This window comes from Pipistrellus hanaki (assembly GCF_964339955.1).
Source record: "Pipistrellus hanaki genome assembly, chromosome: 18".
In the NCBI taxonomy this organism is placed as follows: domain Eukaryota; kingdom Metazoa; phylum Chordata; class Mammalia; order Chiroptera; family Vespertilionidae; genus Pipistrellus; species Pipistrellus hanaki.
This window is the reverse complement of record NC_140520.1, coordinates 11802501-11903937: the sequence shown is the minus strand read 5'-3', so window position 1 is coordinate 11903937 and position 101437 is coordinate 11802501. Positions and strand designations below refer to the sequence as shown.

Sequence of the window (101437 nt, the reverse complement as noted above, 5' to 3'; positions counted from 1 at the left end):
TCCTCTCTGAAATCAAGTTTTAAAGAAAATCCTCACCAGAGGGTGATTTCTCAGAGAGGGGGAAGATAGAGGGAAAGTCAAATATCGTGTCAGTTGGTTGCCTCCTGTAGGGACCGTGACCAGGACCCCTGTGGGGGATGGGTCTGCAACCAAGGTCCATGCCCTTGACACCAATGCAACAGGGGACCCTCTATCCACTGAGTCAAACGGGCTAGGGCTGAAATCAATTTTAAAAAAAAATTTACCGGGAAATTTTCATTTACTTCATTTATTTCCTCTTCCTATAATTCATATAGTCAAATGGCTATGAAGGTATGGTCCAAGGGGAATGTAAAGGATTGCTTGGTCTGGGAGTCTGCCTATAGAATGGCTCGCTGAAGCTGGCGCATGCGCATCATTAAGGCACTGCAAGATGGCTGCCAGCCACTTTGTGGAGCGTCAGTTCCCTGAGGAGTTAGTGCCCCCGCGGCTGCAGCCGCCAGAAAGTAACAGTGGCCGTCAAGTGGTGGGCGTTTCCGGCCCTGTTTTGTGAGCCGGGTAGCCTCGAGAGAGCGAGATCTCACCAGGGAGGAAAAGGCAGGGCGAGGCGGAGCGGGGCGGGGAAGCCCCCTCCCCCAACCTCCCGGTTACACCAACTCGCTACTCCCCTCCCCGTTTCATCCTCCCAGCCCGCTACACGCCGGGGGGCTGCGCACGCGCAGAAGTAATAGACGCGCCTCCGCGGCGCTACGGTCCTGCGGACTCCTGCGCGCGCTTCTCGTGCTCCCGCCTTGATTGGTCAGATTGCCCCGCCATCACGGCCTCCCTCTGCTTTCTAGGCTGAGAAGGAAGAGAGGGGGCGGGACCAAGCGGGCGCGTGCGCGATACTGTTGCCGTCCCTTGGCTATTGCGTTGCAAAAAAAAAAAAAAAAAAAATCCTGACTAGCCATCCTGGGGCCTTTTCTGTCCTAGAGGACCTAAAGGAGAAAGATTTCTGCTACCGAAGGGGCAGTCGGGTAGTATTACATTCCCGATATCCACGCCCGCCCTCGTAGGAGTGAGGGACAGGAGTGGGGAAGGGCCTTGGCGCAGGGAGCCGGAGTGTAACACCATTGATTGGGGCGGGGGGGGGGGGGGGAGCAGGCGTTTGGAAAGGCTTTGCAGGACCTGTTTTTCTGCGTAATCCTCCCTTGGTGACTGACTGGTGTACACACAAGCCCTTGAGCAATTCTGATAAACCTCGAAACCCACAGCCCCTCCGTGAAGCGTGTCGGAGCCACCGGCGTGCCCGCCACCAGCAGCAGCTGGGCCGCCCGTCCTGCCTCCCGAGGAGCCGGGCGCGTGCACCCTCCCCTCCCCCGCGCCCTCCCCGCCCGCGGCTCCACGCACTCTCCGTGATTGTTTTGCTCGCTCCCGCCGCCGCCGCCGCCGCCGCCCGCCGCCGCCAGAGGAGCAGCAGCGCTTGTGCAAACCGGGAAGATGGCGGCCGGCGGCGGCGGAGGCAGCAGTAAGGCCTCCTCCTCGTCGGCCTCCTCGGCAGGGGCCCTGGAGTCCTCGTTGGATCGAAAGTTCCAGTCGGTCACCAACACCATGGAATCCATTCAAGGCCTGTCGTCTTGGTGTATAGAGAACAAGAAGCACCACGCCACCATCGTCTACCATTGGATGAAGTGGCTCCGGAGATGTGAGTGCCCGGGGGTTGCCTAAGGCCAAGGGGGAAGGGGAGACGAGGGAAATGGAAGGAAACCCTCGCGTGCCTCGCTTGGGCTTTTCCCGTGGAGCCGCTGCATGGGGTTGGGCTGCTCACAGGTAAAGGTTTTTGACCTGAGTGTTCCCAAGCCCAGACTCCATTCCCAGCCAGGGTGGTTTCCTTTTTTTTTTTTTGGTTCCCCCCCCCTCCTCAATTGCAGAAGGCTTCGCATTTCCCGGCTATTTCCGCCGCTGCCTTGGCGTGACCTTGGGCCGTTGGCCCCCGATCTATGGATGGGGATGTGTGCATGCTATCATTTCCGAGCCCCGAGCGGTTTTGTGGACTTGGCTGGACCTTGACGAAAATTGTCGCGTCCGTTTGTTCCTTAGGAGAGGCCTTGTCGTGGGAATGATCGCTGGTTTTCCTGAAGATAGACGGGCTCGGGTTTTGAAGCAGTTCGTGAATCCACTTATGTCGCTGGAATAGGTTGGGTCAGGCTGTTCATGACTGAGCTAAACTTGTGGTGGGGAACCAGCGGGGCCTCATCTGGGTGAATGGGAGGTAACGTGAGTTCCACTTGGAGCTGAAAGCGACTTTACCTGGGAGGTTTCCCGTGTTTGCTGCAGGGCTTCTGGATCCTGGTCGGAAACTACTGTCGTCAGGATGGTCCATGCTTTAAAATCACTTGGGGAAAAAACAAATTTTTTTTAAAGGAATTGAGTTTGGTTTCATGAGTAATAAAACAGGAAATCAGGGAAATGTGCTTTTTTTGGGGGTGCTTTTTGGACATGTAGTAGTATTTCACCACTCCCCTGGTTATTATTTTTTGTTTTTTTTGTCTTCATTGGGGAGTTTTTCCGCTTTGCTGCTTTTACTACAGTAAAGAGGTCTAGAATGTACTGTCAGGATGCATGGATTGTTTGCAGGAGGTGTCACGGCTTTGAGGAGGAAGTGTGGAGAAGTCGCTGTTGGTTCATCCTAAGTCCACCTGTGTTTGAATTTTAGATCTTTGTTGCTTCCTGTCCATAGCTTGTCACCCAGGGATACTCATCGTTCAGTTATTATTCCACTTCAGCCATTGCTTATGTGGTGTTTTGATTTGGGTTTACCTTGTAGGGAACAGATAAATGCAAAAATCATAGGCCCAAGCTTAAAATAATTTGTATATGTGAAGTTATTGTTGGGAGAGATGTTTTGTGGCTCTTTAAATAATATATGCTGAAAGGGTTGTAGAACCAAGATGGGGATTACCTATATTTATCAATAGCAGATAGAAGTTATTTTATATATTTATCAATAGCAGATGGAAGTTACTTTCTTCTGAAGAGGTAAAATTAGAACATATAAAATCAAGTATAAGTTAATCGAAGACCCTCTCATATTAAATAACTGCTATGTGCCTAGCCCTCATCATTAATAGTATATCTATCTCATTACACCTTAAGACACCCCAAGAAATAGACATTTTAGTCATTGATTTACAGATGGGGACACTAGGCTCAGAAATGCTGAGTAAGTTGCTTAAGTTTACCCAATAAAATGGTGGAGTTGGGATTTGACTACCGTATCAGTTGACAATGACCACATTTAACTTGGTAAAATGTTTTCAAGATTATTCTTTAATGTACTTGGTATACCAGTGGTAGCAGGCAGTGCTCATGCGAGCTGAGGACTGCTTTTTCTTAAACATATTTCTCGTGTTTTAAAACATTTTTACTAAATTATGAAAGTATTTAGCATTTTCTGTCTTTGGGCTCTGGTACTTTTAACTGTATGGTTACATCATTTGCAAGAATAAATTGGTTTTCATCCCTGCCTTGTGGGATTACAGATGACAATTAACAATATTTTTTCTAGGCAGCAATACTAGAACCAGAATTTTTCTGCCTCTGCTGTTGTTGATACTGTGTCTGGGTTTATATATTTTGTTAATATCTTAAGAAGGGGAAAAATGATTGCTTTAGGACAGGGGTGGGGAATGTCTGGCTCATGGACCCTAGAAGGCCCTGGAAATCATTTGGTTTGCCCCTGCCAAGGCACTAGGCGTGAGTTAATTAAACGTTTTACCAAATATAGCAGGTTAATTTTTAAGTTGATAATTTTGTGTGGCCCGCAAATGATGTTATAAATATCCAAATGGCCCTTGGCGGAAAAAAAAGGTTCCCCACCCCTGCTCTAGGAAGACTACTTATTTGAAGTGCATAATACATAGTTTATTTAGTGAAACGCTTTTGGCTCTGTAAACCCTGATTTTTGTTCCCTTGGCCTAGTGGAATGTAACTTAACTTTCTAAAATAGTTATGGGGAATTTGTAGTAGTTTTGCATTTACAGTTGACCTTTGAACAACTCACAGGTTAGGGATGCCAACCCCTGAGAAGTCAGAAATCTGTGTATAACTTTTGACTCTCCCAAAACTTAATTACTAAGAGTCTACCCTTGACTGGAAGCCTTACTGATTACATAAACAGTCGATTAACACATATTTTGTGTGTTATATGTACTAGTGTTACATACTGTATTCTGACATGAAAAATGAGGTTCAGTACATAAGCTACTTTCACTGTGCCCTTCACTCTCCTGTCTCCCCTTAAACTCTAGTAAGGAGAGGCAATAAATAAAATATTAAATATATTAGGAGGTGAGAATATTAGAAGTGCTGCAGAGAATATAAAATATAAAGCAAGGAAGGGGGATACAGAGTGTTAAGGAAGTTGGCAGTCTTAAATTGGATGGTAAGGGAAGGCCTCACTGAGGAGAGATGTTTGAGCAAGAAGGTAAGGTATTAACCAATAAAGATACCAGGGGGTGAGAGAAAGAGTGTTCCAAGACAAAGAGGACAGAAAAATACAAAGATCTTGAGGTTGGAGTGTGCCTGCTAAGCTTAAGGAACAGCAAGAACGTTTTGTGGCTGGAAAGTAGTTAAAATGAGGATTAACAGATGAACTCAGAAATTATGGTGAGTGATAGTGAACGGAGAGGCAGAACACAAATAGCTGTATAACATTGTAAGGAGGTTTGGCTTTTATTCTGAGTGAAATAGGGAGCCATTTGAGCAGAGGAGTGATGTGAACTGATTTGTGTTTTTAAAAAGGTCATTGGTTGCTGCAGAAACATGTATATCAATTAGGCTATCATAGTAATCCTGGGGTCAGATGGTGGTTTAGACCAGGTTGTGGCCAGACGAATTGATATGCAGTAATTAAATTCTACATCTCTTCTTTATTTAATATTTTTTATTGATTTCAGAGAGGAAGGGAGAAGGGAAGAGAGAGAGAAACATCAATGATGAGAGAGAATCATTGGTCTGCTGCCTCCTGCACTGCACACCCCACACTGAGTAGCAAGCCCACGAGCCTGTAACGCAGGGAGTATGTCCGGGAATGAACAGTGACTCCTGGTTCATAGGTAGATGGTCCACCATCCATCACCAGGCCACACCAGCCGCGCTAATTCTAGATCTCTTTTGACTGTAAATCGAACTGGATTTCTAGATGGGTTAAATATGGTAAGAGAGGAGAGTCATAAAAAATGACTTTTTTTGCCTGAGGTGTGCAACAGTCCCCACAGGACAGGGTGTTCGTGTGTCTTTAGAGCCGCCAGGCTGGAAGAGATGTCCATCAAGCGCCACTTAATGGGGCTGCATTCTGAGAAATGCACTGTTGGGTAATTTTATCATTGCTCGGACATTGAGTTCATTTACACACACCAAGATGGTATATGTCGCCTACTACACACCTAGACTACATGATAGAGCCCATTGCTCCTAGGTTACAAACCCATACAGCATGGTACTGTGCTGAATACTGTACGCAACTTAACAGGTATTTGTGTATCTAAAGAAAAGGTACTAAAATATGGTATAAAATGGTCCACCTGTATAGTGCGCTTAGTATGAATGGAACTTGTAGGACTGGAAGTTGAGTGAGTGCGTACACTACTGTACAGTAAGGCTACACTGAACACTGTACTCTTAGGCTACACTAAATCTATAAAACAACACAAGATTAAATCAAGCACAAGAGAATGATGCAATCAAGAGAGTGGCAAACACCAGATCTGTGAGTCTACTGCTGGCACAACCAGGCCTAACGTTTTACAGCAAACTTTTTTTAATAAGTAGAAAGAGTGTACTCTAATGATAAAAGTGTAGTATACATACGCCAGTAACAAGGTTGTTTCTTACCATTTTTAAGTATTATATACTATACATAATTATATGTGCTATACTTTTATACAACCGCCAGCAATGCAAGAGGTTTGTTTATACCAGCATCACCACAAAACAGGAATGAGGAATAGTAGCACTATGTTGTGAGGGATACATCTCTAGGCGATGGGAAATTTTCAGCTCTTCTATAATCTTGTGGGGCCACATGTATGTGGCAGGTTGCTGTTGACTGAAATGTTGTTCTGTGACCAAGACTGCACTAGGGATTAAGTGTGGATAGAGAAGTAGGTGTAATAAGAAAGAATAATAAGGATGGGTATAGAAAAGGTTGAGAGAAGGCTCTGGGGCATTCTCGTATTTTAGATACCTCTGTCTATTTATTAGATCTGATGTGGTCTTGGCTTAGGTTCTTTTTTTTTTTTTTTAATATATTTTATTGATTTTTACTGAGAGGAAGGGAGAGAGAGAGAGAGCTAGAAATGTCGATGAGAGAGAAACATCAACCAGCTGCCTCTTGCACACCCCCCACCGGGGATGTGCCCGCAACCAACGTACATGCCCCTGACCGGAATCGAACCTGGGACCTTTCAGTCCACAGACCGACGCTCTACCACTGAACCAAACTGGTTTTGGCGACTTAGGTTCTTTTTGAGGTTCAAGGTAAACTTTGTCTCAGCTCCCCAAAGAAGTAGGACATCTATTTTGATCTCTTGCATATTTCTGCTCTTGGTTTAGGCTTTATGGCAAGTTATAGCATAATTGGTCTTCTTCCCCTTTGGATACCTAGGTCACATTTTTTTACTTCATTGTCCTAGGTTCATAGAGATGCAGGTAATATTTTCCATGTTTCCTGACAATGTTTAAAAACATGGAAGCACCTTAGTTATACCGTATAATTATTGCAATGGTATATACTAACTAAATGAACCTTTTTACCTGTATTATGAAATTTTACAAGCCATTGTTACGTTCTTCATTTAGCTGCTTTGTCTGTCAAATGCAGAAGGGTGGTATTATATACATGGCTCTAGGTGGATCTGAAATAACATATAGAACATAATTTTGCTATATAAGCTTATAGTAAACTAAATAAATTATGTAAAAGATAAACATTCTATTCTCATAATTCAAAGTGTGAAACAGTATTGACAAGCTTCACATGGTCCTGTGGTATGGAAATCTTAAAAGGAAAATTTCATTGGCAGTAGAATAATATTAATATTAAAATTTGCTCAAACAGGTCACCCCCAAATTAAAGCTTTATCTGCAGAGAAGGGGTATTAAAATTTCAACTATCAGATTATGTGGGCCCCTTTTAATGTGTAGAAGGAGTTGAGACCCTAGTAAAATTTCTCAGTAATTTAACACTATTGTACAAACCAGCTTGACTCAGTTTCTCATTTGTCAAGGAAATGAAAAGTAGTAGTTTTGTATAATTATAGAGCACTGGAGAAATGTACATCTTGTAGAGCAAGTAGTAGAACCTCGTTCCTCCTTTTGGAAAAAGGCAAAAATTTCATCTGGGTTTTGGAATATAAAGTTTGTCTGGCTAAGATAAAGGCAGTTTAAAAAATACCGCATTTTGCCGAGACCGGTTTGGCTCAGTGGATAGAGCATCGGCCTGCATACTGAAAGGTCCCGGGTTCGATTCCGGTCAAGGGCATGTACCTTGGTTGCGGGCACATCCCCAATAGGGGTGGTGCAAGAGGCAGCTGATCGATGATCCTCTCTCATTGATGTTTCTAACTCTCTATCCCTCTCTCTTCCTCTCTGTAAAAAATCAATATACCTCATTCTTTTTATTTTCTTAGAGAGACATTGAAATATGCTGGGTTTAAATTTTTTGGTTGTGGCCTTCATTTTTTCTCTCATCTCTCTTCCTCTCTCCACTTTACTCTTTAGTAAAGATGTAGTTTCACTTACTTTCACTGTGTGGTTCTTTGGTATCCACTAGCAGAGGGAAAGTGAGTGAGCGAGTTTCTTTATTACCCTTTAGTACAAGCTGCAGTGTTCGAGGGGGAAGATCTTTTAATGTTAGGAGGTACAACATGCCACACTTTATTTTTAAAAGACCAGAACAGATACCAAGCTGTTTGATAGTTTAAAAAACTATAGCATAAAGCAATATTTTAAATGATGATCTCTTGTGTCTAGGGCCGTGGTTGACAAACTGCGGCTCTTTAGGCCCGTTGAGTGTGGCTCTTCCACAAAATACCATGGCCTGGTTGAGTCTATTTTGAAGAAGTGGCGTTAGAAGAAGTTTAAGTTTAAAAAAATTGGCTTTCAAAAGAAATTTCATTCGTTGTTCTGTTGATATTTGGCTTTGTTGACTAATGAGTTTGCCGACCACTGGGCTGGGAGACAGCGTTACTTGAGTTATTGAAATGTATAGTGTCTTCCTGTAACCAAAGACAGCATTCAGAAAATGAATTCAGGAATATTGAATGCTTGCTTATGTGTAAAACTCTGTATTGGATGCTGAAAATTATAAGAAACTTAACATTTAGTAACTAAGATAGGAATTGAACAAAAATAATTGATTCTGGGAAGTGTGATAGCATGCACTTTTATATGCTGTAACACTTTAAAAGAGGTACCACTTTTTGGTTGGAGTGAAAGTATTCACTGAGTTTATTTACTAGATATCATACATATATTACCTCTAAACCCGACATTAGCTCTGTGAGATATGAATTACCCTCACTTAAAAATTTTATAAGCTGGGGCTCACGGAGGAAACTGTCGGAAAATTTATAGCATAGGAAAAGGAAACTACCTGGTTTCAGAGTGGCAAAGCATAAATTTAATTTAAGAAAAAAATGTAGCCGGCACCGATTTGGCTCAGTGGATAGAGCGTCGGCCTGCGGACTGAAAGGTCCCGGGTTCGATTCCGGTCAAGGGTATGTACCTTGGTTGCGGGCACATCCCCAGTGGGGAGTGTGCAAGAGGCAGCTGGTCAATGATTCTCTCTCATCGATGTTTCTAACTCTCTATCCCTCTCTCTTCCTCTCTATGAAAAATCAATAAAATATTTTTAAAAAAATGTAGGCAGAAGGTGAGAATGGAAGAAAGGAAAGAAATAATAGATTCAAAGCTTCTGTTGCGCTGAAACCGGTTTGGCTCAGTGGATTGAGCGTCAGCCTGCGGACTGAAAGGTCCCAGGTTCGATTCCGGTCAAGGGCATGTACCTTGGTTGCAGGCACATCCCCGGTAGGGGTTGTGCAAGAGGCAGCTGATCGATGATTCTCTCTCATCGATGTTTCTAACTCTCTAACCCTCTCTCTGTAAAAAATCAATAAAATATGTATATATTTTTTTTTAAAAAAAAGCTTCTGTTGCTAACAAATACTTTATTATTTAACAATATTTATTAAATTTCTAGTCATTAATGCAGTTAACTTCACAAATGTATCACTAATAGATTTAATAGTAAATATTTAACATAAGTCTATTAGTGATATATATGTAAAATTACACTGGTGGTAGAGAAAATAATGAAGAAATATTATGAATGGTAATAAGGAAAGTACTTATAGGCTTAGTGACATAAATTGTTCAAGTACACAGCAAGAGAACAATAGAGCCAGGATTCAAATCTAAGCAGTCTTTACTCCAGAGTCTACTCTACACTGTGCTAGAGACTGCTTCCCAATCCTTTCACAGTTTATTGGTGTTTTGCATTGTTCCATATGTAGTGAGTGTGATGTATATAGTATAATAGTTCCCAAACAGCCTTATGCCTATTTCCCCCCCAGCTTTATTGAGTGGAGTTGACATCCCAATAATCATGATACAGCATGATTATTTGATACACATATATATTGCAAAATGATTACCATATAAGGTTATCACCTCATAAATTTATTTGTGTTAGAGAACGTTTAAAGATCTAGGAACTTTCAAGCATATAATAACATATTTACATATATTGTACATTAGATCCCCAGAACTTACTCATCTAATAACTGGAAGTTTGTATCCTTTGATCAACATCTCCCCACTCCCTAGTCCCCGGCAACCACCATTATGCTCTCTGTTTCTTTGAGTTTGTGCCTTTGTATTTCAGTGATTTCAAAGAGGTTTTTAGTCAGTAGAATTTGATAGATCTTTTCAAGCAGTTGTATGTTGGAAATGAAGTTAGAGGAAAATTTGAAAGATGGATTCTATGGATTCTGTCTTGGGTGACAGAGAATTGGGGAGGAAGAGATAGATAATGAAAGCAGATTTGAACATATGGAGTTGGAGTATTTAGAGGGCATCTGGGAAGAGTTGTTTAGTAGATAATTAGCCTTTTAGAGAGTATATATAATTCTCATATTGGCTAATAATATGGACAGTTATGTACCTGATGCTATCCTAGGCACTTTACATGTATTATGTCATGTAATCTTGACGATAACCTTTGAGTAGGTAGGTATTATTATTATTCCATTGAGTAGATAAGGAAAGAAGTGTTTTGAAAAGGTCATGCAGTTGGAAATAGGGGCTGGGCTTTGAAACTAGGTCTGACTGGCTTAAGAAATGTTCTTGCCCTGCTGTCATGGCTCAGGGTTGAGCATCGAACTATGAACCAGAAATAGAATAAAGAGTTGTCATATACCCTGTACCCAGTTTTTCTTGTTATTAATATCTTAATTGGTGTGGTGCATTTGTTACAACAAATGAACTAATATTGATATATGTATAATTAACTAGAGTTCATACTTCATTTGTGGATTTCCTTATTTTTTTGCCTAGTCATCATGTCTCTTTTTTGACTAACAATTTTGAGAAGTACTGATCAGGTATTTTGTAGAATGTCCCTTAATATGGGTTTGTCTGATTCTTTTTTCTTCATGATTGGGTTATAGGTTCCTGGGAAGAAGTAAAGTGCCATTTTTATTCCATGATACCAAGGGTAACTACCAGCATGACTTATGACCCATGATGCTAATGTTGATCACTGGGTAAGGCAGTGTTTGTCAGGTTTCTTCTCCCTCTCCCCATCATACTGGGCACTTTGGAAAGAGGTCACTGTGCATAGCACACACTTAAGAAGTGGGAAGTTATGCTCCACCTTGAGGGGGTAGTATCAATATAAATTATTTAAATTCTTTTGTGTGGAAGGTTATAAGCATATTTTTAAATGTTTTTATTCATTTTTAGATACAAAGGGAGAGGATTGTACATCCTTAAAAAGCTCCTTTACTTTTGTAGCATACACTAGTGATGCATTAAAAATATACTTATAACCTCATTGGATTGAGCGTCACCCCATGAACCAAGAGGTCCTAGGTTGGATTCTGGTCAGGACACATGCCCGGGGTGTGGGCTCGATCCCCAGTGGGAGTGTGCAGAAGACAGCCATTCGATGTCTCTCTCTTAATTGATGTTTCTATCTTTCTATCCCTCTCCCTTTCTCTATAAAATTAATAAAAATACTTTTTAAAAAAGACTAAGTAGATGAATATTTATGCATTTACTTTGGTAGCTCACAGTGAGTCAGGGTCAGGGAAGATCTTTTGGACTGTAATTTCTAGATATGAGCCAGTCAATTTAAGAAAACAAAAAACGAAGGGTGCTGAAATAGGACTGTTTATATTGCCAGGTAAGGACATTAAATTTGTTAATGTAATTTCATAAATATATTTTAATAGAAAAGTAGGAAGAAGATGATAAGGAATAATCCCTTAGTGTGGATACATTTTACTTTAGGAAAATAAGCTATGCCCTTATTTTTTTTTCATTTCTCTGTAAATCAGTAGAAATTTCATTAAAGGCCAAAACCAAAATTTGGGAACAACTGCCAAAGACCATACTGCTTCTTGGAATTTTTTCTCTTTTTAAAATTACTGGTTGATTAGTTGATTGATATGAGAGAGGGGAAGGCAGAGAGAAATATTGATTTGTTGTTCTGTTTATTTGTGCATTAATTAGTTGATTTTTTCATGTATGTGCCCTGACTGTAGATGGAACTTGCAACCTTGGCATATTTAGACGACACTCAAATCAACTGAGCTACCTGGCCAGGACGAAATTTTTCTTTACTTATTAGATAGAGAAAAAAATCAAGGCATGGTATCCAACTGTGACACTAATCGTGACGTTAAATAAGTTTTATGGAAACCAATTCTTATAAATCTTGTAAATGTATAATTTTACAACTCCTGATCTCAGTTATGCTTTGTTGTTATTGATGGTGGAATTGATTTTGAAATGTCAACTGATACTTTGATTAATATATTGTGATTTTTAAAAATACATATGTTTTTATTGATCTCAAAGAAGAAGAGAGAGAGGTAGAAATATTAATGATGGGAGAGAATCATTGATTAGCTGCCGTCTGCACGCCCCCCTACTGGGGATGGAGTCTGCAACCCAGGCATGTGCCCTGACCAGGAATCAAACCGTGATCTCCTGGTTCATAGGTTGACACTAAACAACTGAGCCATGCAGGCCAGGCAATATATTGTCTTCTTACAAGTTTGCAGCATCTTTCTTCCTATCTGTTAGAGAAGTATAAGGTGTGGAGAGCTAGATTATCATGATACACATTTAAGCATATAATTATCAAGGTAAATTTGTTAAAAGAATCAATATGATGTGTGCTAAATGCTCAATGGGATGTTTTGGGAATTAATTTGTTTGAATCAGCCACACTAGCATTTCTCTTCATTGATGTACTTAATAAATTGTGCCAATACTTATTGAAGATGAAAGGGAATGATCTGCTGTTTTTTTGTGTGTTTTTTTTACCTCAAATTAGACCAGGGCAGACAGACAGTCAACAGAATACATATTAGTAAGTAATTCATAGATAATCAGCATCATTGAAGATAGAAAACATTTTACAATCCACCCAAGGAGAAGCTAATGTGTGAAACACTGCATTATCCTATATAATAAAAACCTAATATGTAAGTGTCTAACCGTTAGTTCAACTGTTTGACCAGTTGCTATGACATGCACTGACCACCATAGGATAGACACTCTGACCGATAGGTTAGCTTGCTGCTGGGGTCTGGCCGATTAGAACTGGGTGAAACACCCTGGACCCGATCATGCACCGGGGGAGGAGGGGTCCCTGTACCTGGCCTGCTCCCTCTTGAAATCTGGGCCCCCTGGGGGGTGTTAGAGAGCTGGTTACTGCCCAGTCTCCACAGACCAGACCGAGGGACTCCACCCGTGCTCGAATACAAGCACCGGGCCTCTGGTATTAAATGTCAGAGCAGCATGAGTTCAGAGGAAAGAAAAATGGAAGTGGTCTCAAGAGTTTTCATTAAGGACTAGGGATTTAACTTGGGTTTGTTTATTTTTAAAATTGGTTTCAGAGAAGAAGGGAGAAGGCTTTGTATTATACATGAATAGAGTTTTGGATATAATCAACTTTTAAAATATTTTGTTGATTAAATATATGTGCATAGTTATTTTGCATATTTATTAGGTATAATAAATTAAATAACTCATGTAAATTTCTGGTCTTAGTATTACTGTAGGTCAAACATTTTTACTCAACAGGTGTACCGGTTAATAATGTGGATTTTGTCATCAAAACACGATAATTTCAAGAGAAACACCAAAAGTGCTTTATTCAAAGTAGTGTCCATCGCTAGTTACACATTTCCCCCATCTTTCAGGTAATTTGTGGATACCGTCCCAATAGAACTTTTCTTGTTTTGAGGCAAAAATTCAGAGACCTAGTTTTTCCACTTCTTAAGTTTTGAAGTGCCGCTCAGAAAGTGCATGTGCCATCGATTAACATATCCAAATGCCTTTTGAGTGATTATATTTATTTTAAGATATGGAAATTAAGGCTTGGTGATATAATTTTACCCAAGGTCATGACCCAATTACTTATTGAGGTAGAGTTTGAATTGATATTAGTCTGAGTCTAATTTCCATCTTCTTTCTGCTATACCATTCTTTGATAATAATTCTGATATGTGGATTTGAGATAGGTCTATCCTTAGCACCTTATTTATTAGAGGCCTGGTGCACGAATTCGTGCACGTGTGGGGTCCTAAAGCAGGTAGCAGGGGGGACAGGACGCCCTTGCCGGCTCAGGATCCAGATCTGTCCTGCTGACATTCGCATTGGTTGTCAGGAGCCACCTGGAAGCAGCTTTTATATTGTTTTTTCCTTGTAGAGCATCTAGGGAGGGCAAGTAGCCATGGTGCCCGAGGCTGACTTCCAGGAGGCCAAGCTGGTGGGCCACCAGGACAGGTTGGTCAGCTGAGTGGCACTACCGCTGTGGGAGCACACTGACCACCAGGGGGAAGCTCTTGTGTTGAGCATCTGCCCCCTGGTGGTCAGTGTGTGTCATAGTGATCTGTCATTCTGGTCACTTAGACTTTTATATAGATTTGATATTCCTCTTTTCACTAGCATTGTTATTAGTGAAATTGATCAAATTTGAGAGAGTAAATGTTACAAAAGAGTCATGGTAGGGATTGTTTAAGACTCTGTAATATATAGACTTATTGAAGATAGAGTTGGTTCACAAAGAATGAGAGTAAGATTCCTTCCCCTTCACATCTTAGATCATTGCTTGGTATTATCTAGTATAGTAACTATGTGCAAGGTGTTAGCAATATTGAGAAAGGGCAGTATAAAATGTAGCCATATATAGGAGTATTTTCTTTTTAATTTTTAATGTATTAATTTGAATAAGTAAATACCCAAGTCAAATTCCAAAAAGTGGACCGAAACCGGTTTGGCTCAGTGGATAGAGCGTCAGCCTATGGACTGAAAGGTCCCGGGTTCGATTCTCTCATCGATGAGAGAGGATCATCGATCAGCTGCCTCTTGCACACCCCTTACTGGGGATGTGCCCGCAACCAAGGTACCTGCCCTTGACCGGAATCGAACCTGGGACCTTTCAGTTCGCAGGCGACGCTCTATCCACGGAGCCAAACCGGTTTTGGCAAGAGTGGTTTCTTAAATTCAGAAAAATAAAGTAATAAAGGAGGTAGGATTCACAAGACTTACATGTGGTAATTTAGGAGGAAAAAGGGTCAAAGTTGACATACTTTTTCTCTACTTTCAATATGTAAACCATTTTTCTATTTTCTGTATTGTCTTCATATTTGATTAATGGTTAATTAACTTGTTAATTAACCAACTCCACTATTGGTGGATGTTTATTTTTTAATTTTTTAAATTAAATATGTTTTTATTGGTTTCAGAGAGTAAGGGAAAGTAAGAGAGAGAGAAATATCAATGATGAGAGGGAATCATTGATCAGCTGCCTCCTGCATGCCCCCTACTGGGGACCAAGCCTGCAGCTTGGGCATGAGCCCTTTACCGGAATCAAACCCGGGACCCTTGAGTCCACAGGCTGATGCTCTATCCGCTGAGCCAAACTGGCCAGGGCTATTGGTAGATATTTAGATTCTATGTTTCTTTGACTCTTTATTGATCATTGGTAACACTGAACAGTTTTCTGTTTAGAATTAGTGAACGTTTGGATTTAATAGATTTCTAGATAATTGTATATAATAGTATTTAACAAATGAGTGGCAAATTATTTAAAGAACTTGTGAGTTGATATCTTATGAATGTTAAGAGATAACTTTGACATTTTTAGTTTCGATGGTGCTCTTCAGTATACATTGTAGTTATTTTATTCATGATTTCCAACCTCGTGTATGCATGTATGTATGTATGCATGTATGTATGATATATATTGTAACTGGTAGTATATAATTCCATAGAGTGAATCATTCAGAAATTAAATCAGTTGAATTTTTGATGCTTAAAACACCCACAGATTTAGGAATATTCAAACGTGCTGCTTCTTCTGTTCTCTTCATCTTTGAGAAGAAAATCTTATTATTTCTCCCAGTTCTCGTTAGTCAATATTTCTCTATGGTCTCCAATTTTATCTTGAAATTTAATCACCTTTGTCCCTGAACACTTGTTTAACTTTGTTGTTAATTGTTTTTGTTCTTAAATTATGGCTCAGTACTTACAAATTGATTCTTGTAAGTTAAATGTAAATATGATTTGACTTCCATTAACCTATAGCTCTTGAGATTTCTAATTTCTATATTGGGATATTCTTTGTACTTTATTTTTGGAGCATATTCATATACTAGAGGTTTGGTGCACGAATTCGTGCATGGGTGGGATCCAGCAGGCCCACTCCAATGGGGGGAGGGGCCACAGGTGGTTGGCTGGTCAACCCTGCTCCCAGATGAGGATGGTGGGAGGCCAATCAGGGCCCAGATCAGGCTGGTTGGCTGCCATAGTGCATGTCATAGCCACCAGTTGTTCTGGTCATTCTGCCATTCCAGTCGCTGGGCTTTTATAAATATAGATAAGACTTGGCTATTGAGGACGGTTCTCAAAACCATGGCATCACCCCACTGAGTTAGTACATTGTTTCCAAGTCTCAACAAGAATACCTCATCAAGAGGGAGTTTCAGGTACATTTCAAGTTTGTTGATGAATCTGTCCCCAGATAACCTAATTGTAATCTAAGCCCTCAAGCAAATTATTAAGCTATTAGGTGTGTTTTTCTTTCTTTCTTTCTTTCTTTTTTTTTTTTAATATATTTTATTGATTTTTCACAGAGAGGAAGAGAGAGGGATAGAGAGCTAGAAACATCGACGAGAGAGAATCATCGATCAGCTGCCTCCTGCACTGGGGATGTGCCCACAACCAATGTACATGCCCTTGACCGGAATCGAACCCGGGACCTTTCAGTCCGCAAGCCGACGCTCTATCCACTGAGCCAAACCGGTTTCGGCAGGTGTGTTTTTCTTAATTAGAAAAACAATACAGATGATGTATTATAGAATTGTGCAGCTGAAACCTATATAATTTTATTAACACTGTCACCCCAATAAATTCAATTTTAAAAATTCCCTTTTTTAAAAAACTTGGTCAGTTTTGCTCAGTGGACAGAGTTTTGACCCGTGAACAGAGGGTCTTGGGTTTGATTCCTGGTCAAGGGCATGTACTTTAGTTGTAGGCTCAATCCCTGGCCCCACTTGGGGGCATGTGTGGGAGGCAGCCAGTCAATATCTTTCTCTCCCATTGATGTTTCTCTCAGCTGCCTCGTGGGATTATTAACCAAACTGAATAGAAGACTACTTGTTATTCTTCATTCCTTTTTTCTTTTCGTCGTATCATTTTTCTCTTCTAATTTATTCATTTAAAAAGTAGTTCAAAAGGCTGCTATGTGTAGATGCTGAGAATTCAACCATAAACAAAACTGACAAAAATCCTTCCCTTGCCATGAGGCTTATTCTCATGGGAGGAGATAGGCAAGAAAATAAACAAGTAAATTCTACAGTATATTGAGAAACTATGTATTATGTGGGAAAGTAAAACAAGGAAGGATGATAGCAGTGTTGGCTTGATGTCGTTTTCCTGGTTAGGGAGTACAGAAAGTCACTGGGAAAATGCCATTTGGGCAAATATTTAAAGGCGATGAGAGAGGTAAACCATAAGACTATATGGGAAAAGAATGTTTCAAGCAGAGTGAGCAGGGAGCTTAAAGGACCTGGAGGCAGGGAGTAGGCCAGATGTATTGTAGGTCTTGTAGCAGCAAGGTGGCCAAAATGGCTGGAATGATGACCAGGACAGGGGATTGGAGACATAATGTGGGGATAGATTATTTAGAATTTACAGGCCATTGTAAGGACTTAGATCTTTGCTCTGAGTAAGGAGGGGAGCCATTACTGGAGGGATTTAAGCAGTGGAATAATATGATCATATTTCTATTTTAAAAGGATCAAGATCACACTTCTGAGTTGAGATTAGACTGAAGTGAGGCAAACAAAGGTAGAAACAGGGAAACCAGTTAGAAGGCTACTACAGTAATTCAAGCAAAAGATGAGTATGACTCAGACCAGGAGGCAATGGTAAGTAGTAGTTGGAGTCTATATTTTTAAAATTTTGTATAAAAGCTTTTTATGGCTTCTTGTTAGCCACAGAATAAAGGCTGAAACTTAAGTCCTACCAGAATCTGTCATCTGGCAAAGATTCTCCCACTGTTCTTCCACCCAAACCTTCCTGGTCAAATAAAGAAATAGATAGTGGTTAAGAATGTAGATTCTGGAGCCAAACTGTCTGTATTTAAATCCCAGCTTTTCCACTTATTAGCTGTGAATAGGGACAATTCATTTAATTTTATCTCTTAAATGGAGATAATAATAGTACTAGGGTTGTAAGGAGATCAGTTAAAATTTGTATCATTTTTAGAACAGTGCCTAGTATACAGAAAGGGATACTTAAGTTTTTGTTAAATAAATTTAAAATTCTACCCTAAATTTCTCCCTCCTCCAAAACAAAAGACAGTCATTGCACAGGCCTATTCAGCACCTTTGCTCAAGACTTGTTCTCACTGGAGTGCTCTTTCCCTTCCTTCTTGCCTATGAAAATTTAACTTCTTCATTAAACATTTAGCCAATATTAATTGAGCACCTATCAGACACTGAATCAGTCATTGAGGACATGGCAGTAAACAAGACAGAATCCTAGCCTTCAGGGAGTTTATACTCTCTCTAATGGAGGGTGCAGACCAATACACTGTAGTGTGGTAAGTGTTGACTGGTAAGTTCAGGGTTCACTAAAGGCCTAGTCTTGTGGTCAGGGGAAGCTTCATCAAAGATGTGAGATGTCAGCTAAGACTTGAAGAAAGTGAAGGGATTAGCCTATGGAAATGGATGACAAGACGAGGGAAGGGGGTGAAGCTCAAAGATGAGAACAAAGTTTTGTTCACCAAACTGGAGCTTTAAGGGAGAGAGTGGCCAAAGTTGAGGCTGAACAGGTAAGCAAGAACTACGGTATAAGAGGGTTTGAAAAACATTCAGGATGGCCTTCTCAAAAGTTCATAGACATCTTCCCAGATTACCTCAACCAACTTTTCTCACTTCCTCTAACTTTCTTAGTGCTCTGGCTAAAGGAGGGTTTACATTGGGGGAAAGTGGCAGTAACATCGTTGGAGATTATTTGTTTTGGGCAGAAGTAGAAATGAGATGGAGGGTCAGAATCGGACATGGATTAAATTTAAAATTTTGGATGTTTTCCTGTGGATGAGTGGAAAACACTAAAGACTATTCAGAGGGATTACAGAAAAGGCAAATTCTGAAAGACGGAATTATAATTCGTTAAAGAATTTGATTTTGAAGGGAAATAGATGAGACTAGAAAAGGATGTAAGATCCAGATCATAAATGGAGTCTAAGGTATTTGGGCATTTTCAGCAATTGGAAATCATTGGCAGATTTGATAGCAGAAATAACTGGACAGTTTTGCATATTAGAAGATGAATTTAGCAATTCATTGTAGAGAATAAATTTTGGGTGGCCAAATCTAGAAGCAAAATAACCAGTTAGGAGGCTATTGAAGTAGTAGTCCAGGTGAAAGGTGATGAGCCCAACAAAGAGCTATGGTAGGTAGAGAAGGAGAAGATGGATAAATTTGATATTATTGGAGACAAAATTGGCTAGGCTTAGAGATTTAACAATTGGGGGCTGAAGGGTAGGGAGGAGGAGGAGAAGGCAAAAAATTGATTGCTGCCCTAACTGGTTTGACTTAGTGGATAGAGCGTCAGCCTGTGGACAGAAGTATCCCAGGTTCGATTCTGGTCAAGGGCATGTACCTTGGTTGCAGGTACATCCCCAGTGGTGGGTGTGCAGGAGGCAGCTGATCGATGTTTCTCTCTCATCAATGTTTCTAACTCTCTATCCCTCTCCCTTCCTCTCTGTGAAAAATCAATAAAACATGTTTTAAAAAATTGATTACTAAAATTCTGGCTAAATACAGGAGGAGTAATAGATGGAAGAGGAGGAAGATTAATATTAGTAAAATATTGAAAAATCAAGCTCAAGGTGCCTCTGAGACTTAGCATTGATTGAGAAAGGGAAATCCGGGCTTGAAAACTCCCATGGATATGGGAGTCATGGATACATAGGTGGTAGTAGTTAAAGGCATGGAAGTGGATGATTATGCTGGTAGCATTCCATTTTCTGTGTAATAAGCACTCTCAATGCTTTATACACATTGTTTTGTTTGTTTTTAAAATGTTTTTGTTTATTTTAGAGAGCGAGGAAGGGGAGAGAGAGAAACATCGATTGGTTACCTCCTGAATGCACCTGACTGAGGATCAAACCCTCAGCCTTTTGGTATATGGAATGAAGCTCCAACCAGCCGAGCCACCTGTCCATATACCTTGATTTATTTAATTCTTATAACAACCTGTGAAGTTGTCATTCTATAAGTGTGGAGTTAATAGAAGTTAAAGTGAAGACATTCCTGATTCTGAAAGACCTTACCTGACTCAGGTTAAGTTGATCTGGATGAGTTTAAATGTGGATAACTTTTTTTTGAGAGAACATAATTTCCATCTGATGATTTATGCTTTCTCTGTGAAATAGCATATAAGTTTTATCTCCTGAGAGTGAGAAAGGAATGTGGTAACATAGAGGGCTTGACAAGAATGGCAGAAATTTGAAATAGCTTTTACAATAAAGGAGGGAAAATGCTGATTAAGACATGTGGAAGGACTGTAGCATTGAGGGCCCAGCTGAAGAAGTTTGAATTTATATGGTTTCAATCTTCATGGTGATAGGAGATTTCTTCAACAGAACACAGGAGTGGAAATAAAGTTGTGGTGAAGGCATTCTTCAGTTCGATCCAGATTTAAGATTTTGTTGAGTGCATGTGCTAGAAAGGCTAAATTTTAGGCAGGTAGGGGAATGATGATGAAAGTTTTGATAAAAGAGTTATTTTAATAATGGGTCAGAAACTCTGGAATTGGCCGGGACCGGTTTAGCTCAATGGATAGAGCATCGGCTTGGGGACTGAGGGGACCCGGGTTCGATTCCGGTCAAGGGCATGTACCTTGGTTGCGGGCATATCCCCAGTAGGGGGTGTGCAAGAGGCAACTGATCGATGACTCTCTCTCATCGATGTTTCTAACTCTCTATCTCTCTCCCTTCCTCTCTGTACAAAATCAATAAAATATATTTAAAAAAAAAAAAAAAGAAACTCTGGAATTGATGGAGAAAGAATTTGAATACTGCAAGAGGCTGTAGAGAAAAAAGAACTGAGATTCTGATGAAAGTGAAGAACAAAAGAGTGGTTCTTGGAGGATACTGAATTTGAGATCAAGAAATTGGGGAACTAGAAAATATGATGGATCATCCATGTGGATATTAAAATTGTCCAGGATAACAATGAAATTTGGGGTGACATTGCTTAAGGTTCCAGATAGTAAGTTGACTGGGCCTTTGAAAAAGGTTGACTCAGGTGCGTTTTATGGGATCATTTACTCATTTCCCAGGTCCTTCTCTTGGTGATGCAAGTAGCAGCAGAACCTCTTTTCCAGCAGATGGCAGGACTTATATGAATCTGAGTGGTATCTGGACTGGTTGATGAAAGGAGTCTACTATTATAAGGAATTTGCCTGAGGTCCATTCTGATTGGATTCTAGAAAAGCCCATCCTCTTTCCAGTAAACCTGGTGTTTTTGCAACAAGTTGAGCTGCTTCTACTCAATTTTTTATCTTTTTAAATGTTTGGGAGAGCGGTTTGTTTTTGTTTTTGTTTTTTAATTTTAGCTTCTCCAGAGTTAATGAGTTTTTTAGTGGCAAGCATCTATAAAGAATTCTACTCAAGGAGTAGCTTGAACAAAAACTTAACCTGATGCAGTCAAGGTTTTTAGATACTAGGTTCAGATGGTTGATCATATTAGTTCATTTGTCTGTTCATCCATCCATCTAATAGCAGTTTAAGACTGTATTTGGAAAAAATTGAACTAAGTATAAATGACTAATTTGGTTTTATTTATACCTTTTATCATCTCTAGCTGCCTATCCCCACCGTTTGAATCTCTTTTACCTTGCCAATGATGTCATCCAGAACTGTAAAAGGAAAAACGCAATCATATTCCGTGAATCATTTGCTGATGTACTTCCTGAAGCTGCTGCTCTAGTAAAGTAAGTAAATTCTTACTGGTCTTTGGGATCTAAGCTTAGAAAATGTAGAATTTTAGATTCAATTTTTACCCATTACTAAGAACTGTAATAGTTGTACATGCTTTAAGGATCCAAGAATATCTTGCCTAAGTTATTCGTTGTAACTTTCCTGCTAATGTACGCATTTTTTTATTTCAAAAACTCTTTGTTCCCTTTTTGAAAGTTTGTTATTTACAATCTGCCTCTTCTGGCCTAACTTACCGTGTGTATCTCCTGGTCATACTCTCTGGCTACTTCTTTCCAATTGCTTCTTCTGTTTTTGTGGAAGTTTTTATACATTTGCCCATTTTTTTTTAAGAGTCTTTCTGAAATGTTATTCCCTTCATGAAATGTGTGTAATTAAAGGGGAATGGAGATATTTATTCCCAACTCCATACTGATTTATTCCATTCTTGGCAAAATTATAGCTAGCATTTTCCAAAATGCTAGAACACATACCTGATCTTATTTTTGCCCTGTACTAATTGTTTTCCTTGTGTTTTATCTATATTTGTAAGTTGTTTGGTACAACACACACACACACACACACAACTGGAGAGAAAATAATGATATGGAACAATCAAAATAGCTAAATATTTCCTCAAATTATATATTTATTAGCTTAATATATTTGTATAAATATATTAATACTAGTGGCCTGGTGCCTGAAATTCATGCACGGATGGGGGAAATCCCGTCAGCCTAGCCTGCACCCTCTAATCTGGGGCATCCCTCTCACAATCTTGGACCACTGGCTCCTAACTGCTCGCCTGCTGTCTGGTTGCCTCCAACTGCCCCTCGCCTGCCTTATCACCCCTCATTGCTCTCCTCTGCCAGCCTGGTCACCCCTCATTGCCCCCCCTACCCCTCTGCCAGCCTGGTTGCCCCAACTGCCTCCCCTGTGGGCCTGGTTACCCCTGCAGCCTGTTCAGTTGTCCATTCAGTTGTGATGGTTGCTTAGGCTTTATATGTATAGATAATATACTACTGATCCATTTGTTAGTATTAACCCCATCATAATTAAATGATTCTTGTTTCTTCCTTTAGATTATTAACTCGAGATACCTACTTTTGGTTTTACAAAAGTTCAAAGTATGGCCCTGTCTGAATGTACTAAGTGATAAAGAATTATACACATGTCAGGAATACATAAAATAACAATTGCACCTAACATTTATTGAACACTTGAAATTGACCAGATATTTTACAAAGTGCTATGTGTGTTTTAAGTCATTTAATCCTGAGGACAACTTTATAAAGTAGCTGCTACTACTATTCCATCTTAAGGAGGAGGAAACTGGCTTGGAGATTAAATAACTCCTAAATTCTCCCAGCTCCCTGGGTGGAGGGGAAGTGTCCTGTAGAATTCCCACCCAAGCCTGTCAAGACAAGCCCATGCTCTCTGCCATTTACCCACTAGTGTGTGCTGCCACTTTACATACATAAACACAGTAATTTTAAGTAAGAAAAAAATATGCCAGATGCCAGATGATCCCCTCTTAGAGCTTCTGCTGTAAATATCACTGTAGTCTTTTTAAAATTTAACCTAGTCTTCCCTAGACTTAAGATTTCATGACCTAATTCATGGTTGTGTCAGCTTTTATGTTTTTTATTTATTTATTTTTTTAAAGATTGAACATTTTATTTTTTATTTAATATATTTTATTGATTTTTTACAGAGAGAAAGGGAGAGAGATAGAGAGCTAGAAACATCGATGAGAGAGAAACATCGACCAGCTGCTTCTTGCACACCCCCTACTGGGGATGTGCCCGCAAGCAATGTATATGCCCTTGACTGGAATCGAACCTGGGACCTTTCAGTCCACAGACTGACGCTCTATCACTGAACCAAACCGGTTTCGGCGTGTCAGCTTTTATTTTACAATGTGAAGATATTTTTTAAAACAACTACTTTGTATTTCTATTACTATTTCACAGTAAAAGATGGGAAGGACTTAATCTCAAAATAAAGTACAGTCTTTTAAATTAAAATTTTAAGCTTTGAAAATGTTCTTAACTCAGTGAAGGGTATCTTCAAAAACTTCTAGTAAATATTAGACTTAATGATAAAATAATAAAAGCATTCCAAGATGGGTACCTTCTATTATCATACTATTCCCTTTTTTATTGGATATGCCATTCATTTCTAAGTAAATAAGAAGAATGTATTTAGAAGAGACAGAATTGTCATTGTTTGCATATGATATGATTACCCACATCAGGGGTGGGCAACCTTTTTCTTTAAAGAATCAGGTAGTAAGCGTTTTAGGATTTGCAGACCATAGATCTCTGTCCCAAGAATTCAACTTTGCCATTCTTGCATGAAAGCAGCCATAGACAATACATAAATGGGATGGCTGTATTCCAATAAAATTTTATTTACAGAAATAGGCAGCAGGCTAGATTTCGCTCAAGTTTGGTAGTTTGCCAGCCTGTGGCCTAGTTAGAATCACCTAATGAGAGAGTTCAGTTAAGTAGCCAGATTCAAGTTCAACATAGAAAAGCAGTACCTTTCCTATACTGTGTATGTTAGCAGTAACTGAATTAAAAATTTTAAGTTCCAGGCAGATAACATAGATGAGTGAAGTGAGTTGAATGTGAGGAATAACCATCAAAAAGGGACAGCAGCTACTCTGCCCTTAACCCATGGCTAAGAAGGATTATGAGCCCAGTGTTAAAAACACTGCCAGACCTTGCAAAGACTTATTTCACTCTTTAAACTTAGTCAAAATCAGTTTTTTTATGAAGTCCCCCATTTTTAAAATGTGTAAAACTGCCGAAACCGGTTTGGCTCAGTGGTAGAGCGTCGGTCTGTGGACTGAAAAGTCCCAGGTTCGATTCCGGTCAGGGGCATGTATGTTGGTTGCGGGCACATCCCCGGTAGGGGTTGTGCAGGAGGCATCTGATCGATGATTCTCTCTCATCGATGCTTCTAACTCTATCCCTTTCCCTTCCTCTCTGCAAAAAATCAGTAAAATATATTTTTAAAAAATAAAATAAAATAAAAAGTTGCTATGTGGTGAACTCACTGGCATATATTACAGGAGATGGCCAGAGGGAAAACTAGTTCTTTTAGATGAGTTAGAGAACTTTTTCTTTCCAAATAACAATCTAATTATTCCAGCTCCTTTTTATTATATTTCAGTTTATCCTTCCCTCACTGGTTTGAAATTTCATAGTTGAGAATCTGGATGTGCTAGTTGTTATTGTAATAAAAATATTTATGTGAGCCCTAGCTGGTCTGACTCGGTTGGAGTGTTGTCCCATACACCGACAGGTTGCGGGTTCAATTCCAATTGGGCACATACCCAGGTGCAGGTTTGATCCCAGGTTAGTGGTACTATAGGAGGCAACTATAGTGATGTTTCTCTCACTTTTCCTTCCTCTCTTTCTAAAAATGTGTGTGTGTGTATGTGTGTGTGTGTGTGTGTGTGTGTGTGTGTGTGTGAAAAAGAGGGGGGCCGGTGGAGGCAGAGAGGCATAAATGAAGGTAACCTGATGATATTTATTTTCTATTTGTATCCTAGAGATCCTAGCTAAGGGACAAAAATGCCAGTTCATCTGCATGTGTACCTCATTGTGAGAACAGAATAGTTGAAATGTCAGTTTGAAGCACAGGGAGAGTGTCTATGAATGTCAGAGTTGAGTTACCACTTGGGAAACTAGGGATTATTCTTCCACTTCAGTAAGTTTTTTATTTTATTTTTTCACCAGTAAGTTTTATACACATGTTATATAGGTTGTAGAAGAATCTCTATAACTGAAGGTTGGTTTGTATTATGTCAGAACTTTCCTAATGCCTGTTTCTATCACAGGTTTATCACAGGTTTTCAGAAAAGGCAGTCATTTTTGCTTTTAAATTCTCTTTCATTGAATTGAAAAGTGCATTTATGCTGATTATTATTATCAGAGCTTAATGTGTTTTGTTTGTGTGTATTTTACTTTGATAGTATAAAGATGTATGTCTGACCTTTATTGGGAAAAGATACCATGGCAGAGTTTGGGGAAAAGATGAGCTTGGTACTCTGAAATAAACCCAACTTAAGAGTTTCTGATGACTTCACGGCTAGTTGTTGGTTAGTGGAGAAAGTCTTGAAACCTTTTGGAGTTTGAATTTTGGCAGTTTTCTCCCCATCTTACTAAACTCTCAGACTTGCCTTTCTGCTGTCTTTACACATTTTCTCTCGGAAACTTATCTACTCATAGGTTTAATTGTTACTCATGTACTAATAACTAGTATATCTGTATCCCTAGATTTTTTTACTATGTATTCCATTACTTTCTGGGAATATCATTACTACCTAATGATATTCAGCTCAAAATGCCTAAAACAATAATATACCTTATATTTGTATAAAGCCCTACTCCTATAATTTGTGTGAAAGTATATTCTGGCCAAGGGCGCAAACCTTGGTTGCAGGCTCCTCTCCTGCCTGGGCCCAGGTCAGGGCTGGTGCAGGAGGCAATCAATTGATGCACTTCTCTCACATCAATATTTCTCTTTGTCCTTACCTCTCTCTTCCATTTTCTCAAAAAAAAAAGGAAAAAATGATCTCAGTGAGGATTAAAAAATTAAATAAATAATAAAGAACACTTGATGAAGTTTCTAAAGATCTAGAAGAGCGGAAGAATCTCACAGTCTGTCCTGATGGAGTACTTTTTAAAAATATTTTTATTGATTTTTTATAGAGAGGAAGAGAGAGGGATAGAGAGTTAGAAACATCGATGAGAGAGAATCATCGACCAGCTACTTCTTGCACACCCCCCACTGGGGATGTGCCCGCAACTGAGGTATAATACATGCCCTTGGCCAGAATCGAACCTGGGACCCCTCAGTCCACAGGCCGATGCTCTATCCACTGAGCCAAACCAGTTTCGGCTGGAGTACTTTTTGAAGGCCCAGTTTATGTTGCATGTCAGTTTGGTGTGGATGATCCTGACTTTGACTCTCCAGGGGACACCTCAAGGAGAACTGAGGATAGAATGCTTCAGTTTTCCTAAGAGTGAAAACAACTCTTATCATCTTATCCTCCCCATTTAATTATAGACAAAATATTTTCCATATTATGGGGAAAATCGCATGTACAGCTTGGCTTTGGTGCTAGTTGTACTCCAAAAGAAGTAATAGTCAAATGCAGGATTATTGGCCACCTAACCTGAAAAACCATGATGATTGTGACAGGTTTTTAGGACAAGTTATGTTCAAAATCACAATATATACATCATAGTAGGAGTTAGACTCTCGCCACAGAGTAAATGTGTTGTCCTCATTTTGTATTAGCCGGAACTGGCATGCGAGAAGCATGAGTCCATCTTAGAGAAAGGGTGGGGTGGAACATGACATTGGGGTAACATCATGATGTGCTTTCTGATCACAGTGTTCAGTGTCCTCTGAGGTTACTGACTGTTGCCTCTGCAGCCTTTTGGAGCTATTGCCTGGTCATCTCATAGGGCCTGTGAACACCTGATTCTGAACATGTAGAATGGAGGTCTTGTCCTATTTTTATGTGGTTTAATTGCTACATAAGCTTAATGTGCTGTGGTATGTAAACATTTTATAGGTTGAAGACGGGTTAACTGTCATATTTTTATGCCAGCAAAGTTTTAGGGATAAAATGGCATCTGACAGACATGCAGTGACTTGATAGCTAAAAAAATAAAATGTGTGGGGGAAGTTCTGTATGTGAAAAGAAAATAAAAATGGATTTAAAAGATTGTCTTGGGGATCAGGGGGTGAAAAACAAGGCACAGAGTAGGAGAAAATATTGCAGTGCAATCAACAATGGGATCATAAAGAATTACAAAATAGGAAGAAAAAGGCCAAAAAAAATAAATAAGAGTTTACCTGGCACTTACTATACTAGCAATTAAAACAGAAATTGTTTAAATATCTATTAATTACTTTAACATGTATATTTTTTATTGGTCTCAGAGAGAAAGAGAGAGGGAGAGATAGAAACATCAATGATGAGAGAGAATCATTGATTGGCTGCCTCCTGCATGCCCCCTCTGGGGATTGAGCCCACAACCCAAGAAAAAGGGGACATCTGTAATACTTTTGACAATAAAGATAAATTTAAAAAAAAAACACACAATAAAAACATCCTCGGGTGAGTATAAAACAAAAATTGTTAAGTAGGTAAAAGGTAGTTACTAACTACTGGAAAAGAATAAAAGAACTCTAAGGCACTGGGACTGCTTCTGGGCCTGAGGGAAAGTAATCGAGGAGCCCCAGCTGAGACTCAGATCTGAGGAAAGAGGGAATTGCTACCTGCACATGCTGCTTGCCACCGTATTGGCTCAGAAACAGGGTAGAGAGCACTCAGCACTGAACTGAGTGCAGGAGCAACCCCCCACCAAGACGCCTGCATGCTGCTGATCCACGTAAGAACAGAAAGAACACCAATTCCAGGCTCTCAGTGTCACTCTAGGGCCCTCTATTGGCAGAGTCTAACAAAGAGCCAAGGGTTCACTCTGGCTCCAGTAGCACCAAGAAGGATGGCTTAGAGCAGAGAGGCAATAAATTAGTATCTGGCATATACATTTTAAAGTTCACCAATACCAAATTTAGCAAGATTGTGGCACAATGGGAACTCTCATATACTGTTGGTTTAAGGGTTGGATGGTATAAAACAACCTCTTTTTAATAAGTTTGTTATAGCCCTGGCCGGTTTGGCTCAGTGGATAAAGCATTGGCCTTCGGACTGAAGGGTCCCAGGTTCAATTCTGGTCAAGGGCACATGCTCCAGTTGCGGGCTCAATCCCCCAGTGTGGGGCATGCAGGAGGCAGCCGATCAATGATTCTCATTGATGTTTCTATCTCTCTCTCCCTCTTCCTTCTTCTCTGAAATTAATATTTTTTAAATGCCCATACCTTTAAAAAAAAAATAATAAAAGTTTGTTATGTACACCCTATGATCTTGGGATTTTATCCCTAGTCTTTTACAAAGCCCTGAGAAACTTTTGTATATATGCAGCAATTTGATGGAAGAGAATTTTTATAGCAAAAGTATTTGTGGTAATGAAAATTTGGAAACAGCCCAGATATATATTGCAAACTTATTTAAGCCTTGGGGTATTAAATAAAATTTGGAAAACAACCCAGTAATTATATATTACAAACTTAAAGACAAGTGACACAAAGGGAAGATATTTGTTATAAGTAAATAAAAAAGATAAGTTATAAAATGGTCATTATTTTAAGAGATACAGAGTAACAAGTTTTTAGAGATAAAATTTATCTCTAACTTCTGAATTTTAAATTATTATTTTTTTAAGCTTCACTTGATACTCTTCCTATTGATTTTTAGAGAGAGAGGACAGGGTGGTGAGAAAGAAAGATAGATTGACGTGGAAGAGACGTCAATTGTTTGGCAAGAATCTCAACCATGGCTGAGGACGAACCTGCAACCCTTAACTGGGAATTGAACCTGTGACCCTCTCTCTGGTCCACGGGCCAAGTTCTAACCACGATACACACTGGCTAGCGCTACTTTTTGAGTTTTTTTTTAAAGTATTACTAAGCCTTGTCTTATTCTGTACTTATCAATTGATTTTTTTAGACTAGATTCTTTATTAGATTTTATCTTATTAGAGTCAGTCTGTCTTTTGAGATGCTAGTTGTGTCAATGCATACCCTGAGTGGCCCTCTCAACTTCATATCCATCAATTAGTTCAGTGTGTTGTCCATGGCCTCAATTCTGTCATTCATAGAACTGAGTAAGAGTGCTTAAGATTTTAGTCCTAGACATGTAGAAAAAAGTTTAAAAATAAACATCAAAAGACTTTCGGAAAATAATTTTGTTGATAACTTTATTTTTAGATCTATAGTTTGAGATATATTAACATTTTTATCTAACTCTTTCTCTTTAGGGATCCATCTGTCTCTAAATCTATAGAACGAATCTTTAAAATCTGGGAGGAGAGAAATGTTTACCCAGAAGAAATGATTACGGCATTAAGAGAAGCTTTAAGTAAGTGTCTTTTCTCTCCTGGAAGGAAATTTGAGTCATTGTTCACATTTTAAAATTGCATATATTTTGTAGATCTGGTCCTATTGCTTAATAGTGAAATAGAAAGTTTTGGATCTGACCTTGTTTGTTTAAAATTAAATACTTACAAAATACGAATTAAAATTTAAGTAGAATTGGTTTGGAGAGGGTTGGATTTTATTTTTATTGACTGAAGAAAGTCATGCATATTAAGTGATGATGGTCATTTAATTATTCCATTTGCTTTATATCAAGTGTTTAAACTAAAGTTTACTTTTTGTGCTTAAGTTGGAGGATTTTTGGACTGGATTTCAGTTTTCACTAAGTATTTGATATTAAGCATATATTGACATTCTTTAGTCTCTATTTTGGTTTAGATTTACAGTAAGTGGTATGCCTGTTTTTTTTTAAAGTTATTTAGTTCCTATATGTTAGATGCATGTAAAGTCATGGAATAAAAGATGGTGAGATCTTAAATCATGACTATTATTGACTAGAAACTTGCTTTACAAATAGCAACCTCTAAGAAGCTGTTAAATTCTTCATTGGAATGTGTTAACTGGTATTTTAAAGCTTCCTATCCTATTCTCAACATCAGTCATTTCATTGACAGTAAAAATTATGTTTATTTGACAGCTTCTTAGAGATCTGATAGGTGTTTTATTTATTTTTTAAATAAAAATGAAAGAAAAGGAAAGAAAGAAACAACACACAGTCTCGGATTGCCTTTTTTCGTGCTACAACTTTGACCCTGAAGTGGACAGACAGACAGCTTCCCATAATGCCAGGTTGCAAAAACTGAAATGTTTTCCAGGTACCACTTTCAAAACTCAGAAGCAGCTGAAAGAAAATCTGAACAAACAACCGAATAAGCAGTGGAAGAAATCACAAAGTAAGGAACAAAATCTCAACTAATATAAAATTAACTCCTCTTTTTGGAGCAGAAGAAAATGTAGACCATTTGACATCATACCTCGCATAAACTATGGGCAAGCCTGTGTTTTCCAGGCCTGGGAGGCTCCCAGTGACTTACACTAAACAAGCCATCATGGAGTTACTTCTTAAAAACAAAACAAAACAAAAACTACTTTTAAACAAAGAAAATGCAGGAAGAGAGTTTAAATGAGTGAAGATTCAAGAGTAGTTGAGGGATTAAAAGAAGAAAATAAATACTTGATAGTGCCAGGCTAACACTAAGGTTCAAAGATACATGAAGTTAGAGGCAGCTGGCATTAAACAACAGAGCTGAAGAGGAGACTAGGCATTAAGAAGCATGTCTGTGGGAGCCATGAAATCCTTCAGATTTGGGGATACACTCTACCAGATTAGACATGGGCCTCAGATCAGGCCAGAAGCTTCTTCTCTAACAGGAGCTCCTGCTATGTTTATCATGTTTACCCAGCATGAGATCAAGGGAGTGGAATACTGCATGTGATAGGCTGCTGTGGGCCAAACAGGAATGTTGACCTGAAGGTGTGGAGGGAACAAGGTAAAAGACAGTGAGAATTAGGAGGTGAATCAAGACACTTGGGATGGTTTTGCTTCAGCAAGCATTTGATATTCATCATGATTAAGGGAGTCCTCTATCTTCCTTTTGGGCATAAGTTGCATGCTTAGGAACAACAGGAGTCATCATTTCAGCCAAAGTTCCACCACAGTGGGAATGTACTTAGAACTCTCTTTGCCTGTTTTTGCTATGAACTGAGTCACCAGAAAAAGAAATCTAAAGCTAAATACATAGGAATAGAGTTGATGTTTGTAAATAATTTTCTTCAGCCGGTGCTCAGAATTAATTGGATGTCCTGCTCCTTAACACTCTTATTTTGAAGTATTGAGATCCTCTTACACTCAGTCAGACTAGGAAAAAAGGTACTTCATGTATCTCAGGATCTCCAAATCAATAATTCTAGGACTTTATAACTTAAAGGGCCTATTGGAGGTAAGTCACATGTTTTTATATTGACCATGCTTGGGAAGGTTTAAATTTCATATCCCATTATTCTAGATATTATTATTTAAATGTGCATGTTTGACATATGTTCAAAAGAACACCCTTAACTATAAGAGCTAAAATTTTTCTGAATATTAGTCAATAGTTTCTGTCTGTATTCTTAATGATGTTTTGTTTCATTCCAACAGCATCCACGAATCCAAAAGCTGCTCTCAAATCTAAGATAGTTGCTGAATTTCGAGTAAGTTACAGGATATGTTGAACATTCACCCTTTTTGTGTTATAGCTTCCTGTATAGTCCAGAAAGATTTATTTTTATTCAGTTTGTACATCAATTATATCTTAAGTTCTAAGGGAATCCAGATTGGGATCAGATTACTTGAAGTTTTATCTGTTTCCCTATTGGAAAAAATAACCTTACAGAAAAATCTGTTACAGGCTTAGTTCTGAATCCCCCAACTTGCGGTTCATCTTTCTTTGAAGCTCTACTAAATTAGAATTTGTGTAGAGTTAGAATAATAAGTCTATGTTTATCTAATTAAAATTTAAAGATATAAGTGGACCTTTGTTTCATTTTTAACTCTATATCCATAAATTAGCTTTGAATAACCAAGGAAAATGATTTTTTTTTTTTTAAATTCTTCACCTAAGGATATGTTTTTATTGATTTTAGAGAGAGAAGAAGGGAAAGAGAGAAACATCGATCAGTTACTTCCTGCAACTTATGTATGTACCCTGACTGGGAATCAAACCCACAACCCTTTTGGTGTATGGGACAATGCTCCAACCAACTGAGCTACCCAGTCAGGGCAGGAAAGGATCTTTTTAAAGTGCAAGACTAAAAAGAATATTTTGACATGAGAATTGATATTGATATCCCTGATTATGAGGAAATGTGAAGGGTTTTTCCCTCATGGGGTTTTAATAGGTTTTAGTGGGGAAAGATAAATAAGTCAGTGGTCTTGTGAATGAAATTTGACTCTGCTCTGTGTTCAGTCTCAGGCCCTCATTGAAGAGCTGTTGCTATACAAGCGCTCAGAAGATCAGATAGAATTGAAGGAAAAACAGCTGTCAACTATGCGTGTGGATGTGTGTAGCACAGAAACTCTCAAATGCTTAAAAGGTAATAACATCCTTTGAACAAGAATAACTTAGATTTTCTTCCCAGATCTGTCATTTTCAAGTGGTAAGACTGGCTTTTTACATAAAGAGAACTCTTAGCTGAAACCGGTTTGGCTCAGTGGATAAAGCATCGGCCTGAGGACTGAAGGGTCGTGGGTTCGATTCCGGGCAAGGGCATGTACCTTGATTGCAGGCATATCCCCAGTGGGGGGTGTGCAAGAGGCAGCTGATTGATGACTCTCTCTCACCAATGTTTTTAACTCTCTCTCTTTCTCCCTTCCTCTCTGTAAAAAAATCAATAAAATATATATTTAAAGAGAGAGAGAGAGAGAGAGAGAGAGAGAGAGAGAGAACCCTTAGTTGGTTGTAGAGAACAGTTGTGCCAGCTCTGGTTTCCCAGGTAGTGATTATATGCATATACATTTCATAAGTAAATTTCTGTCCTTCACCTGTGCACATTAAACTCACACAGTATTATATGTCAATTGTATCTCAAGAAAGCTGGAGAAAAATAAGTTTAAAAACCCAAAGAAATAAATTCTGTCATTTTCCCCACTTCTGGTGCTTTCTTGATATATTAGGTTATATATAGGCAGGTATATTTCATATTGTGTGATTAACTGGTTTGGGTATGCTCTTTAATACGGCCACTGTAATGCCTCATAAAATCTAGTTAGTTGCTCTTTTTCCCTTACATTGTAAATTATAAATAATAGTTTTTGTTTTGTTTTTGTGTGTTAATCCTCACCTGAGGATATTTTTCCATTGCTTTTCAGAGTGGAAGGGAGTGGGGAAGAGAGCGAGAAAACAAAAACAAAACACTGATGTGTGTGAGAGAGATACGTAGACTGGTTGCCTCCTACATGGGCCTCAGTGGGGGGGGGGGGGGGGGGGGAGCAAGCCCACAACCCAGGTATGTGTCCTTGGAACCCATGACCCTTAGGTGCTTGGGCTGACGCTCTAACCACTGAGCAACCACCCAGGTAATAAATAATATTAATACTTTATCATAAAATAAATCTCATGGTGGTAGAAACTATCCTTTGTACTTTAAATATATACATATGTGTGTGTGTGTGTGTGTGTGTGTGTGTGTGTGTGTATAATGTTGTTGTTGACTTCAGAGAAAGGAAGGGAGAGGGAGAGAAATAGATAGAAACATCAGTAATGAGAAAGAATAATCTATAGGCTGCCTTCTGCATGCCCCCACCTTAGGATAGAGCCTGCAGCCCGGGCATGTGTCCTGACCAGGAATCAAACCGTGACCTCCTGGTTCATAGGTCAACGTTCAATCACTGAGTCACACTGAGTGAAATTATCCTTATTTGTTCACTGCTGTATCCAGCCTAGAGCGATGCTTGGTACATAATAGGCATTTAATAAATATTTTTGAAGAATGAGTAAATGGCTACTAGATATTCATTTGGCCTTTATTTTGTTATTGTACCGTGCTTTAAATTTTAACATGTTAGCTTTGCACAGTGGCAGTATCATAGCCAATGGGGTTTATCCGAGGCACGATTATTGCTAATTGAATAAATAAATAAATAAATAAATTTAACATGTTACTGAATTTAATCCTCACAACAACTCAGAAGTATATTAAAAACTTCCATTTTATAAGTGAGAAATTCAAGACTTCATAAGGAGATGAGTAGCTTGCCTAAGTTACACAGCTGATGAGAGACAAAGCCAAAATTTGTGCCCATTTAAAGTCATATTCCTACAGTCATGGGGAAAGAAGTATACTTAGTAACAGTTTGTAATGTCACTATTAGTGTGTGTGTGTGTGTGTGTGTGTGTGTTTAATCCTCACCTGAGAATATTTTTTCCTCCCTGTTTTTTAGAGGGAATGAAAGGGAGGGAGGGGAGGAGGAAAGAAAAGAGGGAGGCAGAGAGAGAGAGAGAAACATCGGCGTGAGAGAGATGCATCGATTGGTTGCCTTCTGCACATGCTCCAGCCGGACCAGGGATCATCTACAACCCGGTTATGTGTCCAAGGCTGGGAATCAAACCTGAGACTCTTTGGTGCTCAAGTCAATGCTCTAAGCTAGGGGTGTCGAACTCAATCAGAGAAGGGGCCAAAATCTAAAATCCAGCCTAAATCGCGGGCCGAATGGTTTACTGAACAGTCATAAACTGACAATGTCATAAACTGACAGCGGAGTGCAGTGATGACAGCGCTGTGCGGGCCACATTGCAAGGCCTGGGGGGCTGGATTTGGCCCGCGGGCCTTGTGTTTGACACATGTGCTCTAAGCAGCCAGGTCCATAATGTCACTACTGGTGCAAAAATAATTGAGGGTTTGTACTCTTCTGATATGAAATTATTAGAGATCTTCAAAGAGGAAAAAAGAATTTTTAGTGTGACTCAGTCACTTTATCTTTACTTTTCTGAACCTTAGTTTTTTCATGTATCATACATTCTAGAGGATTAAAAATTAATGGTCTAAGTCAGGGGTGAGGAACATTTAGCACAAGAAATCATTTGATCTGCCATTGCCAAGGCATTAGTGGTGAGTTCATTAAATGTTTGACCAAATATAGCAAGCTAATTTTTAAGTTGGTAATTGTGTATGGCCCGTAAATGATATCAATATCCATATGGCCCTTGGCAGAAAAAAGGTTCTCCACCCCTGGTCTAAGTAAACAGAATCAAGCCTCATCCCATTATTCCAAAGTAGTAGAATGGCAACAAATTTATAAAGAAAATTAATGAACTTCCTTTTAGTTGGACTTTCTTTTGTTTACTGTAATTATTGGTACCTTCATGATGCACTATTGCTTTTAACTCTAGCAGATTCACATGAATCGTTTCAACAATCTGTTTTTGTGATTTGGAGAAACTTTTTTTTAAAATATATATTTTATTGATTTTCCACAGAGAGAAAAGGAGAAGGATAGAGAGCTAGAAACGTTGATGAGAGAGAAACATCTACTAGCTGCCTCTTGCACACCCCCCACCAGGGATGTGCCCGCAACCAGTGTACATGCCCTTGACCGGAATCGAACCCGGGACCCTTCAGTCCGCAGACCGACGCTCTATCCACTGAGCCAAACCGGTTTTGGCTGGAGAAACTTTTTATTTTTTTATTTTTTAAATATATTTTATTGATTTTATACAGAGAGGAAGGGAGAGAGATAGAGAGTTAGAAACATCGATGAGAGAGAGTCATCGATCAGCTGCCTCTTGCACACCCCCTACTGGGGATATGCCCGCAACCAAGGTACATGCCCTTAACCGGAATCGAACCCGGGACCCTTCAGTCCCCAAGCCGACGCTCTATCCATTGAGCCAAACCGGTCCCGGCTGGAGAAACTTTTTAAATGTGAAACTATGAGACTAAGAATATTACATATTAAGGAAGTAAGAATAGGTTCACTGATCATCTGGAGGGGGGTTTTCTTTGAAAATTTTGTTTACGCCGGGACCGGTTTGGCTCAATGGATAGAGCGTCGGCTTGGGGACTGAAGGGTCCCGGGTTCGATTCCGGTCAAGGGCATGTACCTTGGTTGCGGGCATATCCCCAGTAGGGGGTGTGCAAGAGGCAGCTGATCGATGACTCTCTCTCATCGATGTTTCTAACTCTCTATCTCTCTCCCTTCCTCTCTGTATAAAATCAATAAAATATATTAAAAAAAAGAAAGGAAAAAAAAAAAAGAAAATTTTGTTTACTTTTTCTTTTTTATCTTGAAATGAATACTTCCTCTGTTATTTTAGATAAGACCGGTGGGAAGAAGTTCTCCAAAGAATTTGAGGAGGCAAGCGCCAAGCTGGAGGAATTTGTGAATGGATTAGATAAGCAGGTGAAAAGTGGGCCCTCACTCACAGAAGCACTGGAAAATGCTGGAATTTTCTATGAAGCACAATACAAAGAAGTAAAAGTGGTGGCCAATGTAAGTAGTAATTAGAGCTATCATATTGATTGGTTACGATATGTCAGTGACTGTTTTACACGTGTTACCTAACTCAGTGAGGATAAACATTATCTCCAGTTCACGGATGAAGAAGTTACTTTTGAAGAGATTTAGAACCTTGTATAGGTAATACTAGTGTAGCTACCAAGTGGTGGAGTCTAAATTAGACCTGGGTCTTTTTGACGCTAGAGCTCATGCATACCTTGGTTATTATGCCTTATGTCTTAAAATTTCAAAGGGAGTATGTCAAGTTACTATTACATTATATAAAAGTAGGCTGAAATATATGTAGAAAACTAGATGGAAACATTCTGTTACTAAATTTCTTGTAAATTGACTGCCTTAAGGACCCTCTTTGTCCTCGCCTCCACTGAAAGGAAGTTGGTAATTGGACATTTGTCTAATGACCTCTGAAATTGTCCATTTTGTACTTTTTTTTTTTTTTTTTTTAAGTTTTAAGCACCATATGTAAAAGCATATAGTATTATAGAGCCCACCAGTCCCACTTCCTAGAAGCCATTCCTTTTACCTCATTTAACATTTTCTGGCATTTGCCTCCATATTTCTAAATTATATGCCCATATTGTTCTTTGTTTCATCCTACTTAAGAAAGATCTTTTAACTACTTGATATGACAAATGAGGATTTAGCTTATATTTACCAGCCTTCCACTTCTCTTCCAATATTATTATATAACTGTTTTAAATCTTTTTTATTACTTTTTTTTTTAATAAATATATTTTATTGAGTTTTTACAGAGAGGAAGAGAGAGGGATAGAAAGCTAGAAACATTGATCAGCTGCCTCCCACACACACTCCACTGGGGATATGCCCACAACCAAAGTACATGCCCTTGTCCGAAATCGAACCCAGGACCCCTCAGACCGCAGGCCGACACTCTATCCACTGAGCCAAACCGGTCTTGGCCTTTCTTATTACTTTTGTAAATAGAAGTACAGTTGCCTCTTAAATACACGGGGTTAGGGGTGTTGACCCTCATTCCCTGTGTGGTTGAAAAACTATATATAACATTTGACTCTCCAAAAACTTAACTACCATGCAGTCATTTCCCAGTATGCACTGGAGATAGTTCCATGACCCGCTGGGGATTCCAAAACTGCAGATGCTCAAGTACCTTATATAAAATGACATAGAACAACACATCTGCAGATTGAAAATACTGTTATTTGTGGATGGGAAACCTGGGGGATACAGAGGGCCAATGGACTCATAAATTGATCTGTGCATTTCAAACCTTGTTGTTCAAGGGTCAACTGTACTATATTATTTTTTATTTTTTGACCGCTAACTCTAGACTTCCTGCTTTGTAAAATGAAGATATTAACTTGTGAAATGAAGATATTAACATCCTCTCCCATTAGTTTTCATCTGTTCAGTTTTCCAGCTTCAGTGAACTATACTTACTGTTGTAAGGTTGATAATATTTACATTTCATTCTGTAATCATAATTGTCTTCCTTGTTTTAAAGGATGGAAATTAATAGATAAAGCTTACATTATATCTGTGTAAACATTTGTTCATTGAAAGGTCTATGTTAACTATGGATATATTAGAAATATTTGGCTTTTTTATAGAATTTCTTTTTTACCTGCAATTTATGCCTTTTCATCCCCCACTCCCTGCCCACCCTCACCCCCATCACTTCAGATATTCTGAATACATTTTCCCCCAAAGCCTTTCTGCCTAAACTTCCATTCTCCTGCTCCAGTTTTAGGTCTCTAGATCTCATTTTAGGATTAGTCTTTACTGTTATTCTGAGATAAGCCCTCTATTTTGAAGATTTGTGTCTTTTTTTTTCTTGGTATTTTCTTGCTGGAGCACATCCTCAATAAATTTTTTTAAAGGTATTGCAAAAAAAATTTCTGAATCTTTATATCTAAAAATGTCTTTATTCTGTTTTCACATATGCTTTGATGGTTTGACTGGCTGAAGAGCATTTTCCCTCAGAGTTTAGAAGACATTTCTCCATTGTCTTTAGTGTTGTTGCTATGAAGTCTTTGCAAGATCCTTTGGGGATGACTGTTGTTTTTTTGTCTGTAAGCTTTTAGGGACATTACCCATGGTGTTCTGAAATGTTTACAATGATGTATCTAAATGGTTTTCATTCATTATGGGTTACTTGGTGTGCTCTTTCAGTCTAGATTGGTATTCTTCAAGTCCAGGACTTTCTCTCTTTTCCTTTATTTTCTCTCTATGGAACATTGATTACAGATGTTGAATCTCCTTAGGTTGATATTTAATGTGTCCTCTGTTATCTCAACCTCGATCCTTTTGGTTTGCTTTCTGGAAGATTTCAACTTTATCTCCCAGCTTCATCTCTTCATATTTTATGTTTGACAGTCATATTTTAAATTTCTAAGAATTCTTTTTTGTTCTGTGTTCTTTTTTATGGCAATCCTTTCTGATTTTATGGATATAGTATCTAGTGTCCATGAAGATACTAAAACTTTGTTCTCTCCCCTGAATTGTCTTCTTTCCTGGTAGAGCCTCTTATTTTATTCCCCCCCTCCCCTCCTAGTTGTCTTAGTCTTTCTCTGTTATGACTTTGGCTTTCCTCAAAATTCATGTATCTCTTTGTCCATTCCTATTTAAGAATGAGTTATGAAAAAATATACTGAGGGGCTTTCTGTCCATAGGTAGGGATTCTCTACTTCTTGGGTTTAACCATTAAAATCTGTGTAGGTGAGGAGCTGGCTGTTAGTCTGGTCAGGAGGAGCTCTAAATGTGAGAAGGCTGGAGTCTTTTTGCCAGGACATCTTTTGCCCAGAACACAGTGCCTTGGCTACTACCAAGTGTGAAGGCTGCAGAGGAGGTGGTGGGAGTGTTAGGCATTCACACTTTTAATGAATTGTCCTATTTTCAAACCCACTGCTTAACTCCTCCACCCTTTTATACTCATCATTTTCTGGATCAAAGTTTCTCAGGGATTCTGCAAGACAGATTTGCTCCTTTCCCAGGTGTAGCTCCCTTTCTGTATACTCCTAAACTCATTTTTCTCCACCCTGCCTCATCACTTCTCACTCTTCTATTCACGTTCTGTCGTCTGAAAATCTGTAGAAATTTTTTTCTCAGGTATATTTCTTGTTGTTGGTTATACCTTTGTATTCATTTATTTTTCATTTTATAGGAGTCTCAGGAGGGAGAAACCTTGAATGGGAATGGTCAGTTCATCATTTTGACCCAAAAATATTTTATAATTTTTGAATAGTGACCTATATCCCTAGCCCCTTATTTATAGAATCATATAAAATCATTTAGTCTGCTTTGGAGGCTATTAAAAAAAAACCCGGCTTGATAAGAGGTGTATTAAGCAAGCATTTATTGAACACTTATTCTGTGCCAAGTATTGTGTAATACAGAGAAAAGAGACATTGTTCTCACAAAATTCTTTTGATCTGAGGGAGAAAATACAATAAAACACATCATTGCAATTTTGTGTAGTAAACACTATTGTAGAGGGTACTATGAGAATAGATTGAATTGGTACTTTTATCTAATTTGGGACTGGAGGTAGAAGAGATGGAGAAAATTTTTTCCAAAGAAGCGGAACTCTGAAATTGCAGTCATTAGATAGATGAAAGCTCATAATCTCTGATGAGCATTTTCAGAAGCGTGGGAACATAAGAGAACATGACAAAACTGGTAGACCTGAGAGCAGTTTCTGATAGCTGGGCTTGTATGAGGAAGCAATAAAACTGGAGAGGTAGTTAGGAACAAAGTTCTAAGAGCAGTAGAAGACAGTTGTGAGATTTAACTTTTTTTAATTTTTTTACTGTTTTTATTGATTTTAGAGGGCAAGGGAGAGGGAGAGTTAGAAATATCAATGATGAAAGAGAATCATTAGTTGACTGCCTCCTGCATGTCCCCTACTGGGGACTGAGCCTGAAACCTGAGCATGTGCCCTAACCAGGAATTGAACCAGGTTCATGGGTCAGTGCTCAACCACTGAGACACACTAGGTGGAGATTTTACTTTAAGTTCATAATATCCTATATAATAAAAGCTCAGCGACCCAACAGCAGGACGACCCAATCAACCAGTCTCTATGATGCACACTGACCACCACGGGGCAGATGCTCAATGCAGGAGCTGCACCCTGGTGGTCAGTGCACTCCCACAGCCAACCTCCCGTGGTCCGCCCCTCCCCTCCCCTTCAAGCTGGCCAGTCTGGGAGCTCTCAGGGCATGTCCGACTGACGGCTTAGGCAGACAGACATCCTTAGCGCTGCTGCGGAGGCAGGAGAGACTCCCGCCACCACTGCTGTGCTTGCCAGCTGTGAGCCCAGCTTCTGGCTGAGTGGCACTCCCCCTGTGGGAGCACACTGACTACCAGGGGACAGCTCCTGCGTCAAGCATCTGCCCCTTCATGGTCAGTGTGCATCATAGCAACAGGTGGTCCACCATTCAGACAATTTGCATATTAGCCTTTTATTATATAGGAGGATTTGTCTATATGTATTGAAAACCATGAGTTTACACTGTTCTCTAATCCCAATCCAACACGCAAGGTTTGTTCTAGTTTTCTTCCTTCCCACATTTTATTGCCTTTTTAACAGCGTGAAGCCTTGCTCCCTTTGTCTTCACTATGAGCACTTATTTGAGCAATCCCCTTGTGTAACCAGTCTCCCCACAGGTCTCTCTCTTCCCCCATCTCCTGTCTGGGCTTTCTCTTTTTCTTGCTTGGGCTTCATCATCCTGTGCAATGCCATTCTCCCCTGAAGACATTTTTTCACCCCATTTTGGCTGGATTTTCTTAAACTTACATCAAGCTCCAGCTAATGGGTTTTGGGTTGAATTGTTCAAAAGGGAAGGAGGGGGATTTTTCTCTATTTTCTTGAACATATAAAAGAATAGTTGTTGGTGTTTGTCAGATAATTAAGTATTGGCTTTAACTGTTCTGATTTTGTCTCTGGTGCCTGTTTTTTTCTTTTAGGTCATTTGGTCCTATATCTTGGCATGCCTGCTGATTTTTTTTATTGAATGCTAGACATTGTATGTGAAAATGTTGTAAGTCTCTAGATCAGTGGTTCTCAATCTTTCTAATGCCACGACCCTTTACTACAGTTCCTCATGTTGTAGTGACCCCCAACCATAAAATTATTTTCGTAGCTACTTCATAACTGTAATTTTGCTACTGTTAATGAATTGTAATGTAAATATGTGTGTTTTCCGATGGTGACTAAAGGAGACTTGACTTTGTGTGATGGGCACACAGTGCAATACAAAATGATGAATTATGGAATTGTACACTTGAAACTTAATCTTTTTCTCTTTTAGGCATACAAAACCTTTGCTAATCGAGTGAACAATTTAAAGAAAAAACTGGATCAATTGAAATCAACTCTTCCTGATCCAGAAGAATCACCAGTTCCTTCCCCAAGTATGGATGCTCCCTCCCCAACTGGTTCTGAGTCTCCTTTTCAAGGAATGGGAGGTGAGGAATCCCAGTCACCAGCTGCGGAGAGTGAGAAATCTGCCACACCTGAGCCGGCGACAGATAATCGTGATGTGGAAGACATGGAGCTCTCAGATGTAGAAGATGATGGGTCAAAAATTATTGGTATGTCCTTATGAGATTAGTAGGCAACTTGTTCCTTATCTGCTTTACTTTTCCACCAATAAATCTATCATAGGCAGATGTTAAAAGATAGTTTACCTCTGGCAGGGAAGCTAAGTTGGTTAGAGCATCATCCCAGTACACCAAGGTTGCAGGTTTGATCCTCCACAAGAATCAGTGAATGCATACATAAGTGGAACAACAAATTGATCTCTCTTTTCATAAATATCATTAGTGAAAGATAGAACACAAAAGTGTACCCAATAATAACATGCTTCTAGAAATGTACAAGTTTAATACACAGATGCTAAGAAGATGCAAATAAGTCATTAAAAATAAGATAAAGTAGCCCCAGCTGGTTTGGCCTTTGGACTGAAAGGTCTCAGACTCGATTCTGGCCAAGGGCACATGCCCGGGTTGTGGGCTCAATCTTCAGTATGGGCCTGTATGAGGCAGCCAATCAATGACTCTCATTGATGTTTCTCTCTCCCTTCTCCCTTCCTCTCTGAAATCAAATATATTTTTTAGAAAATACAATATATTTTTTAGAAAAAAAGATAAAGTATAAATTTGGGAAATTCCTTTTAAGCAGATGTTGAAGTCAGGAAGGATCATAAATTATAAAGAGTGGGGCTTTTAAAGAAATCATGAAGTGAGTGGTTTTCTATAAAGCATAGTGCTTTTTACTCCCAAATCAGGAACTAGTAGGATATGCCGTTTCATACTGGAAGTAGAATCTGGATAGTAATAAGATGCACTAATGCTTGTTTTCTTTGTTTAAATAGTAGAGGACAGGAAGGAAAAACCTGTGGAGAAGTCGGCTGTATCCACTTCTGTTCCTACAAAGCCAGCAGAAAGTATCTCAAAGGCCTCTTCGTGTACCCCAGTGCCTGTGACCATGACAGCAACCTCGCCTCTACCAAAGCCTGTGAATACTTCTCTTCTTTCCCCTTCTCCAGCATTGGCTTTGCCAAACCTGGCTAATGTGGATCTGGCAAAGATCAGTTCCATCCTTAGTAGCCTAACATCAGTCATGAAAAATACAGGTAAGCAAGCCCAGTAAAGAGGATAAAAGGCTGACTTGCATCGTTCTACTTGAACTTCGGTCTTTTTTCTGTTTAATTTTTAAAATTAAAAGTAAGTTTTAAAATTTACCTAAAAGAGGTATCTATTTATCTCTATATATAAAAGCCTAAGTGACCATTAAAACCGAATAACCAGAACTGTTTGACCAGTCGCTATGATGCACACTGACCACTGAGGTGCAGACGCTCAATGCCAGGAGCTGCCCTCCAGGTGGTCAGTGTGCTCCCACAATAAATAAATATAATTCTATCTCAAAGAAAATCACTTGTATATACCTTACCAAGTGTGTGTGTATCTGAATGTTTTGGGAGATTAAATCTTTATAATAATTGTTCTTTCAATAATTGAAGCATATTGCCTATACTGTTTTGAAACCAGCTATTTAAAATTCTAACTATATAGTCTTTTATTACTTATTTAAGCCTGTTAATTATTAGACATCCAGTATGTCTCCAATTTTTCACGAACAACCATGATGCTAAAATTTTATGCAGAACCCTTCCTATAAGGATTGGTGCAAATATAGGGCTTTTTTTTTTTTCTTCTAATGGAAATTTTAATGAGTATGTAGAGCACCTCCACATGCTAATCACTCATCTTCAGTGATAAAAACACATGGCCTACCCAATCCTGATTATTTTGAAGGAAATCCCAATTATTTCATTTCTTCAAAAGTACTTAAATATATGATTTCTAAAAGATAGATTCTCTAAAAAATCATCACTTAGATTTTTTTAAGTCTTTTCGTGTTATAATTACAATAATCTCCAAAAATGTACTATTTATGTTTCAGGTACTATATAAAAGTCCCCGTTGTGCCGCAGCTTCTCCAAAACTATTTTGTTTTGTTTTAATCTTTGTTAAATTCAGTCTTTAAAGTCATTTGTTTTAATTTGCATCCTTTTGATTAAAGATGTGGTTTAAATATTTTTCATTTGCTTATAATGTTTTGTGTGAAATAACCTGTTCATATTTTTGATCATTAAAAAAAATCAAAAATTATTTTATCTTTATATACTTTTTCCCTATATTAAAAATTGGTTCATTGTTTTAAAATATAAAAGTATAAAGGAGGTTGCTAATATAATCTCATTTTATAGACCATTTCAAAAGCAAAATCTTATTAATCATATAAAATTATGCTGTGGCTGAGTTATACAATTGCAGTGGCTCTGATCAGAATCAGTCAGCAATATTTGGGCGGCACCTACAGTACTCTGAGGTGTAGGTTTCATTTCATAGAGAAAAAAGAAATAGATTCCTTAGTCTCTTTCTGTTGGAGCTCTCAAAACTAAGGGAATTGCATATGAGAAAAACTTAATATTTGTTTATTTTAGGGGTGCTCCAACTAGATGGAAGCAAATCTTCATCTAATTTTCAGATTTGGGGGGGCGGGTACAAGCCATGTTAAGTGCCATTTGTGAATCAGTCATAGAAAATTTTTGAGTGGCAAGTATGGATTTAAGTCATTTTGAGTTGCATTTGCTTGAGTTAATCTTTCTGCCACCAGGGGTCAGTCCTGCATCAAGACCTTCTCCAGGAACTCCTACAAGTCCTGGCAACCTCTCCAGTGGCCTGAAAACACCTGCCCCTGCCACGACAACATCTCACAACCCTCTGGCAAACATCCTCTCGAAAGTGGAAATCACCCCAGAGAGCATTCTGTCTGCTCTTTCCAAAACCCAGACCCAGTCAGCCCCTGCCCTGCAAGGTAAACGGACATGCAGAGGGACTAGAGCTGTCTGTGCTTGTCTCTGGGTTCCATTTCTGAGAAAAAAGAAAAAAAATCCAAAGCCATGAAATATATAACATAGTTGATTATTTTCTTTATATTTATCCTCTGTGAGCTGGCATTTGTAGTATTATGAAGTATCAAAGATGAGAGAGACTTTAAATATCATCTAGTCTAATCCCCTCCTTTTCAGGTGAGGAAATTAAGGCTCAGTGAGGTGAGGTGACTGCTTAAGGTCACACATCCACCTGCTCAATGATGAGCCAAGGCTAAAAGCCATATTTCTTGACTGGAGTCCGGTATTCTTTCACCTACACCATGACACCCTAGGGGCTGCATTTATCCCAGCTCTTAGTACAGGTTAGTATATGTTGAGGTTTACATATTTTAATGTTAACTGAAGCTGAAGACGGTAAAAAAGGTCAGTCTACTATCAGATATCTTACGAGATATGACTGTCTCATTTATGTCCTAATGTTTATAGAGGCCTCTATTTATAGATATGTAGTGAATCTTTTTGGTTTTACTTATATATAATCTCTACCATATTTGAACCTCTCTTCAGTTTTGCTAATTGTCTGTGTTGGGCCTAAAACTGTTCACTTCTAACATTTTTTTTTTTTTTCCATAAACTTCCCTGCTCTCTATTCCCAGACCCTCCAGCTACCAACATAAGTATCTCAGTATAGTTATGCATTAATTACAAATACCAGAACAGTATCCTTTTAGTGATTTACTCTATATCACTAGATCTCAACCAGGAAACTCCAGGGGATATTTGCCAGTGCCCTAAAGGTGTTTGTTATAACTGGGGTGGGTAGAGATGCTGCTGCATCTAATGCATAAAGGCCAGGGTAGCAGCTGAACATTCTCCAGTGCACAGACAGCCCCAGCAATAAAGAATTAGCCAGCCCCAAATGCCAGTAGTACTGAGGTTGAGAAACTGCTTTATATGAATAGAGAACATTACAGGTATCAGTTTTATTTCCTAACTGTTCTGTAAGTGGACCAGCCAAGCACTATATTATAGTGAACTTTCTTGTAAGATATAGGACAATGTTAATACATTGAACTAAATACAATTTTTAAAATATTTTTTATTGATTTTTTTACAGAGAGGAAGGGAGAGGGATAGAGAGTTAGAAACATCGATGAGAGAGAATCATCGACTAGCTGCCTCTTGCACACCTCCTACTGGGGATGTGCCCGCAACCAAGGTACATGCCCTTGACCGGCATCGAACCTGGGACCTTTCAGTCCGCAGACCGACGCTCTATCCACTGAGCCAAACCGGTTTCGGCTAAATACATTTTTTAAAATTGATTTTTTGAGAGGTAGGTTGAGAGGGGGGGAGGGAGGAAGAGAGACAGAAACATCGATGTGAGAGAAAAACATCAATTGGATGCTTTCCACATGTGCCCTGAATGAGGATCAAACCCGCAACCTGGGTATGTGCCAGGTTGATGGGGAACCAAACCTGCCACCGTTTGGTCTAAAGGACAGTTCTAACCAACTGAGCCATACCAGCGAGGGCTGAACTAAATAGTACTAAATTCATATCCCCAATTTATAGACCAGCAAAAAATTAATGATAATACTACAGCACATCTTACACTACTAATTCAGAGATATTAGTTTTAGAGATTAGCATCATGTTTATGATTCTCCCTTCTAGCGTATAATTATAGTAAAAAAAATTTTTTTAATATTTTTTATTAATTTTTTACAGAGAGGAAGGGAGAGGGATAGAGAGCTAGAAACATCGATGAGAGAGAAACATCGATCAGCTGCCTCTTGCACACTCCCCACTGGGGTTGTGCCTGCAACCAAAGTACATGCCCTTGACCAGAATCGAACCTGGGACCTTTCAGTCCGCAGACCGACGCTCCATCCACTGAGCCAAACCAGTCAGGGCAATTATAGTAAAAATTTTGAACTCACTTGTTTTAGCTTCTTTTTTTTTTAGCTTCTTGGATAGATATATCTTAAAGAAGAAGCTTTTCTCTTTTTTTTAATACAGGTTTTTATTACAGCAATATACCAAATTCAGTAACAGTTCTTGTTAGTTGGCCAAAGTAGCAGATAACCCAGTCTCAGTGGCTTACCACAATATAAGTTAATATCTTGCTAACATTACATACACCTAATGCAGCTGTTCTCAGTCTGGGAGTGCATCTTTTTTTTTTTTTTTTTTTTTTTATATATATTTTATTGATTTCAGAGAGGAAGGAAGAGGGAGAGAGAGATAGAAACATCCATGATGAGAGAGAATCATGGTGGATAGGCTGCCTTCTGCAAATCCCCCACTGGGGATCGAACCTGGGACCTTTCAGTTCGCAGGCCAACGCTCTATTCACTGAGCCAAACGAGCTAGGGCTGGGAGCGCATCTTGATGCCTCCCCTCCAAACAGTGATTCAGAGACCCAGGCTCCTTACATCTTGTGACTTTTCTCTAGTATGTGGCTGCCCTGGGAATGGGCTCCATTCCAGCCAGCCAGCCAGGGGGAGCCCTGAGGGGAGGTGTATGAGCCAGGCCTGCAGGTGGGGAGCTCCACCCTCATCCCGTGGCTCACATTCAGCTTTACGGCCACGGCTCACTGCAAAGGAGGCTGGGGCTGTAATACAGCTCTGCAACCATGATCTAGGCCAGGCTCTTCTGCTGTTTCACCCTCCGAGTCCGGAGGCTGCAAACCAGCTTTCTGAGAAGGGGAAATGGCAATGGCAATGGCAAGGGAGGGATGCTGTGCTGTCCTGGTCTCCAATCTCCCCGTCTCTGTCCCATTGCGGTTTGCTGTCTTTTACCAGAGGATGAGGTCCTCGTCTCCAACCTTTGATTATGGGAGTAGAAGTCTCATAATATCCTGAAGAAAAGAATTTTCTAATTCTCGCATGGGAGAATGAGTGATTTTTTTATTTGCATGGAATTAATTCCTTGAATTTCAAGGTTCCATTTTCCTTAGTCCAGTCATAGGAGATGTGTAGCTGGGGGTTCAGCAGAGCTAAAATCAGAGCCCGTGTCCAGTTTCCTTTCCATGTTAGAGCCGAGTCTAGTCCAGCATCAGCTAGCTTAGCTCTTTCCTTATGCAGTCCATCAGTCCATTGCATGCAGCGTCTACATGGTTGTACAAGCAAATGCAAGAGGAACAAGAATAGCTTTGGGCACACACACCCCACCCTCCCACCCCCAGAAATTATTGCAACAGGATTATGTGGGCTTTCTCATCAGGCAAAATGTGAGCAGAACTAGGTGTGTTCTGACAAAACGAGAAGTGGAAATCCCAGAAAACAACGTTTGTGCAATAACAGGGCAGTTCATCTCCTTTCATTTCTTTAGAGAGAGTGGAATTCTCCTTAAGACAACTGTGCCCCGCAACTTAAATAGATGTGTTTCTTCAAAGACTATAAAGAAAATCTCTCAGAACTTTGCTCTGATTGTGTCACTCATAGCCCTCATTGGCATATTTTCAACACAAAAGAAAGGCTTACGTGGGCAAAGGGCTGTAGAGCAACCATGTCAAACTTGTGGCTGGTGGGCTGTGAGTCTGACATGCCTGCTATAGAGTATGGCTTGTTAAGATGGAAGAAAAGTGCCCTGGCCAGTGTTGCTCAGTTGTTAGAGCATTAGATTGCACACCCAAGGGTGGCGGGTTCGATTTTGGTCAAAGGCACGTAACTGGGTTGTTCATTCCTCAGATCAGGGCACACTCGGGAGGCAACCAATTGATGTGTCTCTTTCACATCAATATTTCTTTCTCCCCCATTCCCTCCTTCCACTTTGGAAAAGCAATGGAAAAAATATCCTCAGGTGAGTATTAAAAAAAAAAGATTGAAGAAAAGTAATATTTAGTGGTACAAAACTGTTTCACCTATTGCCAGAAATCTGAATAGTATATTTATTTATTTTATTTCTTGGGGTTTTTTGTGGTTGTTTTGTTTTGTAATTTGATAATCCTCACCCAATGGTATTTTTCAGATTCAAATCCTATCCCCAGTCAGGGTATGTAGGGGAGACAACCAGTCAGTGTGTCTCTCTCACATTGATGTTTAATCTCACTCTCTCTCTCTCCCCTTACCTTCTTCCCTCCCACTCTCTCTAAAAAATCAATGTGGGGAGAGAAAAAGGGGTCAATGGGGAAAATAAGGGAGCATATGTAATACTTTGAACAATAAAGAATTATTTTTTTTTAAAGAATTTTAAAAATGGAGAAAATGTCCTCAGGTGAGGATTAATTAAAAAAAAAAAAAAATTCTTCAGACCTTAAATCTCTTAGCAAATATGGATTAAAATTAAAAATTTTAAGAAACACTAATTGAAGTATTATATGAAGTATTTTTTTTCACTCTGTCATTATGAAGAAGCCATTTTAGTGTATAACTAAAAGCTATAAGTTTGGGTAGAATATATACAGGTTTTCATTTATGTCTAGAAAGTGGGTACAATTTCTAAAATAGGATTTTAATGTATAGGAAATGTTATCTACTTTTTGTCATGTTTTTCTAAAAAAAAAAAAAAAAACTTCTACAGGAGCAGTTTGCTTTGGTGGACTTCAGTCTTTGCCCAAAAAAATTTATTTCATGGCTTCTGAGAAGTTTTTGTCGATCATTAATTAAGTAGGGTTGAATCTTACCACTATCAACAGTAATCCTTGAGTTTCCCCCACTATAAGGTGGGGGGGAAGGGGGACACACGACGTGTTTTCTTGTAAGAGGATCAGAGCCTTTGATGATCTAGTTTGTGGTGTATGTTTATATGTTTATTATTGCTACATTTTACAACCAAAAACGATAGTGCAGTGGTCGCCAACTGGTGATCTGTGGACCACTGGTGGTCCATGAAGTCCGAAGGGTTGGCGACCGTTGACTTGGAGCATTGTTTCCTAAAAATGATAGCAAAAGGCGCTTCTTTTAAAAAGCGCCCTGGTTCAAATATATTTCTGCAGTTTGCAAATTTCTCTATCTCTCTCTTTCTCTTTCTCTCTCTCTCTCTCTCTCATAACAATGAGCATTAACTTACTAGAGATAATCATGGAGGTTGGAAACGAAGGACAGAATATCTATTTAGATAGTGATGGCCAAAGGGAAGGGGCACAGGCTGGGTGGAGGTGGGCAAAGGCAGGGGAAATGGGGACATCTGTAACAGTGTCAACAATAAAAATACATTTTAAAATATGTCTATTTAGAGAAACAGTTCCACAGATCAAACATTAAGAAATACTGACTTGCCCTGGTCAGTGTTTCTCATTGGTTAGAGTGTCGGCCCAAGCATGGAAGAGTCCGGTTTGATTCTGATCAAGCGCACATACCTGGTTGCAGGTTCAATCCCTAGGCCCCAGTCTGGATGTGTGCGGGAGGCAACTAATTTGTCTCTCTCACATTGTTGTCTGCCTCCTTCCCTCCCTCCCTCCCTCCCTCCTCCCTTTCTCTTCCCTCCTCCCTCCTCCCTCCTCCTTTCCCCCTCAATCTTCCCCTCCTTCCTTCCCAACCACTCTAAAAATCAATTGGAAAAATATCCTCGGGTGAGGATTAACAAAAAAAGAAAAAGAAAGAAGTACTGGCTTAAAGTGTTATTTTAAGAATGATTTTGCTTCCTTTCTTTTCATGCTTTGTCTTGTTTTAACTATGAATAATTCTGACACGAAAATCTACCCCTTCCTGTTGCCTTTTATCGTGCCATGTTGGACATGCTTCATGACTGTACTAGAAACATTTCGGTGATTTTCTCTCTTTATATTGGCAAATAAGTCCAGTGTTTTCTGTGACATTTAGCAGCAATGCTTGTTTGGTCAGGATTTCCTTTGGCCTCACATTGTAATGTCTATCTGGTTCCCACTGGAATGAAAGAGAATAGCCGATTAGCCTAAGTTGTGTTTACTGTAAGGCAGGGAGTTGTTCTTTCTAACTCCTCTGATCTCTGCCTCCACAGGCCTGTCATCTTTGCTTCAGAGTGTTACTGGGAACCCCGCTCCAGCCAGTGAAGCTGCTGCCCAGAGCACCTCGGCTTCCCCTGCCAACACCACTACAGGGTCTAACGTAAAGGGAAGAAACCTGCCCTCCAATTCCCAGTCCTTCATTCCCAAGAGCTTCAGCTATTCCCCCAGCTCGTCGGCATCTGAAGTCTCTTCAACTTCAGTCAGCAAGGCCCCCATCGGGCAAAGCCCAGGGCTTCCAAGCACTACATTCAAGCTGCCGTCCGCCTCTCTGGGGTTCACAGGCGCCCACAACAACAGCCCTGCTGCCCCGCCTCCTGAAGTTGCCATGTGCCAATCTTCAGAGATCTCCAAGCCAAAGCTGGAGTCCGAGTCCACCTCCCCAAGCCTGGAAATGAAGATCCATAACTTCTTAAAAGGTAATCCTGGTTTCAGTGGCTTAAACTTAAACATCCCAATCCTGAGCAGTCTGGGGTCCAGTGCCCCGTCAGAAAGCCATCCCGCAGACTTCCAGCGTGGCCCTACTAGCACTTCAGTGGACAACATTGACGGAACCCCTGTGCGGGATGAACGCAGTGGGACGCCCACCCAGGATGAGATGATGGACAAGCCCACGTCCAGCAGTGTAGATACCATGTCCCTGCTCTCTAAGATCATTAGCCCTGGTTCTTCAACACCCAGCAGTACGAGATCACCACCCCCGGGGCGAGAGGAAAGCTACCCCCGCGACCTCTCCAATTCTGTACCGACATTTCGACCCTTTGGCCTGGCCAGTGAACCGCCCTATAAGCAGCCTTCTGATGGAATGGAGAGACCATCTTCCCTGATGGACTCTTCCCAGGAGAAGTTCTATCCAGATACTTCTTTCCACGAAGATGAGGACTACCGAGATTTTGAGTACTCGGCGCCTCCACCCTCTGCCATGATGAACCTGGAGAAGAAACCAGCCAAGTCTATCCTGAAGTCCAGCAAGCTTTCCGAGACCGCCGACTACCAGCCAATCCTGTCCAGTTACAGCCACAGGGCCCAAGAATTCGGGGTAAAGTCTGCCTTCCCTCCAGCTGTAAGGGCCCTCCTGGACTCTAGTGAGAACTGTGACCTCCTCTCACCTTCCCCTGGGCTGTTTGGTGCCTTCAGCATCAGAGGGAGTGAGCCTGGGTCTAACCGGTCACCGTCACCGAGTAAGAACGATTCCTTTTTCACCCCCGACTCCAACCACAATAGCTTGTCTCAACCCGCCGCTGGGCACCTCAGTTTGCAGCAGAAGCAGTACCCAGACTCTCCTCACCCGGTCCCACAGCGTTCCCTTTTCTCTCCGCAGAACACCCTCGCTGCTCCCACGGGCCTCCCGCCCGCGTCGGGCGTGGAGAAAGTCCTGGCCGCCACCATTTCCACCACGTCGACGATTGAGTTTAAGAACATGCTTAAAAACGCCTCCCGAAAGCCCTCGGACGATAAGCATTTTGCCCAGGCCCCCGGCAAGGGCTCCTCCGGTGACGGGGTCAGTCTCTCAAACCTCCCGCAGCCCAGCCTGCCGGCCCCGGAGCAGCAGCAGGAAGAGCACTACCACCGCATCGAGACGCGCGTGTCCTCCTCCTGCCTGGACCTGCCGGACAGCACGGAAGAGAAGGGGGCCCCCATAGAAACCCTGGGCTACCGTAACGCGGCCACCAGGAGGATGTCCGGGGAGCCCATCCAGACCGTGGAGTCGGTCCGCGTTCCCGGGAAGGGGAGTAGAGGACACGGGCGCGAGGCCTCCAGGGTGGGCTGGTTCGACCTGAGCTCCTCGGGCAGCTCTTTCGACAACGGCCCCTCCAGCGCCTCCGAGTTGGCGTCCCTTGGGGGTGGGGGCAGCGGAGGCCTCGCTGGCTTTAAAGCAGCACCGTACAAGGATCGGGCACCCCCGTTTCAGGAGAGTGTCGGCAGCTTTCGCTCCAACAGTTTCAACTCAACATTTGAGCATCATCTCCCCCCGTCCCCCTTGGAACACGGGGCGCCCTTCCAGAGGGAGCCGGTGGGGCCGGCCGCCGCCCCGCCCGCCCCGCCCAAGGATCGCGGCGGTGTCTTCGCCCGCGATGCCGCCGCTCACCTGCCCTCTGTGGATCTCTCGAACCCCTTCACCAAGGAGGCCGCCTTGGCCCACGCCGCCCCGCCCCCCCCTCCCGGAGAGCACGGCGGGGTTCCTTTCCCCGCCCCGCCCCCCGCGGCCCCCGGGGAGCACAGCAGCAGCGGTGGGAGCGGTGTCCCCTTTTCCACTCCCCCCCCTCCGCCCCCTGGCGACCACTCGGGGGTGGTGCCCTTCCCAGCCCCGCCCCTGGCAGAGCACGGAGCGGCAGGAGCAGTGGCAGTGTTCCCCAAGGACCATAGTTCTCTCCTTCAGGGGGCCTTGGCTGATCATTTTGGGGTGCTCCCAGGACCCAGGGACCATGGGGGCCCCACCCAACGGGACCTCAACGGCCCTGGCCTTGGCCGGGTGCGGGAGGGCCTGAGCCTGCCCTCCCACTCCCTGGAGCACCTGGGCCCGGCCCACGGCGGCGGTGGGGGAGGCAGCAACAGCAGCGGCGGCCTCCCCCTGGGCCCCTCACACAGAGACATCATCAACCGGAGCGGTCTGGTTTTGCGGAACCCCCGGCCAGACTTCCGGCCTAGGGAGCCTTTTCTCGGCAGAGACCCGTTCCACAGTTTAAAGAGACCCAGGCCGCCTTTTGTTAGGGGCCCTCCGTTCTTTGCACCAAAACGCCCATTCTTCCCTCCCAGGTACTGACGGAGACCAAGGGAAAGGCATTCGGAACAGTCTAGAGAGCGTTGGAAGTAGGAGTTTGGTTTATTGTTGTTTGTTTTCCCTCCTTTGATTTATTTCTCTATGACCAAGGGCCTCCCTTCCAGAGTGAAAAGTCATACATATATGCTTACATTTCACCGTCCCACCCAGGCCTCCCGCCCACTGCACTTACCCACCTTCCCCGCGTTGTCTGTATCTTAGGCGGGTGGAGGGGAGCAGGCAAAGAAACACAACCAAAGCCAGCTCCTTTGGCTGGGAGCTGGAGGGACGGGGAGGAGGACAAATATTGCCCCATCTATTGAAGAGTTCTTGCATTTTAAATAAAACTTCCACCAGTACAGATGATAATGTGCAATGTTGGGATGTTGTTTTGGGTTTGGCTTATCAGTAGTCCATGGAAGGGTTCCTGCCCCCTTCTCTCTCCAGCTACCTTCTCTGCTGTCCCCAGCTTGGCCCCCTTCCCTGTGTCTGCCCTGCTGACAGCCAGAGATGGTGCGAGGGAGGAGATGCGGGAGGTCTCGGAGCTGTCACGCTGCTGTTGTGTTGTTTGTTCCGAAAGGCATGTGGAAGTTGAGCACTTTACCTTTCTCCTCAAATCTTACCAACAACACAGCCTCTTCTTCCAAAGCACCAGCAGGCCTCACTGAGGAGATCTTCTGTCCTGGGAACATTTTTCCTCTTTGTTTTTGGAATGAAAGAGAGCAGGCTGAATATATTTTTAGGTTAAAATTCAGAGTAATTATAATTACAGTAGTTAAAGGAACTCTAGCAGTGTGTTGTGACCTGCCATCCTTCATAAACGAGAGAGAATGGGAAATGTTTTTTGAGAAGTTTCACTCTTTTACCCAGCTCTTCTGCTTTTCTTTCTTGGCTCGCTCTCTCAGCTTTCGCTTCTGCTGCGGCCAGAAAGCCGCTCCCGTTGACAGTTGTTAAAAGGTGGAACTGTACTGTTGTCTCTGTTTTAATGAAATTAGTAGACATTTTTACCATGGCGCCTCCCTAGCATAGGTGGTATTTGTTGGCAATTTCAGTAAAGGTTAACTACCAGGGAAAGGCAATTCATTGTCTTTATCTTTCCTTTCCCCTTGCCTGTATTCACCCCATTCTTGGTGTTTATTTCACAGAAGGTTCAATAGCATCTTTCTTTCCATTACACCTCTTCAGATGTGTCCTACTAACAAGTGAGTATTACTAGACATATTTTTTACAGAGGAAACTGGAGAACATGAGAAATCCAAATTTACCCACTCCATACTAGCTGCCCATCACTTATCAAGGCTCAAACCTTCTCCTCACTTCCCACTCGCAGTAGGAAATCAAGGATGTTTCTGCTCTTAGTCATGTCACATAGGAAGCTCTCTTCCCCCTGAACTGAAAGGCTTGTGTGTGTTTTCACAGAGAGTACTGGGGAAAGACAATCACCGCACTTTGAGTGTTTATATCTTTATATTTTAGGGACATTGAAAAGCAAATGTTGTGTTTCTATTTGTTATTTAGTGTCTTGTCCTAAGGTACACACACGGGTAAACTCCAGCTAGATGAGTAAAATAATCTGAGTTGAGTGTTGAAGGAATCCGGGTAAGTTTTCTATGTTCTCCCGGGTTAGTATGGAACCACGGGAAGTGTGGGAATGCTTTGGATTCCTGCAGTGAAATACTAAAGGCGGGGGAGAGGACAATGGAGTGACAGAAGGTGATGCTTTGTCTCGAAATAAACTTGCTTTTCAGATAAAGAGCAGCTTACACCGGGTGTGTGTCAGAGGCGGGGAGCTCTCTGGGAGTTACTCCATGTTATTTATTTGGGCTCGTGGTGTGGACTGGGGTTAGGATGCTGCCAGGCATTCATCTCCCTGATGCATCTCTGGTCCTGGGCCAACTGTTCGTTCTTCCTTTGACCCTCTCCAGCCTCTCTGCCCTGTGGCTCTCCCACACACACAAATGCACGATACCATGACCTGGAATGTGGGATGGGGTATATAGTGTAGCAAAGCAAAGAAACAGTATCGTTCCATTGAGTCCGCAGACATTTGTTTAGGAACATGTATAAGTAGGCAGTGAGGGTGGGGAGGGGGAGTTCTATTTGGCTCAACTGAAATACAAGTGGTTTTTTTTGTTTGTTTGTTTTTTTGCAGAAATTAAGGGGGATGTATTCACTCTAGAACAAAAGAATGTGAATTCTTTCTTGCTGCTCTTGTTTAAACTAAAAGTAGTGTTTACTTGAAAAGGCTCTCTGACCTTTTGGTTTTATAAGAAAATACGGGGATGTCAGGAAAGTGGCTTCCTGAACGCTGAGGCAGAATAATTGTCCCCAGAAGTATGGTGGCTAATCCATGAAAGGAAGACCTTGTACCGTTTTAAAGATGGACTTTTAAGGGCTGGCTTTCTTTTGTGGGCTGTTTTGTTTTTTAAGCCACAAAATCCTCCAAGCGCCTGTTTCAGGACGGGAGGGAGGATTTGTGTGGCTTTGAGCTGTTCACTCTAAGGAACTCTGTCCACAGCAGTAAATGAAGACGACAATGTACATATGTGATATAGTGACACAAAAGACAATTCTGGTATTCATAACATGAAACAAAGGGGTTTTATTCTTTCTGTGTCTGTGATTTCAAGCTCCGTGCCCATGCTCTGACTTTTGTATTTCAACCTGAGTTTAAAAAAATAAACAAGGTATTTTTTAAAGAAAGCATAACATAGTGTGTCTTGGAAAGGACATGATTCACGTGAGAGCAGAATGTGCGAAGTTGTCGCTGAGGTCCTTGGTGCTCACTGTAAAATCACAGACAGAGAATTGGCGGGGTTTGTGAATACACCAGTTCCACCGAAATCTCATATCGCGTCAGAAACGAGAGTCCTTACGTAGTTTGTACGTTCACTCCTCGGTGAGCTCAGAGGGAAGCTCTCCCTGCTCCTGCCCTCCCACATGTGGAGAGGAAGCAGAATTGGTCTGATTCCAGGGAGGGGAAAATGATCAGAGAGTAGGACTTCTATCCTTTCCAATCCCAGGGATACAGTGTTTGTGATATACATGGTACAGCAAACCTATCTAGATAATGTGAATATGCTAAACTTCCTAACTGCAGAATATTCACTATTTCCTGAAATTACTGGTTCATGCAGAATTAAGCTTCAGCTGTTAATTGTTTTGAAGCCGCTGTAAATTACTGCTTTTTCCCTCTTTTTCCTCCCCCTCCCCCCTTTTTTTTTTTTTTGAATGGGCAGGGGTGCCTGTTAAAATTAAAATTAGATATGTTCTATTGATATTCTCACGTGTTCAGTGTGGAAAACAAAACAAGTACATGCTTTAGAGGCAACAACATTGAAATCCTTTTGAAATGTGTATTACCACTTAATAAAATAACTAGTTCTCAAGGTTTGACATTTTTCTTTGAGATTTGGGGCTTTAACCAAGGGCCCTGGCTTCTCTGGTGAGAGCAGAGAGTAGGAAGCATCTCCAGGAGCTGAGCTTGCTGCTTCGTGGCGAAGGCCTTCCTTGGAATATCGTCTTTTTCTCCAGCAAAGACGCTACATGACTGTCCAGGGCTGAAGGTGAAACCAGCTACAACAGAATGCAAAGAGAAAAGCCCGGATACATCTCTGAAGATCTGCTCGGATTGGCTCTGGTCTGAGAGTGTGGGGAAAGGGATGGTGGGTGTGTCTGCACACCCCGCAGACCACCATCTCGTCCCTCCCTGTGACCATGTGCACCTTCCTCTTCCAGCCATTCCTTTCTTTTTTTAAGTCTGTGTGTCTCCGATACTGTGTTTGTTTTCCAGTTGAATAAAGTATGGTTTCTTTGTGGTGTGGTGGCTCTTCCCCTCACATTGATCTTGTCCAGCTGTCCCGGTTGACTCCTGCACTCGGTGTGTCGGAGGCAGTTGGAATCTCTAAGGAACTCATGCCGTGTGGGTTTATTTGTTCCTTTGTGTAATTCCGTCTTGGAAAGGGGTTTTGGGTGGGGTGGGATCAAAGATGTTCAGGGAGTGGCTGGTGGTGAAGTGGGCTATACTGTATGGCTAATTATTTGTGTATGTCTCCAACAAGTACAATTGTGAGCAAAGAAGCATTTTTAAAAGCAAGCTTACTTTAAAAGCAATTTGGGGAGGTGACAGGGGTCCCCTGGCCACTTCTGTGCCCGCATCTACCCTTTTCTGCTGCATATTGGCAATCTGTCAGGAACCACACAACCCTTCTCTCTTCGCCCCATCCCTTTTCCATGACCCACAGAGGCTTAAGGAATGGAATGTGGGCACTCGGGTAGAGAGAGTCACACAGGCATCTCGGTCAGGCCTGGGTCACTGGCATGATAGATGCTCTAAATAGCAGCCTTGGTGATGTGAAGCTGCACACCGTCACCAGAAATGCACACGCCCAGCAGGTAGGGTGAACCGCTGACCTGACTGCCTCAGCCACTGGGGTCTGGGTCACCCTTTCTTCCTTGTCCCCTCGGGACCTGGACTTGCCCACCTGATTCTTGACTCCACCCTTTCTCATCAGCCTTTCCGGGCATGTTGGAAATGGATCCTTGGCCCAAATTGGGATTAGGCGAGTCTGGCACAGGAGGGATGAGTTACTCCTGCACGTACATAGATACAGTAACACAAAGGCCATCCGCATGGATTTAGGGTACTGGGTGTTTCTCATACTTGTTTATGAGCAACTGTATAGACAAGTCGGGTCAGCTGCTGCTTGCAATTGCTGAGTAATAACTCACAGGCCGCCTAGACAAAGCTGCTACAGGGGCATGCGTGAGCCTGGGCTCCTAAGTAAACATCCTGCTACCCCCCACGTAGAAGGAAAAACTGCCTGCGTCAGGTTAAAAGAGCAAGTCAAGTGCAATGTAAAACCATCCGATTCTGACTGACTGCCGGGGGAGCACAGGAGGAACCTCTTAGATTTAGTTATGCGTCAGAGGAAGGGGTTACAAAGGCTGCGATCTATGTAAAAACTGACACTGCAGTTACCTTACGGTTCCCTTATTTTCTCCTTTCCCCTTGTGCTCACTGTGGCAAGAGTCAAAAGTTGAGAATACAGATGTAGGTGGCAGGGCTAGTGAGCAGTGCCAACAGAGAGAACACCATTCAGGCCTCTATTTTTTGTGTTTGACTCAAAGGGGTGTTGGCTAAACCAGTCCACCCCGGACCTGTTGGGGTTCATAGCAAATTCAATGTTCCAGCAACTTCACTTCCTTGTTTTTCTTATTACTTCCTTATATTTCTCCTTATGTGTTTTCTAAACCTCACCGAAGGATATGTTTACTGATTTGAGGAAGAGAGAGAAATATCGATGTGAGAGAGAAACAGATTGGTTGCCTCATACCCATTCCGACCAGGGATTGAACCCATAACTTAGGTATGTGCCCTTACCAGAAATCAACACCAAAATATTTTGGTGCACCTGACCAGGGCTCCCTGCCTCCCCCCCCCCCTTTTTTTTTTTTTTTTTTTTTTTTACATGTGAGAGGAATGGAGAGGGATAGAGAGAGAGACTTTGATGAGAGAGGAACATTGATTGGCTGCCTCCTGCATGGCCCCCACTGGGGATTGAATCCACTGAGCCAACCTGGCCAGGGCAAGGGCTCCCCTTATTTCTGAGAATTACTTCGCTGCATAATTTGTGGGGAAGAGATGAGGAATCGAGACTTCTTAGTTTGTCTTGGGGTGATTCAGTTGAAATGCATGGAGAGAAGGGAGGTGGGTTTGCCCTCCCTGGCTACAATCCTTTGCACAGTGCAGGTCCCACATCTCCTAGGCAGCCAGGCATTGCCAAAGGCAGTAGAGACTGGGAAAGGATGAGTTTGAAATCTTGGTTATTGGGTAGTGGGCCTTAATTGCCTTCTGTAGATGTATCTAGGACCTTCTTTTGGAGCAGTTTGCTCTCTCCTTTATTTTTTTACCTCAGCATCGAACCTAAGTTGGCATCCCTGCACTGGCTCCTGTGTTTGGGAGACTTATGTTTTTCCCTTGGAGGGTCGTTTAAAAGGTGGGGGTAGAGGTGGCTGTTTCCTTGTTTCTCTTCTATAGACTCAGGAGATGTCTTGGGGAAAGGGAACTAGAGGTTTTGGGTGCACCCAAAGCTTTGTTTTCAAAGCCAAGTTCAATTTATTTCCATGCTCCTAATAGGAAGCTTTCCCACCTTTATTTACTCTGCAAATTCGGTTGAACTTTTTCTCTCTTCATGGCACCTTAAGCTAATGTTAAAGTAAAAAGCCTGTCCCCATCCTAGATCTTTGTTACTAAGGGAAAAGGGTTTTTACTAAACCAAAGCTCCCACACCACCTGCTGTACCTTTAGCTACTTGGCTAATCGGATGAGCCTCAAAAGCATTTGATGGCAATGATATAAATTTTTATGCATTTTGTCTTCTTAAATTTATCTTTTTTACCTCCAATATCTTTTCTGTCTCTTTGATGCAGGGAAATTTTGCTTCTAAGAGCTAAGATATATTTGGAGGAATGTTTTGATCTGTTGGCATGGAAAATAGATTCTACCTTCAGCAGAGAGCATTCTTATATAAGATTATAACAACAAAACCACCTCAAAGCTTTAGCTAACTGTAAGATGCCTATTTTAAGTGAAATAAACAGAATCTCCCAAAACTTAAGGGTCTAGGATTCCCCTAACTGAGGATTCTCTTTTCCCTAGACTTCTGTGAAACCTGGCATTATTTCCTGAACACTTCTTTTTCCTTATTTTTAGTCTGCTAGAAAAAATTTGATAAGATGCCTTTTTTCTCAGCTTTTTATTGGACTCCTCTCTCCAACTTATATATTAAAGCCTTTTGGGCCCCAAACGCTCCAAGCAGTGTACCTGGAGAGTGAGCAGAGTTGTGCCACCAAACGTGATGCATTCTGACTATTCTGTGTCTGAGAGGCAGCAGAGCATGGCATAGTGTACAGGCTTTGGATTCAGAGATTGGGACTTCTCTGAGGGTAATTTTCCATGTTATAAAGGTGCATAGAAGGGCTACTACTTGTCAGGGTTTTTTGTTTGTTTTTTGTAGGAATTAAGATAGTGAATACAAGCACTTGGCACATAGTAGGTGTTCAGTGATACTCCAGATAGAAGAGCAGTTTTAGGGATGCTTCCCAGACAGACTAACTGGTTAAAATTCCCTGAGGCTGAGACATAGCAGGCACAATTCAGAAATTGTAGCAGAACCAGCGATTAATGCATTGGCCTTAGCTAGCTTGCTTTTGCTAGCTTGCTTACTCCAGAGGGAGAAATGGAATAACTTGAAATTCATTCCTTCCTTCGTTGCAACACAGGTTATATAGGCGATGATGTAGTCGTTGATTGATCAGCATCCCCTGACCACACAGCTCAGTGCATTGCACGTAGTGAGTAGCCAGTAAATGTTTGAGGGGTGAATATAGGAAGCTGCCATGATAATGGAGCTTACTTATTCCACCATCCTCTGCCCTCCACACAAAAAGGACAAGGTAGAATGATTAAAAAATGTGTGTCAGTATAAGTATCCTTTGGAGTTTCAACTCAATGCTAGCACAATGATTGGTACATTGTTAATTCAGTAATTTATTGAGCACCTGCAATGTAACACTCCTGTACCTTTTGGGGCGGAGCTATGGAAAGAAGTCTGCCTCTTGTCACACTTTGTGAATGCCACTTAAAAATCCTCACTACCTTTCCCAGACACACACACACACACACACACACACACATACACACACACACACACGTGATATCCCTTTTCCACAGTCTTATTTCTTTTTGTATTTCAGAGTGTCTAATGTGTAAGAAGATGGAGCCAAGATCTAGAATGGTGCCTGTGACTCAGATCAACTGCTGTCTCCCAGACAGAACCTCTGGCCTCCGGAAACCTAGATTAATCACCATTTTCTGACAGCTCTTCCTCCTCAGGGCTTGATTCCATCACCGCTGGGATCTTGAATAACAACTCCACCCACCCCCACTCCCAGGTGAGGGCACTCATAGGAATCACGGAGAACCTCATAACTGGCTCCATTTTCCCTCTCACTTTACTAAAATCTGACTCAGGTTTTGTTTTACTGTGCAAGATAAAACAAACACACCCAGTCCTTTATCCTAGATATAGTATGGAAAGGGAAAAGAAGGCTAAAGGAAGTTGAGAGCCAGAATGGAGATGAGAGCCAAGATTCTGGGTCAGGCACCTCTTTCTGAAGTGGTAGGAAAGTACAAGACTTGGGTTAAATCCAGCATTAGCACTTAACTGTTTGACTTTAAATCACTTACCTTCTCTGAATTTAAAATCTATAAGATTTAGAGGTCTCCTAGGTCCCTCTTAAGCATGAGTATGAAGGAACTCAAGGAAGTGCCCTCTGCAGATTTTCTGCTCCAGCTCTTAAAGCTGTTATATTAACTTATTCTAATGGTTTGTCCGTACTGTCGCCCATTCCTTATACCATGAAGTATATTAGGCGATTTACATAAAACAATTGGGAGCAATACTACTATTCCCATCTCATAGATGAGCGAACGGAAGCATAGAAAAATAAATTCTCCAGAATTACATAGTGAATGGCAAGCAGATCCAGGATTTACACTAGGTCCGTATGGTTTCAAATTAAGTGTTTCCTACTTGCTAGTAAAGACTATGTAAAAAAATATATACGGTTACATGGAAATTACTGACTGCCCTTTCTGGTCCGTTTTCCTCCCACTCTCATTCCAGAGTTTTCTTGCTCCTGTCCTCAAACCCGCAGGACCTCTTATTGCTACTCTGGGCTGAAACTGCCGGTGTAACCGCGTAAGTCTTCCCTTCGGCCGGAACCACCCACGTCGCGGCTGTTGCTGTGTGGGGTGTACGTACGTCGTCTCACTTCCCGGGAGGCGGTTCTAGGCTAGAGTGGCAGCTGTAGTAACCAATAGGCATGGGCCTTGTCGGGCCAGCGGCCAATGAGGAACCTTCTGGCGGAGAAGGCGATCATTTGGGTTGTAGGCACCGGTTTGGAGGAACATGGGGCTGTGTCAGAGGTGGCGGCGGCTCCGTCTCCCAGGGTTACAAGCCTGCGGGCTACACACGGCGCTTGAGGTACCCCAAAGTTCCGAACCCCCCAAAGCCCAAGGTGTAGGTTCTTAAGGCAGCCTGACCCTTTCCTGCTCCCGTCCTGATCCCAGACCGGATACTCGGGCCTTTTTAAAAAATATGTATATGTTTTTACTGATTTCAGAGAGGAAGGGAGAGGAAAGAAGGATAGAAACATCAGTGATGACAGAGAATCACTGACTGGCTGTCTCCGGGCCGCCCACAATGGGGATGGAGCCCGCACCCCGCGCATGTGCCCTGACCGGGAATTGAACCCTGACCTCCTGGCTCAGGTCGGCTGAGCCGCTGCGGAGCACCTTTTCTAGGGCCAACAGCCTGGGGAGCCAGGACTCCTAACGTAGCGCCCCGCAGCATCCGTTCCTTTTAAAGACTAGAGATTAGCACCCCGGCCACTCCACTATCCCCACTCCCACATCCCCAATCCCGGGAATAACTGACGGACCTGTGTTACCTCCTAACGGCTTTCCCTCCAGGCAGCTGTGCCGGCTCCTCCACCCTGTTTGGTAGAGCGGCTTGGCCTTTTTGAGGAGCTATGGGCTGCTCAGGCAAAGAGGTTAGCAAGCATGGCACAGAAGGAACACCGGACTATCAAGGTGGCACTTCCCGGAGGACAGAGAGTGGAGGCTGTGGCATGGAGCACAACCCCTTACCAGCTAGCCCGGCAGATCAGGTACCAGGCCCCTTCTCTGCCTCCAGCATTCTTCTCCCTCCGCTTCCTCTGGACCTGAGCGGAGAGAAAACTCTGCTTGTCTCTGTTCTGTGCCATCGAGATAGCTTTTCCTACCTTCGTTTTTTGTCTGTGTTAGTGTCAGAGTCCCTGTCCTCCTTCTGGGCGCAGAGGGTTGGAGGCGGGGGGAGGAGAAACCATAGGTTCTATTGCTCTGGTAACACATTCCTCCTTTGCAAGTTGAGTCCCCCTTTTCCCATGTGGATTGTAACCCTCTTTTTCTTTCTCTCCGCCCCATCCCCATTGCTGAAGCTCAACCCTGGCAGACACTGCAGTGGCCGCTCAGGTGAACGGAGAACCTTTCGATCTGGAGCGGCCCTTGGAGACAGATTCTGACCTCAGGTTCCTGACGTTTGATTCTGCAGAGGGGAAAGCAGTAAGTTTCTTCTTTATCCCAAACACAGTGGCTCCTACACTGAGAGAGATTTAAGCGGGTGTTTCTAACATTTCTTTTGCCTCCGTTTTTCCATTTTTACTTGGGAGGGAGGCTTACCACAGATTGCTTGTCTTGACTATTCCTAGCTATGCTGGGAACTTAGGAAAGTTTTTACTAAGCCTGGGTCTCTTATAAGGGGACATCATTTGTGTTACTGAAAGGAAGGAGTAATACATTGAAAACAGGATGCTATTGAGACACCCGTTATAAGTCCATCTGTAGCATATATTTAATTTTAACGTGGCTTCCACAACTGAGCATACAACCAAACCTTGTCCCCATTTTGTCCTCTTCATGTCAGCTTAGGTCAGTGGTCGGCAAACCGCAGCTTGCGAGCCACATGCGGCTCTTTGGCCCCTTGAGTGTGGCTCTTCCACAAAATACCACGTGCGGGCACACACAGACAGTGCGATTGAAACTTGGTGGCCCATGTGCAGAAGTTGGTTTTCGGCCTGGGCGAGTCTATTTTGAAGAAGTAGTTCTAACACCGAGCCACACTCAAGGGGCCAAAGAGCCGCCTGTGGTCGCGAGCCTCAATTTGCCAACTACTGGGTTAAGGGAGAAGGTTAGGACTATGAACGTCTCTCCTGTGAACCAGGTGTTCTGGCACTCCAGCGCCCACGTCCTGGGGGCGGCAGCGGAACAACTGCTCGGAGCCGTCCTCTGCCGAGGGCCCAGCACAGAGAGTGGCTTCTACCACGATTTCTTCCTGGGGAAGGAACGGTGAGCAGTGAAGGAACGGGAGGAGGATGGTTTCTCTTTTGAGACTTCACCTTTCCCCCGAGGTGTTTTTGAGGTATAATTGACAAAATTGTATTATTTTTAAGATGTGTAATGTGATAATTTGATATTCATATATATTGTGAAAGGATTCCCACCATCTAGTTAATTAACCATCACCTCACATTTTTTGTGTGTGGGTTTTTTTTGTTAAATCTCACCTGAGGATAGCTTTCCTATTGCTTTTCAGAGAGAGTGGAAGGGAGGCTGGAGTAAGAGAGAGAGAGAGAGAGAGAGAGAGAGAAACATAGATGTGAGAGAGAGGCACGGACTGGTTGCCTCTGCACACACTCTGACTGGAGATGGGGAGCAAACTTGTAAACCAGGTACATGCCCGGGACCAGGAATCGAACCTGAGCCCCTTTGACGCTCTAACCACTTAACAACCAGCCAGGACGACCTCAGCTTTTTATTGTGAGAACACTTAAGGTCTGTTAGCAAATAGCAAATTTCAGCTATAAATACAGAATCACCAGCTACAGTCACCATGCTATGCATTAGCGCCTCAGACCTTATTCATCTTTAACTGAAAGGCTGTCGCCTCTTATTGGAGTGGTGTCTGAGCCCTTTCCTGGGCCTGGGGCATGTTCAATTTGGAGGCGCAAGCTGGGGGAAGGGCCTCCAGGCCTGATATGCTGAAAACATCTCTAGCCTTTAGGAGTTCTTTAACTTTTGAAAAATATATATACTTTTACTTTTTACAGAGAGGAAGGGAAAAGAATAGAGAGCTAGAAACATCGATGAGAGAAAGATCAATCAGCTGTCTCTTGCACACCCCCCACTGGGGATGTGCCCGCAACCAAGGTACATGCCCTTGACCGGAATCGAACCTGGGACCTTTCAGTCCACAGGCCGACACTCTATCCACAGAGCCAAACCGGTTTCGGCAGGAGTTCTTTAATTTTATTTCATTCTCCATTATAATACAATTGCTTTAATTTTGTCCATTCACATTGTCTGCACTCAACTTTTTAAAAGACATATTTTTATTGATTTGAGAGAGGGAGAGAAATATTAATGTTGAGAGAAAATCCTGATTGGCTGCCTCCTGCATGCCCCCCTACTGGGGATGGAGCCTGCAGTTCGGGCATGTGCCTGGGAATCGAACCCGGGACCCTTCAGCCTACAGGTTGACTGAGCCAAGCCAATTCGGGCTGCACTCAACTTTTAATTTTATACATAGAGCATTTGCTCCAGCTATAAAATTTGTACCTGATTTCCTATGTTTTCTGTTCGAAGTGTCTAAGAGCAAACAGTCCTAGGTGTTTCTGGAGGGCAGGATTTCACCCCTAGCCACCAGGTATGCCACCAGGTGATGCTGCTTAGAGGATGCAAACCAACCAGGTCTCATCTTCCCAGGACTATCCGGGGCGCGGAGCTGCCCATTCTGGAGCGAATTTGCCAAAAACTTGCAGCTGCTGCTCAGCCCTTCCGGAGGCTGGAGGCCTCCCGGGACCAGCTGCGCCAGCTCTTCAAGGTGGGTTGGAAACACTCAGTTTTAGGAGGAAGATCAGAGGCCCGAGGGCAAGGACAGCATTCTGGGGATAAAGACTTGTCTTCACTCATCCTTTTTCCAGGATAACCCCTTCAAGCTCCGCCTGATCGACGAGAAGGTGACGGGTCCGACAGCAACGGTGTATGGGTGAGCGGTGGAGACGAGAGAAATGGGGAGGGGGCTGCATTGACAAGGCCAGAGGGGGCTAAGGGAGAGAAGGCAGAAGCGAATCTGTTGTTCCAGAAAAAGAAATGGGATGGGAATGGATTTTTATCCCCCATTGCTCTCTCTGTGGAACACGTTTCTAACTTTATATACATATATATATATATTTTTTTTTAATTGATTTTTCACAGAGAGGAAGGGAGAGGGAGAGAAACATTGATGAGAGAGAAACATTGACCAGCTGCCTCCTGCACATCCCCCACTGGGGATGTTCCCGCAACCAAGGCACATGCTCTTGACCGGAATCGAACCTGGGACCTTTCAGTCCGCAGGCCGAAGCTCCACTGAGCCAAACCGGTTTCAGCGAACACGTTTCTTTACTTCCTCTGTCTGTCAGCTAAAGGCCAGGAGAGGGAGAAAACTAAATACTCGGGAGTTTGGAGACCACTGACTGCCCTCTCCTCCAGGTGTGGCATGCTGGTCGATCTGTGCCGGGGCCCCCACCTTCGGCATACCGGGCAGATTGGAGGCCTGAAGCTGCTCACGGTCAGTTGTGGGAACGGTGAGGTGGAAACTCCCATTTGCACTGGAGTAGCGGGGGAATGGGAAGGTAATTCAGCCCCTTCCGTGCTGATAGCTAAGCAGGGAGTCAGAGGGAGAAAGATCCTTAGACCCTGCCTTCTAGAAACTGAGTCTGATGGCAGGCCCAGGAGCCAACTCAGTTTCCATAACTGGACATGGATGCAGGAGGAGATGGGTGGGAGGGCGCGGACAGGCTGGACAAGGTCTTACACAGCCGGCTCCTGTGCACAGAGGGGCGTGGGTACCATTTGACAGGCACAGGGAGAATACTCTAAGTCACATGTGTCAAACACAAGGCCCGCGGGCCAAATCCAGCCCGCCAGGCCTTGCAATGTGGCCCGCACCGCGCTGTCATCACTGCACTCCGCTGTCAGTTTATGACATTGTCAGTTTATGACTGTTCAGAAAACCATTCAGCCCGCGATTTAGGCTGGATTTTAGATTTTGGCCCCTTCTCTGATTGAGTTCGACACCCCTACTCTAAGTCAAGGGCGTGTCTTTTATGAAAACACGTTCCTGGGCAAGGTAGTTACTAGAGACAATGGGAGCAGAGGGCGAGGGGAGAGGCAGATACATAGAACAAAAAGCGCCGGCCTGACACCTAGCCGTCTGTGCTTCCTCCTGGCTCTGCCGTTAATGACGTCCATGGCCGTGGGTACATCTCCTTACCTATTTCCCCGTCTATAGAGAGAGACTGTTCATTCCTGCCAGTGATCCCACGTCCAGAGACAGCCAGCGAGCGCAGGAGGAAGTGGTGGAGGGAGGTGCTGGAAAGTACAGGCTGTTTCTCATTAGTGCTGTTCCAGGGAAGGGCAGAGGCAGGTGATTTCACAGGTCCGAGTCAGGGGGGAGTGTGGGAGACTGGTGAGGAAATGGAGGGTCTTCAGGTTAATCCCTGGGGCAATCATTGACTGCAGGGGAGGACAGCCCGGGTGCTGGCCGGCAGCAGCAGTGAGATTGCTCAGGAGAACGTTAGGCCTGGGTGGGACGTGGTAGAAATCAGGAACCCGGGCACTTTTGAGGGGATAAGGCCCGGCCCGCAGTGTTGACGGCGGGGAAAGCGTCCATCACTGGGCAGCCCACACTGACACTCTCATGTGAGGTTTGCAGAGAAGCTGGTGGCTCCAGCCCCTCGTCTTCCCACAGAACTCGTCGTCCTTCTGGAAGGCTTCCGGGGCCCCGGAGACGCTGCAGAGGGTGTCGGGGGTTTCCTTCCCCACAGCGGAGGAGCTGCGGGCCTGGGAGGAGTGGAGGAAGGAGGCAGAGCTGCGGGACCACCGGCGCATCGGGAAGGTACAGAGACTGGGGAGGAGCCGCTGGGAAGGGCTGGAACGAGATGAAGGACCTCGGTGGTGACGCTGGGCGCAGACTCGGAATGCAGCAGCCTGAGCGGGTCCACCCTGTTTCTTCCGGGTCCGAAGCCCCTCCTGCCCTGAGGTGACCCTGCCATTCCCGACCCAGGAACAGGAGCTCTTCTTCTTCCACGAGCTGAGTCCCGGGAGCTGCTTCTTCCTGCCTCGGGGGGCCCGGGTGTACAACGCGCTGGTGGCTTTCATCAGGGTACGGGGCCCTGGGAAGGGAGGCCCGGAGGGCTGGGGGCCTAGAAGTCAGGGGTTAAAAGGGGGGGTTAGAAGCATAAACATACATATTGCAGAGTGCTGGTGACTTTTATTAAGATACTAGAAGTGTGTGGTCCCCCTGGGGAGCAGAGAGAGTTACTACGGTGTTTAGTAGGTTGTGGGTGATCAGCAGGACTGAGGGCCCAGGAGAGGCACAGCTGCCCCTTCCCTCCTGTCCCCCAGTCACTTTGACCTTTCATGTCTGTACCTCCTTTCCAGGCCGAGTACGCCCGCCGTGGCTTCTCAGAAGTAAAAACACCCACCCTGTTCTCTACGAGACTGTGGGAGCTGTCGGGCCACTGGGAGCATTATCAGGAAGACATGTTTGCCCTGCCGTGTCCAGGCTCTGACAGGCCCGCCCGCCCCCAGAGGGACCCCTCTCCCAGCCCCCCTGTGGACACGCTCGCCCTCAAGCCCATGAACTGCCCTGCACACTGGTGAGCTGGGGCCTCCAGGGCGGAGGCCAGGCACCCAGGCTGCTAACCACTAAGGGACAGGAAGCATCTGGGAAGAGGACTGGGCACCTGAGTTGAGTCTTGAATCTGCCTCTAGCTAGCCATGTGAATTGGGGGAATGGTTGTACCACTCTAAGCCTCAGTGCCCCTGTGTGTGACATCGAGGGTTTGAAGCGCTGTCTATGGTTTTTTTTCCACCTCAGCGCCTATCGCAGAGCAGGCGCACAGGAGTGGTGTCTGTTGTTACTGAGAAGTCGCCTTTGAGGCACGCAGGCTCCGGTTGTGATGCGTGGGGCCTGGCAGGCTGGAGAGTGCTGAGCTGAGGGGCAGGGAGAGGAGGCAGCCTTCCTCTGGGCGGAGGAGCTAGTTTCCCTGAGGCACTGACCCCTTCCCACCCCCTCAGCCTGATGTTCGCCCACCGGCCCAGATCCTGGCGGGAGCTGCCCCTGCGACTGGCAGACTTCGGGGCCCTGCACAGGGCCGAGGCCTCCGGCAGCCTGGGAGGACTGACCCGGCTGCGGTGCTTCCAGCAGGATGACGCGCACATCTTCTGTGCACCGGACCAGGTGGCCCACCGGCTCCACCAGCGTTTCTACCCCTCCTCCCCCTGAGCCAACATCCTGACCCTCAGTTGCCCTCTTTATATATTACAGTTCAGCTTTGTGCTATCCCTAGCTTTCCTCTATGTTTTTGCCCTCTGTTTGCCCCAAACTACCCTGACCCCCGAGCTCACCCTCCCTTCCCTCCTCCCCAGCTGGAGGCAGAGATCCGGGGCTGCCTGGACTTCCTCCGCTCCGTCTACGCCGTCCTGGGCTTCTCCTTCCGCCTGGCACTGTCCACCCGGCCGGCCGGCTTCCTGGGAGAGCCTGGCCTTTGGGACCAGGCTGAGCAGGTGCAGGGACGGAAGGGGGACAGTGGGAGTCGGGGTCCTCAGGAGGCGTCACTTGGGGGGCTGGAGGGTGTGTGCTCAGTCCTCTTGTCTCATTCCCTCTGAAGGTCCTTCAGCAGGCCCTGGAAGGCTTTGGCGAGCCCTGGGACCTCAGCCCTGGAGATGGCGCCTTCTATGGGCCCAAGGTACGCTGGGGGCTCTGGATAGAGTTTCATTTATTCACTCTGTGTTCTGTTTTATTAAGTATTTGATAAAAAGGAATTTTTAAACTTGTGTATAAAGAAGAGCGATAGAGTCCCTGCCCCATGGACTTGTCTGTGAGGCCCGTGGCTACAGGCGCTGAGGGAGCTTGCTGTCAGGAGGGTCAGGAAAGCCTCCCTCAGGGCTCTAACGTGAAGCGTGATTGTTGGCCAAGGAAATAGGTGCTTCAGGAGGGGCTGGGGGCAGAGGCTGGGGCAGGGGAACACTGACACACATGGCGAGTTGGAAGGAGTGGAAGAATAGGGGGGTTTGCTGGCGGCGGGGGACGGGACTGAAAAGTAACTCCTGGATTTAGTGAAAAGGCTGTTCGTTTTGGTTGGTTGGTTGGTTGTTACCAGTGAAGAGAAATCAGAATTACATGCAGACAGAAGAAAATTGGTTATAAAAACCACTACATTTTTGCAATGTTTTAAACATTTCATGCAAGTAATAAAGATTTTAAAAATTGTATAGCCAGGCCAGTGTGACTCAGTGGTTGAATGTAGACCTATGAACTAGGCCTGTGATCGGCAAACTACGGCCCATGAGCCACATGCTGCTCTTTGGCCCTTGAGTGTGGCTCTTCCACAAAATACCATGGCGAGTCTATTTTGAAGAAGTGGTGTTAGAAGAAGTTTAAAAAATGTGGCTCTCAAAAGAAATTTCAGTCGTTGTACTATTGATATTTGGCTCTGTTGACTAAGGAGTTTGCCGACCACTGAACTAGGAGGTCATGGTTCGATTAAAAAAGAATTCATGAATGGCAAAAGAATACTGCCTCAAAATATGCTGAATTCACATATGTTAATAATACCATAATGAATTCATGCTAGACATAAACTCAGGTTACCAATTAGGATGAAACAAATTTTAGAGCTATTTTTATGAGACAAATAAATGAACTTCATGATAAAGGCACAGCAGGATTTTTAAAAAAAGACAAATTTATCACAAAATTCAAAATTCCTTAACTATTAACAACCCAGGACAGAAAAACGTTCTTGGAAACGTTTTAAAGGCTTGATTTAAAATGCCAGGAAAATGTTATTTTTCCATTAAGATACGTTATGAAAATCGGCGTGAGGTCAGTTTCACAGCTGGAATTAACCCCTAGCAAAAGGACCAGCTGCTAATAATGTTTACTTGTGTATAACTTAGCTGGATGTTAAAATAACAACTGTTGGTGCCAGTCTGCTTATAAAGTCACTGCTCTGGATGTATCTTCTCACAAACAGTGGGCAAACAGGCTTCATTGTTAATTAATGAATTCAACAATAATCCAGAATTCATTAAACAAGGTCCAACTGTGGTTTCTTTAAGAGGAACTCAAAGGTTACCGCACTTTTGAAGAGTAAGAAACCTATAGTATACCGTGTGGGGCAAAAGTAGGTCTACAGTTATATCTACTTTTGAATACAGTAATAAATAGTCATGCGAGAGTAAACTGTTTCCCAAGTGGGTTTACAGTTGTATGTGAAACAGTTTATTCCTGTAATATTTAGTAATTGCATTCTTTTCCTTACAAACAACTGCGAACCTGCTTGTGCCCCACCCTGTCTTTTGTTACGAGCAGTGACTTTCAGAATGTTTTGTCGGTTGGTACTTAGTTACGCAGGCTTGATCTCAATCGAGGCAAACTTTGTGACCCTCTGCATGGAGAACTTCTTTTGTGTGTGGCAGCATGAGGCAGGGAGAGTCACAGGAAAATCCTCCTCCGAACAGGTCAGGAGCTGACAGAGATGAGTGGACAGCACAGGCAGTGGCAGCTCCTCTGACAAGCTCGGGCCAGGAAGGTTCTGCTGAATTGCAAGTGCGGTAACCTTTGGCTCGGCCCTGGTGAGAGCACTTGCCAGCAAAGCACGCTGGTAAAAGCCTGCTGCTTCATGCAGCCCAGGAGGAGGCAGAGCAGACAGAGAGCGGTAAGCTGTGAACAAGCAAGGAAGCCACACTGCCGGGCCCGCTGGATTGGTCATCATGAGTTGCACTGCGCCTGCCCCTTGAGGACACTGTCTGGCACAGAAAGAGCAGAGCTGGTTTCTAGAGAGACCAGAGCGAAGGCGGGGCTCAAGGCTGTTAGGTTTTGCAGGACCATGTTTGGTAAAGTGGAGAGAGGGTGGAGGGAGGGAGGGAATGAATGAACCTAACTCAGGAACTCTGGCTGTTACAAAGCAGAGTTACCAAGGGCCTGAGGAGCCGGAATGTTTCTGAAGGGAGAGACCTGAGGCTGTTTAAATGCCTAACGGGAGGGTGCCTGGGGGTCAGGGAGGAGGTGACACTGTCAAAGGGGTTTCCGTGAGGGAACTTCTGCTGAAGGAAGAACTTTGCCTTGTGTGGGGGCGAACAGAAAGGCTGGGTAGACGCAAGGAAGTTCATGGGTGTGGTTATAGGGTTTGAAACATTTTCCATCTCAAGATAGTAATTGTCTGAATTTTCCATAAAATAGGGGAAAGAGTCATGTGGTGAGAGGGAGTGGGGGGAGGAGAGGTTTCAGCGCGGGAGGTGAGCACTGAAGAGAAGGGAGAGCTTGAAAAGCCTTGAGGAGGAGAGGACACAGCTGGTCAAAGCAGCACAGACGGGGCATCCATCGTTTCCGTCTGTGTGGTGTGTGACGTGTTGGCGCGCTGAGCCAGTCTGTTAAGTGCCAGGGAGGAGGGAGGGGAGGAGGCCACCGGGGTGGGAGTCTGCCGTGTGGATGTGACGGGAACGATGAGGTCGGGAACCTGGGATAGTGGGGACAGCTGCCTAGGGAAGAAGCAAAGGGGAGGCGTCTGTGAACGGGGAGAAAACGCAGCATTAAGGAGCCTAGCCATTGAAGAGCTGTTGGCAGGAAGAACTGTCAGAGCTGGAAAACCCAGGGCCGGGTCAGAGCGGGGTGGACCGCTCCGGAGGTGCCGCCCATGTGGGTGTGGGTGAAGGTCTCCGAGCTGAGGCCAGGGAGCGGGTGGGTCCCCTCATGGACCACCACTGAGCGTGCCGCCGCAGCCCCCTGAGTGGGGGGGTCAGGCACAGCTGGGGGAGGCTCTCAGAGCAGCCGGGGTGGGGGTGGGTGGAAAGGGGGGCCCAGGCACCGGAGGGCACGGGTTCTGGCTTCTCACCGGCCCTCCCCTCTCCTCCAGATTGACGTGCACCTCCACGATGCCCTGGGCCGGCCCCATCAGTGCGGGACGATCCAGCTGGACTTCCAGCTGCCCCTGAGATTCGACCTCCAGTACAAGGGGTACGAGCCTCGTCCGGACCAGTTCCCTTTCCGCGCGGCTGCCCCTGGGATCACTGGAGAACAGCTTCCCCTTCCCCCTTTGGCCCCAAAAGGACCCAAACCCTGCACACCCTCCCTGCTGAGCCTGAGTATTTCTAAGAACTGGCAGGTGATCTGGATTGCACAATCTGTTCCTCTTCCTCCATCCCACCCCCTTTTCCTTTCCCTCTAAGGCGAGCCGGGGCCCCGGAGCGGCCAGTCCTCATTCACCGAGCAGTGCTGGGTTCAGTGGAGAGAATGCTGGGAGTGCTGGCGGAGAGCTGTGGGGGGAGATGGTGAGACCCCGACTTCCGTTCTGAGCTCAGGACGGTGCAGGCCCCAGACCCTGCCCCTTCAGACTCCAGCTTGTTTCCTTCTCAGGCTGCTCGCTGCAGCCGCCCTCAGGGCCAGAGCCAGAATAAGGAGTTTGCCCTCCCCCGTTCTCTCCCAACTAGGCCGCTGTGGCTGTCCCCGTTCCAGGTGATGGTCCTCCCAGTGGGGGCCGAGCAAGAGGACTACGCCCGGGAGGTGAGGACTGGGGGCAAGGACAGGGCCGAGCACGTGCACAGGAAGAGGCGGGGGGGGGGGGGGGGGGGCGCACAGCGCTCGGAGGCTGCTGGCCTCTATGCTGGAATTCAATCTGAGAAACAGACTGGTCCCTCCTGGTGGAGAGGTGACAGCTAACACACATGAAGGCTGACGCCAGCACAGAAAGGGGTTGGGTACATGCTTTTCCTTTGCTTTCCCGGGAGAAGGAAGGCCATGGCTGTCCCCGGGTCAGCAGCTGGCTGGGCGGAGTGGAGCCAGAAGAGGCAGCCAGGGAGCCTGTGCAGGAGGCACACAGGCTGCGGGGCGAGGGCGGGCCTCCATGTGGAGGCAGGGAGGAGGGGGTCTGAGACCCCGAGGGCCTTGAGGCAGAGGAAGGAGGAACAGTGGGTCTTTGGTACCAGCCTTACGTTAAATTACGTCCCATCGCCAAACCTCTGCCAGGTTCAGCAGAGCCTGCAGGCGGGGGGCCTGGTCGGAGACCTGGACGCTGACTCCAGTCAGACCCTCAGCCGCAGAGTCCGCGCGGCCCAGCTCGCCAACTACAATTTTCAGTTTGGTGAGTGACAGCTCGAGCGCCCGCCCCGTACCCTGTCCCCCTTTTCATTAAGTTTGGTCACCTGCATGTTCGGCTTCTTTGGGGCTCAGTCCTGAGCTGGACAGGAGCCAGGAGGCCGGAGCCATTTGGACCATAGTTCACCCCAACAGCCACTTCTGACCCACGGAACAGTGTTCTCCTGACCCTTCCCAGCTGTCCGTCAGGTCAATTCACCTAGGGAGTGTCAGAGAAAGGGACAGGAAGGGTTAATAAGGCCTAATTAGTTAGCTTTGTTTATTCTAGGCCTAGTGGAGTCAGCCCTCCTGCAGGAGGAGAAAGGCCTGACGGAGACGAGTGTAGCTCTGCCTGTTCCTTTTTCTTTCTCCAATGAAAGCCAGGAACAGAGTCCTCCGCCAGATAACCCGATTCTCTAGCTCCACACACCGCCTCGTGCTGCCAGCGCTCGGAGCAAGCTGCCCCAGCCCAGGGGCTTGCCGAGCCTTCCACCGCTGCCACCTGCCCTTTCTCCGACATTCTCTGGTCAGCTGACCTCTGTCTTGCTCTGGCTGACCCCGGGCTCCGGCCTGAAACAGCTTCTTATCTCCTCGGCACGAGCAGGGAACTGAAGAGCAAGAGCCAGTAATACAGTGGGCCCGGCACCATATCTTGTCTTTGTTCTCACCCTTCCTAAAGACAGGTTAGGTCTCTTCCATTTCTGCAAAGGGAGACACCCCAGGGGGGTTACATCTGCCCTGAGATATTCCCCCTTCTGCTTGCAGTGGTTGGCCAGAAAGAGCAGAGCAACAGAACAGTGAACGTTCGGACTCGAGACAATTGTCGGCTTGGAGAGCGGGACTTGACAGCGGCCGTGGGGCGGCTGCTGGAGCTGCAGAACGCCAGGGTCCCAAACGCCGAGGAAATGTTCTGAGCGTTTGCTAGGAATGTGGCAGACCCGCAGGAGCCACCAGCCTCTCTGAACCCAGGAGGGGCCAACCTCACGGACAGTCTGGAGTCCCAGGCCCTTTAGAACTGTGTGGAAGCCTGGATGTGCTCTCCGGAAAGAGACTGATGTGGGGGAAGCCACAGCTGCTGGCATAGGAGGAGAGCGGAGCTAAACATAATAAACCTGAAGCTCTGAGTGTGTCTCATCTCTGACTCCTGGTGGGGGTAACGAGGGTTTGACTCCCAGGGGATGGGGGACGTGAGCAGGGACAGCCCAGCCCTGGCTGGTGGGAGCATCATCCTGTGCACCAGAAGATGGTGGGTTGGACTCCTGGTCAGGGCACATACCCAGGTTGCAGGTTCGATCCTGGGTTGGGGTGCATGCAGGAGGCAACCATTTCTAACATTAATGTTTCCCTCTAAAAATCAATAAACTGTAGAAAAGAAAAAATAAGTTAAGGGACAACCAAGGCCCTGGCCAGTTAGCTCGGTTAGAGTGCTATCCTGATTCACCAAGGTTGCACATTCAGCCAAAACCGGTTTGGCTCAATGGATAGAGCGTCGGCTTGGGGACTGAAGGGACCGGGTTCGATTCCAGTCAAGGGCATGTACCTAGGTTACGGGCACATCCCCAGTAGGGGGTGTGCAAGAGGCAGCTGATCGATGACTCTCATCGATATTTCTAACTATCTCCCTTCCTCTCTGTACAAAATCAATAAGAGATATTTAAAAAAAAAAAAAAAAAAAAAAAGGTTGCAGGTTCAGTCCCTGGTAGGACACATAACAAGAATCAAGGAATGAGTCCTAGCTGGTTTTGCTCAGTGGATAGAGTGTCGGCCTTAAGACTGAAAGGTCAGGGTTCAATTCCAGTCAGGGGCACGTGCCATGGGTGCGGGTTCCCCGGCTCATCAGGATGTTCTCTCTCACATCGATGCTCTCTCTGTCCCTCTCCCTTCCACTCCTAAAAAAAGCAATGGAAAAATATCCTCGGTGAGGATTAACAAAAATAAATCAACCAATGAATACATAGACAAGTGGAACAAAAAATTACCTCCCTCTCTCTAAAACCAATAAAAGAAAAAGTTAATAAAAAGGGCAGTCCAGGCCTCTCACCGGTTAGGGAGCCCCTAGGGTAGGTGTCCTGTTCCCACTCAACTCCTTAGTCCCATTTCCCCAGCCCCAATTCAGCAGGTTGTCAGTTCCCTTCTCCACCTGCAAAAGGAGAAACTGAGGCACAAAAGAAACTTTCAAACATCCTGGGGTCATAAAAATGTTCCCCTCTCATTACCCCCATTCTTCTCAAGCCTCTCAGGATGCCTCAGGGTGAGTTTGGGAGGAGTGGCTGCCAGAGGGGGAGCAGCTGGGACTGAGTCATGGCAGGAAGCTGAGGAGGGCGGGAGCTATTCCCACATTGCCATATAAAAGGAAGGCAGCCGGCCTGGAGTTCACTACCGCAGTAGCAGCAACCAGAGGAGCAAGTTCCCAGCAGCCGGCCTTCTGATTCAGACCTACTTGAGGAGACTTCTGATACAGATCTACTTGAGGAGACTTACCTTCTGGGTGGCCGCCCTTCTGATACAGACCTACTTGAGGAGACTTACCTCCTGGGTGGCCACTGGCCAGTCCTTGCCCCAGGACCATGCTCAGAGCAGCCTTGGTCTTGGCCTGTTTGGCTGTTACTTCCATAGCCTCTGAAGGAGGTGAGTTGGGGTTGGAGTCAGCCCTCGGGAAGGGGTCCTGGCCAGCGTAGGCCTGGGCCTGAGTCCAGCCTTCCTAGGTGGCTCCTCACCAGCAGGTTGGTTCTCCAATTGCTCCTGCTGTTGAGGAGGCCCAAGGTGGGCTCAGAGCACAGGAGGGGCTGCTAGAGAGGCTGCTGCTAGGGACTGTGCCTAGTGGTTGCTTGCCAAGAAACACAAACTTGGAGTCAAAGGCCAACTGGGGCAGGGGTGGGGAGGCCGACTGACTGAGGGAGGCCTCTGCCTGAGGGAGATGTATGTGGGACCAATTAGGCAGCAGAAGGTGGAAGAAGGGCCCCCAGGCGGCTCGAAACCAATTTGCTGACCTAGTCTGACTACCTCCCGCCTGGCTGGGAGGAGAGTTGACAGGGAGCCCGTGCACAGGGGCCTGGACACGGCCACCTTCCAGCACACACACTTGACCTGCTGGATGCTGAGGAAAACGCTCCCGAGGGAAGCTGTGGAGAGCATTCACAGCTCTAGTCCATCTGCCCAAGGCCCTCTCGCTGCCCCTCGCCTCCTGCCCCAGGGCAGCTACAGGCGATTCCTTTCCCTGTGGCTGAGGGCTTTGCCTCAGTCCTGAGTCCCGTCTCGTGTCCCGCCTCCTCTCCCCTCCTCAGTCGAGACCTAAGCTAAGGAGGACCTGGGAGTAGCTACAGGAGAAGGAAGCTTACGTTTCTGGGCAGCTTCTTGTCAGAAGGCCCTGGAATAGGAGGGTTGGCGGAGGAAATGGACAGGCGAGGCTCCAATCAGTTCAAGGGTCAGACCTCCCTTCTGAGAACGGGCGAAGCACCCCAGCGGAGCGGCTGTGACCCTGAGGGAGTGACCTGACAGGAGACGGGGGGCCTTCCTCCCAGCCCCGTCTGTCCCGTTCTCTGCAGGCCCAGGCGTGGGGGCCCCTGGGCTGTGAGGCTGTCAGAGTGTCACAGGCTTGCTCAGAGCCCAGTGTGTTTGGGGAGTGGGTTAGGGGACACGGGGCAGGAGCAATGAGGAGGGGCTGCTGGTGGCTTCGTCCTCTTTCCTACGCTCCTGATCGCTCCTGCCTCCCGACCCCGCGCTCAGAGCCAGGAAGGGCCTCTCAACCACCCTGACTCACCCTTCCTCACTCCAGGCCCCAAACCTTCCAGTCAGAGGGAGTTGGGACCAGAGCAGCTTCAAGAAGGTAAGCGTTTGGGGGAGGGCATGGGATTGGGGCTCACGTAGGAACTGTAGGCTCTGACTGTCTCCCTTCTTGCCTCTAGTTGGCTATGCAGCACCCCCTTCCCCACCCCTGAAACAAGCCAGGGACCACCGTGACATCTCTCTGGATGACCCTGACTTTGAGGAGCAGAGTGAAGGTACCCGTCCCCTGTGTCTGGGGGGGGGCGGGGGGGAGCAGGCCTGGCCCTGGGTCCTCACCTGGCTCCTCGCACCCTCCCCTTTCGCAGTGCAGTCCTTTTCCTCCTTCTTTGACCAGATCCTTTTGGAGAGTGGTGAGTGCTCGGAGTTCCCTCGCCCCCAGCCCACTATCACCTTGCCGGCATCAGGCTAGTCCTTGCTCCTTTGTGTCCTCTCCTCAGAATTATTCTCTCTGGACAAGGACCTCCCTGCCCCCGAGGACTCCCCTGCCCCCGGGAAAGTGGTCCAAGAAGAAGTGGCCCCTCCCCAGGGCCCCATTGAACAGAAGGAGGGTAAGTGACTCCCTCTTCTCTAACCCTCTGCCTGCCCCGGCTTTGGGGGCCGAGCCGCTGACCAGCTGTGTCGATGTGCGTAAGTCACCTCGCCAAGCCTTCCTCCTTTGGCTGTCACGTTGGGGAAACACACCTACTTTATAAAGCTGGAGATCAGCTGCCATGAGAATAGACCCTGTTTTCACCTGCTTCTCTATCGAGCCACTCTCTGTGGGTGGGGTCTGGCCAGGCCCCCCTCTTTCAGAGAGAGCCTTCCCAACGTGACCTTCGCTTACGCGTCTTCTTCCACCTCAGTAGACACATCAAAGCTCCCAACACAGGAGGAGAGCACCGGCCCGCCTGAGCAGGGAGCAGGTGAGTGGCAGGTCTGGCCCGCAGGCCCCTGCTTCGGCGTCAGGACCCGGCCGAGGGGGGCGGGGAGCCCGAGCCTGGGGGCGCAGTGCAGGCACAGGCCTGACTCAGGGGGACAATAATGGCGGCCCCTCTCACGCCTCGGCTCTCTTTTCCTTTCACCCATTCAGTCTGAAAGTAAGAGCCACCGATTCCTTTCTTCCTCTTCCCCCATATCCTCCCAGTCCTTTCCCCTCAGCCCCAGGTTCTCTCAGTCCTCCCGACTCACCCAGCCTTCCTCTCCCCCTCCCCCCGTTTCCCCGACTTTAGGAAAGCCAGCTCCCCTCACACAGCAAAGCCCAGGCCAGCACTGCCAACAGGGCCGACCCCAAGGCGGCTGGAGCCACCAGCTGGATGGCTTCCCCCCCGGGCGGCCTTCTCCGGACAACCTAGACCAGATCTGCCTTCCGACGCGCCAACATGTGGTGTACGGCCCCTGGAACCTGCCCCAGTCTGGCTACTCCCACCTCAGTCGCCAGGGTGAGACCCTCAATATGCTGGAGACGGGATATTCCCGCTGCTGCCGCTGTCACTACTATGCAAAGCGCATGGATTGTGCAAAACTTGTGGTAAGGCTCGGGCTTTTAGTCCTAGGGTTCCTTTACACCTCATAGTGTGTGTGTGTGTGTGTGTGTGTGTGAGTGTGAGTGTGTGTGTGTGTGAGTGTGAGTGTGAGTGTGTGTGTGTGTGTGAGTGTGTGTGGGTGAGTGTGTGAATGTGAGGTGTGTGTGAGATATGTGTGAGTGTGAGTGTGTGAATGTGAGATGTGTGTGTGTGTGTGTGTGTGTGAGTGTGTGTGAGTGAGTGTGAGTGTGTGTGTGTGTGTGTGTGTGGGTGAGTGTGTGTGAATGTGAGGTGTGTGTGAGATGTGTGAGTGTGTGAATGTGAGATGTGTGTGTGGTGTGTGTGAGTGTGAGTGTGAGTGTGAGGTGTGTGAGATGTGTGTGTGTGAATGTGAGATGTGAATGTGAAGTGTGTGAGTGTGTGTGTGAGAGTGTGTGTGTGTGTGTGTGTGTGGGTGAGTGTGAATGTGAGGTGTGTGTGAGATATGTGTGAGTGTGTGAGTGTGTGAGTGTGTGAATGTGAGGTGTGTGTGTGAGATGTGTGTGTGTGTGTGAGTGTGAGTGTGTGTGTGTGTGAGATGTGTGAGTGTGAGTGTGTGTGTGTGTGTAGGACTGGAGGCCAAGGCCTGGGTGTGCAGAAACCTCACTGGTCCTATCTTGGAGAGCAGAGACCGTCTCTGCTGCTTTCCGACCTCACTGCCCAGAGCCCTCCCCGGAGCCTGGGAGGAAGACAGGAATGTGGACGGGGCCGGCTGACCCACCCTTCTTCTCTAGTGGGAGGACGCAATGAACCAGTTCTGTGAGGCCGAGTTTTCTATCAAGACCCGACCCCACTCGTGCTGCAAACAGCAGGGGGAGGCTCGGTTCTCCTGCTTCCAGGAGGAAGCTCCCCGGCCGCACTACAAGCTCCAGGCCTGCCCCCGCCGCCAGTCCGTGATATCCATGGGCCTGGAGCTGCCTTTCCCCCCCGCGATGCCCATGCTGGACAATTTCAAGTACATCTGCCTCGCAAGACGCTTCCGCTCGGTGCCACGCAACCTCCCACCCACCGACCAGCTCCAGAGGCAGCTGCGGGCGCTGAGCCGCCTGGAGCTGGAGTTCCAGCGCTGCTGCCGGCAGGGGAGTAACCACACGTGTGCCTGGAAGGCTGTAAGTGGGCGTCCCGGCCCCGGAGGGCCCCGGAGAGCCCGTCCGCCGTCCGCCGCCTCTGGCCTCTGATCCTCCACGTGCCTCCCCGCTGTGAACTCGTTTACCCGCCCGTCTGCTTGTGAATGTCCGTCCGTCCACTGTTCGTCACCTGAGTCTGTTCATCTTGAGCCTCCATCCTGCACTCCTGGCCTGGTCCACCCATGATCCCACACGTGTACCTGTCTGCCATCCGTCTGTTCGTCCGTCCACCCATCCATCCATCCATCCATCCACCCAGCTCTAGCCTCACCCAGCCCTCTCCGTCTACCGGGCCAGCTCACCTCCCGTGGCCAGCTCCGAGCCTCCCCTGTGCTTCTCCCCCACCTCCCCAACCTCACACACCACAGCTGCCCCCTGCCCCTGGCTCTTTGTCCTTCCCTCTGGCACCGGGGGTGGGGAGTCCCTCTCCTTACGGTGGGGGCAACGAGGGAAGTGGAGGGTGAGGGGAGAAGGGGAGAAGAGTCCAGGCTTCTGACGTCCCTCTTCCTGTCTCACAGTGGGAGGAGTCCCTCGATGGCTACTGTGAGCGAGAACTGGCTATAAAGACCCACCCCCACTCCTGCTGCCGGCTCCCTCCCAGCCCCAAACGCGACGAATGCTTCGCCCAAAGGGCTCCCTTCCCCAAATACGACCGGGATCTCCTGACCGTTGACCTCAGCCGAGTCACCCCCAACATCATGTACTATATCTGTGGAAACCAGAGAGTTATCTCCAAGCAGTAAGTCTTGTACAATTCCAACTCTCTTCCCTTCCCCAAAATCTCCTTTTGGGACATCCTCTGGGGCACTCTTGGCCTGGAGTCTCCCGAAGACCCTGACCCCTGCCCTTTCCCACCACAGTAAGCAGATTCCTGGGCTGATCCGAAACATGACTGACCGCTGCTGCAAGCTGCCCCTTCCAGAGCAAGCCTGCTGTGCCGAGGAGGAGGTGAGCGGGGCAGGGAGGCTCCGTCTCCGAGGGAATGCAGGGGAGGGGAGGGAGATGGCTAGACCTCGAGGCTACCCCCACTTTTAGGACCTCAAAACAGACCACAGAAATAATGAGGACTAGGGGGAGGGATCTTTCTTCTTGTTCCAGAAGTTCTCACTCCTGACCTGACCTGCTCCATCCCTATTAAGCTCCAGCCTTTGCAGATGCGCCCATCTGCCCATCTCGGGAAGTCTAGCTGTGCAGGGCAGCCTTGCATCCTCTCAGGGTCCCAGGAAGAGAGCAGTAGGAGCTCAAGGGAGGGCGATTCGGGGCACCCAAGTCTCCATGCCTGGCCTTTAACCACCCTCTCCCTCCCCATCTCTGCTTTCTCCTCCCCACCCTCCAGAAAACATCCTACATCAGTGACCTGTGTGGCCCCCAGCGTGACTTCTGGCGAGACCCCGCCTTCTGCTGTAAGATGAGTCCTGGGGACGAACAGACCAACTGCTTCAACGTCAACTACCTGAGGAATGTGGCCCTGGTGGCCGGGGACTGGGGGGACGCCAAGGGCCAGGAGAAACAGGACCCGACTCAGGGAACAACTAGCAGCCCCACCTCTGAAGCCCAGGAAAAGTGAGTCACCCCAGAACCTGGAAGGATCAGATTGGGTGAACCCCGCCCCGCCCCGCCCTCCTTGAATACGCATTGCAGTCAACACCTCTGGGATTTGGTGTCCTCGTTGTCTCACACACAAACACGCCCTCCTAAGCCTGGCTGCCGGCATTTTCTTCAGTGACTGAACCCTGAGGCCCACTGCCCTGCCCTGCCCTCACAGGGCAGAAGTCGAACCATAAATAAATGGCTTAACCTCACTATTTGTCATCTTGAATTTATTCACATATTTCAAAAGGATGGTCACCGTGTTAAATAGCTATCAAGATTCCGAAGTGAAAAAGATGTGGTTCACGTTCTTGGTGAACCCCCAAAATACCACAGCCCTGCCTGACACTTAAAGAAAAAATTTTAAATTGATTTCAAAGAGGAATGGAAAGGGAGAATGAGATAAAAACAGCAATGATGAGAGAGAATCACTGATCTGCTGCCTCCTGCACATGCCACACTGCCGATCGGACCTGCAACCTAGGCAGGTGCCTTGACTGGGAAGCAAACCATGACCTTTTGGTTCATAGGTTGACACTCACCCACTGGCCACACCGGCCTGACACTTTTTAATCTTCACTTTTGATCTTCAGAGTCCATATTGATTCATTCAATATCCATCTATTGAACTATCAACGTCCACTGTGCTAGTCCCTTCCGTCCGGTCACTCTGTCAGGTAGCTAGCAGGTGTGATAAGCAGTGTGGCACCGAACAGCCAGAGTGCCTGTATGCATGCCCAGAGATGGGAGCAGGGCTGCGGGCAATACGGTCACTGGGGAAGCCCTCCGAGTTAGGTCAAGCTTCTCCAGCAGCGAAACAGAGGGTGCAAGGGGCAGGTGCCATCAGGCAGACGGGGCAACTCAAGCACAAGCGCACAGCTGAAAGGGCCTGACTCTGGGGGTGATCCTGAGATGTGACTGGGAAGATCAGCGGGATTGCAGCCTGAACGCCTCATCCGCGGGCTTTAAAGTGGAAATTGGCACCTGTGCCCTGGAGGGCACCGGTCACAGGCAGAGAATGTGTTCCGATTTTCCTTTTACAAAGTCTAAGTGACAGCCAGCCAGGCAGCCACCTGGGTGGCTAGTTGGGAGCATGTCTGGCCAAAGGCGACAGGAGGGGGCTGTAGCCGCCAGACCTAACATGGACCCCAGGGCGGCGGGACAGCCCCCGGAGGCTGCCCTGGGAAGCCAGAGCCGGAAATATCGGAATTAAGACGAGTGGCGACTCCGCTGTCAGGACAACGGGACTTCACTTCTGACTCCCCAGGTTAAGTCAAAAGTGAACAAGCTGAGCCCTGGCAGCTCCCAAGCAGGCACCACCGCTCCCCTCCTCACAGCCTGTTGTTTATTTACTTATTTATATTTTGCCGGGATGCAAGCAGCATCTCAGTGGCTCCTTCCCCAGTCCGTCAGCATGGGAGCCAATGAGCGAGCGAGTTCCGCCTTGGGCCCCACCCCTTCACCAACAGCCCTACTTCCGGGTTATGGTGGACCAGGGCTACGCACGCATCACTCGCTCTTAAACGTCACTGCGCCTGAGCGGATATCCGGCATCGATCCCTCGAGCGCTAGGACCCAGGGACTGGGCACGGGCAGGCGGGCCCCGCACCCCCTTCACCCCCCTTAGTCCCTGCCGGAGTCCTAAGGCGGACCGCTGTCCCTAACGCCTGGAGGTTACAGTCTGCCGGGGCGGAGGGGAAGGGACCCGGCCAGCAATAGTAAGCAGCTATGAAACACTATCAGTGCTGCCCCGGCCAGGGTGGCGCAGTGGTTGGAGCGATGGCCTGAGCACCGAAGGGTCACGAAGGGTCACGGGTTCAATCCCTGGTCAAGAGCCCGTAGCTGGGTTGCAAGGCCAATCCCTGCCCCTTTGGAGCGCCTGTGGGAGGCAACCAACTGATAGGCCTCTCTCACGTGTCCTCGCTCTTCCCCTCCCTTCCTCTTTTCCACTATCTCTGAAAGGCAATGGGAGAAATATCCTTGGGTGAGGATTAGCAACAACAACAAACAGAATGTCAGTGCTAACAGGATGTTCGCCTCAGGAGCCCAGTTAAAGGGGTCAGTGAACTATTCCATGGAAGAGCAGCTTTGGAGAGAGCCTGGAAGCGTGGGTAGAAATGCTGTTAGTTCCCAAGGCAGGCGAACGCGTTAGCATGTACTGCAGTTGTATAGATAAACTATTAAAATATAAACTACTAAAATATGACTAATTAAGCCTAGGGGCGGTGGATAACGGAGTCAGAGTCCCACACTACTTGGAAGCGTCCTGATTGAATTCAGGCCTGAGCAGGATTTTGCCGGGAGGAAAAGGGAGGTGTACAAAGCCCTGTGTATACAAAGTTCAGCTACAGTAAAGCAGAATGTCCGCTCTGTGTTAGGCAAAGTGCTAAGGATTCTGGCTGTAAGAGACTAAACACCATCCTCAAGGATTTCTAGCTCTGAGGAGGCTCCAGTTGTCCCAGCCTGGCTTTCGGGGTGTCTGGGAGGAGGCCATAGCGCAGAAGGTATGGTTGGTATATGTGAGAAGCCACTAAGCAGTCTAAACGGTGTGGGGGAGGAGATAGGCATCAGGGCGGCAATTTAGACTTCGTCATGCCTGCCGGAAGAGCTTGAAGGACTACAAGTCATGCCAGCCTGGCAGTAAGCAGCTGTGAAGGATTGCGAAGGAAAAGTCATGTGAACAGAGACCCTCAGGGGTAGCTTAGTTGGTTAGAGCATCATCTGCATACACCGAGCCTGCAGGTTCAATCCCCAGAAAGGGCACATAGAAGCATCAACTGATGGCCAATCACAACCCCTCCCTCCTTCCCTCCCTCCCTCTGTCTCATCAAGAAAATTTTAAAGAAATTTTCAAAGAAAAGTAATGTGGCCGAAACCGGTTTGGCTCAATGGATAGAGCATCAGCTTGGGGACTGAAGGGTCCCGGGTTCGATTCCGGTCAAGGGCATGTACCTTGGTTGCGGGCATATCCCCAGTAGGGGGTGTGCAAGAGGCAGCTGATCGATGACTCTCTCTCATCGATGTTTCTAGCTCTTTATCTCTCTCCCTTCCTCTCTGTACAAAATCAATAAAATATATTTTTTAAAAAAGTAATGTGAACATATTAAAATATATATATATATTAAATGGACAGACAGGTGGATAGGAATAGATGAGCTGAAGAGGGTAGAGTCAAGAGACCAGTTCAGAAGTTGAAATTATAATTTTTTAAATTTAAAAAAAATTTTTTTTGGTCAATTTTAGCTCTTTAAACAACATGTTTCTGTACTCTAGACTAGCAGCCTTTTAGACAGGACACTTAGATACTAGTTCAGCTTGCTCTGAAACTAACTCCTCTGGGTACGTGGGAAGATGTGAAGAAAACACACAATAAGTGAAGTTGTAGAATCTAGGTGGTAAGTATGTGCTGTACAATCATTCAACTTTTCTACATTTTTGAAGATTTTCATACAATATCAAGAAAAAGGAGCTCATCATTTCTACCCTCCAACTGTTTGTCCCCTGGTGGGTCCATCTCAGTAAGTAGAACCACTGTCTACTCACTTGTTTAGGCAGGAGGCCTGAGAATATCGATTTTTAATTAATTCCCCTTTCTCTCCCTCCTATTTCAATCACCCACCAAACCTCCTCAGTATCTTAAGTCCATCGGCAATGAGGTTGTTCCTTACACTAAAGTTAGGTGCTAAAGTCAGCGTGTAAGACAAGAGTTACGTACGCAACATAACTTTGGAAATACCTTAAATCACTCATAAAATACAGCAGGCCTGATTTTGTGTGTATAACTCTGTACACAAAATGTATGTGCAAGTATATAGGTTATAAGCATGTATTTTAAAAAATATATATTTTATTGATCTTGTACAGAGAGGAAGGGAGAAAGTTAGAAACATCGATGAGAGAGTCATCGATCAGCTGCCTCTTGCACACCCCCTACTGGGGATATGCCCACAACCAAGGTACATGCCCTTGACCGGAATCGAACCCGGGACCCTTCAGCCCCCAAGCCGACGCTCTATCCATTGAGCCAAACCGGTTTCGGCAATAAGCATGTATTATATATAGCAAGATACAGTATATAACAGGGTACGCAATATAACATCACCGTATTTTTAACCACGTGCCAAAGAAATAGTGCCGGGCATAGTTGAACAGAATTGTTAAGCACACCTAGGGCACAGGGCATTGTATTCCTCTCCACTGCCTGCACCCTAGTCCAAGCTCCCACCAACCTTCAGAATTACTAACATGGCTTCTTAACCGGTTCTTAGCTTCTGTTCCTCACCGTGTTCGCTTTATTCCCGCGTCCCAGGCAGAATGAACTCACTGGATTCATCAGGTCACTTCCCAGCTTTAACACCACTCATGGTGTCACCCTGTTCCCTTAGGACAATGTCTAGAACATCCCATATAGCTTCCTGTCTGACCACCATCTGGCCTCTGCCCAGCCCCGGCCTTCCTCACACACACCTCTTCCCACCTGTTCTCTAAGCCCTGGCAGAACCGGGCGGGTCACCTTTCAATCCTCAGGTGCTGGGAAGCCTGAGACTGGGTTGGAAAGTCTGTGAGGAGGATATTCTGAGGAAAGGGGCGTGTGCGGAAGGTCTGCCAGCCTGGTTCGTAGGAATTCTGACTTCGGGAAAGCTTAGGGGAGTGTGGAAGGCGGCGCCCCTGATTATCTATAGACCTTTCCAAACAAGTCTGTGCAGGTGCAGACCCCCTGGTGACTACTGAATCCTTATGCCTAATCTTTGGGTGCACTTCCTTAAAAGACACTGTCCATTACCGACCATACCGATAGTATCTAAAAGATAAACTTTATCTCAGACTGCTGTTACGATACCAGGCTAACGGGGCAGGCAATGGAGGCGGCTTGGTCCCTTGAGCCAGGCAGCCCCTTAGCCCTCTCTTTCACATGAAACTGAGTAATCCATTCAGCCCCGCACTCAGGCTTTAATCAATAAAGAATTTTTTAAAAATAAATTTTAAAAAGAAATAAGGCATTGTGAAAAAATAATACACATGTTAAAAGTGTGCTAAGCATGGCCAGGCTGGTGTGGCTCGGTTGGAGTGTGAGCACTGCAGGGAGGGGGAGGGGTAAATTCCATTCGGCTCAAGGCTGTGCCCGGACTGTGGGTTCAATCCCTGGTCGGGGCACATGGGGGAGGCAGGAGATGGACATTTCTCTCTCACGTGGATGTTTCTTTCTCCCTCTCCCTTCTTCTCTAAAATCAATTTTAAAAAGTTGGGCTAAGGCTGGGAGCGGCCAGGCCCGGAGCAGCGGCTGACAGGCTGGGAGCGGCCAGGCCCGGAGCGGCCGGGACCGGAGCAACCGGGCCCAGAGCAGCCGGGTCGGGTGCGGCCAGGCCTGTAGCAGCAACAGCCAAGTCCAGAGCAACTAGGTCGGGAGCGGCAGTGACCAGACCCGGAGCAGCTGGTTGTGGAACGAACCAGAGCAACAGAGGCCAGGCCCGGAGCAGCCAGGCCCGAAACAGTTCGCTCCTCGCCTGTCCCTGCCCACGGCTGCCTCTCAGACATGGCTGGAAACTTTTGCGGGAACTTGAGGGTCTGCTGAATCAAGTGATGAAGGCTTAGATCTGGATGTGTTGAGTTAGTATAGCACTGGAGTGTTGATCTGTGAGTGCCTTGGGTGGGGCCTGGATGAGGCTGGTTGACCTATTTGAAAATGTCTTTTGTGTGAAGTGTATCATTGGGCATGTGGAGGTATTATTGATATGAGAAAATGCTAAGTAACAGATTTACTATCTGAAAAGGGATTTACTATCGGGGAAAAGGAGGGAGGAAGAGACTGAACATAAACTGTGCACCTATGGATGAGGACAATGGGGGATGGGGAGGGGGCAGAGGGTGGGGTGGGAACCTGGTGGAGGGGGGAAGAAATGAGGAACTTTTGTAATAATATGAACAATAAAGATTGATTTAAAAAAAAAAAAAAGTTGGGCTAAACACACAAATAAATAGTTCAATGGATTATTATAAAATGAAACTCTCGAGTGCCTTTGGCGGTCCCGGTGTGTCTCTTGCTTCAACAGTGTTTGGACAGAACGGACTCAAGGACGCCCCTTCTGCCAGCCTCCGACCACTTCAGCATCAGCCAGCACACTTAACTCCCATCGCCGAGCAAAATACCTATTGCTCCTTATTGCTGACCAACACACCTTACTCCTATCGCCGAACAGAATACCTATCGCTCCTTATTGCTGACCAGCACACCTCAACTCCTATCACCGAACTACACACCTGCTGCTCCTATTGCCAAACAACACACCTTAACTCCTATTGCTGAACAACACACGTGCTGCTCCTTATTGCCAAACAACACACCTGTTGCTCCTATTACTGAATAAAATACCTATTGCTCCTTATTTTAAAAAATATATATTTTATTTGCTTGGCCGATGTGGCTCCGTGGTTGAGCATCCGCCTGTGAACCAGGAGGTCCCGGTTCCATTCCCGGCCAGGGCAGATGCCAGGTGGCGGGTTTGGTTCCCAGTGTGGGGCCTGGGGGAGGCAGCTGATCCATGATTCCCTTTCTTTATTGATATTTCTCTCTCTCTCTCTCTCATCAATAAAAATATATTTATTTTTTACAGAGAGGAAGGGAGGGAGAGGGAGAGTTACAAACATCGATGAGAGAGAAACATCCATCAGCTGCCTCCTGCACACCCCTCACTGGGGATGTGCCCGCAACCAAGGTGCATGCCCTTGACCGGAATCAAACCTGGGACCTTTCAGTCCACAGGCCGACGCTCTATCCACTGAGCCAAACCAGTTAGGGCTATTGCTCCTTATTGCCAAACAACACATCTTAACGCCTATTGCCAAACAACCATGAGCTCCCAAATACATCCCAATTACTCCCCCGAGCCTGAGGCTGCCGTCCACCGCCTGGCCAGCCGTCCGGGCGCCCACACCTACCTCTCCGGACGCTGTGGCTGGAGGGCGGGGGCCATGTCTTCCTCGCGTTGGCGGAGAAGCAGAGGGCGCTGGGCGGCTCTTACAGATGCAAACCCAGCGGGTGCCGCCTTCTCCTCCAGGACGAGCAGAAGCCGCCCCGAGATGAGGGCCACAACTCGGGGGCCATGCACGCCGCCCGGCCTGGGAGAGGAGCTGAGCCGGCCTCTGGGCCTGCAGCCCTGGCTCTGCCCCAGGCCCGCAGCGCTGACCCCTGGAGAACCACTTCCGGGGGAGGAGGAGAGGCTCATCCAGAAGAGGGGCCACACCTGCCTCCCCTCCGCAGGCTGCGGCCCAGGCTGGGCGGGCGGGTGTCTCTGCCAAAGGCGCCCCCTCCAGCTGAGCCCCTGGAGCCCAGAGGCCTGTGGGGCCCCTCTGCACCCCCTGGTGCCTGGCTTTTGCCTGCGCCTCTCCCCGAAACCCCAGCCATTCTCTCAACCACCCTGGAGCCCTCTCCAATGCATTGGACCACATGGAAACAATAAAGCTTTTAGCAGCAAAAAATAAATAAAATGAAATGAAACTCTGCAACAACACCCAGGTGAAGAAAAGGAAACTGTTAGCACCCCATACTGCTGGTTTCTGGTCGCAGACTCCTCCCACCCTGTAAAGTCACCGGTCTCCTGGTCTCCGGATGTTTATAGAGCTTACTTACTTTTTCTTTACAGTTTTACCTCCTAAAAATGAATCCTGCCAAACCGGTTTGGCTCAGAGGATAAAGCTTTGGTCTGAAAGGTCCCAGGTTCGAGTTCAAGGGCATGTACCTTGGTTGTGGGCACATCCCCAGTAGGGGGTGTACAAGAGGCAGCTGGTCGATGTTTCTAGCTCTCTATCCCTCTACCTTACTCTCTGAAAAAATCAATAAAATATATATATTTTTAAAATGAATCCTAAAAACAATCATTTAGGGGTTTTATTTGTTTTGTTTTTTCAGAAAAAGCTGTGTTAAGATTTAATTCACATAATCATACAATTCACCAGTTTAAAGTACAATTCAATGGTTTTTGGTATATTACATTATTTTTTTTTTTTTAAACTGTAGTAAAACAACCTTATCCGGTTTGGCTCAGTGGATAGAGCATTGGCCTTTGGACTGAAGGGTCCGGGTTCGATTCCAGTCAACGGCATGTACCTTGGTTGCGGGCACATCCCCAATGAGGGGTGTGCAGGAGGCAGCTAATCGACGTTTCTAACTCTCTATCCCTCTCCCTTCCTCTCTGTAAAAAAATAAATAAATAAATAAATAAATAAATAAATAAAATATATATGTATGTATATATATATAAAAGATTGTAGTAAAACATATTTTAAAAATTTGCCATGTCAACCATTTTTTCTTTTAAAAAACTTGATTTTAGAGAGAGGGAGAGAGAAAGAGAACCATTGCCACAGGGGATCAAACCTGTGACCCAGGATGTGCCGCCACTATAAAATATACACAATACGAGTACTGTCTGCTAAATTCAAGAAAATTTATGTATTTATGAAATAAATAAATAAATTACCTACCTAAATTATCCGAATAGCTGATTTGTAATGCCATCACTTGTTTAACTAGCTTACTGGCACGCAGTACGATGTGCATCGTCTGAGAGACAGTTACAAAATGTTTTCGTCCTTGCCAATCCCAAAAAATGCCATTGTTCATTAAGTCCAAACAATGGTGGTTGAATCCTAACAACTGATCAACAATGCGAACTTTGATAAGCAGTTCTCGATAATCAGTTCTCAACAATTATTTATTATTAAAGTTTAACATTATAAAATTAACAAAAATAATATAAAGCTCATACCCTGCCTAAATAGCCACATGGCCGCCGAAAACCGTATATTCCCTTCCCGCTCTCCCGCCGATCCCTGGCTTGTCGTGCATTCTTTCCAAAAATCGGGACTTTTTAAAAACACCACGGGACGCGGGACAAATTGTTAAAAATCGGGACTGTCCCGCCAAAAGCGGGACGTCTGGTCACCTTATCCTAAATGCAAACACAAAGATCTGATTAGAGGGCGGTGAGCCCTAGCCGGTTTGGTTCAGTGGTTACAGCAGCGGCCTGCGGACCAAAGGGTCCAGGGATTTGATCCTGGTCAAGGGCACCTGCCTCGGTCGCAGGCTCCTCCCCACCCAGGCCCTGGTCAGGGCTCATGCAGGAGGCAACCAGTCGACGTGCTTCTCTCTCGTCAATGTTTCTCTCTGTCTTTCCCTCTCTTTTCCACTCTCCCTAAAAATCAATGGAAAAATATCCTCTGGTGAGGATTAACTAACTAACTAAATAAATAAATAAACAAATAAGGAGCCTGTGAGATATGACGACAAAAGAGGAGAAGGAATTTGACTGTGGAAGCAGATATTGGCGTGATTGGTGTGGGTAGCTACCGGGAGCTGGAAAAAACAAGCAAGACTCTTCCCTAGAGCCACCAGCAGGAACCAGCCCTGCGCCATCTTGATTTTAGTCCTGTAAGACTCTGGACTCAGATTTCTGGAATTCTGAGCATCGACCTATGAACCAGGAGGTCACAGTTCAATTCTCAGTCAGGGCACATTCGAGGGTTGTGGGCTTGATCTTCAGTGGGGGGCATGCAGGAGGCAGCCAATCAATAATTCTCTTTCGTGATTGATGTTTCTATCTCCCTCTCTGAAATGAATAAAAATATATTTAAGTATATATACACAAATATATTTAATAAAAACATGGGTATATAAAGTAGACCATTTAAAATGTTTAGGACAGCCGAAACTGGTTTGGCTCAGTGGATAGAGCGTCGGCCTGCGAACTGAAAGGTCCCAGGTTCGATTCTGGTCAAGGGCATGTACCTTGGTTGTGGGCACATCCCCAGCGGGGGGTGTGCAAGAGGCAGCTGATCGTTGATTCTTTCATCGATGTTTCTAACTCTCTATTCCTCTCTCTTCCTCTCTGTAAAAATTCAATAAAATATATTTTAAAAATAAAAATAAAATGTTTAGGACAGCCTGGCCAGTTTGGCTCAGTGGATAGAACGTCAGCCTGCAGACTCAAGGTTCCGAGGTTTGATTCTGGTTAAGGGCACATGCCTGGGTTGCAGGCTTGATCCCCAGCAGGGGGCATGCAGGAGGCAGCCGATCAATGATTCTCTCTCATCAATGATGTTTCTATCTCCATTCTCTTCCTCTCTGAAATCAATAAAAACGTATTTGAAAAACAAATAAATAAATGTTTAAGACATTTTAATGCGTGATTATGGTTCTAAATTGACATTGGTTTGTGCTTTGTATTTCTCCAAGATTTGTTGATCTGTTATAAAAACTACCCCCCAGCCCAGCTGGTATAGAGGTTGAGCGTGGACTGATGAACCTAGAGATCACGGTTCAATTCCCTGTCAGGGCGCAGGCCCAGGTTGCAGGCCCAGTGTATGGCATGTGGAAGGCGATCAATGATCCTCTCTCATCCTTGATGGTTCTCTCTCTCTCCCCCTCTCTGAATTCAATAAAAAATATATATTTTTAAAAACACAAAAACTATCCCCTTCCCTGCCTACGGAATGTTAAGTTTACACCCTGGACAATAAAGTCTTCCTTAAATCAACATGCCAGTAATCTGTGGTGTTCAGAAATATCAGCAGTCTCATAAAATTTACATTTATCTACAGATGTAAAAAAACAATGAGTTGACGTGGAATTTCCTCCTCCTTGAAAATATGTTTTAGGTTTTTAACTAAAATTTAGCCGAGGCCGGTTTGGCTCAGTGGTGGAGCTTCGGTCTGCGGACTGAAGGGTCCCAGGTTCGATTCCGGTCAAGGGCATGTGCCTTGGTTGCGGGCACATCCCCGGTGTGGGGTGTGCAGGAGGCAGCTGGTTGATGTTTCTCTCTCATCGATGTTTCTGGCTCTCTGTCTCTCTCCCTTTCTCTCTGTTAAAAATCAATGGAATATATTTAAAAATAAATAAATAAATAAAATAAAAAACCTAAAATTTGTTTCTAGGGCCACTGAAAACACCCGTTAGGTACGAGGAGCAACGATAACCCCGGTAACACAGGCTCCTGTGCACCACGGCTGGCGCCTCGCAGGCAGTTTCCAGTATCTGCCGGCCGGCAGTCCTTCTTCATCTCCCCTCCCCTCCCCCCTCCTCTCTTCTCCTCAAGATAATTCCTCACATACCAGTCTCCGTGTTTATTAATTTAATTATCTCTCTTGCTTTTGCTTCCTTTCTACATTGTTTAGACTGTTGTAATCTGAAGATTTATCCTTTCCTGTCTTTTTTTTTTTTTTTTTTTTTTTACTTTGCTTCAATTTTTGTATTTTGTTTTTGTTTTTGTTAATCCTCACCCAGGGATACTTTCCCATTGGTTTTAAGAGAGAGTGGAAGGGAGAAGACGGAGAGGGAGAAACAGCGATGTGAGAGAGAGACAGAGCCATGGATTGGTTGCCTCCGGCATGAACTCCACGCAGTGCTGATGAGAAGTAGAGAGAGGGCTCCTGACCTTGTCTCATTCCTGTTGTCATACCAGCCTCCCACATGCCCCCCCCCCCCCCCCAATTCTTGCCTCCTGGCGCTCACAGCCTTGCACAGCCCCCTCTCCTCGTGTCCATGCGGCCAGTTGTGCAGGGAGTGCTGGTGTGTCACTTCTGAGGCTAACACGTAAAGGACATGCTAGTAGTAGCATCTGCCCCTCTCACTTGGAAACTAGTTGTAGGGAAGCCAGCTGCCATCTTGTGAGCAGAGGTCCTTGGAGGGCTCCAGCCAATAACAAGTAAAGGACCGGGCCTCCTGCGAGGCCTGGGTGTGACTCTGAAGGGTCCTCTAGCCCCTTCGGAGGACAGCAACCTCATGAGACCCTGAGCCGGAGCCACTCAGGGAAGCCACTGCCAAACTCCTAAAACGCACAGAATCTGGGGATGCTGTTGGCTGTTTTAACCCCCTGCTGTGAGGAGCTGAGGTCATTTGCTACAGGCAGTGAGTCAGTTCATGAACCGCAAAGGAAAAGCTGTCAACATTTTGCCACTAATATGGTGCTTGGTGGTGGTGCTGGTAGGTATCCTTCATCATATTAAGAAAGTCCTCTCTTTATTCAAGTTTGCTAAGACTTTATATTATAAATGCATGTTGAATTTTGTTAAATATTTTTTTCCCGCAGCAACTGAGATGATTTATGATTTTTTTCTTTTCTTATTTGGTTTGTTAAAAGTAGTAAATTCATCAGCCCTCAAAAAAAATAAAAAATAAAAGTAGTAAATTCATTAACTGATTTTTTTTGGAAAGTTAAACTTTGCTTGCATTATTAAAATAATAATAATAATAATGGACATGATGTATCATTTTTTTGGTATATATTGCTGGATTCAACTTCCTAATATTTTTTAAATTATATTTTTTTTATTGATTTTTTTTACAGAGAGGAAGGATGAGGGATAGAAGTTTGAAACATCGATGAGAGAGAAACATCCATCAGCTGCCTCCTACACACTCCTATTGGGTAAGTGCCCACAACCAAGGTACATGCCCTTGACCGGAATCAAACCTGGGACCCTTCAGTCCACAGGGCAATGCTCAATCCACTGAGCCAAACCGGTTAGGGCTCCTAATATTTACTGAGAATTTTTTTGTGTCACTGGTTGTGAATGAGATTTACCTGGAATTTTTCTTCCTCATGCTTTTGGTTTTGTGGTTTTTCTGAGACGCTCAGTTAGATGAGGTCACAGGAGGAAGGGCTGCGATGGGTGTGGGGGGGGAGTTTATTATACTCATAGGTCTTAGAGGCAGGAGGCATGACTAGTGGACACAGAGCCAACTCTGAAAGCCTGCAGGGGAGTCAAGAGGCAGAAAACAATGGGGTGGGTGAGGTCAGGCCAGCCTTTCTTGAGGTTTCTGTGGGAACGGGTGGGCGGGCAGGGTGAATGGCTTAGGACTGGATGTTCTGAAGGATTGTGGCTAACTCTGGGCTATCGGAGTGGTCCCTGGTTGCCTGACCCCTGGCCCTGGGGTGCTTAAAGTCGAGGAGTATTTCCTTTGGGGATGCAAGGACCAGGTAGAGGTTAAAGGCTCTGGATCATGCTCCAGATTCTCCCCAAGCAGAAAGGTGTCTTTAGGATGTCAAACATCATCATACATAGAAAAAATGTTTAGTATTTACATACATTACACTACCCTCAAGATGGTTTGGAAAATGTTTGGAAAACTACTAGTATTTCTATCCTTTACAAGTTTGTATAAAATTGACCCAATTCCTTCTGTTTGATAGAAGTTGCTGATGGCCCTGGCTGGCTTGGCTCCGTGGATGGAGCGTTGGCCTGCAGACTGAAGGGTCCGGGTTAGGTCCAGGGCACATGCCTGGACTGTAGGCTTGACCCCCAGGAGGGGGCATGCAGGAGGCAGCCAACCAATGATGGTCTCTTATCATTGATGTTTCTCTCTCTCTCTCCCTCTCCCTTCCTCTCTGAAATCAATAAAAATATGTTTTAAAAGAAGAAGTTGCTGATGAAGCTTTGTGGGCCTGGAACCTGCATTGAGGGGAAATGTGTAACCATTATTTCAATTCTACTAAATTACTGGCATATTCAGAATTTCTATTCTTTGGTAAAATTTCATAAGCTGTCTTTTTTCCCCTTGGGAACTTATCCATTTCATAAAACCTTTCACGTGCTTTAGCATAAAGTTCCGAACATCCTCCTAGTTCCTTTTTAAGTTCTCCCGGGACTACGGTAATGCCCTGGTTTTCCTTCCTGGTAAGGTTTGTGTCTTCTCTTTCTCTTTTTTTCTTTTTATCATTTCCTCAAAGATTTATTTACAATAGTCTTTTCAAAATACCATCTTCTGGTTTTTTTATTCTATTGTGTGTGTTTTCAATTAGATTTATTTCCTTCTTTCTAATCTCATCAAGTTTAATTTGCTATTCTTTTTCTACTTTTTGGTGCCTATTATTTTATTAATTTCCAGCTCTCCTCTCCTACTGTAACTATGTAAGGCCACAAATTTTCCTCAAAAGAATAGTTTGTTTCCCATAACTTTTTTTTGTATCCCATAACTTTTAATATGCAGTATTTTTAAATAAATAATTTTAAATTTTATTAGAATTTCTTCTTTGATCCATGGATTATTTAGAAGTATATTGTTTTATTTCCAAACATATGAAGTTTTCTGACTATCCCTTTGGGTGTTTTATTCTTTTAAATTTAATTACAATTACATTCACTATTATTTTATATTAGTTTCAGGTGTACAGCATAGTGGTTAGACAATTATATACTTTACAAAGTGTTCCCTCTGATATATCCCAGTAGTTCAACTGGCATAATACATAGTAATTACAAGATTATTGACTATATTTCCTATGGTGTCCTTTTGTTTTTATATCTAGTATAATTATATTGTTCTATATGTTTTTGGTAAAGTTAGCTAATAGTATTATGCAAATCTATATCTTTACTGATTTTTTTTGTCTACTGAGAGAGTATTTGAAAATCTCTACTATGATCAGATATTTATTTTAATTTTTTATTTAAATGCTTTGAGGTCGTATTACTAGGCACAACATATTTACTTTTTTATTTTAAATATATTTTATTGAGTTTTTACAGAGAGGAAGAGAGAGGGATAGAAAGCTAGAAACATAGATCAGCTGCCTCTTGCACACCCCCCGCTGGGAATGTGCCCGCAACCAAGGTACATGCCCTTGACCAGAATCGAACCCGGGACCTTTCAGTCCGCAGACCGATGCTCCACCACTGAGCCAAACCGGTTTCGGCCCACTCTTGGCTTTTATTTCTTGAACATAACAAACAAACATAATTGTTTTGTAATCTATGCTGATAATTTCATATCTGGGGACCCTATGAGTCTATTTCCACTGTCTACCGTACATACTGTTCTTATTCACGCTGTCTTATATCCTTGGGCTATCTTTGGGCGCTGGCCATTTTTAAAAAGTTATTTATAGAAGTGCCTTGAAGCTCGAGATAATATTATCTTCCTCTAAAGAGAACTCACTTGTTTGCTGGCTCGTGAGGACACCCGCAGTTGGGAACCACCTTAAAGGAGGTTCGGGGGTTGGGGTTTCCTGGGTCACTCTCACACCTCTCACGCACCCCTTCAGCATCACACCCCAGAGAGAGAAACGTTCCCTGTGGCCCTCGTTCTTGGCAGGACTCAGACTCGGACATTTCCTGGACATTTCCACCGCGGCCCTGAGGCTCCCAGGATGAGCCCATGCTTTTCCAGAACAAAATGCCCAAGTACACGCAGCTTCACGTCTCCCCGTTCCCATCCTCTGCAGCATCTCAACTCAGTGATTCCTCAAATCTGCTTACTTCTCTCATGTCTTTTTCTTTTTTTTTTTTTTAATATATTTTTAAATTGATTTTTTTTCAGAGAGGAAGGGAGAGGGAGAGAGAGTTAGAAATATTGATGAGAAAGAAACATCGGCCGAAACCGGTTTGGCTCAGTGGTAGAGCGTCGGTCTGCGGACTGAAAGGTCCCGGGTTCGATTCTGGTCAAGGGCATGTACATTGGTTGCGGGCACATCCCCAGTAGGGGGTGTGCAAGAGGCAGCTGGTCGATGTTTCTCTCTCATCGACGTTTCTAGCTCTTTATTTCTCTCCCTTCCTCTCTGTAAAAAATCAATAAAAAATATTTTTAAAAAAAGAAAAAAAGAAAGAAACATCGATCAGCTGCCTCCTGCACACCCCCCACCGGGGATGTGCCCGCAACCAACGTACATGCCCTTGACCAGAATCGAATCTGGGACCCTTGAGTCTGCAGGCCAATGCTCTATCCACTGAGCCAAACCGATCAGGGCTTCTCTGATGTCTTAAAGATGGTTTTTCAAAAAGTTATTTTAAAAAATATTTTATTGACTTTTACAGAGAGAAAGGGAGAGGGAGAGTTAGAAACATCGATGAGATGAGAGAGAAACATCCATCAGCTGCCTCCTGTACACCCCCCACCAGGGATGTGCCCACAACCAAGGTACATGCCCTTGACCGGAATCGAACCTGGGTCCCTTCAGTCCGCAGGCCGATGCTCTATCCACTGAACCACACCGGTTAGGGCCAGGTCAACACATTTAATAACACTCTCCTGTCCCCTTCGTGGCCCTCCTCACATGTGGAATGATTTGTGGAAGGACAGTCTTTCTCCCTGGGCGGTGAGCACCACGAGAACAAAGATCATGGTGAGTATCCCAGAGCCCAGCCCAATGCCACGCATGGTGGCCTCTAAATAAATACCCAAATGAGCAAATCCAGGAAAGAGCCAAGAACACACACGAGGAAGGAGAAACTGGATTTAAAAAGTAGAAGATGTGAGTGAAAATATGTGCAGTGGTGCTTTTTCTTTCTTTTTTTTAATTAATTTTTTTATTAAGATATTATATGTGTACATACCTTACCAGTCCCCACCTCCCCCTCCACTCCCATACATGCCTTCCCTCCCCAGAGTTTTGAGACCATTGGTTATGCTTATATGCGTGCATACAAGTCCTTCAGTTGATCCATTATCTCCCCCAAATCTCCCTACCCTCCCCAATGTAATTTGACAGTCTGTTTGTTGCTTTACTGTCTCTGTATCTATCTTGTTGTTCATCAGTTTATAATGTTCTTTATTATCCATAAATGAGTGAGATCAGGAGGTGTTTCTCTTTCATTGACTGGCTTATTTCAGCATGATCTCCAATTCCATCCAGGTCACTACAAATGGTAAGGATTCTGAGAAGGTAGTTTCCTGTCTGTTTTGTTGCCGATGGTGAGCATGCCAGCAGCATTCCTTCTGTTCCCCTGTGCTTGTCATGATGGTCTAGCAGCTCAGGCTTTGGAGCTGAATGGTCCTGGGTTTGAATCCCAAGTGCATCACCTTCTAGCGCAGTGGTGCTTTTTCTAACACATGAAAACTTTCTGGCTCAAACAGTCATCAGCGAAGGGCTGAATGGCCATTGGGAGGGTGGGTGTGCGTTTGGGTAACCTCGTAGGAACGTCATTTCTTTCATAGGAACTTTCTGTCCTTTTTTTTTTCCTTTTTTTTTATTATTAAATTATTATCTTTGTACATATACCATTGCCCCCCCTTCCCATACATGCCCTCTCTCCCCAGACTTTCTGTCCTTTTGATTCAAATTGGCCGCAACAGCACCCTGACTCACGCACCTGCCCCCTTCTCCCTGGCACATGCACTCCCTTAAGCATAAGCCCTCAGGACGGTGAGGTTCTGATCAGCATCAGATTATTTTAGGAATAAAATAATCTGATGCTGTGTCTCGGGCCCATGGGCGCCGGAGACACAGTTTCCATCAAACCAGAGATGGTATCGAGGCCTCCGTGTGTGTCAGCTCCAGGCCCGGAGACCTGGCTGGCATCAGGACCAGACTACTTCCTGAAGGCAAACCCTTTCTTTTTATTTTTTTAATATATAATATTTTATTGATTTTTTTACAGAGAGGAAGAGAGAGGGACAGAGAGTTAGTAACATCAATGAGAGAGAACCATCCATCAGCTGCCTCTTGCACACCTTCTACTGGGGATGTGCCCGCAACCTAGGTACATGCCCTTGACCGGAATTGAACCCGGGACCTTTCAGTCCGCAGGCTGACGCTCTATCCACTGAGCCAAACCGGTTTCTGCTAAATCCTTTCTTTTAAAAAAAAATATGTATTTTTTTGCCGAAACCGGTTTGGCTCAGTGGATAGAGCGTCGGTCTGCGGACTGAAAGGCCCCAGGTTCGATTCCGGTCAAGGGCATGTACATTGGCTGTGGGCACATCCCCAGTAGGGGGTGTGCAGGAGGCAGCTGGTTGATGATTCTCTCTCATCGACGTTTCTAACTCTCTATCCCTCTCCCTTCCTCTCTGTAAAATATCAATAAAATATATTAATAAAAAACAATCAAACAAACAAGAACTTGGTGATGATAGCATCAGCCCAAGATGGACAAACCAGTTCTTAAAAAAAATAATAATAATAAAAAGTATTTTTATTTTATTGGTCGGGCCCCACCATCTACATTACAGGGGTCCTCAAACTTTTTAAAGTGGGGGCCAGATCACGGTCCCTCAGAGAGCTGGAGGGCCGGACTATATGAACTACTAATTCCTACTGTAACACCTCGGCTGCGCTCACTGCCCAAAAAACCTGGTGGGCCGGATCAGACTCCTCTGCGGGCCGCATGTGGCCCGCGGGCCGCAGTTTGAAGACCCCTGATCTACAACATGCTGGTTGCTGTGTGACTCTGATTCTTCCATCGCTGTTGTGTTTCAGCTCCAGGCCCAGAAAAGCAACAAAACCAGCCCCCCCCCCACCCCGACGTCAGGACCGGCTGCAGGGAATAATGACGCCCTGGTGCCAGCCAATCAGTCCGTGGAGACCACAGCCTCACATGGACACACCTGGAAAGCTGCTGCTATTCTACTCGGATCTTCCCCGCGGACTTCCCCTCAAATCTCCGCCCTGAAAAATCTTAGGACTGCCCGGGCGGTGTGGCTCAGTGGACTGAACGTCACCCCGTGAACCAAGAGGGCCCTGGTTTGGTTCCAGGTCAGGGCACATGCCCAGATTGCAGGCCTGATCCCCACTAAGGGGTATGCAAAAGGCGGCCCATCGATGTTTCTCTCCTCCCTTCCTCTCTATCTAAAAATCAATAAAATAAAATAAAAAAAAACATGTTAAATACTGCCCTAACCATTTTGGCTCAGTAGGTTCCCCGGTTCCATTCCTGTCAAGGGCACGTGCCTGGGTTTCGGGCTCAATCCACTGTAGGGGGCGTGCAGAAGGCAACTGATCAGTGATTCTGTCATCATTGATGTTTCCATCTCTCTCCTATATTTTCTGAA

At 44.8% G+C, this 101437-nt stretch overlaps 3 protein-coding genes across 10 annotated transcripts; all 3 read left to right on the top strand.

The window, feature by feature from the left end:
* The first annotated feature begins 897 nt into the window (after positions 1–897).
* RPRD2 (regulation of nuclear pre-mRNA domain containing 2) lies at positions 898–57666 on the top strand. Of its 7 annotated transcripts, none has more exons than XM_084865661.1 (12): positions 898–1663; positions 21636–21765; positions 29656–29756; positions 30589–30666; positions 31914–31966; positions 32722–32848; positions 36568–36743; positions 42062–42344; positions 43127–43387; positions 44938–45138; positions 51083–52125; positions 52408–57666. In XM_084865661.1, the coding sequence occupies exons 1-12, from the start codon at positions 1459–1461 to the stop codon at positions 53848–53850; spliced, it is 4101 nt and encodes a 1366-aa protein (XP_084721787.1). In that variant the 5' UTR covers positions 898–1458; the 3' UTR covers positions 53851–57666. The 7 variants fall into 7 exon arrangements, with proteins under 7 accessions (XP_084721787.1, XP_084721785.1, XP_084721786.1 ...); XM_084865664.1 differs by having other exon boundaries at positions 899–1663; positions 51083–51505; positions 52408–52649; XM_084865662.1 differs by having other exon boundaries at positions 899–1663; positions 51083–52267; positions 52408–52649.
* Positions 57667–62760: 5094 nt separating this feature from the next.
* TARS2 (threonyl-tRNA synthetase 2, mitochondrial) lies at positions 62761–75997 on the top strand. 2 transcript variants are annotated; one of them, XM_084865677.1, is made up of 18 exons: positions 62761–62897; positions 63386–63582; positions 63892–64015; positions 64674–64798; positions 66215–66332; positions 66433–66497; positions 66983–67061; positions 68244–68390; positions 68559–68657; positions 68936–69153; positions 69575–69737; positions 69926–70063; positions 70168–70245; positions 73417–73517; positions 73730–73831; positions 73991–74063; positions 74526–74640; positions 75399–75997. In XM_084865677.1, exons 1-18 carry the CDS (start codon positions 62823–62825, stop codon positions 75545–75547), a joined length of 2166 nt encoding a protein of 721 aa, XP_084721803.1. In that variant the 5' UTR covers positions 62761–62822; the 3' UTR covers positions 75548–75997. The 2 variants fall into 2 exon arrangements, with proteins under 2 accessions (XP_084721803.1, XP_084721804.1); XM_084865678.1 differs by lacking the exon at positions 63386–63582 and having other exon boundaries at positions 62782–62897.
* A 1110-nt stretch (positions 75998–77107) lies between these two features.
* ECM1 (extracellular matrix protein 1) lies at positions 77108–82889 on the top strand. The gene is made up of 11 exons (XM_084865679.1): positions 77108–77261; positions 78409–78459; positions 78539–78634; positions 78725–78769; positions 78857–78967; positions 79262–79321; positions 79628–79926; positions 80695–81069; positions 81606–81826; positions 81948–82035; positions 82424–82889. Exons 1-11 carry the CDS (start codon positions 77201–77203, stop codon positions 82652–82654), a joined length of 1638 nt encoding a protein of 545 aa, XP_084721805.1. The 5' UTR covers positions 77108–77200; the 3' UTR covers positions 82655–82889.
* The last annotated feature ends 18548 nt before the right edge of the window (positions 82890–101437 follow it).

What these genes read in the sequence shown, in the direction of transcription:
- RPRD2 (XM_084865659.1), top strand. Translation starts at nt 1,459, where the DNA reads ATGGCGGCCGGCGGCGGCGGAGGCAGCAGTAAGGCCTCCTCCTCGTCG. An exon ending in GAAGCTGCTGCTCTAGTAAA is followed by an intron (nt 21,766 to 29,655) that starts GTAAGTAAATTC and finishes CTTTCTCTTTAG; the next exon opens with GGATCCATCTGTCTCTAAAT. An exon ending in GTCAGCCCCTGCCCTGCAAG is followed by an intron (nt 45,139 to 51,082) that starts GTAAACGGACAT and finishes CTGCCTCCACAG; the next exon opens with GCCTGTCATCTTTGCTTCAG.
- TARS2 (XM_084865677.1), top strand. Translation starts at nt 62,823, where the DNA reads ATGGGGCTGTGTCAGAGGTGGCGGCGGCTCCGTCTCCCAGGGTTACAA. An exon ending in TTCTTCCTGGGGAAGGAACG is followed by an intron (nt 64,799 to 66,214) that starts GTGAGCAGTGAA and finishes TCATCTTCCCAG; the next exon opens with GACTATCCGGGGCGCGGAGC. An exon ending in TTTGGGACCAGGCTGAGCAG is followed by an intron (nt 70,064 to 70,167) that starts GTGCAGGGACGG and finishes TTCCCTCTGAAG; the next exon opens with GTCCTTCAGCAGGCCCTGGA.
- ECM1 (XM_084865679.1), top strand. Translation starts at nt 77,201, where the DNA reads ATGCTCAGAGCAGCCTTGGTCTTGGCCTGTTTGGCTGTTACTTCCATA. An exon ending in CCCGCCTGAGCAGGGAGCAG is followed by an intron (nt 79,322 to 79,627) that starts GTGAGTGGCAGG and finishes CCCCGACTTTAG; the next exon opens with GAAAGCCAGCTCCCCTCACA. An exon ending in TGGATTGTGCAAAACTTGTG is followed by an intron (nt 79,927 to 80,694) that starts GTAAGGCTCGGG and finishes CTTCTTCTCTAG; the next exon opens with TGGGAGGACGCAATGAACCA.